This window comes from Sorex araneus, chromosome X (genome assembly GCF_027595985.1).
Source record: "Sorex araneus isolate mSorAra2 chromosome X, mSorAra2.pri, whole genome shotgun sequence".
Classification (NCBI taxonomy): domain Eukaryota; kingdom Metazoa; phylum Chordata; class Mammalia; order Eulipotyphla; family Soricidae; genus Sorex; species Sorex araneus.
The window spans coordinates 345,377,832-345,517,989 of NC_073313.1; the positions used below are offsets into that span (position 1 = coordinate 345,377,832).

At 53.1% G+C, this 140,158-nt stretch overlaps 3 protein-coding genes, 2 non-coding genes and 1 pseudogene across 8 annotated transcripts; 3 read left to right on the forward strand and 3 right to left on the reverse strand.

Moving 5' to 3' along the window:
* Positions 1-18,484: 18,484 nt before the first annotated feature.
* On the forward strand, positions 18,485-28,246 carry KLF11 (KLF transcription factor 11). Of its 2 annotated transcripts, none has more exons than XM_055121635.1 (4): positions 18,485-18,656; positions 21,180-21,449; positions 23,203-24,145; positions 27,762-28,246. In XM_055121635.1, the coding sequence occupies exons 1-4, from the start codon at positions 18,615-18,617 to the stop codon at positions 28,040-28,042; spliced, it is 1,536 nt and encodes a 511-aa protein (XP_054977610.1). In that variant the 5' UTR covers positions 18,485-18,614; the 3' UTR covers positions 28,043-28,246. The 2 variants fall into 2 exon arrangements, with proteins under 2 accessions (XP_054977610.1, XP_054977611.1); XM_055121636.1 differs by lacking the exon at positions 18,485-18,656 and adding an exon at positions 18,987-19,063.
* Positions 22,876-22,982, forward strand: LOC129400534 (U6 spliceosomal RNA). The gene has a single exon (XR_008627758.1). It is a non-coding gene; the product is annotated as a U6 spliceosomal RNA (small nuclear RNA).
* Positions 28,247-33,857: 5,611 nt separating the features above from the next.
* On the reverse strand, positions 33,858-49,342 carry CYS1 (cystin 1). Its single transcript, XM_055122344.1, has 3 exons — positions 48,639-49,342; positions 35,722-35,768; positions 33,858-34,406 (listed from the first exon to the last, which is right to left on the reverse strand). Exons 1-3 carry the CDS (start codon positions 48,930-48,932, stop codon positions 34,301-34,303), a joined length of 447 nt encoding a protein of 148 aa, XP_054978319.1. The 5' UTR covers positions 48,933-49,342; the 3' UTR covers positions 33,858-34,300.
* Positions 48,133-99,222, forward strand: RRM2 (ribonucleotide reductase regulatory subunit M2). Of its 3 annotated transcripts, XM_055122342.1 has the most exons (12): positions 85,355-85,528; positions 86,697-86,753; positions 86,847-88,312; positions 88,572-88,718; positions 88,918-89,034; positions 89,271-89,404; positions 91,110-91,204; positions 91,329-91,462; positions 92,556-92,660; positions 92,773-92,886; positions 92,965-93,127; positions 98,251-99,217. In XM_055122342.1, the coding sequence occupies exons 3-11, from the start codon at positions 88,118-88,120 to the stop codon at positions 93,115-93,117; spliced, it is 1,194 nt and encodes a 397-aa protein (XP_054978317.1). In that variant the 5' UTR covers positions 85,355-85,528; positions 86,697-86,753; positions 86,847-88,117; the 3' UTR covers positions 93,118-93,127; positions 98,251-99,217. The 3 variants fall into 3 exon arrangements, with proteins under 3 accessions (XP_004609470.2, XP_054978317.1, XP_054978318.1); XM_004609413.2 differs by lacking the exons at positions 85,355-85,528; positions 86,697-86,753 and adding an exon at positions 48,133-48,434 and having other exon boundaries at positions 88,094-88,312; positions 98,251-99,222; XM_055122343.1 differs by lacking the exon at positions 86,697-86,753 and having other exon boundaries at positions 88,065-88,312.
* Positions 60,507-74,649, reverse strand: LOC101555278 (polyadenylate-binding protein-interacting protein 1-like; annotated as a pseudogene).
* A 6,838-nt stretch (positions 99,223-106,060) lies between the features above and the next one.
* On the reverse strand, positions 106,061-106,142 carry TRNAS-GCU (transfer RNA serine (anticodon GCU)). The gene has a single exon. It is a non-coding gene; the product is annotated as a tRNA-Ser (tRNA).
* Between the last annotated feature and the right edge of the window lie 34,016 nt (positions 106,143-140,158).

The following is a 140,158-nucleotide window of genomic DNA, read 5'->3' on the forward strand; positions in this document are numbered from 1 at the left end:
TGCCCGGCTCCTGGACACCGCACTGACTTCAGCAGAGGGGGGAGGCGAGCAGGTAGAAAGGGGGCACTGGAGAGACTCAGCATTGGGCTAGGCACTTGCCTTGCACGCAGCCAACCTGAGTCCCATCTCTGGCACCCCATAGGGTCCCCTGAGCTGCCAGCAGTGGTCCCTGAGCACAGAGCCAGGAGCAAGCCCTGAGCACGGCCAGGTATGGCCCAAAACCAGAACTGGAAGAGAGAAAAGCTGGAGTGGCAGATACTCTTCTGCTGCAGGCTGAAGGACTCCCCAGGGTCGCTGGAAGTGAGCACAGCCTGCAGCCCAGAGGGGAAAACCCAGGCCAGAAGGGCAGGACAGGAGGGGGCGTGGCGTCGGCGTCAGCCCAGGCCTGGCCAGTGTGTGAGGGACAGAAGCCACCGGGGCTGAGATCTGGGAAGCCTCCGAGGGGGCGGCCATGAGGCTGGCTGGCGGGGGTCAGCCGGAGCACTGTTCACTCAGGGCAAGAGTAGGTGTGGGAGGGCGGGGGGTCCCTGAGTGGGGGCTGGTCAGTCCTGTCTCCTCTCTCAGCGTCTCCTTTCCTAGGAAGACAGTGAACACTGGGCCCCTTGGCAGTGGGCTCCCCTCGGGGGTCTGCCCCACTGATGTCGGCAGCTCCGCAGACCAGCAGGAAGGGGCTGGGCCTGGACTCTGAATGCTTTACTCTGCAGCTGAGGGGAGCACTCACGCAGGAGTCCTGAACCGGAAGTTCTGGGAGCGGCAGGCTGGGGGGCAGGGAAAGTTGCAGGAGTCTGAGGCGGTGGGTGCAGGGGGTATATGGAGTGGGGGCACATCTTGGGGAGCCCCGCTGGAAGCCTGGCTGCAGGGGGCGGGGGTGGGAACGAGGGAGCAAACCTTTATGTCCACAGGAAGGCCGCATGATTTTCGATCCCCCACCCTCTGTCCTCTGACCTACTGCCCGCCCTGCCCACTGCAGACCACGGCCCCCTGAGCCCACACAGCAAACAGCCTTGTCTGTCCTTCCCGCCAAGCAAACAGGCCATGTACACAGTGAGGGTTTAGGGAGGGGGCCACCTGGTTCCCAGGGCTGGGAACGGAGAGGGACAGGGTCAGGGAATGCTGGCCCCAAAGCTGCATCTGACACAGGAGTTCCCACCAGAGGCCTTGAAGCACAGCCAAGTTCCCACCAGGGCACAAGGCCCGGTCTTCAGAGTGTGTGTGTGTGTGTGTGTGTGTGTGTGTGTGTGTGTGAGAGAGAGAGAGAGAGAGAGAGAGAGACAAAGGACGGCATGTGTATATGTGTGTGTATGGGCATGTAGGTGTTTCTGTTTCTGCGAGTGTCTAGGTGTGGGTATGGGTGTGAGTGTGTGTGTGTGTGTGTGTGTGTGTGTAGACCCTGTGTGAGTGTGTGTGGGTATATATGTGAACGTGTGTAAAGACTCTATGTGTGTATGAGTGGGTTTGTATGTGTGTGTGAAGACTGTATGAGTGGGTATGTATGTGTGTGTGAAGACATGTGAGTGGGTGTGTGTGTGAACGGGTGAAGACTGTGTCTGTGTGTATGAGGACCGTGTGTGAGTGGGTGTGGGTACATATGTGAATGTGTGTGAAGTCTGTGTGTGAGTGGGTGTGTGTGAAGACTCTGTGTGAGTAGGTGTATATGTGTGTGAAGACTGTGAGTGGTGTGGGTATATATGTGAATGTGTGAAGACTCTGTGTGTGTGCGTGTGCATGTGTGTGCATGTGTGTGTGTGTGTGTGCGTGTGTACTACGGTCTCACTCCTTTCTTCAACATGGCTCTGGTTCAAGCCAGTGGTCCAGTCCTGGGACCCCAAGGAGGCTTTTCCGTGTGGGGGGAGACAACTCCCTCTTGTGGAGCTGTGCAGGGTTCTGGGGACACACAGGGGCCAGGCCACTGTAGGCCTCAGGGACTGAGGAGAAGCCCGGGTCAGTGTGGTGAGCGTCTGCGCCCTCCGGAGGGCGTGTGGGAGCCCAGGGCCCGCAGCGTGCAGCCAGGGAGGAGCTCACAGGAGCCGCGCCCACTCTCCGCCTTCTACTGGACATGCTGCTTCCCTGGGTGATCCCGTCCTCATCCTCTGGTTCCTGAAAACCAGGGCTCTGATTTTTTGGGGTCATGCTCAGCAGTGTTCATGACTTCCTCCTGGCTCTGTGCTCAGGAATGACTTCTGGTAAGACCCGGGGGAACCGTATGGAACTGTATGTGGTGCCAGAGCTAGAACCCGGGTCGGCCGCATGCAAGACAAATGCCCTACTTTCTGTACTAGTACTCTCACTTTGTTGCTTTTTAAATTTTTTTCTTTTTTTCTTTTTGGGTCACACCCGGTGATGCTCAGGGGTTACTCCTGGCTCTGCACTCAGAAATTACTCCTGGCGGTGCTCGGGGGACCATATGGGATGCCGGGGATCAAACCTTGGTCGGCAGCATGCAAGGCAAACGCCCTTCCCGCTGTGCTATCGCTCTGACCCCTGTTTGTTTGGGTCTTTTTTTTTAAGGCAGCAGGTTCAGAGCAGACCAGCGTGAGGCCTGGAGTGAGGGTGGTGCTGGTCTCTTTCCAACAAAGTCTGAAAACGAATGGTGGCTGCGTCCGACACGTGGACCCACTCACATGTCACCAAACTCGCTGCCCTGACCAGTAAACACTAAGGAAAGGCAACAAAACCCAGACTTTCAACACCATCCTGGCCGTCAGTCAAGGGCTGTTGGGAAATGAGGCGAAACATTAGCCAACAAGGAGCTTTATTGAATTCACAGACAAAGCTGGCTTCCTTTCATCATTGCACATTTTCCCATTGGTAGATAGCACAGTCTCCAAGAAATACAGTTCTCATTGAAAGGGATCTTATGAGCCTGGCACAATCGCACAGCGGGTAGGGCACTTGCCTTGCACACAGCTAACCCAAGTTCAATTTCCAGCATCCCACATGGTCCCCTGAGCACTGTCAGGGGTGAGTCCTGAGCACAGAGCCAGGAGTAAGCCCTGAGCACTCCACGGTATGGCCCGGCCTCTCCCCTTCCAATGGCCAGGGCAGGGGTGTAGCTCAGCAGTAAAGTACATATATGGAGACTCAGGTGTAATGCCCAGCTCTGCAACAAAAAGACACAAAGCCTGTGGTGTTGTCACCTGGATGCTGACACAAGTTATTCCTTGCTGTGTGTCTCCCTCACAGGATCACTGGGCATCACTTCGGGAAGCGCCTCCTGCACCCCAGAGACCATCACGCGCCAGAGACCCACGGCCCTGCCTGGCCTGAGCCTGACTGGGATGTGCTTGCATGTGGAGAGGCAAAGGTACTTTGACTGCTGTGAGGGCCACACCCTGTGCTAATGCCAGCAGCAGGGCAGACGGTGGCAGAGGCTTGAACTCAGGGCCTGACACATGACTTCTGTTACTTGTGCCACATCCTTGGCCCTTACACGTAGGTAAAAGTTCTTCGAAGCAAAGGAGAGGACTCCAAATAGAAGAGCCAGCCGGAGGGAGGGCCAGAGTGATAGTACAACGGGTTCGATCTCCAGCATCCCTCAAGGTCCCCCGAGCCTGCCAGGAAAAATTCCTAAGCTCAGAGTCAGGAGTAACCCCTGGGCATTGCCAGGTGTGGCCCCAAAACAAAACAAAACAAAAGAGCCAGCTAGAACCCAAGGGGACATCAAGATGGACAGGAGGGGGACCAGAGTAATAGTACAGCAGGTAGGACACTTGCCTTGCACACGGCTGACCCTGGTTTGATCTCTGGCACCTCACGCCGAAGGTGGAGACAAAACAACAGAAAAAAGATGTCCAGTAGGTGCAGAGTGTGGCAGGGCCTAGGCCAGGGCCTGGGGCCTGAGAAGAGGACTAAATTACCAGGGCTGGCTGGTCAGTGACTGGGACATGTCCGACTGTCAGTGGTACAGCCCCAGTGGTGCCAGGATGGAGGGATAGGCCGGGGGAAAGATAAGCAGTGCATAGCACAGATAGCGATGCCACAGCATTCTGAGCATCAGAAAGTCTGTGCCTGCAGATTGAGGGAAGGCTTCACGGAGGAGGTTCCTTTTGAACTGGACTTTGGAGGTTGTCTGGGAAAGAAATAAGATGAATACTTAAATCCTCCATGAACCCATCCACAATCCAAGTTGGGTGACTGCTGGAGGTCCGCAGACTTTTCTTCTCTTAAATGTCTATTCATGGGGCCAGAGTGATAGTACAGCGGAAAGGGTGTTTGCCTTGCACACAGCTGACCCAGGTTCAATCCCCAGCACCCCTTAGGGTCCCCCCAGCACCGCCAAGAGTGATTCCTGAGTGCAGAGCCAGGAGTAAGCCCTGAACATTGCTGGGTGTGACCCAAAAAAAGCAAAAAAAAAAAAAAAAAGTATTCACTCTTCTTCCTATATGTAGATCAAAATCCTGTATCCTCTCTTCTGTTTTACATAAAAGAGCATTTCCTGAAGTTTTTGAAAGTGCCCTTGGGACAGCGAGGGAACATTCCCTGAGGTGTCCAGCACCTGCACCACTGAACGAGTTCTCTGCTGTTGAATGTGGAGGTGATTTCCAAATTCTCATTAATACAGAAACATATTTTGTCCTCCCCTCTAACTAGTCCCCAAGAGTCAGGAAATTGGCTCAAGAGAGAGAGATATTGAGAAATTCCTGATCCCTATTGCTAAATGACTTTCCTAGAAAGTCGCACCAAAGGATGCTCCCTGCACACTCGCCAATACCTGGTAACACTTCTCTGCACGGCTTCTCCCCAAATCACGTCCACCTTCCTGTCTCCAAGCCACGTGACCCCTCCTTACATCACTTAAGACCGCACTTTCACAAAGGAAGATTTTCCAGGATTAGGAGAAAGCCCCTGGGAGACAATGCCGGGACAGGAATGTGCAACTCAAGCCTCTGGACCGCGCTCAGAAGCCCGGTGTGACCACAGGGTGCACTCAGAGAACTGTCAGCTCTGAGAATGTCACATGCACAGGTCCAGGTGGGCCGGTGGCTTTCAGAGACATGCCTGATGGTCAGTGAAACAGCCCCGCTGGTGCCTGGCCCCGCCAGGATATGAGACTCCGGGTTTTTCCTGAGACTCACCCAGCCAGGACCTCAATCCTCTGGACACTCCGGGGCCACTGCTCCCACTGCTGCACTGTGGAGGCAAGTGGGTGCCCGCCAGAGCAAGAGGCCGGCTTCTGAGCAAGTAGCACAAGGGAAGGAGGTGGGGACGGGAATGCGGCTTGCAGGATGCGGGACTTTCTTGCCTTTTCTTCTGTGAAGACCCCCCCCCCTCCAGCTTCCGATTATCCGATCATCCAGGGCAGACCCTCCTGAGAGGAGTCAAGCAGTCCTTGTGTCCCTGTGACCAGATGAATTCAGGAGATGCCCCCTCCGACCCCCCGCCCAGGCTCCCACTGGCTCTGGACTGGCCTGTGCACAAATGTGGTGGAGACCATCTGTGCAGTTGTAGGACCTCAGGGGGCAAGGCCACGCCTGTCTTCTGCTCCCTGGAAGCTGACCACACACTGTAAGGATGGACACTTGGACAGGAGAGAAAGGCCTGAGTGTGGCCACTGGAATCACCGTAGCCAATACCACATGCAGGGAAGAACCACCTCATCAGCCTACGGGATGGCGAGAAACCACAGCTCTGTCCTGTTATGCCACTGAACACGGGGAACGTGACTCAGGAATAGCTGAGCCCGCACCAGTACCCCAGCCTCACCTCCTGGGCCTTTCCACCGGGAAAAAAATGGAACAAGCTGCTGGGCCCTGGGGCCTGATCTTTGGCGTTTGTTGCTTTCACAGGTGTGAACATTCCTGGAGGAATGCGAGGGACACAGGGTCTCGGTCCAGGGCACGTCACGAGCTGGAGTGTAGAGGTCAGCAGAGCAGATAAGAGGGAGCAAGAGTGCATGGCCAGCAGGGGTTAAGGATCTTGCCTTGTGTTGTCCCCAGAAAACTTCAGGAGAGCCTAAGCACAGAGCCAGGAGTAGCCCCTGAGTTCCCTCTCTTGTACCCCAAGAAATAAACTCAACACTTCCACTGAGTGCCACAGGATGTGGATTTGATGTTAAGACTCGCCAGTGGTGAGGGAGGGAGGCCAACGAAGGCAGCTAGTGGGTCCCTGTGCCCGAGAGCACAGAAACTGGGACTGTTGTCCCTGCCACCGCAGCTCGGGTCTACATGGCTCCTGCCACGAATAGGGAGACATTCCTGCTTTTCTTTTTTTCCTTCATGGGACAGACAAAATGAGGCTGAGGTAGAAGTCAGCCTCCTGATTGTCCTTGGAGTTTTCCCATGTGGTTCAAAAAGTTGGAGTGCAGATGCCTTTGAGGGCACACACCAGCCCGGCAGGTGAGGCAGGCCCCTGTCACGGGAACAAACCTGAGGATGTTTATCTTTTTCTCCCCTCTTCCTCTCCCCTTCACACTTCTCCAAGTAAGTTTATTTAAATAAAACGATTTGACTTCACTATATATATATATATATATATATATTTTTTTTTTTTTTTTTTTGCTGGGGCTGGAGCAATAGCACAGCAGTAGGGCTTTCACCTTTCACATGGCTGACCTGTGTTCGATTCCTCCACCCATCTCGGAGAGCCCGGCAAGCTACTCAGAATATCATGCCCACACGGCAGAACACTGGCAAGCTACCTGTGGCATATTTGATATGCCCAAAACAGTAACAATAAGTCTCACAATGAGAGACGTTACTGGTGCCCGCTTGAACAACTTGATGAGCAACAGGATGGATGGCAGTGACAGTGACGGTGATTTTTTTGTTGCTTTTTTTACTTTTGAGGGGCGGGGAAGAAAGGCACCACACCCAGCAATGTTCAGGGGTTACTCCTGGCTCTGCACTCAGAGATCATTCCTGGTGGGGCTCAGGGGGACCCTATGGGGTATCAGGGATCGAACAGGGGATGGACATCGAAAAGCAAGCACCCTCCCCAGTATCACTCCCGCCCCCTACTTGACTATTCTCCTGAAATTCTTTTCTGTGAGGGAAGACAATGATCCTGGATTGCTTGTGTTGAGGTGAGGACTGACTTTTTCCTGCAGAGAGCAATTCCTTGCTCCAGCCTGCATCCGGGACTCCTTGAGAACCCAGGGGTTGGAGACAGCTTCCACAGGGTGTGGGGAAAATGGATTTCAGGGCCAGCTTGATAGTTGCTCAGTGCAGCATCTGGACCACGCAAGAGCTGCTGCCAGAACACGGCCCCCATCACTGCCCATCTGCTGTGCCCCTGGCATGGGCTCCTCCCCGGGGATGTGGCAGCACATGTGACATGCTCCTAGACAATGGGAGGGGCTGAAGGTGATATCTCCTGGCGCTCTGTGCTCACATATATGACTGACTAAAGCAGCCCCCCCCTCTTGCTGGCCTGGAGGACACGAGCTGCCAATGGTGCTCCCCATGGCAGGGAACCTCAAGCAGTCATCCAGCTAATGGCCAGCTGAGAACCTAGTACCACAGCCAGGAGAAGAATTTTGACAGCAACCAGAGGGAGTTTGGAAGAGATTCTTCCCCAGTCAGGACTCCACGTGAGAGCACAGCCCCCCATAACTCAGTCGAGTACCCAGCTAAGCTGTGCCCAACTCTTGCTGGTTTTGTTGGTTTGTCTTTTGTTTTTGGACCACTCCCCGCAATACTCAGGGGCTACTCCTGGCGCTCAGGAGTTACTCCTGGTGGAGCTCAGAGGATCATACAGGATGCCAAGGATTGAACCCCGGTTGTCCATGTGCACAAGGCAAGCGCCTTACCCACGGTCCCCTCTCTCCAGCCCCTGTGCCCAAACAGTGAGGCGATGCATGTGTTTTGGCAGGGCTTGAGATAGTACAGCAGATAAGGTCATTTGCTTGCATGTGGCTGAGCCAGGTTTGATTCCTGGATTCCCATATGGCCGCCCCGAGCACTGCCAGGAGTAATTCCTGAGCACCACTGAATGTGCCTCTCGCCCCCACTCCCCCCCTCAAAAGAATATGCGAATGCTTTGTATTTTATTTGAGACCTCTAGGGTTGCTGAACTTGATCGCGGAGCTCGGAAAATGAACACATTCCTGCGTTTCCCAGGCAGCAGGAAGTCACTGTGGGCCTGTCCCCGGGTCTCCAGCTCTGTCTCCCCACCCGCCCCTGCTCCAACTCTGGGAGGCAGACACTCCTGGCTGCGGGGCTGGCGGGCAGCAGTGCTCTGCTGGAGTGAATCTGTGACTCCCTGTCTGCTCCCCTCTGAGTGGGGTCTGCAGCTCCCCACGGCCGGGAGAACCGCAGGAGCCGGCCCACCCCCCTCTCCGTTTGCTCTCCCAGCTCTGGACTGTCGCTGGAGGAAATCCTGAATGCTGGCTGACATCTGGCTGTTTTCTCTGTTATCTCTCTGCTTCTGCCATGCACTACACCATGCCAGCAGCACCATTTCACACCCCAGAAGGGGAAACGGAGGCAGGGCAGAGGGCAGCCTACCTGTCCTTGGCCACCATCCCCCCCCTTCCCTGGCTGACTGCTGACTCTGTCACCTGGGTGTGTCCTCTGCAGGGGAAGTGCTTGCCAGACCCACCCCCAGGCTGGGAGGGATTTTCCCAGGGTAGGAGCTTCCTGTACCCCAGACAAAGCCTTCAGTGGCCCCTTGGGGACAGGAGCTACGAGGTTCCCCTTTCCTACCTGCCTCCACCCAGAGGAAAGCGCTGGGCTGGTGACCCCCTGTTCCCCCTCCCTTCCTTCCCCGGCCCAGAGCTTATAAAGAGGACTCAGGAAGTGAGGGACTAGGGGGAGGGTGTTGGAAGCAGAGAGGACTCCTGCTCTGAGGGCTCCCTGTGAGGGGCTGGGGGGTTTGACCACCTATCCCAAGGGCACCCTGGGTCTGCTCGCTTGGAGTCCAAATCCATGGGTGTCTTGTTTCCTGTACCCTGTAGCACTTGCCGGGGTGTCAGGGTGGAGTCCACAAGTGTGAGACTTCTCTAGGCTAGGAGACCCGCCATCTGTGTGAGCAGTCAGGGGAGAGTTCGAACCCCACATCGCCCCACAGGCCGGAGCTGCAGCCCGGGGGCCCTGCTCCCCGTGATCCCAGTGGTGCCCTCACCAGCAGTCCCCAGCCATGCAGGGTCTGGCTGTCACTGAGACTAGAGACCAGCCCAAGGTGCCAGAATCCCGGAAGGTCCCTGCCGTGGGGACCCCAGCCGGCAGCGAGCATCATAACAAAAAGTTGACTGTCCCCTCTCCCCCCCCAGAACACTGCGACTAAATGTGGGAGCACCACAACCAAGTGTGTGAGCCGGCAAGAGCACTTAGAAAGAGCAGCCACACGGGGTCCAGCTATGGGACAGGGACAGGGCACTACTAGCCTTGCACACAGCCGAACTGTGTTTGATGCCGGGCACCACCCCGGGCAGTTGTTTTTTTATTTAAGTTGTTCATGATGGTTCATTACATTCAATATCCCAACACCAACCCCACCACCATGACACCTTCTCACCACCATTATTTCCAATTTTCCCAGCCACCACCCAAGCCTGCCCCAACAGCAGGCCCTAAAGGTATTGCTTGTTATGATTAATTTGCTAAAAAATGATCAAAAAAGATCTCCTTAAAATAAAGTGTGTGAAGATAGTTGGATCTCACCCTGGAGTGATTTTTTAACATGTTGTTACAGGTGAAGCCTTGTGTGTTACTATTTTCATGAGATGGATTGCTTTCTACTTTTCATCCCGTCCAGTGTGGGGTGCTGCCCCTGGTATGCCGATGGTGGAGAGTCTGAGATGCTCCAGGGATTCTAAGATTTTTTTCTTTTTTTGCCTTTTGGGTCACACCTAGCGATGCTCAGGGGTTATTCCTGGCTTTGCACTCAGGAATTACTCCTGGCGGTGCTTGGGGGACCATATGGGATGCCAGGGATCGAACCCGGGTCGGCCACATGCAAGGCAAACGCCCTACCCGCTATGCTATCGCTCCGGCCCTGGAATTCTAAGATTTTTGATGCACGCCAGGTTGTTTGACCTCTGTCCCCCAGCCCTGCTAAGAGTGAGCTGAGCACAGAGCCAGGAGTGAGCTCTGAGCACTGCTGGGGGTGGCCTGGGATTGAAGATCTGCTCTCGTGTTTCATTCATCTTCTATTTTTGTTTTGTTTTTTTGCTTTTCGGGTCACACCCGGTGATGCACAGGGGTTACTCCTGACTTTGCAGTCCGGAATTACTCCTGGCGGTGCTTGGGGGACCAAATGGGACGCTGGGAATTGAACCTGGGTTGGCCGCATGCAAGGCAAATGCCCTGCCCGCTGTGCTATTGCTCCAGCCCCTCATTCCTCTTTCTTCTGGGGTGGGGACTGTAAGCAAGGCGGCGCTCAGCTGCTCGGCCTCCTCCCCACCCTTTGCTCTTGCATCTTAATGAGCCGTGTTTCCTTTAGGGGTGCCACTCCCTGTCACTCAAGTGTCCAGTTCCACAGACATGGGCTGATGGGGACCTAGGAGCTACGGTCACCTGGACTGCCAGCATCTGTCTCCACCGCAACCTGCACCCGGGTCTTTGGGCAGCGCGGGCCAGAACAAAGGGGGCCTCGATTCACATGTGGGACTGGGCGCATCAGATGCCACAGTGCGCTGCTACCCACCTGAACGACAGCAATGCTCAGGAGACACCTCTGGACCCGGGTTACCCAGCTCGACCACCGTGAGGGACCGCTGGGACTCAGTACCCACATTTCATTCGTACGGTGACCTTGTCACCCAGCAGTCATGAGGCTCTTCCTGAATCCAGGCACAGCAACCTGCAGGCGTCTTCGGTGGGGGGGCCCTGGGGCCCTCGGTAAGGCCTCTGGGGACCAGTGTGCTGCAGGCAGCCAGGAAGAGGGAGCTGAGGCCTGAGCTGTGAGGCATTTCCTGCTGAGGCCACAACTTTGCCTCCCCCAGGATTAACCCCTGAGTGAGACGCTTCCCCGTACGGAGAGAACCGAGGACCTATGCCAACGAACAGACACAGCAAGAGGGACGTTGTTTCTCTGCTCGTCTCAGAGGAGCGGAAAGGGCCCCTGGTCCCTCCCTCCCTGGCGCCCTGGTCAGCCTGGGGGGCTACCATGTTGGCAGGCCATTCGGGCAGGGGCATTAGCTTTAGAACGACCCTGTGGCAGGCCCTCCACTTACTGGTTTGGCACATGTCATTCCTCATTTCGGTTTTGCGTTTTCTCTTTTGCTTTGGGGCCACACCAGGTGGTGCTCAGGGCTTACTCCTGGCTCTGTTCTCAGGGATCACTCCTGGTGGTGCTCGGGAGCACCCGGTGCAGTGTCGGGGATTGAACCCAGGTCGATCACGTGCAAGGCAGGTGGCCTAGCTGCTGCACTACTTCCTGGGACCCATCCTGTCCTCTTTAAGCCTCTGGCTGGCTCTCTTCCCTGCAGGCCCACCAAGTGACTAAGCACTCTCGCCCAGGTGCTTCCACAGCCACTGTGCTTTCTTCTCCCCTTGCTCATCCGAGCCACATCATCAGCACTGCCAAAGCAAACAAAATGCACCCACTGCCCGCAGGTCCTGATTTGGGTGGGAGACGTAGCTCCGTGGTAGGGCCTTTGCCTCGAGACCCTGGGTTCCAGTCCCAGAGCCTCATAAAACAAAACACCAGGTATCGGGATGGTTTTCTTCGTGCGTCCCTCTCTGGGCCGGGTTTAGTGGTGATTCATGGAGTAGCTGTTTCCCAGATGCTCCTCTGACGGTTCTCCAGTGAACATCACTCCCCTGAATGCCAGGAGTGCCTCTTTCCACCATTCCTATCTCACAGCGGCCTCAGAGGGGTGAAGCCCCCGGCCCACAGTCACACGGGGAGCAGCAAAGTGCCGAGAGTGTTTCGTGCCCCTCGTGCCCTCTAGCTGGCAGAGCACCAGGCTCCACTAGGGACCAGCGAGCCTTGCGGTGGGAGGGGCAGAGCTGACTGCCAGTGCCTGCCATGGGCACGAGCAGAGAGAGCTGGTGACTTCGCTCAGGTCCTTTGTCATCCAGCTGCATCTCCTCAGGGGACCCACATGAGCCCACAGAGCAGCAGTCATCTGTGTGTGTGTGTGTGTGTGTCTGTGTCTGAGTGTGTGTGGAGCATCTGTGTGTGTGCATATGTCTGTGTGTGTCTGTGAACGTATGTATCTGTGTGTGTCTGTGTGTGTCGCATCTGTGTGTGTTCATGTGTCTCTGTGTGTCTATGAGTGTGTATATCTGTGTGTCTGTGTATATGTGTGTGTATCTGTGTGTCTGAGTAGGTGTGTATGTCTGTGTGAATGTGCATCTGAGTGTGTGTGTGTCTGAGTGTGTATCTGTTAGTGCATGTGGACCATCTGTGAATGTGTGTCAGTGGATGTGTGTGTCTGAGTGTGTGTTTGTGGGGGGTGGGGAAGTCCTGCCCTCCCCGAGTCCTTTGGGGGAAGGGAGAGGGGAAGACAGTGGGAATTCACGTCCCAATCATGACTGCGCCAGTCCAGTGACCAGGGGACCCCGTGAAAATCCATGAAGGACATGAGGGAGGTTGCCCAGATACATTGGACACTGGCAGTTCCTGGGGGGCTGGCGGCAGAGTTTGTGGGCTTCACCCGTGTCTTGGTGGTGGTGTGAGCCCTCTAGGCCAGCTGCCGTGTAGGTGGAGACAGGCGGGAGCAGAGGGACTCAGGGAAAGGAGTCATTTAGGGACACCCACTGTAGCCCCGGGGGGGTATGGGGGAGCCACAGCCCCGGAGACCCCCTGAGGTGCCGGCAGCTCTGTGTTGGGGCTGGCCCGCAGAGTGCCATGGCGGCCCCCTCCAGTCTCCCCGCAAGGTCCTTCTCCCCTGGCCACTTGGCTGAGGCTTGGAGCTGCCTCCAGGCTGGCCTGGCTGCCCATCTGCCTGTGCCAGCTCCTCAGTGGGTCACTGGGGAAGCCGGCTGGCAGCTCTCCAGTTACAGGCCAGCCAGGGTTGCAGGCTGGAGGCCCTGGTGCGGGGGAGGAGGTCATTGGCACCCTGGCCCAAAGCACTGGCCTCCGGAGGCTCCTCCTGGGGCTGGTGGTGCTGGCACCCGTGAGCCGCCCCCCCGCTCCAGGGCAGCCTGCTGGGCGCAGAGAGGGGAGCTGCTCTTGGAAGACCCTCAGAGTGAGCAGGACAAGTGCTCCTGTCCTGCGCCCCAATCTCTCAGCACACACGGTGAGGGCTGGGCGAGCCAGCGCTGTGTCACCTGGGAACGTGCCTGAAAAGCATTTTCTCGGGTGCCACCAGCACGGAAGCTTGGGCTCTGGTTCCAGCCTCCCTCTGGGCCTTGCCCGTGCCAAGAGCTATTGCAAGGGTCTCTCCCTCACAGCTCAACGCTTCCTTGCCTGTGTCAGGGTGAAGACCGCGCGGTGTTGCCCCACCCCTGTACCCCCTTCCACCTGACTCCTCTGGGCAGTGTCCCCAGACCACCCCCTGGCCAGTTCCCCAGAGTGGGGCCTTGTTCTCCTAGGCTGCATGCCCTGTGCTTCCCGCATGGCCCCAAACAACTTTCCTTCGTTTGAGTCTTTTTCTGCTCCCAAATGGTTTTGGCAGGGGCTGGTCTTCGTGTTCTTCCATCCCCAGCACTGCTCCTAGACTGTCTTGCCCAGGCTAACAAGTCCCCGCAGAGAACCCTCTGGAAGCCCCCTCTGGAAGACCGCTGTGCCCAAGGTCCCATTCTATGCCTTTCCTTCAGCAAAAGCTGTGACTGGGGACCACATGGCCCCTCTCCCCATCAGCCCAGCCCAGTTCTCCCTCCTGGAGGGTTTTTGAGGACAGCCTGGGAAGCTGTAGCCCGGCCTCGAGTCCCACCAAGCCGCAAGCCTGGAGGGGCCCAGCAGCCGGGGCAGCGGAGGAGGGGTGAGGCGTGGTCACGGACAGCATCTCTGCTCCAACCTCCCAGAGGGAGAGAGAGTCCATGGTCCTGTGTGCCCGCAACTTCCTCGACTCTGTCACCTGGGCCTGCTTACCAGGATTCTGAGTTCTCCAGGAGACAGTTGGGCGAAAGTAGCTCTAGCTCGGGAGGAGGCAGAAGGCTGCTTCCTTGGAAAGTCAGAGCCCGCGCTAAGCAAGGGTATCGCGCATTGGAGGGGACGGGGCTCAAACCCGGGGCCTCACACCCCTGAGCTACACTCGAAACCTCTGGACCGAACCTCCAGCCCCACAGGTAATTTTGCAAGAATTGTCATTTGCAAGACCTGTGGTTTGCAAGGGCAAAAATGTCAGGTTCCCCATGATGACCTGCAGTTCTTACACCTGAGTCTGAAAGATGGTCTGCGAGAGTAGGGGGAGGGCACCCCTGTTTTTTGTTAGGAAAAACAAAATATTTCATTTTTACCTCCGGGCTTGTGCATTTGCGTTGGACCCATTTCCTTTGGGGGGTGGTGGGGAGGCCGGCGGCTAGGCTCCCTCGGTCTTGCAGTCATGCCCGCCACTCCCCACACCCCAAATTGTGAGGTGAACCCAAAATGTCACCCCCAGTGTAATACTTGGGCCTCTGGTTCAGGCCTGTGGTTGGCAAGGGCCGAGTCAGGTTCCCTGTGACCTGCAGGTTGTACCTGAGGCTGGAAGAGTGTTTGCAGGAGGCGGGGAGGGATGGAGGCCAAGGCTTGAGCTCCAGCCACTCCCCACACTGTGCTTCCCCCACATCTTGTTAGGAAATACCCCAAATTTTGTTTCTATCTCCTTGGCATTTACTGTCTCCATGGAACTGCAGCTTCTCTGAACACAAACACCCAACAAGGCACCATCACTGTTTCCCTCCTGAGCAAAGTGGCTTCTGTGGATCTTCCACCACCGCCCCCCAGCCCCGCCGTTCCCCCTGCCACACACACACCACATTCACCATGTAAGGTTGTGTGAGAAATGCCTCAATTACCCTTGCAAGGCCCTCTGCTCAATCACTGCTCTCCCCCTACCCCGGCAAGGGAAAAGGGCAGGGGCCCTGGGGGTTAGGACACTTAACCAGGTCTGGAGTCACTCAAAAGTGGGCCACAAGCCTGTGGAGAAATCCATCCATCCATCCATCCATCCATCCATCCATCGCATCAACCATTAATAAGGTCTTTTCGTCAAATAGACGCCACTCCATTGGTGAATTGCCACATGGTCCACAGTGGCTTCCAGCTCGGGGAGGAGAGAGAAAGTCAGGGAAGATGGACTGGACCCAGGCCCCCAGGGCAGCCAGCACTGCCCTCCCGCCCAGCTTGGCAGGCAGGAGAGGTGGGGTAGGAAGTGCAGTCTCTAGCCTGGCCGGGTTCCTGCTTGGGTTCCTCCCAGCTGGGCTCCGGCCAAAGGCTGAAATACTCAGGCGCTGCCAAGGCCTGGGCCAGCCGGCCCAGAACGCCAGGAGCGGGTGCTGGGTGCGCGGCAGAGAGAAGCTGGTCCTTGCCAGCTGGTCAGGGCAGTTCTTCCGAGTTCAGTGTATGGAACTGTGGTTTTCAGAGATGGGGGGTGTGGTGGGGGGTGCACTCTGAAAACAGTCCAGTGACGTTCAATGTGGGGGATCTCACTAAACGCGCGACACTTTCTTTTTTATTTTATATTCATTTTATCCTTGTTTTAGGCCCTGTGACTCGCAACAGGATTAATGGTAGGGTTTCGTGCATAAAACAGTCCTCCGACTGGTATGACAATAATAGCTGGGAATGATCATGTGGGAAAACGGGACAAGAACTGAGTGTTAAAAGTAGGTAAAGGGATATTCTTGATAACCTTTCAGTATCAATATTGCAAACCACAATGTCCAAGGGGGAGGGGAGAGAGAGAGAGAGAGAGAGAGAGAGAGAGAGAGAGAGAGAGAGAGAGAGAGAGAGAGAGAGAGAGAGAGAGTGAGAGAGAGAGAGAGATGCCTGCCATAGAAGCAAGGGGGGGGGTGCGATGGGAGGGAACCTGGGGACACCGGTGCTGGGAAATGTACACTGGTGGAGGGATGGGTGTTGAAATACTGTATGACTGAAATCCAATCATGAACAGCTTTGTAAGGGTCTATCTCACAGTGATTCAATTAAAAAGTTAAAAAAAAAAACCTAAACACTCCTCCAGGGTGTCAGCAGCTTCCCCCCACCATTGCCCCAGGTCCTCCCCATTTTCCGTGCTCCCCCCAGCCCGCCACAGTAAGCAGCCAGTTCTGTTTCTGTAGCTGCAACACCTTCAAACAAATTGGGAGAGGCTGCCATGGAGTTGAGGTGTTTTATTTTTCGCTGGGTCATATGGACCATATGCTATCACCATTTCTAACCAACGACTGGACAGTCTGACAAGAAGGAATTAGAAAAATATAATTTCTGAATAAATGACAGTCCCTAAAGCTTTAGTGCTTAACTACATAAACCAATTCAATATTGATCTTAATCTGCTCATTCATAACAAAACCATGGGAACTCATGGGATGAGCACTCAGGACGGATCCAAATCCCAGAGCTAATCAACTCCATTCTGCAAATTAAAAAACTGAGACTCGGGAGCAGGGAGATAGTTCAGGAGGGAAGGCTCTTGCCTAGCAGGCAGCTGATTCCTGCCCAAGTTCCACCCCCACCGCTGGACAGCACCACCGAGAGACCTCCTGAGCACAGAACCGGGAGTAACCCCTGCGCTCTGCTGAAGTGCGGCCTAAACCTCCCACCAAAAAAGCAAAACAAAACCAACCCAGCGAAGAGTCAAAGGTGAGTCCTAGTCTGCCTGGGCTCGGTCCAGTTCCGGCAAACCTGCACTTTAATACCAGGAGAGAGGACAGGACAAGGGTGTGAGTCTCCAGGGTTATTTCTGAGGCTTTTCCAAAGTACCCTTGTCTCACCAGAGCCCCTCGGAGGATGGTTCTGCCTCCTGGTCGCCCAGAAATAGATCACGGTCAGTTCTTGGGCCTTCCCTCCTCTCCAGGCGCCCCCACCCCCACCCTCCACCTCCAGCCTTCTTCCTGCCCGGGTCAGGCTCCCCTTTTGAGTGTCCCCAATCAATCTCTTCCAACACTCACAAAGCAACAGGCAAAAGGAAGCAAGCACAGGAAGGGGAAGGACCAAAGGTGAATCTCAGACCTCTGGGGGAAGGAACAGGGGCCAGCAACCCAAATGAGTAGAGGATGGCTGCGGTTACAAGGACACAGAATCAAAGGAGTCTGTACCTTCTCTTCGCTGACCTTTGTTCGCTCATTCAACCGATGTTACATTTGCCTACAGTGAGCCCAGTGCTGGAGGGTGTGCTGTGAACTACACACATCCCCTAAACCTGGACAGGTTTGGGAGGAAAAGGCACAATCAGGAAAGGGGCTTTGAAGGCTGGGGGAAAAGAAAGGAATGGAGGGAAACCAGAGGTCTGTCTCTTCCCCTACCTTAGCCAACCAGGCAGGAACACAGCACAAACTCCACCTCCCTTATCTCATCTGAATGCGTGACAGCCCTGTCCCCTCTTGGGGTCACTTCTGTGGGGGCAGGGACTTCTCTAGCTCAAAGCACAACCTCCATGGTGCCCGGATCACCTGCCCTGGGTTTTCACGTGGGGATGATTTCTCACTGCAGGAATTCTGCACATGGCACTGCACCAAACTCAGCAAAACGGGTGGGGTGTTGCCTGGAAGAATGAAGGATTGTCCCAAGCTTTCAGGTGGGTATAAATAAACCTGATCCCTGCTCTCCAAGAACCTGGAGTTACGCAAGTGGACAAACCACACCCAGAGAAGCAAGCAATCCAGGAAAAAAGGAAAATAAGGTGTGGCTGGGGCATCAGTGAGATCCTCTCATGCAGGCCTGAGGACCTCCCAAGCAGGGGTAGTGACTTCCACAGAGGTGGGGGAAGAATTGCCATGCTGTACTTCTGGAGATTACCAGCTCCCCCGGAAGTTCTTGGGGAAGAGAGTCGGTCACAGATAGCCTAGAAGCTAGCCCTGCAGTAAGGCTAGCTTCTAGCAGTTGCAAGGAATGTCACCTGCATCTGCTAGAAGCTAGACGGAGCTGCCAGCCATCCACTCGTTCTGGCCGGCGAAAAACTTCTAACAGCCAAAGAAAGGAATATTCGGGGAGGAAAAAATCAAAAATAAGCAAGCAAAATACGGTTGGGGTCTCCAGAAATCCCTCCTACTGCATGGATCCACTCGCCTGGTTCTTGCAGACTGCGGGAGGCCCCTTTTAACCTATCGGGTCCTCCTCCTTCCCAGCCCACCCCGCCTCGGGGACATCCCCGGCGACAGACGCACCGCCCACTCCGGCCGCGCGCCCGCCGCAGCGCCGCCGCCGAGCTGCCGCCGGGACCTTTCCCCTACTTTACAGCACCCCCCCCCACCCCGTCCAGACCCCGCCCCCTAGCCCGGCCCCAAACACGTGCCGCAGCCCGCCCGGTCTGATCACGCCGCGGCCAGGCTCCTATCACGCGGCTCCCCGCGGCGCCCATTGGCCGGCCGCGCGCAAGCCGCACGCGGATTGGTGGACGGGCTTCCGGCCCCGCCCAAGTGGGGCGCGGTGTATTTTGGTTTGCCTCCGCGCCCCGCCCCCGCGGCCGCTCCCTCCGCGGCCGCCCCGCCCTCCCGCGCCGCGAGGGCCGCGCCGGGGCACAGCCGCGCGGGCGGGCGGAGGCGCGCGCCGGTCGCTGGAGCTCCGGGTCGCCGCTGCCACCGCCCGCCGCGCACCGAGCTCCCGCCCCGGGGCTGCTGGGTGGCCTCCAGGCCGTTGGCACTATGCACACGCCAGGTTCTGCGGGCCCGGGCGACGCGCGCGCGGTGAGTAGCCGCCCGTCTCGGCGAGGGGCGAGGCTCGGATGCACCGTCTGAGGGAGGCCGGGGCGCGGAGAAAGGGGGTGCGGGCTGGGGAGGGTGGTGGTCGACGGCGCGGGCGGGGTCCTGCCGCGGCTGTCCAGCCTGGGGCTGGGGCGATCCTCCGGGCCGGGAGGGGAGGCTGCGGCGCGGGGGCGGGGAGGGGGCGTGTGCCCCGGGCCGCCCCACCGCCCTACGTGCAGCTTTGTCTCGCGCTCCCGCCGCGCCCCTCCCCGCCGGCCCCGGCGCGGGGCTATTTCCAGCCATGACGTCACCAGGCCCCGGGAGAAGGCGGCCGTTGGGCAGGGCGGCGCGGCCGCCGGGAACATCGGGGGCGCGGGGGCTTCGGGGGTGTCGGCGACCGGGCGAGCCTCGTAAGAACGCCGTGGCGCGGCCAAGGCGGGCGGCAAGGCCGCGCGCGGGGCACCGGGCGGAAACCTATGTGGGCGGGGCCAGAGCGGGCCGGGGGCGGAGCCAAGGCTGGCGGGAAGGTGCTCGCTGGGAACTAGGCAGAGGCTCTGGGGGCGGGGCGGGGGCGGGGCCAAAGCTGGCGGGAAGGCCGCACGCAGGGAAACGGGCAAAAGTCGCTGAGGGTGGGGCCATAGCGGGGCGGGGCAGGGGCGGGGCTAGAGCTGGCGGGAAGGCCGTAAGCAGGGAGCGGGGCAGATCTGCTAGGGCGGGGCGGGACGGGGGCGGAGCTAGAGCTGGCGGGAAGGCCGTACGCAGGGAAACGTAGATACCGCTGGGGGCGGGGCATGGGTGGTGGGGGCGGAGCTAAAGCTGGCAAGAAAGCGGGGCACAGGAGACTGGCCCTGGACGTTGCCAGGACCGGCCGGCCGGACGGGCGTGTGGCAGAGCTGGTGGGCAGTTCTTGGCCTTGGAGTGGAGGGGTTATGTCCTCCAGTGCCTGAGGGCCACCGCTGCCGTGAAAGAGGTTCCAGAATCTTCCCTTCCCTCCCACCTGATTGCTGAAGTCAAAGCGCTGTGGCCCCACCTGGCTCTAGACAGATCAGGCAGCATTCTGTGACCTCACAGTTCCCGGGTCCGGAAAATGTCAGACCTTTGTTACCTGCCTGCTGGGGACCAGGGAGTGCCGCCTGAGCAGGATGGGGTTCTGTGCTAATGAACGCTGTGTGAAAGAGTGTTTTTTTAAGTGCTCTAAAGCTATCTTTGGGGGCCTGGCACAGTAGTACAGCGGGTAGGGCATTTGCCCTGCACATGGCTGACTAGGGTTTGGTCCACCGAACACTGCCAGGAATGAGCCCTAAGTGCAGAGTGAGGGGTAATGTCTGAGTAGATGAGCCAGGTGGGCCCCAAAATAAAAGAAAATAACAATTATTTAAGGAGAGATGGTTCGTTCCAGTTGCTTACCCCATCTCTGTAAGATCAAGAGAAGGTGATGCACCAGGAAGAAATCAGTGTTCTGGGCCAGGGAGGAGCTTAAACAAGCCGCCACTTGGGGCTGGAGTGATAGCACAGCGGGTGGGGCGTTTGCTTTGCATGGCAACCCAGGTTCGATTCCCAGCATCCCATATGGTCCCCTGAGCACTGCCTGGAATAATTCCTGAGTGCAGAGCCAGGAGTAACTCCTGTGCATCTCTGGGTGTGACCCAAAAAGGCAAAAAAAAAAAAAAAGACATGTCGCCACTTAAACATGGACTGAGAGAACCTGCATGAGGTTAAGCACTTGCCTTGCATGTGGCCTTAAACTCTAGCACCACATAAGGACCCCCAAATGCCCTGTGAGCACAGAGCAGAAATAATCTGAGCACTGTCCGGTGTGACATAAAACCAAATTACTGTTCTTCCCCACTCACTAGACTCCTGGTGCTATAATAGTGGCTTGGTGTTCTGAGTTTGGGGAACAGCCTCAGATCAGCACCAGTGCTACAGGGGATGGGGATGGGGGTGAGGTGATTAGGAGACCCCTGACTTTCACCAGACTTGAGACGCCCTCTGGTGAGCTGCCCCTCATGCTTTGTTCCAGCCTCCCAATGGCCAAGAGCCAGTGTCCCCAGGGAGAGTAGAACACTAGCAACTCTAGCTTGCACCTCTAGAATTGAAGTTCTATAAATTATTTACTAAAAGAAGTATGAATTTCATAACCTCGTTGAAGAATCCATTTTCTGGGCCGGAAAGATAGTATAGTGGGTTGGGCACTTGTACTGTAGGCTGCTGACCAGAGTTTGATCTAAAGCACCCCATTTGGTCCCCTGACCCCCCACCAGGAGTGAGCCCTGAGCACAACCAAATGTGACCTCGAAACAAAAGAAACAGGTTTTCTGTGCAAACCACTTACCGGCCAAGTCCAGCCCTCCTCCCTCCCTTCTCACACGTCACAGAGGATGTCTGACTACAGTGCAGAGCACATCCTGGAGAGGGGGAGGCAGGGGGGGAGCTTCCTGTGAGCCCCTGGAGTGGATGATGTCCCCTGCCCATCTGGCTTGCTCTCACTGTGTTGGCTGAGAGACCCTGTCATGTTGCCTCTAGGTGGAGATCATGGACATATGTGAGTCCATTCTGGAGAGGAAGCGGCATGACAGCGAAAGGTCTACCTGCAGTATCTTGGAGCAGACCGACATTGAGGCTGTTGAGGCCCTTGTTTGCATGAGCTCCTGGGGTCAAAGAGCCCAAAAAAGTGAGCTCTTAAAGATCCGACCCCTCACTCCTGTCTCCGACTCGGGGGATGTCCCCACCAGTGGACACGTGGATGCAGCAGCAGCCGAGCTACCAAAGGACTTCCACTCTCTATCAACTCTGGTAAGGGGGGTGCTTGTGTCGTAGAGAGGACCAGAGAGCACAGCGGGTAAGGCATTTGCCTTGCTCACTGCCGTCCCCAGTGTCATCACCAGCGTGACCCCTGAGTACTGTCTGTTCAGCCCAAGCCCCCAGATAGCTGTGTAGATTAATTGGAATGCAGGCAAACTCTTTCATACCCTCCCCTTGTCCAGGTACTGTTGGTGAACACTTGCTTTTTCCTCTTAAAAATCAGCGGTTCATGGGTCAGAGGGATAGTACAGTGGGCAGGACGCTAGCCTTGCAAAGCAGTTGACCCAGGTTTGGTTCCTAGTACCCCAGATGGTCTCCCCTGAGCCTTGTCAGGAGTAAGTCCTGACCATAGCTGAGTGTGGGCCCCCCCCAAAAAAAAATAAAATCAGCCCTTGAAGAGCGAAAGTTAACTGGGTGAAAGCTACAGGCTTTGTTGAGGAGAACGGAGGAGTGGAGCTTTTCCATTACCCCTGATGATTCAGTAAGGACAGGATCAGGGTGTGTGAATGGCAAGCAGAAAAAATCATGTGCTCTGGCACCAGGCTTAGTTGGATTGAAATACTGGCCTCTGTCTCTCTGTGGCATCCAGCTTGCTTTCGTGAGTTTTTGAGCAAACACTTTTTGTTTCCTTAACATTTTTACAGTTAAAGAATTGCTGGGGAAAACTGTTCTCAGTGGGAAAAATTAGAGAGCTTTCAGTTGCTGGGAAAAATAACAATTAGTCTAAACTGGGAGCTTCCACTGGAAGCAGAATATGGTCACCAACAAGTGAGGGGTGTGGGGCAGATGAGAGAAGCAGCGTGCCTGGCCGCACCCCCCAGATCATTGCACATGGGGCTCTTCCACCAAGAGGGTAGAAATACCTGGGGTTGGTGGGGAGCAGCACACGGTGAAGTTTACTTCAGACAGAACTGCCCATCATACTTCAGACAGAACTGCCCATCGTGGCCTTTGAGAGATGGTTCTCACAAATTCTACCATGCATTTAGCGTATACCCCTCAAATTTAATTTTTAATCATTTGAGAATCAAAAATTGTTGTGAAAAGCTCTCATTTTCAACATAATATTTCTCCTCTCTTTCATAGTCCTGATGCTAAAATTGCGCATCTCAGTAGGTGTGTGGGCCCAGGGCAGCGCATACCGGTGCTAATGGATGGGCCCAGCAGCAGGACTAGAGCCAAGTACTACGTCCTTGAACCTCATGGGTGCTCCTAGGAGCAGGCTTGGAGAAGTATTTTCTAGATCTTCTTAAAGGCACTGAAGCAGCAGATCAAAATAAGTCCCTTTTGAAATTTTATTTAGCACCAGCTCAGCTCTGGTACTGCTTATGATCTCCTGGGCATTATCACCAGGGGTGATCTTTGAGCACCACCAAGTATGGCCCCAACCCCCTCTCCCAACAACAAAATTACCTTTGTGCTTGCTTCGGCAGCCCATGTACTAAAATTGGCATGATACAGAGAAGATTGGTCTTGTCCCTGCACAAGGATAATATCAATGTTCATGACACCGCCCCTATGAAACATTTGCCTTTGAAGCTGCAGAGAGTATATCAGAGCTAAGGTGTTTTGCCTTGCACTTGGCCAGCTCCGGTTCGATTCCTAGCACCCCATATGGTCCTCCCAGCCCCACCAGGAGTAAGCCCTGAGTACTGCCGATGTGGCCCAAACCCTCCCCTTTTGCAAAAGGAAAAAAATTAACCTAGGCAACCTTTTCATGAAGAACTTTTCTTTTTTTTTTAAGTGCATGACTCCTCCTCAGAGCCCTGACCTCATGGATCCTTCGATGGGAACACTTGTCACTTCCCAAATAACTGATTCCAAAGCACGCTTGGTCGTAGCCACGCCCTCGGCGCCCGTTGGGCCCGCTAACGTGCAGAGCAGGAGGGCGGAGAAGGGCCTGCCTGCGGTGAAGCCGGAGCCTCGGGAGCCAGCCATGGGCCCCACCTGCAGGGCCACGGTGACAAGCGTCATCTGCCACACTGCGGGGAACCCTCCCACCCACATTCCTACTGCCCAGGCTCCGGACCTTGGACAGTCAGACAGCAGAGAAGGGAAAGCACGGTTCCTGGGACCTACAGAAGCTCTGCAGGACGCACCCCTCACGGACAATGCGCTTGCTGCTGACTTGGTGTCCTGCCAGCCCTGTTTGCACAAGTCTGGTGGCCTGGTCCCCACTGACGGTGGCCACCAGGTAGGCTGGCCTCTCGCAGTCAAAACCTGCTCACCAAAGAATTCCGAAAGTGACTTGCCCGGGAAGGCCGCTCCTCTGATTTCTGTCCCTGTCCCCAACCCTCCTGTCCTTTGCCAAATGATCCCTGTGACTGGACAAAATGGCATGTTATCAGCTGTTTTGAAGCCGCCTTCCCAAGTGTCAGCGGGGACTGCCAAGCCCATCCTGCCCCAGCCTGTGGTGGTGGGCCCCTCTGTGCCTCAGGGAGCCGTGATGCTGGTTCTGTCCCACGGAGCCCTCCCCCCGCCCGCCGCCTGCCCGTCGGCCCTGATGGCTGTCGGGAGCCCCAAGTTACTGCCCCTCGCGCCTGCGCCAGTGTTCATTGCCTCCAGTCAAAACTGTGCCCCTCAAGTAGACTTTTCCAGAAGAAGGAACTATGTGTGCAGCTTCCCAGGCTGTCGGAAAACATACTTCAAAAGCTCCCACCTCAAGGCTCATCTCCGCACTCACACGGGTGAGTAGGGGGCCAGGTGCGGCTTGGGGGATGTTCCACCCTGTGCTTGGGAGGTACTGGAGCCGCCTTCGGGCTAGCGGGAAGCACGAGAACCAGTGGGGCAGGTGTAAATGTGGCCATTTTTCTTCAGTTCTTAGAGACCGCCTTGGTTGTGTAGGGATTGGGATTAACAGCACAGCCTCAGTGATCTTTCGCAGCTTGCCATCTCCTCACCCCAGAGGTAAAATGCTGTGTCACTCTGACTGTGATCCTCTGTTGTACAGCGGTGCTCTTTCGACCCCCCTCTCCACATCTCACTCTTCCTTTGCATTTTAGAAAACGTGTGTTGGCATTCAGTCGTATCCTAGTATTTAACTCAAGTTTATTATGGGAAAGGTCTCCTCAGAAATTGCAACAACTTTTAGTGGCTTCTTATTGCTTCAGTCAGCTGGTCCTGCAGTGATAGAAACATTTGTCTTTCTGGGGCCAGAGCGATAGCACAGCGGATAGGGCGTTTGCCTTGCACGCGGCCGACCCGGGTTCGATCCCCGGCATCCCATATGGTCCCCCAAGCTCTGCCAGGAGTAATTCCTGAGTGCAAAGCCAGAAGTAACCCTTGAGCATCGCTGGGTGTGACCCAAAAAGCAAAATAAATAAATAAATAAATAAAAACATTTCTCTTTCTGTCTGTTAGCATAATTGCTAGCCAAACATGCTTGAAATGTGGCATGTTTCAAGTAGGAGAGATGAAGTTTATATTTTTCTTAAACTTAAATTGATCCAGTGGTGGGGCCAGGGTGATACTACAGCAGGTAGGACACTTGCTTGGCGTGTGGCCAATTCAGGTTCAATCACCGGAACCCCGAGTGGTCCCTCAGCAGTGATGCCTGAGCTCAGAGCCAGGAGTTAAGTGCCACCAAACGTGGCCCCAGAACAAAAACAAAATTTAGTGATGAGCTGGTATTTAGCCAAAGTCTAAGGGGTGCATAATAGAGTGGTCTTCAACCACCAGTCCTTGGGCTGGTATCAGTCCACGGGTGTAGGCCACTGGTCTGCCTGCCACGTCAGCACTAGCCCTGGCCTGGGGACCATACGCAGGACAGGTGCCTGCCCGCAGAGTGAGAAGGGCAGAGGGCACTGCCTGACATGCTTTCTGCATTGGTGGATTAAGGCGGAATTTCTCAGGTATTTTCTTGCAGTCCTGTTCTTGAGATTTGTTTTCTGTTGCTTTGTTTTTTAGAGTTCTAGTTTAATGGTCTGCGTGTTAACTTCACCTTTCAGAGGTTCATACACATGCATGTGAACAGAGGTCACTTGCAGTATGAAGTGGGGTCTAGACGTAGATAAAAGGGGTCCTTCTGTTCTCCACATTGGGGAGTCGCTGTCTGCTTCAGGGATGAGGCCCCACAGCTGCCTGTGAGCAGCGTGTCTGTTGGCCTTGTACCTTCTCTCGTCCACTTACTGACCCCCTTGATGGAGTGTTTCCTGGAGTTCTTGGTGTTTCCTGACCTCGTCCTTCTTTGACCGTAACAGCTGCCTCTGTTCCTCACCATATTCCCGCTTTGGTCTTAGGAACTTCGCTATCTGTCTGCTCTCACTCTTACTGGCTATACTGTCTGGGTGTCTGACACTAGCCAGCGATTGCCGTGGGTGTGCAGGCTGGCCAGGGTGGCAGTCCCAGTGTGATGGGCCCCCGATCAGGCAAGATCTACTTGTCCCTAAGCCACTGTGGTCACACAGCCCTACAGAGATTTCTGGACTGGGAGGCAGTGGTAGGAGGCTGAGTTGTTCCACCAGTTCCCCAGCAAAGAACCCACAGAAGGTACAGAATTGGGTGATTCTATAAACACTTCCAGGTTTCTCAGAGCACTTGAATTCAGGCATTAAAATTAAGAATCAATTTCTTTTTATATATTTTTTTTATTTTTAGGCTTTTTGGGTCACACCTGGCAATGCTCAGGGTTATCTCCTGGCTCTGCATTCAGGATTTAATCCTGGTATTGCTTGGGGGACCATATGGGATGCTGAGGATCAAACCCAGGTCAGCAGCGTGCAAGGCAAATGCCCTACCTGCTGTACTATTACTCCAGCCCCAAGAACCAATTTCTTAAGCCACTTTCTAAATACTAAATTGGAATTTTCATAAAACAGATTCTTGAATGTTTATCTTAGTGGGGAAAAAAATTATTACAATAAGGGGAACTGAGTGAAAGCTATGTTTGTGACATGTTGAAAACAAGTCCAACACTTCATAAATCCAATACAGAGAAGTGTTCATCTTTGTCCACCACCTGGCCGTCCTGGTGCACTGCCCAGAGTGGACAGAGGCTCCTGGGAACAGGTCGGTTAGACTCATGTTTACCTCCTGGTTTCTTTTGAAATCCTGAAGTTCAGAACGCTTTTTAGACCGTTCATAAAAGACCATTGTGATCTTGAGTTTTCCTGTTACTTCAGGTTTGAAAAACAGGGTATTCTGTTGGTGTCTCCTTAGTGCTCATTCAGAATCACCTATTTGCCACCTACCAAATGAATTACTTGCCTTTTAGGGGCTCAGATACACAAGGATGGGTGAATTAGTCATAAACCCTCCAGAAGAGAACCACGTGATGGTGACAGGTCTTAACACAGTGCCCTGAGCAGTCTGGGAGCGTCACATCCTTCTCAAGAGTCAGGACTTCTTGGGGCCGGAGCCCTGTACAGCGGGTAGGGCACTTGCCTTGCACACGGCTGACCTGGATTCAGTCCCCCAGCATCACACATGGTCCCCAAGCTCCACCAGGAGTGATCTCTTAGCTCAGAGACAGGAGTAAGGCCTGTGTGTCACCAGGTGTGGCAAAAAAACAATAATAATAATTCAGAGTTTTAGGCCATGGAAAAGGGAACAACCCGTCTTCTTCTCATTGCCTCAGTCTGGCTGGACGGGCCAGAGAGCCAGAGTGCTCCCTTGAAAGGCTCCACAGCGCACTGCACTGAGGGAGACCAGCACCCCTCAGGTGCTCTGAGGCAGCCGGCACGGTCAGCCTAGAAGGGCCCGTTCCGGTTCTAAACCGCCTTGTCACTTTCAACAGAACATGAAGGTGGAGTTAATGATTTTGAGAAGTCTCACATGTCAAAGTGGGGACTTTTAGTTTTTTGGATGTGCAGCTTCCTGAGAAGGGAAGGAACCATTTCTTTTGAGAATAGTCCCCCTGCCCCAAGCAGCAACAACAGGTTTGTTTCCATTTTAAAGTATCTTTGAGGTGCTAGAGAGAGCACTCAGGGGACTGGGCACAGGCTGTGCGTGCGGGGGGCCTGGTGTCGGCTCCCAGCACGGCATGGCCCGTAAGCACTGCGGGCAGAACCCCCAAGGGTTAGGATGTAGGTTTGCCCACCGGAGCCCTGGGCGTATCCTCGCTGCCCTGGGCACCACCAGGCGTGGTCAGAGTAGCTTCTGAAAAGTCAGTCTGACATCCCGTAGGTCTTGACATGCCACGTCTCAGCTGTGGCGGGAAGAGACCGCTCCTCTCTCAGGTAGCCTGAGAACAGTGAGACGGGCTGCCTTAGACTGATGAGTAAACACTTGCGGTGACGGCAGACGGCTGTCCAGTAAGGTGCCGAGTGTGTGTCCTCTTCAGTAAGTGTTGTTCTCCGTTCTTAGGGGAGAAGCCTTTCAGCTGCAGCTGGGAGGGCTGCGATAAGAAATTTGCTCGGTCGGATGAACTCTCTCGCCACCGCCGAACTCACACGGGGGAGAAGAAGTTTGCGTGCCCCGTGTGTGACCGGCGCTTCATGCGCAGTGACCACCTTACGAAGCACGCCCGGCGCCACATGACGACCAAGAAGATTCCTGGCTGGCAGGCGGAGGTCGGCAAACTGAACCGGATCGCCTCAGCTGAGAAGCCGGGCAGCCCGGGCGCGGGTGCGCCTGCCTCAGCCTGAACCACCTCAGGCACCTTCAGAACCGCTCTGTGGGGACTCGAACTCGCGCTTCTCCCAGAAGTTCATCTCAGAGGCTTGGGCCAAGTGGGAGCTGGCTCTGATGAAAGTATGTTCACTTGTTCTTTTCCGTTGGGACCCTGTTCAATATCTTTTGTAGTTTCAGAAGTTTTATTGTTGGTTTTTTGTTTCTTTCTTTTTTTTTTTTTTTTAAGAAAGTGGGGGGAAAAATTGATAATCTAAATCACCAGCATTCATATAACCATTTTGGCAATAAAGTTTACAAAATCTGGATTTTTACAACATTTCTATTCATGTTTTATAGAAGTGAAACAGGGTACTGGTTTTTATACTGTTTTTTATAGCAAAAAAATATTTATATTGCTGGTGTTCAGATCACCAATTTCTAGGTAGATAATTTTACAATCTTTGTTTTAATGTTAATAACATTTTTATAACCTTTTTGTAAACTTGGCATATTAAATCAGAAAAGTAAAAATCACAAGATTTTAATTAGGCCTTTTAGAGCTCAGAATTTTCTAGAATCAGAACTGGTTGAATAGGGGCCTCTTGAAGTAAGCGGGGTGGGGTGGGAACTTTGTAGTGAGCTTCTTTGTAACATTTTCCAAGGAAACTCCAGGCAGACCATTCCTTCAAGGCTATAGCCCAAGGAATTCCAGTGAAGTGGAGCTAGTCTCCTGTGCCCATGGTGTGACACGGGAGGGACGTTCCCCGGAAGAGAGTCACAGTCCGTGCTAGGTGTCCAGTGAGCAGGGAGCCCGTTGGGAACCGGACCGTGCTCTGGTGAGGTGGGCAGCGTTTCTTTCCCAGGGAGCAAACCCTGTTCAGCTTCCTGTTTGTGCTTCATTCACCAGGAAAAAAAGATCCCATCAGCACTCGGGCTTGATTGCTTTGTCAGTTGGCTTCTTTGACTGTGGCCTGTTCCATAACATTCTGTGGGTAGAGCGGCTTCTCCGAGAACAGTATGTCCTTACTGTTGGGAGAACGCGGGCTTCGCTGAGGTGGCGGCTACCTGCAGACAGTCCCGCTCCGTGTGTCAGTGCTTTCGTCAGGCTTTCCGTGGCAAGTGCCAGTTAGGCTGGTGGGCAGCGGTGTTACCCCACTGCCCGAAGTCGGTTCCCTTGAAGGAAATAGTTTTGACCAGTAGAAAATGACTTAGGATGGGGCATTTTGCAGTCTTCCTAGGTAACAGATGAGGGGCACCACCTTGCTGCCTGCCCTGTTGGCACAGGCCTCGCTTACCAGGGTGCCACCTGGGCACGGATGCTGCTGAGACTGGTGACTCGGCAGGCCCACGAGTGCAAAGCAGGAACAAGCACTTCTCTGGGAGTCGGGCGTGGTCTTGGCTGTGTAGTCAGTGTTGGCTTTGCCTTTTAGTTACCGGCATCTGCTTCATTAAAATGACCAGTGAAATATTGAATAAATTGGATTTGGGGGCTTGGGGGTCGATAGAGTACAGCAGGAAGGAGCTTGCCCTGCTTGTGGCTGACCCAAGATCGATCCCTGGCACCCCCTGTGGTTCCTCGAACACCACTGGGAGTGATTGCTGAGTAGAGAGCCAGGAGTAAGCCCTGAACATCGCCGGGTATGGCCCCAAAAATAAAATAATAAAGTGAAGTAAAATAGATTGAATTTGTGTTCAGGTCTTTTTGGTCTGATACAAACCTCACCTGCATGTTATTTCATGTCTGTTAAGTTGCCCTTTAGTGTCGATTAATTGTCATACATGTCTATAATTGCTGTCTGTATTTTAGAAGGTTTTCGCAATTTAATACAATTGCAAGATAAGCTTAACTAAATGTATATAGTTTGTTTCCCCATCACCTAATCGTTCTCTCCCATTTATATATTACTAAATTTGCATAAACATTTCTGATTACATTTGCCATAAAAATGGCACCTAATTAGGATATTTAATTATGCAAAATAATGTTAGTCCTGCTGATGTTCTGGTGAATAATACAGAGCTTTGAATATTTGGTTGCTGGTTACATGGAACTCAGTTTTCTTGAGCCAGTGTTGTTTCTAAAGACTCGATGTGTTAAGAGTTGTTTTGAGTTATATTTCCATTTCCTGATTAGATTTAGAAATGCCATGTGTAAACAGCCTAAGTTTTGCCCTGTTGGCCAATTGAAAGATCACAGGTTGGAAACATTTTCCATCTGAAAAATACTCTCCTGAGAACCCTTTGTGGCTTCTAGTTTGGGTGTGGGGTCCCTCTGCCGGCCCCCATGCAGAGCCCGCGGCAGACCCCTAGTGCACTTTATTGCCTGAGCAGTTTTGCTTGATCTTTTTTGACTTCGAGCCTTTGAAGTAATTTTAATAATAAACTTTGAAATGTTTCAAAATTATGTTTTATGTAACAGATCTAGACTTCTTATTTAAATGAATATGTGTGATGTAGCCTTTTTTGTTGAATCATATAAAACTGTTTTGATTTGCAAATTGGACTGTGTCCTGTGTCATTTAACTGCCCTACAGTGTCTCGGTGACTTGGGGGAGGAATTTACAAAATTCACTGTATATTGGCCGGCCCAGTCTCTGCTCAGGTTCTTAGAGCCTCTTGGTTGCCGAAGTGTGTAATGAGGCTGCCCCGCTGACGGCGTGCTGGGGTGATGGGGTCCCCACCCTTGTGCTCTTCCTTGGCCAGGAGGCGGACCTGGGGCTGGGACAAGTCTGTTTCCCTCCCTTCACCCTGCTCACCCCCCACCCAGGCACCTGCCACGTCATGGAGCCAGTCTTCACTCCGATTCTTGGGGTGTGTTTTCTCCGACTTCACCCAGGAAGCTGTTGTGGAAGAGACCAGTGCCTTGTGAGTGCACTTCTCATCCCTTTTGGCAGCAGCTTTGGTTTGGGCTCATGGTGCCAGGGACGAGACCCAGGGCCTCACAGGTGGGAAGCGTGAGCTTCACCTCTGCGCCACATTGCCAGGCTCAGGCCTCGTGGCAGCTTTGGACAGGTTGATCGTTGCCCCCAACCGTCCTGCCCTGCTGCCCTCCTCTGCTGCACATGTTCTTTGCTGAGCCCCGGTGCTGGTGGCCCTGACGTGCCGGTCACTCCCTGTTCTCCCTTCAGCCCCCTTGGCCGTCTTCTCCAGAACTGTGACTTAGTTAAAATGACTCTTGCCACAAGGGACCCAAACATTCCTGTACCTCTCTCAGGAACTCAGACTTCTGTGTGCTTGACATCTGTCCCATCGGCGTCTCAGACCCCACACACGTTTTCCTCACAGTCGATCCCCTGGTCTGAAACAAGAATTACAAGTCTAGCCTTCTGCCTACTGGGGTGCAAAACCATGGGTCCTCACCCTGCCTGCCTTTCCCTGCCATGTCTGGTCCTTGTCGGTCCTGGGGGCTAGTGAGCCTTCCAAAGCTGCCCATCCTGGGATGGGAGGGTGACAAAGACGCTGAGTGGTGTCCGCAGCTGTGTGTTGCCAAGAAAGGCAGTTAGCCTTTCAAAGCTTTAGTTTCCAAATTCACAAAACGAGCCCAGGTACACCAGGGAGCATCCCTGGCTTGGTGTCTGGCACTATGTGTGTGTGTTCCTGTGTGTGCCTCTGTGTGTGTGTATGTGTGGCTCGGTGTCTGGCACTGTGTGTGTGCGTGTATGTGCGTGCACGCACGTTTCCAGAAAATCCTTTGTCATTTTCAACCATAAAGAGCCAGGGCTCCTTCGGGGGGCTGGAGTGATAGCATAGCGGGTAGGGCGTTTGCCTTGCACGCGGCCAACCCGGGTTTGATTCCCAGTATCCCATATGGTCCCCTGAGCACCGCCAGGAGTAATTCCTGAGTGCAAAGCCAGGAGTAACCCCTGTGCATTGCGGGTGTGACCCCCCCCCCAAAAAAAAGAGCCGGGGCTCCTTGAAGAGTGACTGTCTCGGAACTGTTGTGTGGACAGATGCCCTCACATGGGCAAAGACTCATACGCTGGCAGCAGGCATTCAGAAGGACTTCCAGGTAAGTAACACGACTTCTCCTTCTGTCCAAGATGAGACCAGAATCCAAATGCACCCGCCTAACCGAAAAACCAGGAAAATACCCAGACAAAATATGTGGACCAAGAGTCTCCAGAGAATAGACCTTAGGTCACACTATGTTTCATCCGTAAGAATCAGCAGGCTGACCCCTGGCGTCTCCTCAGCATGCTGCCTTGAGGTTTCCAGGCGGAAGTGCAGGGAGAGGAAGTCACACAGGATCCGGAGGGTCCCTGGATCGTGGCCACAGTGATGAGGGTCCTTTGGGTACCAGGACGGTGAGAGAGCACAGCAGAGTGCCCAGGAGGAAAGAGCCTGGCCTCTGAGAGCTGAAAGCGGGGACTCGGGGTGTATTGCATGGGCGGTGTGTCCTCTTCCCCTCCCTGAGCCCCGAAAGTCCCTGGAGTGTTGGCCCCACCGCCTCCCACGTTAGGCGGCAGGGGGGTGTCTGACTGTGCTCCCAGCAGCCCGGACATTCCTCTCCCGGGAGTGCCTGCTGCTGGCTGTGCGTCTGCCCTAGAGTTGCCGCCTCCTCACCAGTGGAGAAGTGCCCTGGCCTTGGGCGCAGCTCTGCAGAAAAACCCAGGCACCCAGGGGCTCCCTCAGCTCACTGAGAAGAGGGATCAGCCTTGGGGACATCAAAAGAGAGCTTAGAAAAGCCCACGGTGAAGAGCAGGGGGCCAGAGGGGGCCAGGCCAAAGCAGGACTTCCTGGGCAAGAGACAGGAGGCAGTGCAGCGAGGAGGGCGCCACCATGCCTGCGGCTGGCCCGAGTTCAGTCCCTGTAGGGCCGTCCAAGCCCCCCAGGAGAGATCCCGGAGCACAGAGCCAGGAGTTAGCCCTGCGCACCACCAGGGGTGGCCCTCACGCCAAGGAAAGAGCACATGCGGAGGCCCCGCTCCTTCCCTAGAGGTTCCTGAGGGCCAGGAGGGAGGGTTTCTGACCTGGTGCTGTGTAGCCTCAGCCCTACACACGAGGACAGGGACTGGGAGAGACGTCTTTGCGGGACTTAACGCTTTCCAGATGTTCCCGCACAAGACACTCCTCCCTGCCTCTTTCACACAGAGCAGCAGTCACCAGGAGAAGGCCTGAAGCCACCGTGGCACCCAGCAAATCCTCCCAACCCCCCAACCCCAGGTCAGTTCTCCAAGCATGGGCAGCCCCGCCCGCACGGAGGAAGGAGGCCTGAGGCCACGGCCAGGATATCTTCGCCTTGAGGCCTGATTCCACTGAGGCGTTCCCTGTACCTGTGCCTTCCTCAGCATCTCCATCTCACTCAGGCTTTTGTAACGAGGTTCCCACTGGAAAGTGCAGTTATCTCTCTTTTTTTTTTTTTTTTTGCTTTTTGGGTCACACCCAGCAATGCACTGGGGTTACTCCTGGCTCTACACTCAGAATTACCCCTGGCGGTGCTCAGGGGACCATATGGGATGCTGGGAATCGAACCCGCATCGGCCGTGTGCAAGGCAAACGCCCTATCCACTGTGCTCTCGCTCCAGCCCCAAAAGTACAGTTACCGGGGCTGGAGCGATAGCCTAGCGGGTAGGGCGTTTGCCTTGCATGCTACCGACCCAGGTTCGATTCCCAGCATCCCATATGGTCCCCTGAGCACCGCCAGGGGTAATTCCTGAGTGAAGAGCCAGGAGTAACCCCTGTGCATCGCCGGGTCTGACCCAAAAAGCAAAAAAAAAAAAATTAAAAAAAAAAAAAGTACAGTTACCTTCTTTCCCTTGGAGGCCGGCTGACCGCGGCTCATTGGAACAAAATGATGTGGGGTTGTAAAGGTTTTAGATCATGAATTCAAAGTCTGTTTCATCTGGTGGTAAATACAATTTTATTTTTTACAAAAGTTCTTAGGAAAATAGAAAAAAAAAAAAAAGCTTTCATTTTTCTGTTCACAGAAATGGTCCGGGCTTGGATGAGAAGGCGCCGAGCCTTTGGCAGGCTCTGAGTCAGGCTCCACTGCTCCATCTGCTGTTTGAAAAAAAAAAAAAAATGGGGGCTGGGGAGATAGCTTCAAGGGCCAGAGAGAACACCCTGCCTGCAGGAGGGTTCAATCCGCGCACCACGTGTGGCACCCCCACAGACGAGCCAGGCGTAGCTGCTGAGCACTGCCAAGCGTGGCCCCAAATAGAAACCTCCAGAAGCACATAAGAAGCCCCCAGCCTTCTGGTTCCAGGCTGCATTCTGCAGAGGGCCAGGTAGAGAGAGCGTAGGCCTTCTCCAGGCTCCGGAGGCCCCTTCTCGGGCAGGGCGGGGACCGCGGCCTCAGCTGCCGTACTCCCTTTCGATGCTCGCCATCAGCTCCTCTTCTGAGCAGTCGTACAAGACAGCCAGCTGCCTCTCGGGACCCTCCTGGCTGCCGCCTGGGCTTCTGTGGAGATGGACAGGGCGTCAGGAAGCAAGATCTCTGCACACGCTGGCTCTGCTGGGTGAGCACTGCCGCTCGATGGGGTTCTGACCCCTCTTTACCCCAAACCCAACCAGGACGCCTGTGCAGGGACAGTCTCTATCTCTTATGAGACTTTTTTTTTTCCCTCTTTTCCCTCTGGCTTTGCCTCCCAGCATTAGCCACCGAAACCCCAGCCTGCAGCGCGGGCAGAGACAGTACAGCAGGTGGGATGCTTGCCCTGCACACAGCCAGGCCGGGTTCCACCCCTGGCAGCTGTTTGGTCCCTGAAGCACCACCAGGAGTGATCCCTGAACTCAGAGGCAGGAGGCAGCCCTGAGCATCGCCGGATGTAGCCCCCAAGCCCAAGCCAAACCTTGGCCTGTGGGAAGCCTGTGCTTACAGCAGCAACGCTTCTCGGTGGGCAAAGACCCAGCTGGAATCCCAATTTGAATCCACTGGGCAAAGACTGGCACTTCTGCCTCCGTTTTCCTACTAGAAGGGGGCTGTTGTCCCGCACTCACTTAGGGCCTGAGAAGGCGATGCCCTGGAAGGGCTGAGAGGCGCAGGGCACAGCTCGGAGGCTGCGAGCCAACACGCTCACCATCGGCCGGGCTCACTCCAGGGCCACTGTGCCAGGGACATAGCGGCCACACTGCCTCGGCACCCTGGCAGATACTGAGGAACCAGAGCCAGCTCCTGTCCTGGCTGCCCACCCACCCTGACGCAGCTGTGGCACTCACTCAGCCCCCAGCACCTGGCCCCACTGCCCACTGCCGCACCTCTGACCCCCAGGAGCGCCTGAAGCCTCAGCCAGGCTGCCAGCTGGACTGTGCAGCCTCCAACCCGGGGCAGGACAGACAGGTCAGGGGTCAAGGCGCCTCGGGCAGAGCATCTCCTGGCTCCAGGGCCTCCTACAGCCTAGTCTCGGGGTCTGAGGTCCCAGGTGACAGTTTGGGGATGGGGGTACATATATTTCCCTGGTAAGATGGCAGCGGTGAGCTGTCACTCTCCTGGACTTTGACTCGCTCACAGAAGTGCCACTGGTGTTTCTGAGTAACCGGGGGTGAAAAGGGGAACCCTGAGGGTCAGAGATGTCCCCTGGGATCAGGGTCACAGTCTCTTTCAGGCAAAAGCTCAGAGCAGGTGCAGGGAGATGGGAGGGTTCCTTCCCATCACACGGGGAGCCTGCCCGGAGGGACTGAATTTGACACGGGAAGAGGAGGTGACGTTGGGACCTGGCGGAAGCCGGGCCCTGGTGGGGTGGCGGGAGCCAAGGGGGCTGCACTTCTGTACTTACTGGAGCACTCGCACACTGCCACTCCCCGGGCCGTCTTCTGGGGTCACCTGGAGAAGGGCACAAGGAAGAGACATCAAAAGGTTGCCCGTGGGGCTAGAGCGATAGCATAGCGGGTAGGGCGTTTGCCTTGCACACGGCCGACCCGGGTTCGAATCCCAGCATCCCATATGGTCCCCTGAGCACCACCAGGAGTAATTCCTGAGTGTAGAACCAGGAGTAACCCCTGTGCATCGCCGGGTGTGACCCAAAAAGCAAAAAAAAAAAAAAAGGTTGCCCGTGTCCCTCAGTGTCTGCCCAGTGGGGCTGGACCAAAGGAGGCAGGAACCACAGTCTCCGTGGAAAAAGAGACTTTTCCAGAGAAAAGGGCTGTGTGTGACAGCAGGGCAGGATCTCAGGAAAGATGGTTCATGCTTGGGCTCAAGAATGAACTGCTCCTGGGGCCAGGACCAAATGGCAGGCAGCATCTACCTGCAGATGAGTGGTCCCGGGTTCAATCCCCAGCACTGAAGGTAAAGTGAAAGCTCAATAGATGAGTTTATAATGTGCTCTCTCTCTCTCTCTCTCTCTCTCTCTCTCTCTCTCTCTCTCACACACACACACACACACACACACACACACACTGGCTTCCACTCTCTTTCTCTGAAAAAAGTGAAGTTTATTGGCAGTTCTAATGAACTTCTAAGTTCATTAGATGTAATCATTTTACATGTAAAATGATTTTTACATGTAAAATGGATGTAATATTTTACATGTAACAAAGGATGTAATCATTTTACATGTAACAAAAGATACCACTAAAGAGAATAATTGGGGTCGTAGAGATAGTACAGCGGGTAGGATGCTTGCCTTGCACGCGGTTGACTTGACATATTGGATTCCCAGCATCCCATATGGTCCCCTGAGCACTGCCAGGGGTAATTCCTGAGTGCAGAGCCAGGAGTAAACCCTAAGCATCACTGGGTGTGGCCTCCAGAATCAAAATAAGTAAATAAAATATTTAGCTAGAAGATCTACCAGGGAAATTCTCTCTGAAAACAACACAAAAAGAAATTTGAGAGAGAATATGAATCCTACATAAACTATGAAAACAGAGTCTGGAGCGATAGTATGGAGGGTAAGGTGTTCGCCTGCTACATGGCCTACCCAAGTTCAATCCCCAGCACCACATATGGTCCCCTGAGACCCACAGGAGTGATCCCTGAGCTCAGAGCCAGGATTAAGCCCCGAGCACCACCATGTGTGGCCCCCAAACCAACAGAACCAACATAAATAGAACGTACCAGGGTTGGACAGCTAGTCCAGAGGGGAGGCACTTGCCTTGAACTGCAGCCAGCCCCGTCTGGATTCCCAGCACCACACAGTCCCGCGAGCACTGCTAAGGCTCACTCCTGGCTCTGGGCTCAGGGCTCACGAGGGCTCAGGGAACCCTGTGCAATGCTGGGGATTGAACCAGGTTAGCCACTTGCCAGGCAGTGTCCTACCTACTTCCTGTCCTGCTGGCCTGAGCTGCACTTTGGTTTGTTTGTTTGTTTGTTTGTTGTGGGTGTTTTTGTATTTTTGTTTTTTGGGTTTGTTTGTTTTTTCAGCTTTTTGGGTCACACCCGGGGATGCACAGGGGTTAATCCTGGCTCATGCACTCAGGAATTACTCCTGGCGGTGCTCAGGGAACCATATGGGATGCTGGGAATTGAACCCGGGTCGGCCGCGTGCAAGGCAAACACCCTACCCACGGTGCTATCACTTCAGCCCCCTGAGCGTACATTTTGAAAGAAGCTGATCCAGCTCCCCACGCCGGGTGAGTCTGGACAGGTATTTTAGGCGCACTAATCAGTGCTTTTCTCATCTGCAGCTCAAGTTTACTGTGAGATAGTTGAAAGTGATTACCACAGTGCTTGGCACTCGGTACGTACTGAGTAAATATTAGCCATGAGCATTGCTCATCATCAGCCCGATGCTGTTCACATGATTAACCTGTTCACATGAGTTCATCCTCCCTCCCTTTTCCCACGTTCACAGATCTCCCAGCAGGGCAAACAATCGGGACCACTTATTTCCTGGACTGAGTTCAATGTGAAGTTTCTGGGTCCTTTCCACCTTGGCTTTCACACCTGCACTGCAGCCGGGGCTGGAGCTCTGCTCTAACATGCATACGTGAGGCCTCTGGGGTCAGTGCCAGGCAATACCAGAACATTTTTTTTAAAAAATGAACAAACCGGGGCTGAAGCAATAGCACAGCGGGTAGGGCGTTTGCCTTACACACGGAGCAATAGCACAGCGGGTAGGGCGTATGCCTTACACACGGCCGACCCGGTTTCAATTCCCAGCATCCCATAGGGTCCCCCAAGCACTGCCAGGGATAATTCCTGAATGCAGAGCCAGGAGTAACCCCTGTGCATCACTGGGTGTGACCCAAAAAGCAAAAACAAACAAAATGATATTTCAATGCATATGGAAGGACAAAAATCGTCCAGAAAATATTCCAGTTTCCCACTAACAGTGCTATGCCTGTGGATGAACCAAGAAACTCTGCAAGCTTCAGTTTATTCATCAGCTTGATGGGGGCCTTACCTCAAAGCTTCGGTAAGAGAAACATTATCCAGTGGCTACCTTGCCTGTGGGACAATGTCTGTCCTATAGATGTCTGGTGAGCACCGAGGTGAAGAGCTGAACCAGCTCTCAGTTGAGTCACCAGTCTCAGCCCTGCAAGAAGCTCCTGAAACTGTGGGGCACAGCCCCCCCTGGGGACAGGTAACTAAATATGGAGGTTGTGAAAGATCTAAAAGATTTGTCTCAGGGCCACAGGGGCAGTACAAAGGTTAAGGCACTTGGCATCGCATAAGGCAACTGCCATGACACTGGTTCCAATCCCCGCACCACATATGGCCCCCTGGGCACCACCAGGCGTGGTCCATGGCCCTGAGCACTGTTGGCTGTAGCAATTTTTTAAAAATTGTTTTAATGGGGGAGGGCTGTTTTTTGGACAGCACAGAGGCTAATGCATGGCTGCATATGTGATTCCTGAGTGTCATCAGTGCAGGCTGAAGGTCCCTGCCCCACCCCAGGTATCCCCCTCCTGGCTTCAGGATACCCCTGGAGCAGCTGGGAGTGACTAGAACAAAACAAAAATGTGTAAGGAAGGCTACAACAATAGTACAGTGGGGAGAGGGCTTCCCTTGCACACAGCCAACCCGGGTTCGATCTTTGGCATCCCATATGGTTCCCGAGCATCGCCAGGAGTGATTCCTGAGTGCAAAGCCAGGAGTAAGCCCTGAGCACTGCCAGTGTGGACCAAAACATAAAGAAAGAAATAGAAAGAAAGAAAAGAAAGAAAGAAAGAAAGAAAGAAAGAAAGAAAGAAAGAAAGAAAGAAAGAAAGAAAGAAAGAAAGAAAAGAAAGAAAGGAGAGAAAGAAAGAGAGAAAGAAAGAAAGAAAGAAAGAAAGAAAGAAAGAAAGAAAGAAAGAAAGAAAGAAAGAAAGAAAGAGAGAGAGAGAGAAAGAAAGAAAGAAAGAAAGAAAGAAAGAAAGAAAGAAAAAGAAAGGAAGGAAGGAAGAAAGAAGGAAAGAAAGGAAGAGAAAGGATGAAAGAAGGAAAGAAAGAAAGAAGGAAGGAAAGAAAGGAAAAGAGAAAGAAAGAAAGAAAGAAAGAAAGAAAGAAAGAAAGAAAGAAAGAAAGAAAGAAAGAAAGAAAGAAAGAAAGAAAGAAAGAAAGAAAGAAAGAAGAGGTATATCAGGATAAGATGGGCCTGGTCTGAGTGGATGCTGCTCAGGGCCGTGGACCCTCACCAAGGCACAGCCTCGCTCCTCTCGGCGCCTGTCACCCCTCATCGCCGTGCTTCCCCACGCCCAGCCCTGGCAAACGCCTGCCACCCTCCGGCCTCTGCGCTGCTGATCTCAGAGAGAAGGGACATACTTGTCCTTCTGTGACTTGCCACCCCCCCCCCACCCCCCAGGCCTGCGCGTCCATCCTTGTCAAGTCCGATTAACCGAGTGGACACGCCGCGCGTTCACTCAGCCACAGACACCGCTGCCCTGCTGGGGCCCACTGCAGTGACCAGCTGCAGCTTCCTCAGGTCCACCTGCGTGCGGGTTGCCGTGGGGCTCCCCTCCGAGGGTGCAAGGGTGTGAGGCTGGTCCCTGCCTGTCCACCGTCGGGCCCTGCACGGGGTCCCAAAGAAAAGTCGTGCTTGTTCTTTCGAGGCTTCCCTCAAGGCAGCCTTGTCGGGTCTGCACGGCCACACGGTGTGCCTACACGGTGAAGCAGTGGGCCTGGCCTCGATTTCCCTGATCTGGACTTTCTGGGAGGGAGGCGGGTGGGAGAAGCTCCCGGAGGCATCGCGGCTGAAGCAGAGCCACAGCAGCCCCTAGTGGACACTCTGAGCATAGCACAGACCGGAGCTGTCGCTACCGGGTGCTCTGGCCACGTTGACGCTGGTGAGACCACGTGGTCTGGGCTGGGGCCTTGCTGGGTCTGAGTCAGGGCCTGTGTGTGAGCTTGGATGGTCAGGGTAGGACCACAGCATCACGGGGGTGGGAGGTGGGGTGGGGGGCGTGTTCCAGGAAGCCTGAAAACCCACAGCACAGTTGGGTGGGAAGCAGAAAACACAAGGAGTGAAGAGGAGAGCATTGTTTCCTCTTACAAGACTGTTTAGTTTGAGAAAAAGACTCCTAGAGCCGTTTTAGAAAATACTCTCACTATTGGGTCAGAGAGACAGTATGTGGTTAGGACGCTTGTCTTGCACACAGCCGACCCGAATTCAATCCTGGCATCTCTTATGGTCACCTGAGCCCGAAGAAGTGATTCCTAAGCACAGAGCCAGGAATAAGACCCTGGGCACTGCCAAGTATGGGGAAGGAAAGAAGGAAGGAAGGAAGGAAGGAAGGAAGGAAGGAAGGAAGGAAGGAAGGAAGGAAGGAAGGAAGGAAGGAAGGGAGGGAGGGAGGGAGGAAGGGAGGAAGGAAGGGAGGAAGGAAGGGAGGAAGAGAGGAAAGGAGAGGGGAAGAAGGGAGGAAGGAAGGAAGGAAGGAAGGAAGGAAGGAAGGAAGGAAGGAAGGAAGGAAGGAAGGAAGGAAGGAGGGAGGGACGGAGGGAGGGAGGGAGGGAGGGAGGGGGGAGGGAGGGAGGGAGGGAGGAAGGAAGGAAGGAAGGAAGGAAGGAAGGAAGGAAGGAAGGAAGGAAGGAAGGAAGGAAGGAAGGAAGGAAGGAAGGAAGGGACTCTGAATATTTTATCTACCAAAAGGCATTATATCCTGCTTCTACTATTTAGAGTTTGCCCCTTCTGTCTTCATTCCTAAATGATTTACAAGTATAAATGCTTTATGCTTGCATATTCGTGATGTGACTGACGAGGAATAACCTGCGGGTTTTTAATGAACACTCTGACGGGGCTGAAGTGATAGTACAGCGGATAAGGTGCTTGCCAACCCAGGTTCGACCCCCTGTGGTCCCCGAGCCCACAGGAGTGATCCCTGAGCACAGAGCCAGGAGTAAGCCCTGGACACAGTCAGGTGTGCCCCTAAAACAAATACAAATAAAGAATGCTTTATGGTGTTAAACCGTTTGTCCTACCTGTTAAACTTTCACCCCAATCAAGATACTTAGCATCCTCCACCTGGCCCTGGCAGCTCCCTCTGAGCCCTGCCCACAGGCAACCACTGAAGTTTTCTGCACAGCAGAGCCAGAGGCAGAAGTCACACTCCTTCCTCTCTGGATTCTCCCAGTCAGCGGAATGATGTTGCGGCCAGCCACATTGCTGTCTGTACCAACTGTTCCCTTTATTACTCTTCCTCTTTAAAATTACTCTTCTCGGGTGGAAAGATAGCGTAGGGATCAAGGCACTCGCCTTGCACGTGGCCAACTCCAGTTTGATCCCTGGCACCCTACATGGTCCCCTAAGTACGACTAAGAGTTATCCCTGAGCACAGAGCCAGGAGCAAGACTGAGACCCGCTGGGTGTGATATAAGCCCCCCCCACACACACACATCTCGAAATAATAGCAATATAGCACTGTCATCCCGTTGTTCATCGATTTGCTCAAGCGGGCACCAGTAACGTCTCCATTGTGAAACTTGATACTGTTTTTGGCATATCGAATACGCCACGGGTAGCTTGCCAGGCTCTGTCGTGTGGGCTGGATACTCTCGGTAGCTTGCCAGGCTCTCCAAGAGGGGCGGAAGAATTGAACCGAAGTCGGCCACGTGCAAGGCAAATGGCCTACCCGCTGTGCTATCGCTCCAGTTGCTCGAAATAATAATAGAATAAAAATAATCAAATCACCTTCTTTGAAGCCCAGTTTTGTTTCACTGCACGTTTTACTCTGTGCTACGAACATTTAACACACACACACAGGAGGGAGAACAGTGGGAAGGATCTGATGTTGATCCCTTAAAAGTCCCAACCATATCAATGATTTTCAGAAACCTGTTGAGCAGATTCAGCGCTCTTACCACGCTCTTACCACGAGGGGGCACTATTTGGCTGTTGTCCCCTCACACAGCTCCTCCCAGGCAGAAAAAAGAACAAGCTACCTTAAAGGGGGCTTGGGGGACTAGTGGTGGTGAGAAGGGGGGAGGGGGGAACTTCACTGGGCTGGGAAAGCTGAGAAGGTGGATGGAAGGTAAAGAACAATAAACTACACTTTTAGAGTTTTTAGCACCTCACCCATTGGACTGGAGTGATAGCACAGCGGGTAGGGCGTTTGCCTTGCACGCGGCCGACCCGGGTTCGATTCTTCCGCCCCTCTCGGAGAGCCCAGCAAGCTACCAAGAGTATCCCCCCCGCATGGCAGAGCCCGGCAAGCTACCCATGGCGTATTCGATATGCCAAAAATAGTAACAACAAGTCTCACAGTGGAGACATTACTGGTGCCTACTCGAGCAAATCAATGAACAACGGGGATGACAATGCTACGGCACCTCATAAAAAATTGCACTTATTGCAGGCTATAAAATCAATACCCAAAAATCCATGGCCTTCCTATATGCAAACAATGAGACAGAGGAAAGGGACATGAAAAAATCAATCCCATTCACAATTGTGCCCCAGAAAATCAAATATCTTGGAATCAGCTTAACTAAAGAAGTAAAGGACCTCTACAAAGAAAACTATAAAACTCTACTCCATGAAATAAAAGAGGACATGAGGAAATGGAAACATATCCCCTGCTCATGGATAGGGAGAATAAACATTGTCAAAATGGCAATACTCCCAAAAACATTATACAGATTTAACGCGATCCCTATAGGGATACCCATGGCATTCTTCAAAGAAGCGGAGCAAGCAATCCTGAAATTTATATGGAACAATAAACGCCCACGGATAGCTAAAACAATTCTTGGGAAAAAGATGATGGGAGGCATCACCCTCCCCAACCTTAAACTCTACTACAAAGCGGTAACAATTAAAACAGCATGGTACTGGAACAAAGGCAGAGCTGCAGACCAATGGAACAGGGTGGAATATCCCCACACACAACCTCAAATGTATGATCATCTAATCTTTGATAAAGGAGCAAGAGATGTGAAGTGGAGCAAGGAAAGTCTCTTTAACAAATGGTGCTGGCACAACTGGACAACCACATGCAAAAAAATGGGCTTAGAACTCGACCTGATACCATGCACAAAAGGCAGATCAAAATGGATTAAAGACCTCAACATCAGACCACAAACCATAAGGTACACTGAAGACAAGGTCGGCAAAACCCTCTACGATATTGAAGATAAAGGTATCTTCAAAGATGACACGGAACTAAATAATCTAGTAAAAATAGAAATCAACAAATGGGACTACATTAAACTAAAAAGCTTCTGCACCGCAAAAGATACAGTGACCAGAATACAAAGACTATCTACAGAATGGGAAAGGATATTTACACAATACCCATCAGATAAGGGGTTAATATCAATGGTATATAAAGCACTGGTTGAACTCTACAAGAAGAAAACATCCAACCCCATCAAAAAATGGGGCGAAGAAATGAACAGAAACTTTACCAAGGAAGAGATACGAATGGCCAAAAGGCACATGAAAAAGTGCTCTACATCACTAATCGTCAGAGAGATGCAGATCAAAACAACCATGAGATACCACCTCACACCACAGAGACTAGCACACATCCAAAAGAACAAAAGCAACCGCTGTTGGAGAGGATGTGGGGAGAAAGGGACCCTTCTACACTGCTGGTGGGAATGCCGACTAGTTCAGCCCTTTTGGAAAACAGTATGGACGATTCTCAAAAGACTAGAGGTTGAGCTCCCATTTGACCCAGCAATACCACTGCTGGGAATATATCCCAGAAAAGCCAAAAAGTATAGTCGAAGTGACATATGCACTTATATGTTCACCGCAGCACTGTTTACAATAGCCAGAATCTGGAAAAAAACCCGAGTGCCCTAGAACAGATGACTGGTTGAAGAAACTCTGGTACATCTATACAATGGAATACTATGCAGCTGTTAGAAAAAATGAGGTCATGACGTTTGCATATAAGTGGATCAACATGGAAAGTATCATGCTAAGTGAAATGAGTCAGAAAGAGAGAGACAGACATAGAAAGATTGCACTCATCTGTGGAATATAGAATAATAGACTATAAGACTAACACCCAAGAATAGTAGAAATAAGTACCAGGAGATTGTCTCCATGGCTTGGAGGCTGGTCTCTCATTCTGGGTAACTCAGGGAAGGGACCACCAAGTAAAATGTGGTTGGAGGTCATGTGGGGGAAGGGTGATGCGGGCTGAATACAGACTAGAGACTGAACACAATGGCCACTCAACACCTTTATTGCAAACCACAACACCTAATCAGAGAGAGAGAACAAAAGGGAATTCCCTGCCATAGTGGCAGGGTGGGGTGGGGGGAGACGGGACTGGGGAGGGGGGGAGGGATGTTGGGTTTACTGGTGGTGGAGAATGGGCACTGGTGAAGGGATGGGTTATCGAACTTTGTATGGGGGAAACATGAGCACAAAGATGTATGGATCTGTAACTGTACCCTCACGATGACTCTCTAATTAAAAATAAACTAATAAAAAATTGCACTTATATTTTTGCATGATTCTTCCAAACCTCCATGGAACAGACACGTAGTGAGTACTAAACTAGCTCAAGGATGAATGGGTTCAGGCTGGAGTGTTTGCCTTGCTCACGGCTGACCCAGGTTCCACCCCGGCACCCCATATAGTCACCAAGCTCTGCCAGGAGTGATCCCTCAGTTCAGAGCCAGAAGTAAGCCCCCACCATAGCCAGTAGCCCCCCAAACAACTCTCCCCCCCAAAAAATAAGACTAATGGGCTCTCCTCAGTCTGTTTCAACCTGGGCACCCCATCTCCTATGTGTGCTGGGTGTGGGGAAGCTGGACAGTCTGACCCTGGCACGGAAGCCTCTGACCTGGGCACGAGGTTCTGGAAGGAGACCTGGAAGGAGGAAGGGTGGGCACTGTCTCTGGTGCCTTCAGCTCGAGCAACTGGGTCACTCAAGGGAGACACAGACAGGCCCGGCCGGTCGGGCTGGAGGCTGCTTCCTCGCTGGCACCTGGTAGGGTGAGCCTCTGCCCAGTGCAAAGCCTGCTGGGCCACCTGTGCAGAGTCCAGCGAGGGCCTGTCCTGGTGAGCACAAAGGGCACCCCCCCCCCAGTGCCCCACGGCTCGAGTGTGTGTCAGTCACATCCTGCCTGCGCTACCTCCGTCAGCTCCAGTCCCGGCACACGGGCAGCCAAGGCTGGGCTCGGGCATCAGGACAGGCTCTGGGAGACCACGTCAAAGCCTCAGGCTGTGCCACCAGCTCGCCCTGGCCTCCTGCCTGGCAGCCCTGCCCTCCGGTCATCAGCTATCTTCCAAACGCAGGTGGGCGGAGACAGAATTGATATGATGGTGGCTTTCTGGGGACAAGGGTTGGGGACTGGGGTGCAAGGGAAGCTGGCCTTTCGGAAATCATTTTCATTTTTCTTTCATGTGTCTGAATTATTTCCGCCTCCCCACCCCCCACCCCATAGTAAATAACAAGCCCTGGGTCCAGAGAGGTAGCAGAGAGAGGGTAGGATATTAGCCTTGCACTCAGCTGACCTGAACTCAATCCCCGGCATCCCATAAGGTCCCCATGCACTGCCGGGAGTGATTCCTGAGTGCAGAGCCAGCAGTAACCCCTGAGCATTTCCAGGTGTGACCCCAAAAATCCAAGTCCTGAGAACTTCTCCTTATCCCCACTGCCCTCCCCACCCCCAGACCAACAGGATTAGGTCCAGCCCCTGAGCTAGAATGCCAGGAAATCACGGCACCCTGCCTCATGCTTGGCGCCTGCTGCTCTAGCATCCCGGACCCCACAGTCCATTGCTCATTGTTCGTGAGGGGTTTCACCCGACTGTGTGGGGAGGAAGGGGGAATCACACCCAGCGATGCAAACTGGACAGATCCTCTGAACCAACTCAGATGCAGGGTGCCCTGAGCAGCCGCGGCCTTGACCGGACGCCCGGGTTCTGGTTGTGGGGAACAGCACCCTTCTGGTGCCTCCAATGCTCACCCACCCACTCCTCCCTGGCATGGCCATCAGCACTGGGGGTCAGCACGAGGCTCTGCTCTTCTGTGTTGCCTAGACAGATCGTGGACCTCCTGTCGACACTGAAATTTCTGTTCTTGAGGTCTAAGGCAGACAGGTGGTCGCTATCTTCAAATTAGTGGCTTAAAAAAAATCTTTCTGGGGCTGGAGTGATAGCACAGTGGGTAGGGTGTTTGCCTTGCACGCGGCCAACCCGGGTTCGATGCCCAGCATCCCATATGGTCCTCTGAGCACCGCCAGGGGTGATTCCTGAGTGCAGAGCCAGGAGTAACCCCTGTGCATTGCCAGGTGTGACCCAAAAAGCAAAAAAAAAAAAAAAAAAAAGAATCTTTCTATGGGACTGGAGAGAGTACAGCAGGTGAGCTATACTATCTTGGCACACGGCTGACCCAGGCTCAATCGCTGGCATCCCATACGGTCCCTGGCACACAACCAGGAGTGATTGCTGAGCACAGAGCCAGCAGTAACCCCTGAGAATCGCCAGGAGTGGCCCCCAAACCCAAAATGAAACCTTTTGGTTTCTAGGAGGCCACAACCTGGGGTGCTGAGGACTTTGTGCTCAGGGATCGTTCCTGATGGGGTACCACATGTGGTGAGGATCGAGCGGACACCTGCAAGGCAAGTGCCTTAACCCCTGTACTATCTCTCCAGCCTAAAAACAGCTTTTTACAATGGTGAGTTATTGTACAGCTCACCCTGAAGCCCTCTGGGACCAGCGTCCCACATGAGTGAGTGCTCTGAGGGCCTGTTTCCACCCTCACAGCCACAGCAGGTGTAGCCAGGACTGCTGTACGGATCTGGCTGAGGGCACCCATGAGACAGACAGAATTGCCCTGGTCCTCCCTCTCCAGCACAAAGCAGAATCTTGGCACAAACTGGCTCCTTCCGTCTATTGCCTTGGACGCTCTTGGGAAACATGCGTCCCAACATATTTGCAACAACAGAAAAATTCCCGGGTACGAACTTCCCCTCCGTGGTGGGTGACCCATATTTATTAAACAGTAGACCGGGTGGGGGTGGAGGGGTGCTGCTAGGTTATCACACTGCATATTAAAATCGCCTTTTTTTTCTTTTTTTTTGGGGGGGTCACGCCTGGCGATGCACAGGGGTTACTCCTGGCTTTGCACTCAGGAATTACCCCTGGCGGTGCTCAGGGGACCATATGGAATGCTGGGATTTGAACCTGAGTTGGCCACGTGCAAGGCAAACACCCTACCCGTTGTGCTATTGCTCCAGCCCCTAAAATCGCCTTTAATAGAGATACATTTCTCAGTTAATCTCATGGACATGCCTGCTTCCCTCTTGTCCTGTTTCATACGCGGTGCTACTGAGGGTGTGCTCTTGGCTCTGTACTCGGGAATCTCTCCTAGGGAAGCTCAGGGGACCACATGGGGTGTTGAGGATTAAACCCAGGTCAGTTACCTACAAGCCAAGTGACCTGGGGTACTATCACTCAGGCCCTAGATTTCTCACTTGTCACCTCTGCTGGGGTGCTGGATAGTCCTCCAACAATCCACTTGGGAACCCTTGCGAGCTACCTGAGGCCTACTCAGCCCCCTCCTCCAGGGGGTCCCCGGGGGTGTGGGAGTGGGGGGTGGGGAGGCCGTCAGAAAGAAGGTGAGACAGTGCAGGCACCGAGGAGCGCGCATGGACCGTGCAGTTCCCCAAGCGAAGGACAAGTCGCTTCCAGTGATAACTCGGGCCTGCCAGACGCGCGTTCCCGCATCCCTCCTCCCGGGGTTCAGTCCCCCGCCCTCTGAGGATGCTCCCTGCGCGGCTCCCCCAGAGCTGGAGAGTCAGAGTCAGCCCCGAGCGGGGAGAAGGAGGCGGCCGGCACGGGGTGTCGGGTCCAGGAGGCGCTTGGGCTTGCGTGCTGGCGCTCAGGGCCGCGGAGACTCACTGGACTCTCGGCCCGAGATTCCCGGCTCGGGAGAAGGAGAAGACGCAGGTGCCGGGGAGGGCTTGGCGCGGAGGCCCAGGGAGCGTGGAAGAGACGGGTGCGGGGAGAGAGGAGGGTGCGAGGGTGAGCCGGGTTCGAGGAGAACCGGGCGCGCGCGGAGACTTCCCCGCGTGCAAGATACACGCAGATACGGCGGTCGCGGATGCGGGGGCGCCCCGGGCGCGCGTGGAGACCCTCCCCCCGCGTGCAGGAGACACGCAGGTTAGGGGGGTTGGGAAGCGCGGGTGCGGGGGAGTCCCGGGTGCGATCTGGGAGCGCGGAGACCCCCAACTGCAGGAGACACGAAAATTCGGGGGTTGGGGACGCGGGTGCGGGGCAGCCCCGGGAGCGATCTAGGCGCGCGGGGTCCCCGAAAGAGGGGGGCTCCCGGGTACGGGGTAGACGCGGGGGCCCCCCCTCACTCACCCGGCTCCCGGCGCCCGCGGCGGCTGGGGGTCGCGCCGGTCGGCGCGGGGTGGGCTCCCCGGAGCCCCAGGCGGCCGACTCGGCCAGCAGCTGGTCCAGCAGGCGCAGCGTGTCGTCGCCGCTCTCGGGGGCGGCCGCGGGGCCGGGGTCGCCGCCGGCCGCCGTGGCCCCACCCGGGGCCTCGTCGGGGCCCGTCCCGGCCTCGGGAGCCGCCCCGCTGCGCCCCGCAGGGCGACGGTCGGAGCCGCGCAGCCGCTGCAGGGCCCGGCCGCTCCGGCTGCTCCCGCTGCCCATGGCCCGGCCGCCTGCAGGCCGCGACCCGGGGCGCCGAGGGACCGGCCCGAGGGGGCGGGAGACCCGGAAGGCTCCGGCCCGCCCCGCGCGGGGACCCGGTCCACACCCGCTGCCCGGGAGCCGCGCCCTCTGCCGGGAGCCCCACGGGCCGGGGGTGGGGGGCGAGGGGGGCCCGCCTGCACTTTCAGATGCACCCCTCAAAGCGCGCACAGGTGGGCGTGAGGGGGCCGCTGCTCTGCAGGGCGGGTCACAGCCCGGCGCGGCGGGGGCTTCGGGCTCGGGGACTGCAGCTCCCCACGCCCCGGGCTCGGCTTCCCCAGACGCCGCCTAACAGGCGAGCAGTAAAGGGGCGTGAGCTCCTAGCAGCCGCGCGTCTGAACCCCGAGCCCCGGCCCCGCGCCCGGACACCCCCGAACCCCTCCACCCCCCTCCCTCCTTTTCCCTCTTCCCGTCGCATCCGAGTTCTAACACGCCGCGCAGGCTTCACTCGGGTGGGGTGCTGGCAAAAGCCCGTCGCGGAAAAGTCCACGCCTTAGGGAAAGAAAACATCTTAAAAGAGGGTGAAAGAGAAAGCATCCACTACTCCCAAGGAAAGAGGAAAGGAAATACCAAAACGTATTGGTCATATTTAATTTTAACGTTTGCTCATTGGATTTTTTTTATTGCATCACCGTGAGATACACAATTACAAAGTTGTTCGCGGTTCGGTTTCATTCATACAGTGTTCCAACACGCGTTCCTTCAGTAGTGTACATTTCCCCCACCAGTGTCCTCAGTTTCCCTTCCCCTTACCCCGCCCCCAAATCTGTTTCTATTGCAGACACTTCTGTTTTTGTCTCTGTCTCTCCCCTTCCTTTTGGGCATACGGTTTGCAATACAGGTACCGGAAAGGTTATCGTGTATATATCCCTTTACCTCCTTTCAGCACTCAGTTCTTGTCCAGAGTGATGATCATTTCCAACTCTCATTGTCATAGTGGTCCCTTCTCTATCCTAACTACCCCTTCCCCCTACCACTTGTAGCAAGCTTCCAATTGTGGACCAGTCCTCCTGGCCCTTAGTTCTACTGTCCTTGTCTCATATTGTGTTTTTATGTCATCCTACAAATGAATGCAATCATTTTGTCTGTCCCTCTCCTTCTGACTCATTTCACTCAGCATCATACTCTCCACGTACATCCATTCATAAGCAGATTTCATTTTTCCTAGTGGCTGCATAGTATTCCACTGTATAGATGTACCATAGTTTCTTTACCCAGTCTTTTTTTTTTTTTTTTTGGTTTTTGGGTCACACCCGGCGATGCACAGGGGTTACTCCTGGTTCATGCACTCAGGAATTACTCCTGGCGGGGCCCGGGGAACCATATGGGATGCTGGGAATCGAACCCGGGTCGGCCGGTGCAAGGCAAACGCCCTACCCACTGTGCTATTGCTCCAGCCCCTACCCAGTCTTCTTGTACTCAGTCACACAGGTCGTTTCCAGATGCTGGCTATTGTGAATAGTGAGTGCTGCAATGAACACAGAAACACAGATAGATTTTCTGCTGTGTGTTTTTGGACCCCCAAGGTATATTCCCAGAAGTGGTATTGCTGGGTCATATGAAAGCTCAATTTCTAATTTTTTGAGGAATGCCCATATTGTTTTCCAAAACAGCTGGACCAGCTGGCACTCGCACCAACAATGAATGAGAGGCCCTTTCTTCCTGCACCTGTGCAAGCATGGTTGTTCTTGTTCTTACCATGTGCCAGTCTCTGGTTTGAGATATTTCATTGTTGTTTTGATTTGCATCTCCCTCATGATTAACGATGTAGAGATTCTTTCTTTCGCATTTTGACTATTTGTATTTCTTCTTTGAGGAAGTTTCTGTTCATTTCTTCTGTCCATTTTTTGATGGGGTTGGATGTTTTGTTCTTGTGAAGTTCCACCAGTGCCTAAAATATCTTTGATGTTAACCCCTTATTAGATTGGGTAAATAATCTTTCCCATTCCATGAGCTGTCTTTGTATCTTGGTCACTTTTTTTTTGAGTCGCAGAAGCCTCTTAGTTTAATATAGTCCCGTTTGTTTATCTTTGTCCCACTTGCTTGGTCAGTGATGTTTCATCCTTGAAGATGCTTCCTTGTCATGGAGAGTTTGGTCTATGTACCTTATGAATTCAGGTCTGATATCAAAGTCTTTAATCCATTTTGATTTGACTTTTATGCATAACATTAGAAAAAGGTATTAGAAACAAATTATTTATTTATTTTACAGGAAGACAACCAGTTTCCCCAACACCACTTATTGAAGAGACTTTTCTTGCTCCATTTCATTTTTTAAATAATTTTATTATTTTGAGTCACCATGAAACACATAGTTACAGAGCTGTTCATGGTCAGGTCTTAGGCATACAGTGATCTAACATTCATTTCTCCACCAATGTCCTTTTCCCATCACCAATGATCCCAGTTTCCCTCCTTCCACCCCTGACATTAGTTGTTGTTGTTTTTGCTCCTTCATCAAAGATTAATGGATCATATATTTGAGAGTCTGTCCCAGGATATTCAACTTGATTCCATTGACCTGAGAGTCACTCTCATCCTCTTTTCCTCAAGGATTGCTTTTGCTATTCAGGGGAGTTATTGTTCCATGTGAATTTCAGGGGGTACTTGATCTATTTCTTTGAATAATGTCTTGGTTTTCCTTATAGGAACTGCACTGAATCAGTTTAATGCTTTGGCGAGTATAGCCATTTTGACAATGTTAGTTCCCATCGATGAGCAGGGGATGTATCTTCATTTCCTCATAGCTGCTTTTACTTCTTGAAGTAGTGTTTTATAGTGTTTGGATTTTTTGTTGCTGTTGTTTGGGTTTTTTTTTAGGTCTTTTACCTGTTCAGTTTAAAGCTGATTCTGAGGTGCTTGATTTTTTGAGGCACTATTGTAAACAGGATTTCAAAAAAAATTTCTCTTTCAGTGGCTGGAGCAATAGTACAGCGGGTAGGGCATTTGCCTTGTACACAGCCAACCCAGGTTCTATTCCCAGCATCCCATATGGTCCCCTGAGCACCGCCAGGAATAATTGCTGAGTGCAAAGCTAGGAGTAACCCCTGTGCATTGCTGGGTTTGACCCAAAAAGAAATAAAAATTCTCTTTCACTATTTGTATATAGTAAATCCATGGACGTCTGTGCATCACTTTTGTAGGCTGCCACTTTACATCCAAATCTATTGTCATTGCTCTCCCAGATACCTCAAGTCACAGCCCTTGAGAAAGGGTGAACCACCCACCCCAGCACCCCAGCCCCACCCTCCCCAGGGCCAGGACCCTGCACCCTCCCTTTACCTCTTCCCATCGCATCTCTCCATGTTAGAACTTCCTAAGTTCTGGGCAACTCAGAGGGAGACAGGTTGAGTTTTCCTCCCTGCCCCAACAGAACCACTCTCCACAGGCTCGGACGAGACTCACCCATGAGGGAACCTGCAGAAAAACCCAGGTATGCAGGACCCATGACTCAAATCTTCAAATTGGCTCGGAGTGGGACTGGGCCTCCTCCCCCCAGCTCCCAAGTTTTCCAGTAGCTTGGCAGTCACACCCACAAACTGGCCCTGGCACCATATAATCTCATCAATGACCAAGATCCAGAAACTCTGAAATAAAGCTCCTGAAAGAGAGTGACATAGACCTTACCCACAAGGGAATCTGCTCTATGATCGTATTCTAAATTTCAGAATTCTTGGAGCTCTCAGAATTCCTCCTCTCAAACTCTACCCCACTGATGTACCAAGAGTAGCACACATTTGTTTAGGTTTAACATACATGTTTGTAATCTCTTATACAAGGGTTTAATGGCTCCAGGATGAAATACAACAATCTTCACACACTTTCCTCTTATGGTGGTGGAAATGTGCACTGGTGGTGGGATTGGTGTTTGAATATTAAATGTAATAAATTATTGTGAAGAAATTTATAAAAAATAGAATTAAATTAAAAAATAAGAACTTCCCAAGTTCTAACATGGACAGACTCAACTAGCGTGGCAGGGCAAGACCTTGGCAAAAACCTCCTTGGAAAAGTTGGCACCTTAGGGAAAGAAAACATTTTTTAAAAGAGTGAAAGAGAAGGCGTCCACAATTCCCAAGGAAAGAGGAAAGGAAATACCAAAAGGTATCGGTCATATTTAGTTCTAACATTTGCTCATTGGATTTTTTCTTTCTTTTTTTTTAAGAAAGAAAAAATTATTACTCATGTGGATTAGCTCCCAGACCAGAGCAAGAAATGCTCGAAGCTAATTCGAACCCACTGATGTTATTGTTGGCTGAGTCTCTGTTTCACTTCATCTTAATTTTTTCCTCTGCATGGCCCCATTCCTTTCCCACTTTCCAAAGTAGGAGGATCAGATATTCCTGGCTCTATCTTAACTTCACATTAACCCAAATCCGCAATGGGTTGTAGAAATTTGGTCATTGAAATCTTAGCTAAACTTTCCAGACTTGAAATTATATTATTTCATTGTTTCCAAAGCAGATATGAAATTGTAATGCCCAAGAACATGGAATGGACATGGATTTCAAGCCCGTGTTTTATTATCGAGACACGAAGAACATGTTGAATCATTCCCTCCTTCCTTCCCCTTTCTTTCTTTTTCAATGTGTTCTGAACCATCCAGAGATAAGAGAAAGTCCAGAAACATAATTTGCTCTCTCTGGGATGGTATTTGTTCTTGTTGTTGTTGTTATTGGGCCATGCCCCGAGGTGCTCAGGAGTTACTTCTGGCTCTGCACTCAGAGGTCACTTCTGGTGGGACTCAGGGGTCTGATGAGGTGCCAGGAGTCAAACTCAGGTCCAGTTTGCAAGGCAATCATTGTACTATCGCTCCAGCCTCATATTTTTCTCTTTAAGAAAACAATTCTTGTCTTGAAATTCTTTAAACCTGGGAGAACATTAAGATGGGGAAAGAATTTTCCTTGAACTAAGTTCAGCTGGATTTGACCATTTAAAGGAAAACATGTTTGACTGCTGCCAGGTTGAGTCTAATCATGTTACTGATGGTTTAAACATATTTCCACTCAACTCCCCCTGCCCACCTCCTAGGCCAATTGATTTTTCTGGCTCTGGGTTCCTGTTCCCCAGGATTTGTCTGGCTTGCTAGGCTTCACAGAGTAGTGTCAAGGCCTGTGTTCCACTCTGCAAATAAACTTCAAATAGGCTAGCTTGCAATGCAGCTCTGAGTCACAGAGCTAGCCTTGCATGTGTGAGCCCCCTGGATTGATCCTCAGCACTGTAAAGGGTATTTAAGTAAATGTCCTACTTTAGGAGACTCGGCTTAATTAAATAGGGTTTTATTAAAACCAGCCTGGGAGAGACACACACACAAAACTTGGAATCACTCCAGACGGGAACTCCACCTGCCCCCTAGGAATCTCGGCAGCTGCCATCTTCTAGTGTTGGATATCATTGGTTTGTCCTTTCCCCCTTGCCCAAGGAGCTTAGGTTTATCAGTCACACCCATCAAAGTGCTCCCGAGTCACTCCCATTCTTTTGTTTATCTGTAACCAATTCTACCAGTTTATCTGCTCTTCCCTTAATCAAACTCTGTTAATTGGTAAGGTCAGAACTTCCTAGGACACTGAATATTATAACATTGCCTTTCTCTCCTCTTTATGCCTTTTGAATAATTTACTTTAAAGCTATGTCTTTTTTGTATAGACACAAGAAGACAATATTATGTTCTTATAACTTAAGACTTAATTGGCCTCGATATTCCCTTCTGGGCATCTGCTTTCTCCACTTAAGCCTCAGTTGCCCTCAGTTCCTAGCACCCCAAAGTAGGGTCCCCGACGTGGGACGGGAAGGATCCAGGGCAAGCGGTGAGTTATGTGCTACCCTGGCATCGAGATGGGCCTGGCCAAAGTGCCTAATGCTTAACTATAAGTTAAGAGCTTGATCATAGACTGTTAACCGAAAGGTTGGTGGTTCGTGCCCACCCAGGGACGCCAGTTGTGTAAAAATAAAAAGAAAAGGCGCGGGCGAGGGAAGGGACGCCTCACCGCACCGAGCCAGGCACAGGGCCTAGGGCAGCAGCTGTCTCTCCCGCCACCCGAGTTCGGTAGCCTCCAGCCGCTTCCCCCACCCCGGGGAGGTTGATGGCGAAGATGTGGCAGGCGAAGGAAGGAACGGAGCCAAGATGGTTGGTCTCACTTGCAGTTTATTCCAATCTTCCCTCTAAACACTCTCCTCTGGAACTCCCTCCCTGCCCCCTCATACAGCTACCTTAAATCTCCCCGTCCCCCAGCAGCCTGGGGCTTATCTAAAGGTGTGGTTACAATCCATAGGGGGTATAGTTCTATCTCTTAGGGGAATGCCTTCACTAGGACAGAATCTCTCTTTCAGCAGGAAGACCCACCCAAGGGCAGAGTCCCATGAATGTGTTTCTCTTCTCCTCAGCCAGCAAACATATAAGAATTCATAATATTAATCATTTTGTATGGACACAATAAGAGATGCATTAAAGCTTATAGAATTGCTCTCCTGGGGCCATCTCAATCTCAGACTACAGTGCTCAGGCCAGATCAGTCTTTCCTATCCCTAGCAGGGTCCCAGTCTCATAATTACTATTGGATCATGACAGCATTTGTCTATGATCAAGCTCTTAACTTATAGTTAAGAATTAGGCACTTTGGCCAGGCCCATCTCGATGCCAGGGTAGCACATAACTCACCGCTTGCCCTGGATCCTTCCCGTCCCACGTCGGGGACCCTACTTTGGGGTGCTAGGAACTGAGGGCAACTGAGGCTTAAGTGGAGAAAGCAGATGCCCAGAAGGGAATATCGAGGCCAATTAAGTCTTAAGTTATAAGAACATAATATTGTCTTCTTGTGTCTATACAAAAAAGACATAGCTTTAAAGTAAATTATTCAAAAGGCATAAAGAGGAGAGAAAGGCAATGTTATAATATTCAGTGTCCTAGGAAGTTCTGACCTTACCAATTAACAGAGTTTGATTAAGGGAAGAGCAGATAAACTGGTAGAATTGGTTACAGATAAACAAAAGAATGGGAGTGACTCGGGAGCACTTTGATGGGTGTGACTGATAAACCTAAGCTCCTTGGGCAAGGGGGAAAGGACAAACCAATGATATCCAACATTCTAGAACCCATCAAAAAATCCAGGTAGGCAGGAGCAAAAGCAGCAAACACCAGGCCTCACAGGACAGGGGAGGAGTGAGCCCTTCTTCCTCCCACCCTAATGGGACTCTGAGATGACGCCCATAGATGGCCCCCTGACTACTTATTAAGCTCCTACACTACCATGATCCAGAGACACACACACGAATCTTGGAACTGAGCATCTCGCTGTAGAGATCTCTCCAGCCCCTAATTATTAAAATTTTAGAATTCCTAGAGTGCACATTTTTTTTGCTTTTTGGGTCACACCCGGTGATGCACAGGGGTTACTCCTGGCTCTGCACTCAGGAATTACTCCTAGCAGTGCTCACAGGACCATATGGGATGCTGGGCATTGAACCCGGGTTAGCCATGTGCAAGACAAACGCCCTACCCGCTGTGCTATCACTCCAGCCCCTAGAGTGCACATTATATGCTATCCATAACAAGCAATGCAAAACAAACTGTCTAGCATTGCCTTTTCGGCAGGTTTGAGTGGTGGTGGGACTGGCATTAAGATATTGAATATAATCATAGTAGAAAGAGAGTATTGTGGAGATTGTCTGCCACACAGGCAGGGGAAGGCTTGGAATGGGTTTTGGGGGAGATACTGGGGATTTTGGTAGTGGAAAATGTGCACTGGTGAAGGGATGGGTGATTGATCATTGTATGACCGAAACTCAAACATGAAAGCTTTGTAACTGTATTTCACAGTGAATCAATAAAAGAGGAAAAAAAAGAAACAGACTGGGCTGGGGCCGGAGTGAGAGTACAGAGGGCAGGGTGCTCGCATTGCATGCGGCTGACCTGGGTTTGAGCCCCTGGCACCCCATTATGATCCCCTGAGCCCCACTAGGACTAATTCTTGAGCACAGAGCCAGGAGTAAGGAGCACTTGCCTAGCATGAGACTGTGGCCACAGCACGACTCAAATCTCAGCACTACATATTGTCCCACAAGCACTGCCAGATGTGGCTCCCCAAAATTATAAAAAAAAATAAAGATTGTATAAGAAGCTTTTTGTACAATGCAGAATGCAGATGACCTAAGTTTACCCACATGACTAATGCCCAGAAAGATGATCTCTAGAAATAAATAAGAATCTCTTTGTTGGAAAGGGTTGGCAAAGTTCCAAGAGCATAAGAACATTGGAAATGGGGTCTGAGCCTCACCCCTGCCCTTGAGAAAGCAACCTGTCAGCTCCTCCTCTCTGTAAATCACATCTTTATACATAGGGACCACATGATGATGATGATGATGTGTGTGTGAGAGAGAGAGACAGAGAGAGGGAGAGAGAGAGGAGAGAAAGAGAGAGAGAGAGAGAGAGAGAGAGAGAGAGAGAGAGAGAGAGAGAGAGAGAGAGAGAACTGGTCCACTTGGGAACTTCCTACTTAACTCCTGGAAAATAAAACTTATTTTTCTTTTAATTTTGGGGGGCCACATCCAGAGATGCTCAGGGGCTACTCCTGGCTCTGCACTCAGGAATTACTCCTGGTGGTTCTCAGGGAACCACATGGGATGCTGCGGATGGAACCCCGGGTGGGCAGGCAGTGTGCAAGGCAAACACCCTACCTCCTGCACTATCACTCAGGCCCCTAAAACTTGTGTTTCAATAAACAAATTCAAGTTCCGGAGACAAAGAACTGATGCTGTCGGTCCTCTCAGCAGACTCTCAGCAGAGTGCTGTTTTCTTGGTGAGAAGACTGGCCTGGCGTCTGGACATGAAGCTGGTGCTCAGTGATCTCAGCCAGGGGCCACGGCTCATTCCAGTGAACTGCTGGCCCTTCCGTGTCCAAAGCCCCACTCAAGTGCCCTTCCTCTGGGGCCTACTTGCACTTTCCCTGCGCCGCCCCGACACCATCCCACATTCTGACAGGTCAGGAGTGCTTTCGTGGTGGTCACATGCAGGGGCCTCTCGGCATGCATGTGCCTTGCTCTGTGCCCAGCTGGGAGCCAAGTACAGAGGGAGCATGTTAGGAATTTCAAAAAGGCAGAAAGGCGGTGTTTCTCTTCAGCTCAGAATGTGTCTGCACTCGGGTCAGGGGAATAACCCAAAGAGGTAGAGCTCATGTGCATTAATGAGACCCAAATTCTGTCCCCCAGCATCTACAGGACCTCCAAGTACTGCCAGCAGCCACCCTGGAGTTCCCTAGCACCTCACTGAGCATTGACATGGAACCATCTGGCCCACAGAGCCAGGCTGACATCACTGGGGGTGGATCCGAAGCCCCACGCAAGCGTTGTTGAGGAGCCCTCACCTCAGAAAAACAAATATTTTTAAAGTTTAACACATGGAATGTGATAGCATCTGAGACAGGCCATGTTTCTTTTTCATGCTTAATAAGTAACTTGAGAGTCACAGGCTATTAATTATTGCTGATATCTTCGGGAAGCAGTATCCCATATAATGGAATTATTTTCTTACGGAGCTTCTGTGTTGAGTTTCATAGTGATGAAGGTGGAGAGAAGATGATAGGAAGAGTGAACGCTGTTCATGAAGGACAGCTTAAGAGATTCAAACTGGGGGCCGGAGTGATAGTACAGCAGGGAGGGTGTTTGCCTTGTAGGGTTTGCTCCCCAGCATCCCGTACCCAATATGGTACCCTGAGCCCACCAGGAGTGATTTCTGAGCACAGTTGGGAGTGGCCCTACTTCTCCCCCAAAATAAAAAAAGAAGTCAGATGCATAGTATTCTGTTGTGAAGGAATGACAGAACAAAATATCCAAACCACAGAGTCAATGGCACGAACATCATGAAACCCAAACTTTATTGACCATATTTAAAAGGTGCCTGTCTTTCAAATAGGCAGGCTGGGGCTGGGAGAGAGTGGGGTAGGAGAAGGTGCCTGAGACCCTGGCGAAGGGCAGTTGACACAGGTGATGGAACATTGCATGTCCAAGTTGGAAAAAAGATTTGACATTACATAAAAATACTAGTTTTGTCAGTTAGTACAGCGGGTAGGGCGTTTGCCTTGCACAGTGGGTAGGGCATTTGCCTTGCACACGGCCGACCGGGGTTCGATTCCTTCATTCCTCTCTGAGAGCCCAGCAAGCTACCAAAGTATCCCGCCCACATGGCAGAGCCTGGCAAGCTATCCATGGCGTATTTGATATGCCAAAAATAGTAACAACAGATCTCACAATTGATAACAGTGACAGTGACAGTGATAAAAATTCTAGGGTCAAGGTGGTACCACATTATAGTAAAAGTATTAGAAAATTGATCTTTAAGGTGTATTAATTATAGGGCCAATGAGAACATGAGTGACATAAAACTCTCCAGTAAAAAAGTCAATGCAACTCATACTGTAGCACTGTAGCACTGTCTCCTGTTGTTCATCGATTTGCTCAAGTGGGCACGAGTAATGTCTCCATTGTGAGACTTGTTGTTGCTGTTTTTGGCATATCGAATTTGCCACGGGTAGCTTACCAGGCTCTGCCATGAGGGCAGGATACTCTCAGTAGCTTGCCGGGCTCTCCAGGAATCAACCCGGGTCGGCCACATGCAAGGCAAATGCCCAATTCGCTGTGCTGTTGCTCTGAAAAGGCCAAATAATGCTCTAGGTTTGAAGAAAATGAAGTTAGGCTAAAAAAAAGAAATAAAGTAATTCTGGAATTGCAAATCCTCAATTAAGAACCTTAGCTGTTTACTTGGGAGTTCTACTTTTATTTAATGACATTTTAAAAATCCCTGGTATCAAATAGCAGCTGGGTAGGTAAGTCAGTTGTTAATGATATAGTCTAAAACTTTAATGGTAAAGAATTTAATGATTGTGATCATATTTGAAAACAAATTTATTGAGACACCAATGTAAAACTAAATGAAATTTACGACACTCAGATCTAAAAAGAGAATGCTATATATTTGCAGTAATATGTGTTTCCAGGCTAAAACGTTTTCCCTCAAGGAAAGTAGAATTTATTTATTTATTTATTTATTTTTGCTTTTTAGGTCATACCCGGCGATGCACAGGGGTTACTCCTGGCTCATGCACTCAGGAATCACCCCTGGCAGTGCTCAGGGGACCATATGGGATGCTGGGAATCGAACCCGGGTCGACCTCGTGCAAGGCAAAATGCCCTACCCGCTGTGCTATCGCTCCAGTCCCCCAAGGAAAGTAGAATTTAAAGAATAACTTTCTAGCCAGCTAGCAAAATTTACTCTCAACATTTATTTCAAAAATGATGTTATTGCAGTCAAAACAGTGAAATCAACTGTACATAATAAACTATTACATATATACATATATAATTTTAAGTTATAGGGAATAAAGTTTATTTTGGCAGATCGTGTTAGACAAAATTAAAGTTGCATACATAAGTAACATAACTCAATATCCTTAATTGGTGTGACAAATTTTCTTGTTTTCCTGTGGACTACTAAATCACTGTAATCTAAACTGCTTTATAAAACTGATATGCTGAGACTTAGCTTTACTGTTTTCGCTTATGCTCTGATTCCAAACAAAACTTTTCATATACTTCTTCTATTTATGGGTTCATCTCATCATCAATATTGTCCAAGTATGGATCACCAGCCCCTGATAATTCATTTTTTTCATGACCTGGAAAAAAAAATCTTCTCTTTCAAGTAACTCTTGATATTTCTCTTGGTAATCTGGATTAGCTACAGTGAAAGGAACACCATCAGAAGGATAAAATGTTGGTTCATTCATAAAATAATTAGGATCATTTTCATGTGCTGCTTCTCTGTAAGTTGAGGCTGCACGAACTCTACCCCAGTTTCTTTTTTTTTTCTGTTTTTTTTTTTTTTTGCTTTTTTGGGTCACACACGGCAATGCACAGGGGTTACTCTTGGCTCTGCACTGAGGAATCACACCTGGCGGTGCTCAGAGGACCATATGGGATGCTGGGAATCGAACCTGGGTTGGCCGAGTGCAAGGCAAATGCCCTACCCGCTGTGCTATCGCTCCAGCCCCTCTGCCCCAGTTTCTTGACCAGAGTTCCACAAGCTCCCGGAGCATCTGTTTCACATCTTGCTCAATGTGCATCTTTGCACATTGGACAACATTTTCGATTCTCTGAATAATTTCCTCCATATCAGTCTTTCCCTTTTCATTCCAGGCATCTTCTAAAATTGATCCTGTCACCTTTAATAATTTTACTACACAGAGTAAGTGATCATCCACAGGATTAGGAAAGAGGGCATTCAGCAACTCCCGAAGACCAAACTGAAGAATATCTGCTCTTGAGAGCAAAAGGGAATGCCCTGCCACAGGAGCGGGGCGGGGTGGGAGGGATGGGATGGGGGATGGGGAGGTATACTGGGAGGGATCATTGGTGGTGGACAATGGGCACTGGTGGAGGGATGGGTACTCAGTCATTGTATGACTGAAACGTAACCACAAAAGTTTGTAAGTCTGTAACTGTACCTCACAGGGATCCATTAAAAACAAAAACAAAAACAAAAAAACTCTTGAAACCTGCTCTTGAAACCTGTCCATTGGTTCCCTTGATCTCCAGGTTAAGGAAAGTTCTCCCAGAAAGAGCACAAATGCATGAAAACGCTTCCGGGTTACTTCATTCCCCTTTTGCAGCTTGGTCTTTAACTTCCTATTCAGTCCAACATCTTTGAGGTAGCAACTGATGAAAGTTGCCACTCTGTGGACTAACTGTGAGATGCTGGGGCAGGTAATTACACCGACGACCTCCCACATGAGAGGAATTTGGGGTGGTCGTGGCCTGCTGAGAGATGAGCTCCACACGCCCCTGCAAAGCCTCACCTGCTGTAACCCAGCTACCCAAGGTCTCTGCAAACGGCTCAAATTCAGTTTCAAAATGGCCAGGTTCATAAATAAAATAGCACCAAGAACAGACAAGTAAATACCTAAAAATAATCTTCATCAGAAGGTGAAATATTTGTACTTGAAACAGAATAATAATAAAGAAAAATAAAGAATACATAATAAATGAGGGGAACAAAACCTGCCAGGCTGTTCCATAAAATGATCCAAACAACCCTGGCCATATTCTGATGGAGTGGGATAATCCTCACAACTATCCTCAGAGGATTCTGTATAATTTGATGAATAACCCAACAGGTAAAAAACAAAAACAAAAAAACTCGGGGCTGGAGCGTTAGCACAGCGGGTAGGGCATTTGCCTTACAGGCAGCCAACCCGGGTTCGATTCCTAGTCCCATATGGTCCCCCGAGCACTGCCAGGAGTTATTCCTGAGTGCAGAGCCAGGAGTAACCCTGTGCATCGCCGGGTGTGACCCAAAAAGCAAAAAAAAGAAAAAAGAAAAAGAAAAAATAAAAAACTCAGGGACGTTCGCAGACAGCTTAGACATTATCACCACCAACCTACGACCACCTGGGGTTTGGCTTGTCCTGAAAACGAGGTGGAGCTCTGGTGGTCGCGTGTGTTCTGGGGCCCGATCAGAACCGTCCCACGTGTTCCTCCGCCGACCTCCGCGCCCCGACAATCCCCGCGCCCCGACGCTCTCCCTGTGTCTTTCAAAGTCACACTTGTCGCTGAGGCCGCTGGGGCCTTCCCTGGCTCCCTGCAGGCAGAGTTCTGGGGCCTGCGGGTCTTCCTCCTCTAAAGGCAGCCACGGCAGCCAGCTGGGACAGACAGCGGGATTGGGCACAGTGGGCACAGCCAGTGAAGGCAGAGGAGAGGGAGGAGAGGAAAGAAACGGGGTGCGGGGAGCTGGAGGAGTGGGGGGATGCAGGGAGAGGGGGAAGAGGGGTTTCTGTGCAGGCGGGAGCAGATCCTGGATCCCCACCCACACTGGCATCTGGTCTCCTGCCGGTAGGTGGAGTAGCATCACTCATTTCGTGCTCTGTGCGAAAGTCACCCGTCCTCCTGGAGCCTGGAGAGACAGTACAGCGGCAGGCCATGCGGGCGCTTGCCTCGCACCCGGCCCAGGGTTTGGGTCCTGGCAACCTATATGGCCCCCGGTGAGCACCGCAGGGGTAATTCCTGAGTGCAGAGCCAGGAGTAACCCCTGAACATTGTTGTGTGTGGCCCAGAAATAAACGCACCCCCCAGCCCCAAAGAATTATACATCATCATAGCGTCACAATAACCCTCTAGCTTAAAGTCATTAAACGTTTTCCCTGTTTCTTTAAAAGTTAAACTGGTTGCTGGTGCCCTTGCTGCCTTTTACTGGAATGAATAAATAGGAATGTTTGGGTCTGAGCCAATAGTGCAGCTGGGGAGGGCGTTTGCCTTCCCATGCGGACAGCAGACCCGGGTTCAATCCCCAGCATCCCATATGGTTGGTCCCCTGAGCACTGTCAGGAGTAATTCCTGAGTATAGAGCTGGTCATTGCCTGGTATGACCCAAAAAGGAAAGAGAGAGAGAGAAAAAAAAAAGAGAGAATGGGGATGTTTAACACTGCAAAGGTTTAGATCAGAGCTTTGCAGCCACCAGCGGGCAAACCAGAGGCAGCGTCTACCTGCTCTGCAGATGAGCTTTCCTGAGCCCAGCCAGGCTCTCGGACTGCAGCGTCCTTCGTCCTCGGTGCAGGCCTGAGCATTGCTGGAGACTGTCCTTCAAAGCCTGAAATATTTATCCGTTTGCCCTTTGCAAAACAGGTTTGTCGACCCTTGGCTTGGTTGAAAGTTTTCCAAGTCTCACCCATTAGTTCCAGAAGAAATAGTTTACTCGGCAAAGAGAAGAAAGTTAATAATAACTTCCTGAGCTTTTGAGTAACTTATTTCTGCCCAGTACCTAACAAACAGCTTCTCACCTGGAGCTGCAGGCAATAATGCTGAGTTTTGAAACCCAAAGTGAAAAATTTCTTGTGGCTCAATCAACACGTCCCCTTGTTTTCATCTTTTGTAAGACTCAGAAACTGCATCTGAAAGTCACCTTTATTTTTCTACTTCTGTAGTTTCTTCATCTCATGTCAAGATAAAATGTTCAAAGCGTTTTCTCTCCCTGTTCTGTCTCTTACTCAGACACAAAAGAGAAGCACCTTACTGATTTTCAGTTTTTTTTTTTTTTTGCTTTTTGGGTCACACCTGGCGATGCACAGGGGTTACTCCTGGCTCATGCACTCAGGCGCTCAGGAATCACCCCTGGCGGTGCTCAGGGGACCATATGGGATGCTGGGATTCGAACCCAGGTCGGCCACGTGCAAGGCAAACGCCCTACCCGCTGTGCTATCACTCCAGTCTGCTGATTTTCAGTTTTGCAAACATGAACCTTGGGACTTTATAAAAATTATTTTTCAATTAAATTATTTTTCATTCTCTCAAACCTACTTAACCAAGGGTCCAGATTAGCACAGGGATTAAGGCACTCGCTTGCCCACTACCCATCCCTCTTCAGTCTCAGCCCCCACACTCCCAGCACTACAGTGGGTCAGTGCTGACCACAGAGCCATGTCCCTTAGCACTACAGGGTGGCCCCAGGTGCCATCTCCTCCACACACCCCCAATACACGGGTCCAAATATGTTTGAATTGGGGCAGGAGCAATAGTACAGTGGGGAGAGCATCTGCCTTGCACGCAGTCAACCCAGTTTTGATTCCCAGCATCCCATATGGTCCCCCGAGCACTGCCAGGAATAATTCCTGAGTGCAGAGCCAGGAGTGACCCCTGAGCATCGATGGGTGTGGCGGCCGAGACTGAGTAGGGTTATATTATATAGAGAGAGATTAGTTAAACTAATATGTAGAGAGATTAAGCTATCCAAATTCTATTTCAGTTTGAGAAAATGCAGTGGCTGGTTTGTCTTTGTTTGTCTGGGGGGTTGTCTCTTTGGGGGCCACACCCAGCAATGCTTAGGGGTTAGGAGTCTGTATAGGATGCCCGGGACCAAACTGGAGTTGGCTACGTGCAAGGCAAGTGCCCTACCCACTGTACTATCTCTCCAAGCCAGTTTTTTTTTTTTTGGGGGGGGGTCACATCCAACGATGTACAGAGGTTACTCCTGGCTCATGCACTCAGGAATTGCTCCTGGCAGTGCTTGGGGGACCATATGGGATGCTGGGAATCAAACCTGGGTCGGCTGCATGCAAGGCAAACGCCCTACCCACTGTGCTAGCGCTCCAGCCCCACCAGGTTTGGTTTTTGGTCCAAAGCTCTGAGACTTTCTCCATGGCAACGGTAGGCTGTTGGGCTTCGTAACCTGTTGGGGTTTCCCTGGTGTGGTGCTTTCATTTCCTTCAACAACTTCTCCTGGGGCTGGAGAGATGGAGTGATCACTGAGCACAGAGTCAGGGGTAAGCCCTGAACACCTTCAAATGTGCCCCTATCCCCGTCCTCAAATAAAAGAACCTTTCCTTTGCAGTCACAATTGGGGGGGCTAATGGGTAGCTGGTGCCTGGGCTCTCAACGGGCCTTTTTTCTTTTGTAAAGTAGTTCATAATATTTCATTACATTTTATATGCAAACACCAACCCCACCACCATTACACCTTCCCACCACCATATTTCGGATGTTTCCACACAGCACCTCAATTCCTGCCCCAAAGCAGTACCGAAATTATATATTTTGGATTGTTGGTTATGAAAAACGCTGAAAATATTACCAAAAAGTATCCTTAGATCCTTAGAGGAGAGTGTGAAGATTGTTGTATTTCACCCAGGGGCCATTAAGCCCTTCTATAAGAGATCACTAACATGTTGTTAAAGGTTGAGCCTTTTGTGCTTTAAATGTATATATATATATATATATATATATATATCACTGTCACTGTCATCCCGTTGCTCATCAATTTGTTCAAGTGGGCACCAGTAACATCTCTCATTGTGAGACTTATTGTTACTATTTTTGGCATATCCAATACGCCACGGGTAGCTTGCCAGGCTCTGCCATGTGGGATCCATACTCTGGGTAGCTTGCTGGGCTCTCCAAGAGGGGAGGAGGAATCTAACACGGGTCAACCGCGTGAAAGGCGAACATCCTACCACTGTGCTATCGCTCCATTTCCCTCTAAGATTGGTTGCCTCCTACTTTGAGTCCTATCAAATGTGGTACGGTAATCTTGGAGTACGGGTAGGGTGTGTGATTTGAAGTATCGAGGGCTGCATTTGCTTTTTTTCTAAGCTTGATCACATCCTGCTTTTGAATTAGAGTGAGACGTGCCTTTTGCTCCAGCACTTAGAACACGCAGGAGGGTTATCAAGTGTCCTAATTCCGATGTTGCCATTTGTCGGGGTCTGGGAGGAGAGGATAAAAGTTGGGGGCTGGGGGGTGGCCGGAGAGACACTCAGCACACACATTTCTCCGTTTAGTCTGCTGTCTGACACGGGTGCTCACTGTTGGTGGTGCTCCAGAACAATTTCGTAATGTCAAAGACTGCTGAGCACAGACCTCCCTCACGGACCCAATGACAATGGAAAAGTGTGAGACACTGTGAGATTTATGGGAACAAGGCATGGAGCGAGCGCAGGTAATTGGAAAGTGGCACCAAGACTCAGCCCGGATGGCATTGCCACGAACTTGACGTTTGTAGAAAACAGCACCTGAGGAGTGGGAGGAAGGCAAATGCAATGAGGCGAGGCACTGTCATGAAAACAGAGATGGTGATATGTGAGTGTCCATAGAAAAAGCACATGGTGGGGCGCACAGACTCGAGCATTTGGTGGCCAAGAACCCTTTCCCTGGCCGGACGAAGTACCAGGGGAACGAAGAAACAGGCCCCAGGCCCCAGGTTGGTCATAGTCAGTTTATTTCTTTCTCCTTCCCAGCACAGTCCAATCTCTCCCCTTATGGCACGATCGTAGTCGTAGTTTTGCTCGTAGTGCCAGTCATCATAGTTCCATCACCCTAGTCTCCTCGTAGACCTCAAAGTCCTCTACTTCCCGTCATCGTCATCGTCTTGTCCTCCTTCTAGTCCCAAAGTCCCAAAGTCTTTAAAGTCTCAGTTCTCATCCTCCTTCTAGTCACCGACTTTCTTGTCCCCTCTTATCCCTACAACATCGTTATATAGAAATCACAAAGGGTGGGGATACACAAAGGTGGGGTTGAACGTTGTCATAACAACAAACAGACGTAAAGCCACTCCTTCGGGAGATTAACTCAAGGACAAAACCTCATCTGAGGGTTCTGCACTCCAGATTACTAGGAGATCCGCCCAAGGCCGGGATTCCATCCAGGGTGTGCCGCTTTCTCCTTCTCGTCAGCTAGTAATTCCCCCTCCTGGTGGTAAAAACGTGTGGAGGTGTGATGATAGAATGAGCCACAGTGTGTCACGGGGCTTAGCCTCCAGAGTGGACCCTAAGGTGTCTTCTCTGAGGTGTCTTCAAGTCCTGTCCATTCATCACAGTGCCCAGACCGCCTTGGAAGTGGCCAACTTCCGATTGTCCCGGAACCTGAAGGAAACCAGTCCAGAGCATGAGGGCCGAAGGCTCCCCCTGGTGACCATGAGTGGCATCACGTCCCCGGACAAGATCCCCACTCACACTGGGGAGCAGGACTCCCAGAACCTCTCTGCGTCCTTCAGGTGACGGCCCGGGATGGGGGCTGAGACTTGACCGTGAAGCCTCAGCAAGACCGTTTTGTCTGCTCATGAACACAGTGACACAGCTCGCTACTCTGGTCAGCCTGGGGAGCTCCTTGGTGATAGTGGGGTGTGGGGGGGCTCTGAGTGTGGATCATAGACACCAGCTCCGATCAAGGAGCAACAATCCACCGATGCCCCCAGAGGGACAGATGGGCTGTGGCGTCAGAAAGTGTGTCCATAGGCCAGTCCATAGGCCAGCTTCGAGGTAGAGCACAGAATCCAGTGTGCAAGGCCCTGGGGTTCACACACACATGCACACACACACACACACACACACACACACAGAGATATACACATACAGACACACACACAGACACAGAGACGCACACACAAAAACACACACACACATACAGACACACACAGAGAGACACACACAAACACAAATACACACTCCAATAAGACAAAAAGCAGATTTTGCATGTGTATGTATAGCAAAGCATACGCAGGCAAATTGATGTGTGCAGATGGGGGGCAGGGCACCAGGGGGGCCAAGTGGCCGCAGCATCAGCACAGCAGGGTCTCATCGGGCAGCACACAGCCTGAGCCCGGCCACCCAGATGAATACCGACACGGCCCCACCTGCAGGAAGGTCTTCTCCTCAGATGGCCCGTGAGAATCTCCCTCTCAGGAAGTAGCTAAGGACGACTGAAGCTCAGAAAGAAATGAGCTGCATCTGGGGGTCCCTGGAGAGATGCTCAGTGGGCTGGAACACATGCTTTGCATGCTGAAGGCCTGGGTTCCACCCCGGGCACCAGGTGGTCCCCAGGAGTAACTCCAAGCACGGAACCAGGTGCAGTTCCTGAGCATCAGCCAGCTGTGACCCTCAAAACAAGAACCAACAAAAACCCGAAAACAATGGGGCAGGGCCGGAGCCGTAGCCCAGCAGGTAGGGTCTTTGCCTTTCATGCAGCTGACCTGGGTTCCTTCCCGAGAATCCCTTATGGTCCCCTGGGCACTGCCAGGAGTAATTGCTGAGTTCAGCACCAGGAGTAACCCCTGAGCATTACTGGGGTGCCCACCCCAACTACTGGGACTTTGAGCAGAGCACAGATCAAGGGGGTCTTGAGCCCAGGGTTGGAACTCAGGGGCAGTACCTAAGTCCTATGTACCCAAGACCAGTGTCAGGGAGGGCCTTGCACATTACCAACCTGGGCTCAACCTAGCTCTGCATATGGTCCCCTGAGTACTGTCAGGAGTAATCCCTGAGCACAGAGCCAAGAATAAACCCTGAATACTGCCGGGTGTGGGGGCCACACCTGGTAGAGCTCAGGAATGACCTCTCAGTGCTCAGGGGACCGTAAGCAGTACCTGGAATTCAAACCAGATGGGTAGGATGTGAAACAAGCATCTTAATTTCTATATTTAACCTCTCCAGCTTAAAAAAATTAGATATTATTTATTTATTTTTATTTGGGGGCCACTGTTGGCAGAGCTCAGGACCTACTCCTGGCTCTGTGCTCAGGGATCACTCTTGGCGGGGGTCCAGGGACCCAGATGGGATGCCAGGAATTGAACCTGGCTTGACCACATGCAAGGCAAGTGCCCTACCTGCCATACTATCTTTCCGGGCCCCGAATTCAGGAATTCAGATTTTAAAGGACTGGATGCTGATTGGGTTTTTCCACTCAAGCTGACACTGGGTTCCGGTCACATCTTTCTCGCTCTCCGGGGTTGTTTTCTATGTCAGGCCAGTGCTGGACATTCTCTCCTCCACACCCTGTCTCAGCAGGGGCATCGGGCAGGGCGGGTGGGGCTTCAGGGAAGGTGTGAGGAATCCAGGGACTGAGTCAGGGCCTAAAGGGTACCGCAGGAGGGCTTCAAAAAGGGGGTAGGGCCGGAGAGTTAGAACGATGTTGGCTAGGGTACTTGCCATGCACGGCCTGCCAGGCTAGATCCCCAGCACCCCATATGGGCCCCTGGGTCCCGCCAGGAGTGATCCCTGAGTGCAGCGCCAGGAGCAAACCCTGAGCACCACCAGGTGGCCAAATAAAAACAAATAAACAAACAAAAAAAGGGGCTGGAGCAATAGCATGGCGGGTAGGGCGTTGGCCTTGCACGCAGCCAACCCAGGTTCGATTCCCAGCATCCCATATGGTCCCTCAAGCACCGCCAGGAGTAGCAGAGCCAGAAGTAACCTCGGTGCATCGCTGGGTGTGACCCAAAAAGGAAAAACAAAACAAAACAAAACAAAAGCCCCAGAAGAAGGGGCTCGGAGAGCAGCCTGGAAGGAGAGATAGATGCTCTGGGAACTCCCAGTGTAAAAACCAACTCCCTTTTTGCTGAAGCATCTGTCACTCGCGTCCACCTTCAATCTCCACCGGCTCTACATCTCAGCTCCCTCGCAAGTGCTCCTTTCTCGGGCTTCATCCCCCAGGCGCCAAGCACAGGGGAGAGCCAGTGGGGGCACCATTCCCCCACGTGCCCCCTGAGCGGGCTGCCCCTTCCCAGGGGGAACTTCCAGGTCATGCGTCCTGTGGCCCTTAGGGCCATGCACGGGCGGGAGCTGGTCTGAAACCTGCTGGGGCTTCCAGGAGATGATGGGTGAGTTGATTCCCCTCCCACCTGCGCCCTTCCCACACCCCCTACCTGTCCCTTTCCTTGGGGGCTGGGGGGTGCATCCTGTTGCTTGGGAGGATGTCAGCCCACCCCAGCGTGAGCCTGCAGCTTTCTGAGACCGTGACAGCCCTGTCTGGAGCTCTGGCTAATCTCCCGCGCCAGGCGCCTAGCAACACCAACGAGATAAGCCTGGGGCTGTCCCAGGCCTGGCCTCAGGCTCATCATCGTGCTGTCCCGGGGATTCTGAGTGGCTGGGTGGGCGCCCAGTGCTTGCAAACCCCTGGGGTTGCTCTCAGTCCTCCCAAGGGACCACCACACGCCAGGCCCTGTGCTGGCCACCCCCGCCGATTTTTTTCTCTTTTTTTTTCCTGTTTGGGGTTGGTGGCCATTTCCGGCAGTGCTCAGGAGCTATTCCCGGTCGGTGCTCCGGGGTCCTTCCCAGCTCAGGGGGTTACAGCACAGGCTCTGCGTGCAGGTTCCATCCCCTGAGCAACCCCAGGAGGGACACCTTGAGCACTGAACTGGGAGTAGCTCCTCCTGAGCATTTATCAGGTATGGCCCAACCTCCCCCCACCCACACACATACACAAAGACAAATTGGAAATGAGAAGAAACCCAACATTGACATAAAATTACATGAATAATTAACCCTTGGCGGGAGGTCATACCTGGCAGTACTCAGGCTTGGTGTTCAGGGGTCATACCTGTGGCAATGCTCACGGCACCATACGGCTCCAGGATTTTTTTTTAATGTTATTTTCATAAAGTTGCTCACAATAATTTATTACATTCGCTATTCCAACGCCAATCCACCACCATTATACCTTCCCACCAGCATTATTTTGAATTTTCCCACCACCACTCAAGCCTGCCCCAAAAGCAGGTCCCAAATAATTTATTTTGTATTCCTTGTTATGCATAATCCAATTTAAAAAAAGATCTAAAAAAGATTCCTTAAAGGAAAGTGTGTGGAGATGGTTGTATCTCACCCTGCAGAGCATGTCCTCCAGCCGGTCTGGAAGGTTCTCTGGCCCCACATTCTCGACCTTCTCACAAGACCAGCCAGGGTGGAACTCAAAACCAAGGTCACGTGATTGGGGGGCCAGAGTATTAGTACAGCAGGTGGAGCGCTGCCTCGCATGCAGCTGACCTGGCATCCCATGTGATCCCCTGAGCCCGCCAGGAGTGACCCCTGAGCACAGAGCCAGGAGTAAGCCCGGAACACTGCTGGGTGTGGCCCCTAAACCAAAATTAAACGAATAATCATGAAATTAGACAGTGGGTGTCATGGGGCTATGATGCCGTGACGGAGCTCGGGATCCATGCAAACGTGGGCCGCAGAACAGGCCTGAAACATGGGCATGCTGTGGAGTGAGCATTGCTCACTGGTCAGTGTTGAAACGGTTCCACGTATCTCTCTTCACTCAGCACTTTTGACTTGATTTCCCACCCCCCCTTTTTTTGGGTCACACCTGGCGATGCATAGGGGTTACTCCTGGCTTTGCACTCAATAATTACTCCTGGAGGTGCTCCAGGGGCCATATGGGGTACTGGGAATCGAACCCAGGTCGGCCGTGTGCAAGGCAAATGCCCTACCTGCTGTACTATTGTTCCAGCCCCTTTTTACTTGATTTTTAATTTTTTCCTTTTGAGTCACACCCAGTGATGTACAGGGGTTATTCCTGGCTCTGCACTCAGGAATTACTTGATTTTTAAAAAATCAGATTGTGTACAGCGATAGCACGGAGGTGGGGGGGAGGTGTTTGCTTTACACGTGGTCAACCCGGGTTTGATTCCTCCATCCCTCCTGGCAAGCTACCGAGAGTATCCTGCCCCCAACGGCAGAGCCTGGCAAGCTCCCCATGGCGTATTCTATATGCCAAAAACAGTAGTGACAAGTCTCACAATGGAGACTTTACTGGTGCCTGCTCGAGCAAATCGATGAATGAGATGACAATGCGACAGTGTGACAGTACATTTCCTCATCATTTCATCATTTATGTACATTTTGTTCCATCAACTATTACAAGAGTTAAAAAAAAAAAAGCAGGGGCTGGAGTAATAGCACAGCGGGTAGGGCGTTTGCCTTGCACGCGGCCGACCCGGGTTCGAATCCCAGCATCCCATATGGTCCCCTGAGTGCCGCCAGGGGTAATTCCTGAGTGCATGAGCCAGGAATGACCCCTGTGCATTGCCGGGTGTGACCCAAAAAGCAAAAAAAAAAAAAAAAAAAAAGCAAAAGATTAACAGGGGTTGGAGAGCTGGCACAGTGGGTAAGGCACTTGTCTGAAATGCGGCTGACCCAGATTCAAGCCCCAGATCCTCGAGACACTGTCCTCTGAGCACCGCCAAGAGTGATCCCTAAACACTGTTGGGTGTGGCCCAACCCTCCAAAAAAAAAAAAAAACCAAAAAAATTAACAAGATTCTTTATGGAAAAACAAAACAATGCTATTTAGGAATGATGCAAAACCTAAACAATCCTTTTGGTTCTGTAGAGCAGTAAAGAGACAAAAAGACCACGACAGAGCTGGAATAAAAGTACAGCAGGCAAGGTGCTTTCTTGCACACCACTCACCTAGGTTTGGTTCCTGGCAGCCCATGTGGCCCCCCAAACACTACCAGAATGATCCCCGATCACAAGCCAGAAGTAAGCCCTGAGCGCTGCCAGATGTGGTCCAAAAGCCAAAAAAGAAGGGGGGCAGGGAGCTGTACAGTGGGTAAAGCATTTGCCTTGCATGCAGCCAACCCAGGATTCATCCCCGACATCCCATAGGGTCCCCCAAGCACCAGTGGGAGTAATTCCTGAACAAAGAACAAGGAGTAACCACTGAGCATTACTGGGTATGCCACCCCGCCACCAGAAAAAAAAAAAAAAAGCAAAAAAAAAAAAGAAAGAAAAAAACAAACGAGTGTCAAGTTTGGGGACACAAACACAGAGGCCCAAAGTAGGGTCCCTGGTATTCCAGGCCCCATCTTTTTTTTTTTTCTCTTTGGGTCACACCCAGCAATGCACAGGGGTCACTCCTGGCTCTGCACTCAGGAATCACCCCTGGCGGTGCTCAGGGGACCATATGGGATGCTGGGAATCGAACCCGGGTTGGCTGCATGCAAGGCAAACGCACTACCCGCTATGCTATCGCTCCAGCCCCTCCAGGCCCCATCTTGACTCCACCCCACACACGCCCAAGTACACTCCTGGAAGCCCCCGAGCACTGTTGGGCCTGAGCATTGAACTGTCCAGTCTGGTTGGCCGAGTCTCAGCAGAGTGGCTCTTGAAAACCTGAGCGCCACTGGCGAACCCCTGACCTCCCACCCTGCCCAGAAAAGAAGAATTTTTATCAAACATTAGCAGAGTCTTCTAAAGTCTTCCCTTCGCTGGAGAACTGAGGCCAAGATCATCCATGAGCTTTGCTGGCACTCGTTCAATGGGTATCTCTCAAGACCATGCCGGGGTGTAGCGGCGCAGGGCTTGCTGGGGGCTGGCCATCAGGAGCACACATTCTAGAGAAAGAGACACTGGCCAGGGCCAGCCCAGGGTGATGTGTCACATGACCTGAGCCGGCGCCACAAAGCTGGAATGAGAAAAACAAGCCACTGGTTGGGGACAGGGAGATGGCCCAGAGGGCTGGAGGGTGGACTTTGCATGTGGGCGGCCGGCTCCCTGCTAGCGCTGAAAGCCTCCCCCACCCCTGGCAAGGTGCTTTCTTGCACACCACTCACCTAGGTTTGGTGACCCCTGACACCCATGGGAACGGCCCCCTGAGCACCCCAGGTACAGCCCCAAGGGGTTTGGGGTTCGATTTCCGGCACTGGTACCACATGGTCTGTTGAGCACGGCCAGGCATACCCCCACTTCACCCCCAAAAATGAAAGAGAGAAAGAGAGTCAAGGGGGAAAAGCAGCTGTGACAGAGGCCAGGGAAAGCTCACTTCCGGCCGGCCGACAGCTGCTGAGGGGGAGGGAACTCAGAAAGGTTCCTGCTCCCAGCTGAAAGGGAACCAGAATTCAACCTGATGACAAAGTCTAAGACCCTGGTGAAGGGGCCGGAGCGACAGTACAGCGCGGAGTGCGCTTACCTTGCGTGGGAGGGGGCCGACCTGCCTTAGGTGCTTGGCGTCGCATGTGGTCCTCTGCGCAGGCCAGGACTGGGGTCTGGTTATGACTGAGGCAAGTCAGTGGCTTAGTCTCACCTCTGTACATGGACAACTGTCATCGCTCCTACAAGCAAAGTTCCAGGGCAATCGCACACCCCAGGAGACCCCTCCTATGCCTTCCCCGCCCCCCTTTCCCTTTGCACCCACCATCCTTCTCACCAGACCTAGGAGTAAGCTTGGTTATTATGTTTTTAAAATTTTTTTATTAGCTTGGTTATTTTTGCCTGTTTGCTTTAGTCATAGTCCGTGTAGCAGTGAAACCAGCCAGAATTGTCTTTTTTTTTTTTTTCACTTCCCTGTTTCACTTAACCTTATCATCCTCACCATTTGGGGGGCTCTGGGGAGATATCAGCAGCAAAGGCATCTGCCTCCACAAGCATGGGGCTGTGAGTTCAATCCCCGGTGCCGTCCACATGCTGTCTGGGAGACAATCCCACCTCCATCTTCCCCACCAAAACCGAATGTTTGATCTTAGGTGTATAGCCAGATACATAAAAGCTCCTCAAATTAAAAGTGTGAGCCCCACGGCCAAGTCTGCAACCCCTGACAACCACAAATCCCACAAGGAAGGGAAGGGAAGGCTTTAGCGCGCACACACCATACACCAGGTGTGGTTCCTCTTCCCCCCATATAGAAGCAAAAACAATCAATGTAATTATCCCATTGTAGCACTGTCATCCCATTGTTCATCGATTTGCTCGAGCGGGCACCAGAAATGTCTCCATTGTGAGACTTCTTGTTACGGTTTTTGGCATATTGAATACACCATGGGTAGCTTGCCAGGCTCTGCCGTGCAGGCGGGATACTCTTGGTAGCTTGCCAGGCTAAGAGGGATGGAGGAATTGAACCCAGGTCGGCTGCATGCAAGGCAAAAGCCCTACCCACTGTGCTATCGCTCCAGTCCTGATGTGAGTATAAGTGAAGTAAACATGATAGTAAACGTGACTCCCACACAACACAGCAATCACACTTCCTGGCATCCTCAAAACACAAGAACATTAATTTCAAAGGATATGTGCACACATGTGTTCATCACCACACTTTGAACAAAGAGGGAAATTTTTAAAAAGCCACTTCTTGGAGCATTGGTTTCAAAGCTTGGTTTGGAAACTCCTAGTCCTGCTGGACTCTGCCGGGTGAGTGACGAGTATTCTATTGATTACAGACCCGACTATGTCCTGATCAAACAACGCCATGAAGTTGTACTTTGGGATAGTTTGAGCATATTGTCTAGTACATAAGAATATAATGTTCAGGGGCTGGATCGATAGCACAGCGGGTAGGACGTTTGCCTTGCACGTGGCTGACCCGGGTTCGATTCCCAGCATCCCATATGGTCCCCTGAGCACCGCCAGGAGTAATTCCTGAGTGCAGAGCCAGGAGTAACCCCTGTGCAACGCCGGGTGTGACCCAAAAAAGAAAAGAAAAAAAAGAATATAATGTTCATTAGAGAAGCCACTAAAATTCTGATTGATGAATTTGATGAGGACCATTAAAGTGATCTATAGGAGACCATAGGGTTAGACATCTGAACATCTGAACACTGACATATGGTTCCCTGGGCTGGAGCGATAGCACAGCGGGTAGGCCTTGCACATGGCCGAACTGGGTTTGATTCCTCCAACCCTCTCAGAGAGCCCGGCAAGTTACCGAGAGTATTTCGCCCACATGGCAGAGCCTGGCAAGCTACCCATGGCGTATTTGATATGCCAAAAACAGTAACAAGTCTCACAATGGAGATGTTACTAGTGCCTGCTCAAGCAAATTGAGGAGCAACAGGATGACAGTGATAGTGACAGTGATGGTTCCCTGAGCATGGCCAGAGTGGCCACTGAGCACAGACCTAGGGCGGCCCCCACCAAAAAAAAAAAATATCCATTAGATATTTTTCTTTTGATTTGGAATGTGGAGGGAAAATATTATAAGATTCATTTAGACAAATAAATATTAGAATAGCCCAGAAAAATTGGAAATAAAAGTATAATAGCGTGGGACCAGAGTGGTAGTACAGTGGGTAGGGCACTTGCCTTGCATGCGGCTGCCCTGGATTTGAGCCCTGGGACCCCATGTGGTCCCCTGAGCTCTCCAGGAGTGATCCCTGAGCACAGAGCCAGGGGTAAGTCCTGAGAATCACTGGGTGTGGCTCTCCCCACCTTCTACCCCCCCAAAAAAAAGCACACAAAAAGTATAATAATGAAAGGTTATGGTGTAACTCAGTGGTAGAGCACTTACATTGCATTTATGAGGACCTGGGTTCTATCTCTGGCATTACCATAATAATGAGGAGGAGGAGAATAAGAAGGTTCTAGGGCACACTTTAAATCAATTACAGAGACTGAGAGTATAATCCCGCCCGCACGGCAGAGCCTGGCAAGCTACCTGTGGCATATTCAATACGCCAAAAACAGTAACAATAAGTCTCACAATGGAGATGTTACGGTGCCTGCTCAAGCAAATTGATGAACAATGGGACGACAGTGCTACAGTGCATATACACACAGATATATATATCTGATTCTTCATTGACAGATGAAATAAAACTGGAATCTAGTTTAAAAAGAATCAATTACAGAACTACCATGATGAAAGAATATAGAGCAGGAGTGGTGAAAGCCCAGCTACAGATATCCTGAGCAACACAGGTCCAGCTCAAGGGCATTCGACAGAGAGAAAAATCACAAAGGGCCACTCAGGGCGTGAAGGCATTCACTTAACATTCCCCAGGCAACGGGCGAGAGGGACAGAGTCCAGACTGCTGGATGCCTGAGTTCGGGCTGGGGGTGTGACTATTCTGGGTGGTGTGGGAGAGTTCTGCATCGTGATTTGGTGAAGCTTCTCAGGTCTATAGGTGATGAAATTTCAAAAGAAAACATGTATGGGAGCAGAGCTGCAGTTCAGTGGCACAGAAACTCCCTGGCACGTGAGGTGCTGGGTTCGACTTCGGGCACTGTAATAAAAACATGTCCAGGGGCTGGACCAATAGCACAGCGGGTAGGGCGTTTGCCTTGCACATGGCCAACCCAGGTTCCATTCCCAGCATCCCATATGGTCCCTCGAGCATGGCCAGGGGTAATTCCTGAGTGCAGAGCCGGGAGTGACCCCTGAGCATTGCCAGGTGTGACCCAAAAAGCAAAATAAATAAATAATAAAATAAAAACATGTCCACCGCCACACACCCAGCACAGAGAGGAACTGGTGAAATCCTGATGAGGTTTGTAATTTACTGAATAGTGTCGTACCAATATCAGTTTCCTGATTTTCACAACCTCCTTTGGTTGGGTAAGGTGGAGGGAGCGGGGGGCAAAGGGCACAGAGGAAGCTCTGGGTACTCTTGCAGGGACTGTTTCTTGTCTCTTCTTGTTTGTCTTCATACCTTCCCCAGCAGTGCTCAGGGCTTACTCCTGCCTTTGTGCCCGGGAATCGATCACTCCTGATGGGCTCAGGGGACCACAGGGGACCACAGGTGGTGCCTGGGACTGAACCAAGTTGCCAGCGTGCAAAACACCTTCCCTGCTGTACAACCTCTCTGGTCCCAAGTACTGTTTCTTCCCATTTTAAACACCTGTAGCATTTATCAAAAACGATGAATGCAAAGTGGGAACTTTAGCTGCAGCATACAAACTAGAACATCTAAAATCAGTGGCACTCCTATTTCTCAGTAGGAAAAATCATAGCCCTATCAATAATTGGATAAAGTTCAGAGATTAAAAACCGACATAAGATAAATGTGCAACTTCAATCTCCATAATAACCAATAAACTCAGATAAGGACACGTTAGCTTCCATTCACAGAAGACAGTTGTTAGCAATATAGATAAAGGGGCCCTCCCCATTTATTGCTAGCCGGGGTGTAAACCGGCCGACACTGTAACAGGCAGCTTGAGAGTAGCTCTCGGCATTGTAAATGCTTATCCCCAGGACTGGAGAGAGCACAGCTGGTAAGGCACGTATTTGCCTTGGACACAGCCAACCCCAGTGCTTGGCACCACATATGGATCCCCTAGTGCTGCCAGAAATGGCCCCTGAGCACAGAACAAGGAGTAAGTCCTTAGTGCCACCAGGTCCCCCAAATCCACCCAAAATAAAAATAATTAAAAGAAAATGAAATGAAATGCTGACGCTTAGGGCTGAGGAAAGAACACAGGATATGCGGGACCCAGGTTCGACCCTTCACCCCACAGGGTCCCCTACCCAGCCCCTGCAGGGGTAGCCTTGAGGCCCAGCTGTGCCCCTGTCCGTTCCCAAGCACCATCAAGTGGCTACGGGGGTCCCTGGTCCTGCGGACCTTGAACACTGTAGCATTCTTGACCTTAATTAAGCATTGAACCATCAGCCTGGTTGGCTGAGTAGCTCCTAGTGGGGCCTCATACCAGATGAGCACTGTGGGGGAGTTCCTCGCCCCTCCCCCTGAAAAAAGGGCCATGGAAGTGACTCATGCCCAGTGGAGGACATGCCCAGAACATGCCTGAGTTGGGTATGTGGCACTGCATAATCCCCCAGCTGGGTGTGGTTCCTATTTAAAAAAATAAAAGTGAAAATAAAACCATATTTGACCCAGTAATTCTATTCATGAAGAAATACAAAGGAAAGGCTAGGGAGACAGTTCAAAGGGCTGGAGCTCTTTAAGGCCTGCTGGAGACCCCAGTTTGATCCCAGGCACCTTCTGGTCCCCAAGCACCACCCACACACAGAAATACACAGAAGTTCGCTGGAGCACTGTTTAAACTCGTGAGAAACTGGAGAGGACCTGAAGGTTTTTGTGAGGATTGGTGAGATACTTTAGAACAGCAACTGCTACCGTCTAATGCTTGGGTGCTCTCGAGCCGGGCTTGCAAACACTCTGTCCATCATGGACTCGCACGCATGCGAACACTGGAGACCGCACACCTGGCAGGGTCTCACACCTTTAGCGCCAATGCTAGCGCTTAGCTGACTGTGCGCTGGAATTCGAACCGCATTGTGGGGTCAGAGGTACCAGACCCGGAGTTCCAGGGTCAGGAAGGGAATGGGTGGCATCACTCTAGCAAGGCAGGCTGAGTGTTTGCTGCTGAGGCACCCCTGGGCCCTGTACGAACCCATTTAATCTCCACAAGACCCTCATAAAGGGACGGAGTGATGGGACAGCGGGGAGAGTGTTTGCCTTGCCCGCGGCTGACCCAGATTCTATCCCCAGCCTCCCATAAGGTCCCCCGAGCACTGCCAGGAGTAATTTCTGAGTGCAGAGCCAGGAGTAATCCCCTGAGCATCACTGAGTGTCATCCAAAAAAAAAAAAAAGAAAAAAGAAAAATGTCTCATGAAGGGGCTGAAGAGAGAGCTCAGGGGTTAGAGGCATCCAGGTCAATCCCCAGCACCACATGGCCCACTGAGCACTGTCAGGTGTCGTCCCCAAGGCCTCTGAGCATGGCCAGTGGCCCCTGTGCTCCCTGGCAGAGGCTGAGTGGCATCATATCCTTAGGCCTCAGCATTGCTGGGTGCGGTCCTGAGCTGGTTGGTTGGTCTTCCCCTCCCTAGCACAAAAAAAGAAAAAAAATCATTAAGTAGTTTCAAGACATTGGTATCTTGAAGTGGGGGCGGGAGGTCACACCCAGTGGTGCTCAGGGATCACTCCTGGCAGGCTCAGGGGATGATATGGGTGCCTGGATCAAACCAGGGTTGGCCCCCTGCAAGACAAGCACCCTCCCAGCTGGACTATCTCTGGGCCCCATTTCTAGATAAGTTTATTTATGCCTGTTTTACGGCTGCAGCAGACCAGTCACTGACTTTCCATCCGGATGTGGGAAGGTGTGACCCTCCTCCCCCGGCTGAAAGTGAAACCCCAGAAGCCTGTGTAGAGGGCGAAGTGGCAGGATCAACCTCTCTGGGACTGAGACAGACCGTTCCCTCGGGGAAACTGAAGATCTCATGATTAAGTAAAACTGCTTCAAAAGAAAAACAACAAACTGGACTACAAATACCATCAAAACTGGAGATGAGGAGACAAAGCAAGAATTTAAAAGAAGCATAACAAACATACCAATGTGTATGAATTTCAGGTTCCAAGCAACAGAAACAAGTATGTCTTAATGCAAACTCTGGGGCGGTCCCAGCCCTGCACTGAGGCCTACCTGCACCTCCAGTCACCCTAAAAATGGCCCCCAAGGGTACTTCATCATTTCCTCCTCGGGCTCTGCATGTCCTGGAATTTCTTCTTCTGCCAGGCTAGAGACCACAGTCTAAAGTCTTCTGGGCAGGAAGTAATTACTTTTGTGGTGCTGGAAATTGAACCCAGCTCTCATACATGCAAGGCACATGCTCTGTGGCAGAATCACATCACTGGTGCTAGAAAACAAGTATTTAATTTTGGTATTTGGGTCACTTGTGCTCAGGGTTTACTCGCAGCAGTGCCTGGGGAATCATATGCAGTGCTGGGGATCGAACCCAGGACGACCACTGGCAGGGCAAACACCTAAACGCCCATACCTGTCTCTCCTGCCCTAGAAAGCAGTTCTTCGATGAGATCCCAGTTTATCATATCTGAGCTTCGCTGGGAGAAACAGGGAAGTGGTCACTCTGAAGGGAACACCCAAAGTCAGAAGCTCCACTGGGATGTCCTACAGGCCACTTTCTTAACCCTTTCCTGTCCGTTTCCGGACAAGTGATGCAGAAACTCCTTATCAATTGTCCCAATAGGGTCATATATGTGGTGAGGTGGAAACGCCCACTGGGAGCGGAACGAAAGAAGATTACGCTGTTGCTTATCCTCCATGCTATTTTTCAAGTGGAAAAATGTATGTCAGGGATCGCCTGTATGAAATTTTAGCTTAAGTGGATTGAAGCAAAGGAGGGGGTTGTTCTGAAACTAACAGATGGAACAGGCCATGCCAATGGCCTGATGTAGGTCCAAGTCCAATAATAAGTTGCCATCAACACTAAAATCTTCAACTTCAGAGGTGGGGCTGGAGCAATAGCACAGCAGGTAGGGCGTTTGCCTTGCACGCGACCAACCCAGGTTCAATTCCCAGCATCCCATATGGTCCCCTGAGCACCGCCAGGAGTAATTTCTGAGTGCAGAGCCAGGAGTAACCCCTGTGCATCGCCGGGTGCGACCCAAAATGAAAACAAACAAACAAACTTCAGAGGTGTGTGTGTTTTGTGTGTTTGGTGTCAGGGCTTGAACCCAGGGCTTCACACCTGCAAAGATTATTGCTCTATCCCTGAGCTTTGTCCTTTTTCTAGCAAATGTGACTAGTGCCCCCAGAAGAGAGAAAGGTCTTTCTCAAAGAAGTCCTGCTCCTTTAGTCTAAGGTGGGGCTCTGGCCCCAAATTCTGTCCTGTATCTCTGTACTCTGCCTGAACCCAGTCCAATACAAGTTCATGTTTAACTTCTGTCTGGGGAATTCTCTGGAAGGTTCCTACCCGCTCAGTTGAGATGCTTCCCCTTCATTCCTCATGGAGCCCACTTGAGATCAAGGAGATACTGTCATGGGCTTGAGGACATGCTTTGCAAGCAGGAGGCTTGGCTTTTATTCCCAGCACTAACCTGATCCCGAGTACTGCCAGGAACAACCTCTGAACACCGAGTCAGGCGTAGCCCCAGAGCAGCACCAGGTAGAGACCCAATACCCCACCCACCACCCCCAGCACCCCCAAAACCACCGTGCAGGGGTGTTGGCTCAGTGCAACTGCCTCCTCCCCCATACAGGAGGATTACTCAAAAAGGACAAACAGAAGCTGGAGAGGCGACTTGGTCAACACCCCGGGGCAGGAAGCCTGCAGTCAGGGGCCTCCCAACCAGACAGCCAGGGGCGGGAGAATGGGAGGAGCAGGAGGCATTAACCAAGTCCAGAGCCTCACACAATGGCCAGCATTTCTCGGAACTGAAGCATGGGCTTTCATGAGTCACGGCTTCCATCCCCTGCCCTACTTGTGATGGTCAGGCGGTACTACTGCCCTTCCCGTTGGGAGACAGGGGCTGCTTCTGTTTCACTTCCATTGAAGAATATTGGTAAATGAAAAAAAAAATTGGCAAATGGAAGACAAGAAAAGTGGGAACAGTGATTGTGGGGCTGGAGCTCACTGGGGAGCTGGAACTGAACTGAAGGAGGGGACTGAGGGTCACACGTATTCAAATAGCTTTAGTTTTCTATTTTTTTTTCTTTTTGGGTCGCACCTGGCGATGCACAGGGGTTACTCCTGGCTCATGCACTCAGGAATTACTCCCGGTGGTGCTCAGGGGACCATATGGGATGCTGGGAATAGAACCCAGTCGGCTGCGTGCAAGGCAAATGTCCTACCCGTGGTGCTATCGCTCCAGCCCCAAGTTTTCTATTTCAAGAGACCAAGAGAGGCCAGCGGGAGTGGCTAACTGCAAAGCATGGAACTTCCCTAGGACCAGTGCTTTCAGTATTCTGAGGAACGCCAAGGAGGTCCTGAGGAGGGCCACGCCCCATGCCCTGTGTCCACTTCCGGACAAGTGATGCAGAAACTCCTTATCAATTACACCTGGCGGTGCTCAGGAGACCATATGGGATGCTGGGAATAGAACCCGGTCGTCTGCGTGCAAGGCAAACACCCTACCCACTGTGCTTTCGCAGCTGGTTCAGTACTAGCCAGTCCTCCAAGCATTATTGTCTGGTGAGTGAGAAGTGATCTCGGAGTTCAGAGCCAAATCCAGTGTTGGTCTCTGCTTCCTACCACCCTGAGGGAGTCGAAATGGACCTACTCAAGAAGATGGGTTGGCATCTTCTCTGCAGGGCAGTTTTGCCAGGTTTTTTGCTCCTCCTGAGTTATTATTTAGCTAATGTGTGTGGATGGCGTGACTAGCCAGGGGAATTTTATCTCAGTGCCCTAGAGGCCCTTCCCTTCCCCTCCAGAGTTTGCTCAGGATACGACTGACAACCCATTTACAATCTGCCTCAGAGGCTGCCCACCAGAGCCCTAGGCAAGCTTTCCTTGCTCCCATTGGATTTAGAGAGAAAAGAGATTTGTAGCCTCTTTAAGTAAATTAGTTTTAAAAAAAAGACAACCAACACTCGGTAAAGAGTTAAGAGAAAGTTGACTGGTCGTTAGTAAATAAACAAACTCTGGACTTGAAACTCTGGGTTTGAAACACAGAGATCTTCAAACACAGAGATTTCCCCCCATGCCCCCACCCCCAAAATCCATCCATGGGGAAACTCCCCTTCCTGGGAAAGGTTTGTCCACGTGGATCTGAGTCCCCTAAGTACCTCACATAAGTGGGATTGTACCATTTGTTCTTTTACGTTACGCTGATGTTATTATATGTACCAAATGTGAGACTGCTATAATATTGAATGGGTATAGAAAACTTCATCTACATACTGTTGGGGTCAGAGAAAAAGTACAGCAGGTAGGGTGTTTGCCTTGCATGCAGCTGACCAGGGTTTGATCCCTGGCACCTCAGATGGTCTTCTGAGCACTCCCAGGAGAGATCCCTGAGTACAGAGCCAGGAGTAACCCTTGAGTATTATCCCATGTGGCTCAAAATACAAACAACAAAAGTCTGTCCTTGAGATTTATGAGTACCCAACTGGCATAACTTTGTAATTCTGTGCTGGCTCTGTAACTCCTGCTAGCTGCTGAACCTCACCAGCTACCATCTGAGCTGGCTCCCTGCTAAGTTACAGGACAGTGTGTTCTGACCCTGAGTAGTGTAAAACTAGTTCTTCGTTTTTGATCAAATGACTATAATCATATCTGTTGAATAGAAGCAATGTTTTACTACAGGTTGCAGTTAATCTCTCTCTCTCTCTCTCTCTCTCTCTCTCTCTCTCTCTCTCTCTCTCTCTCTCTCTCTCTCTCTCTCCCCCACACCAGCTGTGCTCCAGGATCATTCCTGGAGGGCTCCAGGGACCATATGGGGTGCCGGTTCCTGGGTTGGCCAGGTGCAAGACAAATGCTATACCTGCTTACTATGGTTCTAGTTCTCATTGCAGTTAATCTTGCATGCTTTAATTGGTGCTTTGTTTTACGACACACTGGAGTGTAGTTTTAGGATATAAATGTGATTGTAGTCTGGGCAGAGCAGTAGTACATTGGGTAGGGCACTTGCCTTGTATGCATCTGACAGGGGTTCCATCCCTGGCATCCCATATGGCTGCCGGAGCCCAACAGGAGTTATCCCTGAGCACAGAGCCAGGAGTAAGTCCTGAGTACCTCCTGCTGAACCCAACCTCCCCTGAAATCTAGTCAAAACATGATCCTAGTCTTTGAGTCATTTGTTGTAGGCTAGAGGTCCCGATCCTCTGCACAGTGAATGATGCACGAATAAAACTCCTTATCCATTTCCTACTTTGGTTTTGGCAGCTTTCATTGAGTTCAGGTAAACGCGGGTGCAACAATATCACAATATCACTTAACAGTGTTTTCCATCCTGATTCTTCTGGTGCTATGTTGCAGACTTTCCTTCCTTTCAAAGCACATAGAAGGCTTACACTGGATGCCCGGGACCCTGTTACTTCTCGCTGGAAGTAACCCCTGTGCACTTCTGTTGTGAGGCCCCAATCCCATGCCCTCAAAAGGGTAAACCAGGGGCTGCCAGATGGCTCTGTGGTTAAAGAGCCTACAGCTTCCAGTTTGATTTCGCTGCCACTTGCCAGCGCCCAGCAAGATTCCTGCAAAATCTGCTGCCGATGACCGCTGGCATCGCAAGTGATTGCTGCGCTGCAGCAAGGTGTGTGGGGAGCCCCGAAGACTAAGCGTGCGCGCACCTGCTGCATCTCTATCAAGGGACACTGCAGGCCATGGGGCACCTTCAGCTGCGGCCTGGGAACTTGACCTAATCCAGGTACCTAGTGGGCTGGGCGTGAGGATGCCGATGCCAATCCACCCCCAAGTCGAATAAGGGAGGCTGGCACATAACATTGAGAACTCTGCCAATCACCGGCTACCATCCTGGAAGCCAGCGCGCCAACTTCCCAGTTGAACTGGCGCGCACCGGAAAAACAAGGTGTGGCGTGCCAATCAGTCTCGGAGGAGACTGATTGGCAGTCTCGAGGGCCAATCAGCGAGATCTCGGAACCACGCCCCCGGATCGCTGCGTCCGGGACAGCCCGTGCGCGTCCCCGTTTTCTCGAGGGCGGGGGCCTACGCTCTTCGGGAGGAAGGGTCGGGTGCACGGAGCCCCCTTCTTGCTACGACCCCGAGGCACCCCAGATGAGGAGGCAGCAGGGAGCCCAAGTCCGGAGCTCGGGCTTGCCCAGGAGAGCTCGCGACCCCTCCGGCACAATCACGTAGCCGCTCCTTCTTCCGGCGACTGTGTAAGAACCGCCGGGGCGGGGTCCCGGTTTAGGCCCTTGACTCAGAGGGGAGGTGGTGGGGGAGGAAAAGTGCCGCCTCTTCTCTTGGCGCCAGATTTCCAACTGGTGGGTGGAGGGGGAAACGTAGCACTTGTAAAAAAGTCCAACCGAAAGCGCCGCCACCATGGCTGTCCAGCAGCATCTTGGACATTTGGGGGTGTTGGCTGGCTGTTGCACCGTGCATCATGGGAGCGGGGGTTGGGGGGGGTGCTGAAATGCAACCGGGACAATTGTGATAGGTTGCATTTCAGCACCCCATTTGAGTGAGTGAATTCTTGGCCCACTCAACCCCAGAGTCGCCCATGAATAAGGGTCCCTTTTCTGGAGCTAAAGTGGAAAATGACCGCGCCGGGGAGTTGCTTTATTTAAAATAAACGGCAAACCAAAGCTTTAAATGGCGCGGTGTCTGTGCTGAATGTGACCCAGCTGCGTTCATCGCTCTAGCTTGAGCATATTTTTACCTTTTTTTTTTTTGTCTTTGGGCCCATACCCGGAGGTGCTTAGGGCTTACTCCTGGTTCTGCACTCAGGGGTCACCCCTGGCGAGGACGAACATACTTATACTTAAAGAACGCCAAGTAGGACTTTCGTTTTTCCATAGTGAAGCAATATAGTTTTGAGTGAGTGAAACTTGCTGAGATGTGAGGGGAAAGAAAGAGAAGTATGTGTTCAAGAGCACACCCGGGCTTCTCCAGAGTGGAAAATGCAAGCAAAGAGAGTCCAGCAAGTGAGAGATACGTTCCAGGGAGAACAAGGGGCTAAGATACCAACTGGGACTTTGAGGAAGTGCAAGCTGGAACTAGGGTTTGTCTTCCTGTCTTCCCCACCTCCACCTCTGTAATGCTTTATATCTGACAGAGACGCAAAATTTAGTGACTTGATGACATACCTAACCATATTTAGCAGCTACTGGGACTTTCTTAGGACCAAGTTAAATATTCATTTCTAGCAACTTCTATTTGCAAAGCAGACCTCTTTGAGGAGTTCTGGAAAACTAAACACACGTGGAAACCTAGCAGAAGTTTATATTTCTGTATATCTTGTTTATTTTTTTTTTAATTTTTAAATTTTTTAATAAATCACCATGAGGGACAGTTGTAGACTAACAAACTTTCGTGATTACGTTTCAGTCATACAATGATCGAGTGCCTCCCTCCACCAGTGCCCATTCTCCACCAATGTTCCCAGTATGTATATCATGTTCCTACCTCTCTATATCCTTGTATGTCTAGTTTATATCTCTCTGTATCCTTGACCATAGATTTCAAACTCTTCCCTAGGTGGTTTGATGCCCGCAGAGTAACGAATTCCGAAGTCATTCATTCATTCTTCGAGCTTTCAGGCTGTGTGCAGACACTTTCAGTGGGAAACAGCCCCTCAAAAGACCCTCTCATTTGTAGCTAGGAGGAGTGTGGGGAGGGGGGAGGGACACACTTGCTTCCCTTGCACACGGTAAACCCAGGTTTGGTTTTGTTTGGGGGCCACCCTTGGCGATGCTCAGGGGTTACTCCTGTCTCTGAACTCAGGAATATTAACTCCTGGCGGTGCTTGGGGAACCATATGGGATGCGGGGGATCGAACCCCACTCAGCCGCGTGCCAGGCAAACGCCCTACCCGCTGTGCTATCGCTGCTCCGGTCCCTTAAACCTAGGTTTGATCCCCACCTCGCGTGCTTATGACCTCCCGAGCACTGCCAGGAGTGGTCCCTGAGCACTGGGCGAGGAATAGGCTTGATAAGCACTGCTGGGTGTGGCCCACATACCTGGAGGCCTTCTCATTTTGAGTCGGGGGTGGGGAGACGGGGATGGGGGGGGCGGGGGGGTTGCGTTTGGGGCCACACCTTGTGTGCTACGCCTGGTTCTAGGCTCAGGGGGTCGTTACCGCACGCCGTTGTGTGCCTCAACTTCCCTGGGTCTTCTTTCTGCTCCCTAACGCTCCCATTTTACAGTCAAGGGGGTCCAACGCGCGCTGGGGAGGGCACACTTACCCCATCCGGGACGCGCCTTCTCGGGGTACCTCCGTCCCCCTCCCCATCCCCCACTCCGGCCAGAATGGTGGAAATCCAGCCCTTTTCCCGGTTTTTCGGAGGCGGGCGAGGGCGGGTGTGGGTTTCTTTTCGATTTAGCCGCTGGCGGGAAGGCCGGTTGCCTCAGCCCGTGGCCAATAGGCTGCCGGTTTTCGGGGCGCGCGCGCGCGCGTCCCTGCCCTCTTGTAACATCCCGCCCATCCCACCCTCAGGGTCCGCGCTGGGGGGGGCTCCTCCTCAGGCTGTCTGGGGACCCCCGGGACCATGGCGCTTCATGGGGTCCGCAGTACCAGGGTCGGCGTGGCGTCCTAGGGTCTGGGGGTCCGGTCTGGGGGTCTCGGGCGCGAACATGGATGGGCCAGCGTTCGAACCCACCTTGGCGGGAGCATCCTCGCCCCGCCTCCAAAATCCCGCCGTCCCCTGCGCGGGGTCTTTAAGTACCGAGGTCGCTTCTGAGGCCGCCCCTCCTCAGCCCCTAGTCACCTGTCCCGAACTCGCTAGCACCTCGGACCCGCGCCCTGCACCATGACTTCGGTCGCTCGGCCCCAGCGAGTCCCGCTCACGCCGCTGGTGGACAACAGCCGACCCCAGCAGCTGCGCACGTCGCCCCTCAAGCGGCTCAGCCTCTCGGATAAGGAGAATACGCCGCCGACCCTCAGCGCCACGCGGGTGCTGGCCAGCAAGACGGCGCGCAGGATCCTGCAGGAGCCGGACGAGCCGGTGAGGGGTCCCGAGAGCGCCCGCGACCCCCGGGGGACGCCGCGAGGGGATTCCGAGGGGCGGGTCCCCCAGGAGTGGGGGCGCCGCCGGGTTTTCGCGCGCAAACCGTATTGTGTGTGTGTGAGGCGCGCGCGCCCAGGGCACCCCGACCCGCCCCGCCCCCCGTCCCGCCCGCCGGACCCCGCGTTGGCCCCCGACGGGACGGGCGGGGTGGGGTGGTGGCCCCCCGGGTCCTCCAACAGCCCCTTCGCCCCACCAGAAAGCCAAGGTGCGGGCCCCCGACGCCGCCGCCGACGAGCCACTGCTGCGGGAGAACCCCCGGCGCTTCGTCGTCTTCCCCATCGAGTACCACGACATCTGGCAGATGTATAAGAAGGCCGAGGCGTCCTTCTGGACGGCCGAGGAGGTAGCGGCCCCGGACGCGGGGACGCGGGGACGCGGGGATGCGGGGATGCGGGGACGCGGGGCGCCCGCGAGGGAGAGCGCGCTTTCTCCCGCCGCGCCGCCGCGCCCACTAGGAGGCGCTGCCGGCGCCGGCCGCGAGGGGAGCGCGCGCTGACGGGCTCTCCCCGCCCTTCCCTCTCCCCGTGGTCCCCGACCCCCAGGTGGACCTTTCCAAGGACATCCAGCACTGGGACGCCCTCAAGGCCGACGAGAAGTACTTCATATCGCACATCCTGGCCTTCTTCGCCGCCAGCGACGGCATCGTCAATGAGAACCTGGTGAGTGGGGGCAGGCAGGGGCGGGCGTCCGCCAACGCGGGGTAAGTCAGGAAGGGAAGGAAGGAAGGAATGAATGAATGAATGAATGAGTGAATGGAGTGTTCACGGAACTCACACCCAAGAGAGGCAAGCCTGTCCCCTGAACTGTAAATTGTGCCTGGGAAGGAGTAAGGCACAAAAACTGTCAGATGCTGAGGGCAGTCTCTTCAGGCGGAACTTTTTGTTTTCCTGCCTAGGTCGAGCGCTTTAGCCAAGAAGTTCAGGTGACAGAAGCCCGCTGTTTCTATGGCTTCCAAATTGCCATGGAAAACATACACTCTGAAATGTACAGTCTCCTCATTGATACTTACATTAAAGATTCCAAAGAAAGGTGAGTATTTGGATGTGTTTTGGGTGCGCCGAGTCGCTAGATGCTTTATTTCCGGGGTTTTCTTCTTTTTTATTGAGTACCATAAACTATCACTTCAGGATAAATTACACGCGCACACCATTTCAACACCGCACCCAACACCTGAGTGTCCTCTGCCCTCCCTCTGTCCCAATGACGCCTCCTGTCATGCCAGTTTTTCAGTTCATATGGGTAGAAAAGAGACGAAAATATCTGAGGTACCTAGCCATGTTATGTCTGCTCGGAGGAAGAGGCTTTAAATCACCTTAGCAGCCAGTTACTTGATGAAAAGCTATGAGGTTGTGTCAATTTTAGAGGTGGAGGTATATCATTGAATATCCCATGTAAAGTCTTTGGAAAAAAAAAAATCTCTAGTAGAGGCTCTGTATGATGAACCAAGTTCTGGGTCTAACCTTTATTCCAGGCAGATCTGAGGCTGGGGTGGGATGAAGGGTTGAGTGCAGGATGCAAAACAGAAGTAATTTTGTCTCAACAGAACCTGTTCTAGAACAGAAAATAACCTCAAGTAATGCAGAGGCAGCAGTGAACTTTGATACTAATTTAGGCACACAGCAGCTTGACTGAAATGATAGTTCTGATAGTGCTTTTGGGCTGGAGTGATAGTACAGTGGGTGGCGGATAATGGTTGGCTTAACTTTAGTCCTATCAGTAACACTTGTTCATCCTTAAACTATAGGGCCTGTGGACTTAATTAAGCCAATTAATACTCTGATGTAATGGACTAAGAGGTTGTTTGTATTTAGCTTGGCGGGGAGGGGCGGCGTCACACCTGGCAATGCTCAGAGTTACTCCTTTACTCCTGGCTCTGCATTCAGGAATTGCTGCTGGCATTGCTCAGGAGACCATATGGGATATCAAAGATTGAATTTGATCAAGGCAAACACGCTTCCTCTTCAATTGTTCAATCGTTTCTGCCCCAGACTAAGAATTTTATGGTTGTAGATTTGGGTGCTCAATATGGACTAGAGTTTAGTAGCTGTCATTGCTGCATAGTGCCATTTCCACGAATGACGGTGACCTCTATATAGCTTAGGTGAGTGTGGTCAGCTATAAATCTAGGTTTTTGTAATAGCACTGACTCCCACAGAGACAAAGTTTAAGGTCTAGCACAGCGGGTAGGGCGTTTGCCTTGCACGCGGCCGACCCGGGTTCGATCCCCGGCCTCCCATATGGTCCCCTAAGCACCGCCAGGAGTAATTCCTGAGTGCAAAGCCAGGAGTAACCCCTGAGCATCGCTGGGTGTGACTCCCCCCAAAAAAAGCAAAGTTTAAGGTCACAGTTTCTCAGAATTTAGCCACCTCATTAAACAAGGCATTTATTTAGATTTGCATGAAAACAAATGGATGTTGACTTTATATAGAACATTAGGATAGGGGCTGGAGCAATAGCACAGCAGGTAGGGTGTTTGCCTCGCACGTGGTCAACCCAGGTTCGATTCCCAGCATCCCGTATGGTCCCCTGAGCACTGCCAGAAATAATTCCTGAGTGCAAAGCCAGGAGTAACCCCTGTGCATCGCCGAGTGTGACCCAAAAAGAAAAAAAGAACATTAGAATAAAGGAAGCCATTGGACATTTCAGTTTGAGTCCCAATTTAGCCTTGGTCCCAGGTCTCTTAGAAACTTGTGATGGTCTTGGTTGTGATTGCTGATGTTCCATGTACCTGCAGGGAATACCTCTTCAACGCTATTGAAACAATGCCTTGTGTCAAGAAGAAGGCGGACTGGGCCTTGCGCTGGATTGGAGACAGAGAGGCTACCTATGGTAAGGATGCTTTTAGTCCAGTTTTATTCCTGAGCCTTTTTTAGTGCTCTCACGGGCTTGTTAGCGCTGCCTAGGAACATGAATATTAGTTCTTGGCAATAACTTGGTATTAACTCCTAAATAGGAGAACGTGTCGTGGCTTTCGCGGCAGTGGAAGGGATCTTCTTTTCTGGCTCTTTTGCGTCGATATTCTGGCTGAAAAAAAGAGGACTGATGCCTGGCCTCACATTTTCCAATGAACTTATTAGCAGGGATGAGGTGAGTCTACTTTTAATGACACGTGACACCTAGATATCAGATTGCCCTATATTCACGTGAATTCAACGTGAGTTGGCAATAGGAAACATTTGAATTCACTGAAGCCATTTTACATTTAGACATGTGGTGCTATACAAGATGTTGCAACCATACTTAAAGTTGCTGGGGGCCGGAGTGATAGCATAGCAGGTAGGGCGTTTGCCTTGCATGCGGCCGACCCGGGTTCGATCCCCGGCATCCCATATGGTCCCCCAAGCACCGCCAGGAGTAATTCCTGAGTGCAAAGCCAGGAATAACCCCTGAGCATCGCTGGGTGTGACCCAAAAAGCAAAAAAATATAATAAAATGAAGTTGCTAAGAAGGTGGGTTCTCAGGTAGTGAGAACCCATTCTGATCCATTGTATGTTTATTGTTTATTATTGTTACCTGACCGCAGATAGGAAGGTGAAGGTGCCCCAATTTCTAGTATAAGTTCCCTTGGAAAGTAGGGAGACTCTACTTAGAGCATAGCGGGATCAACCAACATGGTTGATCTTCCCTTATTAGGATGATTTTCCTTCCTGTGGCGAACTCTCAGGGCTATTGGGTACTCAGGCATACGTAAAATTGCATTACTGATTTTCTGTGCACTAGTATGTAAATCTAAAAACTTGACTGCCAAGGCTGGAGAATTAGTATAGTGGGCAGACCACTTGCCTTGCATGTGGTTGACCTGGATATGGTCCCAGAACCCCACCAGGAGTGAATGGTGCCTGAGATCACAGCCAGAAATAAGCCATGAGCAAGGCTGGGTGTATCCTCAAAATAAAAATTTGACTAAGTTTTGCTTTCCCTGCTGGGAGATGCAGAAAAGTGACAAGATTAGCACTGAGAGCTCCCAGCCTTGTCTTTTGCAACATCATATTAGGGAGGACCAGCTTATCTATGTGGCACATGAAGGCCCTGGTTACCTGTTCAGCAGCTGAAGTTCTTTTCCCATCAGTTGTCTAATTAATTTGGCCAAATAGGATTTGAGTGCTAACAAAGCTGTTTCCTCATCTATGTTAATGATAGAAGTGTTGGTATTATCTGATCTGAAATCTTTTTTTTCCAGGGTTTACATTGTGACTTTGCTTGCCTGATGTTCAAACATCTAATACACAAACCTTCAGAGCAGAGAGTGAAAGAAATAATCCTGAGTGCTGTTAAAATAGAGCAGGTAACCTAAAGATTTCCTGCTTGCTGAAATACCCATCTCTTTCAGATGGGTTTTCTGATTACAGAAGACTTCTGTTTCGTTGAGAATAGCTTACTTATATTTTGGTTCCTAGGAGTTCCTTACTGAGGCCTTGCCTGTGAATCTCATTGGGATGAACTGCATGTTAATGAAACAGTATATTGAATTTGTGGCTGACAGACTTTTGCTGGAGCTGGGTTTTAGCAAGGTAAATAATGTTTTCATATCCCTTTCATTCTTTGGAAATTGGTATTCTGTATTTATATTTTGCTGTAAACCTTTGCAGGTGTTCAGAGTAGAAAATCCATTTGACTTCATGGAGAATATCTCACTGGAAGGGAAGACTAACTTCTTTGAGAAGAGAGTAGGAGAGTATCAGAGGATGGGAGTGATGTCAAGTCCAACAGACAATTCTTTTACCTTGGATGCAGACTTCTAAAGGAACCAAGGTGCATTTTTAAACAAAAAGCCAGATTTGGTCATTGCAGTTTTAGGACTTTTTGTTTTGTTTTCTGGGTGGGGCATACTCAGTGTTGCTTAGGGATCACCATTGTGGTGACAGGAATTGAATCCAGGTAGACCACGTGCAAGGCCCGTTACCAAGACTCCCACAACGTCACAGGCAGTGGTCACAGGTGTAATGGTCTCACTGCTTCAAAGCAGAATTACATTGTATAGATTTGGGGGTAAAACTAAATTTGGAGTCTGCTTCCTTTCTATACAAACATGCAAAGGATTTTATTTACCACTAAAGGGAGCAAATTGGATTTTACTTTACCAAAAGCAGTTAAATGCCTGCTAAATTTTTTTTTTCCTTGAAAGAATTGAAGGGCATTGTAATATCTAATGTTATTTCTATGGTCCATGCAGGTATCTGACAGCTGTGGTACCCTGTGGGCAGTTGTTTTGTGGGGTTGGGAATGGGAGGTGGAGGGCAATACGGAATGATGTGGAATAAGAAATGGAGAGTGGAACTTCCACCTCAAAACCAGGAATTTAGCACTCGGGGGCTGTGCTGGTAACATGTGCCCACAAGTGAGTGGTGGTTCATTATGTATGTCTCCACAAGATCCTTGAGACACTTGTGGAAACCCAGCTGATCAAAGCTGATTTTCCACTTGACCTTTAGTTAAGATCTTAGTGGATCATCTATTTCTTTTTGTTTTAGGGCCACGCCTGGCTTGGTGCTCAGAGGTTGCTCCCTGAGGGAGAGTCTATAATCCTCTGGGAGCAGCCCCTGAGCCCTGAGCTAGGTGTGGTCCCAAAGCAAAGAAATAAGACAATTGACCCACTAAGATTTTCTTCCTTGCCTCTTTGATCAGATCTTTATTCAATACTTAGCTGTCAAATAATTTGCCCTTTATAGAACAAAAGTTTATGCAGCAGGCTTTTCCTGTGGTACCAAGACCTTAAAAGGGGGTTGTGAGGACTGGACTGACAGTATCACAGGTAGAGTAGGGCATTTATCTTGCTGACCTAGATTCAATCCCAGCATCCCAAGCACTGCTAGGAATAATTCCTAAGTGCCAGGAATAACCCCTGAGCATCACTGGGTATGGCCCTAAAACAAAACATTTGTTGGTAAAAATTTGTGTTTTATAAATATGGTGCTCTAAATGCGTTTTTATTTTCTGTATAAATGAGGGCCAAATGGCTCTCATCATTTATATTTACCATAAATTGGGGGTCTTGAGTTTGAGTAGGAGATGTGTGCCATTAATGTGTATTCCTTCAGACTGGTTTGCAGGGAAGTGTAACAGATACATAACAGGTACACATGAACACAACTACTTTTATGTTCCCTACTCAAGACGAGATTTACCCATTTAAAATTTCTGTAATATTCTAAATTATTAAACTAAAATTTGTATTATGTTTCTTAAATGTATGTAAAAATAAACTGCCTTGGAAGGTGGGAGGTGGAGGTTGATTTTAGGATTCTTCCATTACAGGAATGGAAGAAACTGCAATATCAGTTTAAAGCTTTTCAACAATCTGAATTTCAACTTGGGATGAGAAAAAAAACTGTAAAGTCGGAGTTCCCTAGGAAGTGTGCCTGCCCCTGGCTGCTGTCTATGGGTGTCAGGACGCATGTGTGATCCTGACAGGCAGTGCCCCGAAACGTCACATACACTACCCAGAGTTTGAAAAGGGAAGAGTTTTATTTTCCAGCTACATGCGGCGAGTGGATGGGGTGCAGAGTGCTAAAGGTTCACCATCCTAGCTGGTTTTGCCTTGCCCTGTCTGGGCTTTTGCACGAGCTCAAATCTATCTCTTACATATCCTTTCCGGACCCGAAATACACCCGTCTTAAGTGCTTTCTAAAAGGAAATCCCTGGTGGGGGCCAGGGCTGTGGCCCAGTGGAATAGCACTTGCCAGGATTTGATCCCCAGTACTCTTTACCCTCCATTTACCGGCACTGCCAGGTGTGTCTCCAACGATAGCAACAAAAAGTCTGAACTTGAAAGAAAAATACTCTGTTCATAGTAAAATTGTTACATCCATGTTTTTGCTTGTGCCTCGCAAGATGGGGGTCCACAGGAAACTGGTGAAATGGGCCTGCAATGTCTGGGGGATAAAGGTGCAGTTATGGGGTCCACATGTTGAATTGGCAGAGTTGGAAGTGGCTGCTGTTTCCCGCAGGCATGTAAGGTGACCTGCTGCTCCAGGGTGGCACTGCAAGCTTGCAAGCTGGTGACAGGGCCACTCCTGGGCTGTTTTATCTCAAGATTGTCTCCCAGTCGAGACTTTGTCTACTAGGAAATATTCCCAGGGTACAACCATTAGAGCTATGGACTCTGCAATGACAACCCCGGTTCCAGTCAGAACTAGTAGGATTTGCTTTTGGTTTGGGGATGATCTGGAGTGGAGGTGACAACAGTGAGTCTGGCTTCCTTAAAGCCATGGAGACAGGCTTGAGGGCCGAGCCCACATAGGGAACAAAGAGCTGGTCTGTAGAGAAATGGGCCTTTAGTTATTTCTGTTATGCCTAAATACCACACACCCCAGGCTCATTAAAGGAATCATCTAGCACAGTTCCTGAAAAAGGTTGCCTTTGGCCACAGCCTGAGTTTCTGAGGAGAGGATAAACCCCATTTTAGTGTTGTGGCCCAGAGGCTCAGGGAAGTCCCCTATCATGCTAAAGAAATGGTGAAAGGAACTGGAACTGGCAAACACGACCACCTTTACCACCTAACACTCTCCCCACCCCTCACAAGCTGGGTGTTCTGTCCCTGGGAAATAGCTGTGAATGAGCTGTCTGCAAATCTGTGGCCTTGTTTGCCTAGAGTGGTAGGGAGTTTATTCTCCACCTTGTCCTTTTTCGCCATCCCGGCTTTAGGACCCCTTTTGGGTCAGAGCCTCTGATTGGCTGGCCAAAGGGTTGTTTGGTCCCACTTGTTTTTCTCAAATTGTGCTACCAGCACTGCATCAGACAGGCTGAGGAGGGCGACAGACACTGAGTTAGTTGGAATGCTGGGAATCTAGGGAACGCTAGCTGATCATATGGGTGGGAAGTGGAAGATAGAAAGGTTCCCGAAAGAAGAGCTGAGGTTTTTGCCTCACCTAGTGCTATTGTGCTCTGCTGGTTCTTGGACTGGCCTCTGAGGTCTTGCCTCGGGCTAACGTAGGTGCTGAGCCTGCCTATCAGTAATTGGAGTGAATGCTTTGCATACTGGAGGACACAAGCTCAACTGCCAGGAGTGACCCTTGAGTATTGCTCGTGGTCCAAAAACTAAAAGAGAAGGAAAAATGTATCCTGATATAGGTGACCAGTGCCTGGTATGCATATGTATATTTTTAAATCGGTTTCGCTGGGATAAAATTTAAATGTGTGGGGGCTGGAGTGATAGCACAGCGGGTAGGGCGTTTGCCTTGCACGCGACCGACCTGGGTTCGAATCCCAGCATCCCATATGGTCCCCTGAGCACCGCCAGGGGTGATTCCTGAGTGCATGAGCCAGGAGTGACCCCTGTGCATCGCCGGGTGTGACCCAAAAAGAAAAAAAAAAAAATTTAAATGTGTGACATGCAGTTTAGCCAGATAGAGCCTGTAGTTGTGATGGTTTTTTTTTTTTTTCTTTTTGGGTCACACCCAGCGATGCTCAGGGGTTACTCCTGGCTTTGCACTCAGGAATTACTCTTGGCAGTGCTTGGGGGACCATATGGGATGCCGGGGATTGAACCCGGGTCGGCCGTGTGCAAGGCAAACGCCCTACCCGCTGTGCTATTGCTCCAGCCCCTGTGATGGTTTTTTATATTACTTGGAGTTGTGTAACTATCAGTGAACTGTAGAACGGGTTTCTAAAAACGAGAGCCTGGGGGCCGGAGCAATAGTATAACAGGTAGGGTGCTTGGCTTGCATGCTGCAGACCAGCCTGGGTTCTGTCACAGGCACATACGGCCCTCAGGAGTGATTTCCTGAGCACCACCTATTGTAGCCCTCTAAATACAAAAGACAATTCCACCCTGTTCCCTTCAGACCCATCCCACCTTCTATCACTGGCAGCTGCATATTTGTTGGTGCAGGTTTGATATTTGAGAGACTCAATAAAGATTATTAATGGAAAAGGAACGGTTTTCCAAGAAATATAAAATGGGACAAAAAGCTGACGGTCAGCTGTGGAGATCTGTTCTACATCTCGGTGCTTTATACAGAACATCAGGGAAACATTTTACCTTATAAACTGTGGGGGCCGGAGTGATAATACAAAGGGGAAGGTATTTGCCTCGCACGTGGCAGACTTGCGTTCGGTCCCGACATTCCATATGGTCCCCAGCACTACCAGGAGTGATTCCTGAGCACAGAACCAGGAGTAACCCCAGAGCATCGCTGGGTGTGGCCCAAAGAGCATGCATGTGGGGCTGGAGTGATAGCACAGCCGTTAGGGCGTTTGCCTTGCACGCAGCTGACACGGGTTCGATTCCCAGCATCCCATATGGTCCCCTGAGCACCCCAGGGGTAATTCCTGAGTGCAGACTGTGCATTGCCAGGTGTGACACCCCCCCCCCAAAAAAAAAAACACCAAAGAGCATACATCAATGAATCAATAAACAAACTATCTGACATAGCTTGGAAGCGAAGCCGACTGTGGTTCAGCAGTCAGGAGCCCACCCACCGGCTCTGGGGAAGAGCAGGCATGGAAGCCTGGCCTACCTCGGTCCATGCCTGCCCGTACCAGGGAAGGGTATTCATGGGCCACTCCGGAACAGAACGTGATGACATGGAAAGATGTGAAAATCACATTTCAAACGCGCAGGGTTTCACTGGTCCACAGCTGCACTGCGTTTCTTTTGTCTTACCCTAAATAAAGAGGTTAAACCGAGGCAAGCTGTGATTGTGCCCACACGTGCTGAGGAGGGAGGGGAGGGAGCAGCGGGGCTATTGTCTGATTGGACAGAGCCTGCAGCTCAGGGTCACACCGCGAGACTGATTGGCTCCAGCGGAAGTGGGCATCGGAGCAGCCAGCCCCCTTCCTGTGCTTGGGCGGAAAGGGTCCGGCTCCAAAGAGGAGGGGGTGAAGCTAATGGGGAGCTGTCTGCTGAAATCCCTCCTGTGTCCCTCCCGCCCCAGGTGCTGTGAGATGACCACGACGCAGATGTGGCCCAGGCCTTCCTAGCAGACGTGGCCTGCTGGTTCGGGACTAACCAACTAACCTACAGCGGTGGTTTCCGTGCTGCTGCAGCAGAGAACAAAAGTGGGGAGCACCGGCTGCGGAGCACTTGGAGGCCGGCCGTGGTGAAGGCAAAAAGCAGATTTCAAACAGGCAGATGCGGAAGGCGTGCAGCAGGAACAGCGGTTTTCCAGGCGGACTGGGGTAGATGGCACTGGATGGGGTGGAGAGGGGCGGTGAGGGGCGTGCCTGCATCCGTCTACGTGCAGTGTGCGTGCCCGCTTGCGTACTGTGCGTGCTTGCGTGCGTGCGTATGTGCTGTGCGTGTCATCGTGTGTACTTTGTATTGGTGTGTCTGATTACATAGGTGTGTGCCTCCGCGCGGGCGCATATTTGTGGCGGCTTTCCTGGGGGTGCTGAAGAAAAGGACGTGGACTGCGCGCTCTGAGCGTGACGGGAATCCCAGGGCCTTTGGAAGGAATCATCTACTTTTCTGGCCACACCCAGCCTGTTATTTATTTATTTATTTATTTTGCTTTTTGGGTCACACCTGGCAATGTACAGGGGTTACCTCCTGGCTTTGCACTCAGGAATTACCCCTGGCAGTGCTCAGGGGACCATATGGGATGCTGGGAATCAAACCCAGGTCCGCCGCATGCAAGACAAATGCCCTACCCGCTGTGCTATTGCTCCAGCCCCCAGCCTGTTAAATTTTAAAGAGTGTAATCTTGTTCTTCTGTGTCCAGTATGAGTCGACATTTCCTGGTGGAAGCAGGAGTCTAGTACCTGTCCAGGTAAGTGGGTGGGGCCTGGGGCAGGACGGGGAGCAGGAGTGGTGGAAACTAGCATGGCTGGGCACCACCTGGAAGTATTTGGTTTTCTTCTTAATGACATATAACAGCAGTGGCATAAGGTACCTCTCTGAAATAAATACTGTATTTTTTAACGATACCAAATTTGTGGGGTTTTTGTTTCATGGTGCCGGGCCTTGAACCCGGCCCTCCACATGCCCAGTAGCCGTGTCCCCCAGCCAGAATGAATCTGACTTATTAAATACTAACCCAACACTAACCGGGCCTCCTGGTTTGATCCGGCACATCCTCTTCCAAGGGTCAGTCCAGGGAGCCCTTTGTATCCCAGAGGCTTAGTGACCAGCCGCTCATACAGCTGAACACAGGGACTGGCCGGGGCTACCTGCTTCTCCATGATGATGATTGCCCAAGTGAGCCCATCAGCCCTACACCCATGCTCTCCTTTGTCCTCTTCTACCTCCAACTCCCTCCTATTCTTGCTTTGCTCCTGCAAAGTTGCAGGGTTGAACCCTCTCTCGACTCCCCCTACCCTGCCAACACACGCTTTGTGGTGCTGGTTTTGGGGAAGACTTGGTGCTCAGAGCTTCTGCTTAGTCTTTGGTTCTTGCTCCTGGCTGGGTATGCAGCCTCACACACACACAGCTCCTTGAGCCATCTTGCTGGCCCGTTCGCACTCACGAGTTCTGTACTCAACATTTCACTGGAAATCCCTCCCCCATCCCTGAGACCTCCAACAGTGCCTCTGTTGTTTGTACTCAGTGGCAGTGGCCCCAGCCCACGGAGTCCAGGCCAGGGCCTCTGCCCTTCGGAGTGTGGCCAGCACAGGAGGGAGCTTGCCTCCTCCCTCCGCCTTTCCTGTGATCTGCTCCCAGATGGCCTCTGAGGCCTCTAGAAGGATCTTATGTGTTTGAAATATTTTCTAACTAACTGGTTGGACATCAACTTCTTCGACAGTTGTGAGTTCTTTTCAAGTAAGGTATATACTATCGTTAGTTCGGGATTTGTACTTCCCAGCCAGGTGTGGGTGGGGGCTGCAGAGGGAATGCCAGCAGACACACGGTGTGTAGGGAATGGGTGCTAGAAACCGGTGCGGTTCTCTTGGGTAAAGGGAAAAAGGTGTGATCACGCCACCCACAGAATAAGGCAATAGAAGACACTTGGTCGTTCTTACTTTGACAGGGGTGTCTTCTTCATAAATTCTGTTCACGTGGGTTAAACTCCTGTCCACTGCCAAAACTTAATAGCGAAAATAGGGACTGGAAAGAAAGTACAGTGGGTAGGGCACTTGCCTTGCATGTGACCGACCTGAGTTTGATCCCTGCTTTCCCCTAATGTCCCCTGAGCATTTCCAGGAGGAATTCCTGACTGCAGAGCCAGAAGTAAACCCTGAACATCGTTGGGTGTGTCCGACCTGTCATCCATCCCCCTCCCCAATAAAAATAAATATCCAAAAGGAAAAAGAAGAGCCAGAGAGCACAGGGGTATGGCACTTACTTGCATTGTACTCCACCGACCCATTTGATCCCCAGCACCACGTATGGTCCCCATTAAGAATCACCAAACATTATAAGTGAAATGAGTCAGAAAGAGAGGGACAGATGTAGAATGACTGCACTCATTCGTGGAATATAAAATAACATAATATTAGACTGACACCCAAGGACAGTTAGAGACGGGGGCCAGGAAGATTGCTCCACAGTTGGAAGCTGCCTCATGAGCTGGGGGAGAAGGTAGCTGGAATAGAGAAGGGATCACTAAGTCAGTGATAGCTGGAGGGATCTCTCGGGATGGGAGATGAGTGCTGAAAGTAGACAAAGGACCAAACATGATGGCCTCTCAGTATCTGTATTGCAAATCATAATGCCCAAAAGTAGAGAGAGTAAGAAGGAAATTGTCTGCCACAGAGGGATGGGGTCGGGGTGGTGAGAGGGATACTGGGGACATTGGTGGTGGAAAATGTACACTGGTGGAGAGATGGGTGTTCGATCATTGACTGAAACCCAGTCATGAAAGCTTTATCTTATGGTAATTCAATTAAAAAAACTATAATTAAAAAAAAATCACCAAGCAGGGGCCAGAATGATAGTACAGCAGGTAGGCAGGTTTGCCTTGCACACAGCTGACCTGGTTCGATCCCGTGCATCCCAAATGGTCTCCTGAGCACTGCCAGGAGTAGTTCCTGAGTGCAGAGCCAGGACTAATTCTGAGCATTGCCGGGTATGATGCAAAAAGACCAAAAAAAAAAAAAAGAAAGAAAAGAAAAAAAAAGTATCACCAAGCAAAGAACACAAACCCTGAGTACCACTGACCCCCAAAGGAAAACAAAAACAATGAAAGAAAAGGTATTGACAAAGGGAACCTCCCAAAGATGGCTTCATGATGGGGCGTAGAAGCAGTTGGGGGGACAGGTCTGCCCTGCTTCCCTTTGTGCACTGGCTTGGGTGCCCCCCACTCAGTCATTCTAGGAAAGCTCTTGGGTGAACGTCCCCAGAGGCACCAACCTCCTGCTTGGCCTGGATTTACCCACTGATCACGCATCCAGGACTCCCATGGTCTGGAATTGAGGACTTTTTTCCCCTCAGCACCCCTCCTGCTCGTGGGAGGTGCCTGACATACGTGCATAGCCATTCTGCAGCGTGTGATCTATGTGGTATGGGAAGAAGGAACACTGGCTTACTGGGGGATGCTGCAGAAGCATCACTGAGTTCTGTGCAGAGGCCAGACACTGGTTTGTGAGGCTATTCTTCACATTCTGGTTCCACTACTGAGCACATCAGCTGCCCAACTCCTGTCCCCAAGTAGGTAACTGCCAAAGACCTTCAGGGTCCCCTGCCCTCACCTCATCCTGCAGGGGCATGAGGATTTGCCTTGTCAACTCTGCCTAGACTCTCTCTGAGCTTTCGGGCTCCAGTCAGTGCCTTCTTGGATCGGGCAGAGTGCTCAGAGGGCTGCAGTGCCTGCTTTGCCTTCGGAGGATCTAGGTGATCCCCCAGCACCACGTGGTCCCCTAAGCCTGGAGCCGGTAGCAGCCCCTGAACACCATGAGGTGTGGCCCAAAAGCCAAAGCAAGGGCATGAAACCCAAGCACAGCCGTGTCCCATTTCTGTGCCTCTAGGTTGCAATCCATGAGAATATTCCACATCCTCTCTCGGTCCCCAGAAGCACCTGCTCTGCTTCATGGTGTTTCAGAGCCACACCCAGTGGTGCTCAGGACCTACTACGCCTGGCTAGAAGGTGCCATCAGCCTCTGGCACAGGGCTGGCACTCTGGGTTCTGGGAAATGTTTGCCTAACCTGAAGGAACTTCTGACTTGGACTAGACCAGAAAGATCACTCTGGTGGAGATTGTATATTATTATTATCATCATCATCATCATCATTATTATTATTAGGTTTGGGGGCCATTCCTAGCAGTGCTCAGAGATCACTCCTGGCAGTGCTCAGGGCACTATATACAGTGCCAGGATGTGAACCAAGGTCACTACATGCAGGGTAAGTGTCCTATTATTTCTCTGGCCTGTCCAGTAGGGATTAAACCCTGAGATCCTAATTATGGAGCCTGACCCTGCAGGGGGCTCAGTTCACCTCCTCTCCCCGGACCGGGCTGCTGTGCAATCCATGGAGATGATGACCACTCCTACGGCCTCTCCCTCGGGGGTCTCCCAGCATCAAAGCCAAAGTCTCCGAGCAACTTGTGACAGCATGACCCATTTTCTTCTGTTTTCCTTGGAACCTGTGTTCGCCCAGATGTTCCCAAGATGTGGTGGGACGTGGGTTTATAGAGCTCTTGGCACGAACCATTTGTCAGCCCTGGTGGCTCCAGCTGTGGGCAGCTGCCGGATGCCTCCCAGACCCGTGAGTGGCCCTAGGACTCGGGCCCTTTAGACTGTTTCCAACAGTGTGTGGGCGGACTTCCTATTTTTAAGTCAAATTGCTAAGAAATTGTAGGGCTCTATTTTTATATCCGTGCCTTCGTGGAGCCCGGGAAATTGCCTGAGCTCTGGGAGGGAGCCAGATGTTGTCTAGGAGATGGCCCTGGTGTCCTGTGTTCACTGGCAGTCTCCACCTGCTCTTGAGGCAGTTGAGCGCCCAAGGGGCTTGAGAGGGAAGGAGAAGACGCGAAAAGCCGTGACCGAGCGCTGGTGGATGTGCAGAGGTGTGCTGCAAGCTGGCTTCAGGGAGTGGGGGTGGGCGCCCCCTGCTGCAGGGAAATCACCACGCGCGGCGGGGTGGGGGGGTGGTGTCATCTCCGAGGAGGAAACATGGCAAGAGGTCAGAGTGTGAAGGGGGTGTGGAGGGACCCGGCAGAGATCGGCAATGTGTGGTGTGGCTGAAGTTGGCATGTGGAGATAGGGGATTGTCTCTGGGGACCTTCAGGGTCGTGCTGGTGGGTTGGCTGGGCACCTGGAAGGCTGGTGTTCCCTGGGGGTGGGCTCAGCAGCGGGGCATTTCTGCAGGGTCTGTGTTGCAGGGCTGCCACCACTGCCCTGTGCGCTGCAGGGTCTGTTCTCTGCCCGCCTGCCTTCCAGCAGTGCTCAGGGCTTACTCCTGGCTCTGTACTCAGGGATCACTCCTGGTGGGATCTGGGGGAACGATACGAAGTGCTGGAGATTGAATCTGGGTCAGCAAGGCAAGGGCCTGACCCAGTGTGCAATCTCTCTGGCCCTCCCTGGTTGTTGTTGTTGTTGGTGGTGGTGGTGGTGGTGGTGGTGGTGTGTGTGTGTGTGGTGGGAGGGGGTGTGTGCAGGCACCGGGCCATGCTTGGGGGTTACTCCCGGCTCTAACACTCAGAAATCACTCCTAGTGGTGCTCTGGAGACCGTGTGGGCACCAGGGCTCAGGGGACCATTTGGGATGCCAGGGATTGAACCTGGCTTGAACCTGGGTGGGCCGCATGCAAGGCAAGTGCCTACCCACTGCACTATCACTCTGGCCCCCGGCCCTCCCTGGTTCTTTTTCTTTTAAAGATGTTCTCTATTGTGTTCTCCAACGATTTCCCGTTTCCCAGTGCTTATCCTGCAGGGATGCTGGATGAAACCCAGGTCTCACACCTGGTGCCAATCATACCCTTCCCGTCAGCTGCCTTGCAGGCCTGTGGATGGGTTTCATCTGTGGCAGAACAGGTCTGGATCCGAGGGAAGGGGGCGGGGCAGGAACCCACATCCGTGCTGGTCCTGGGCCAGGCATCAAGCAGTGAGCCGGGCCAGACCTGGGGCAAGTGGTGAAGATGCCAATGTGACTGGGCACCCCCTGTGACTGGGCAGGACCCCTGCCCCCCCGGGGCTTAGGGCAGCCCCTTTCAGAGCAGCTCCCAGAGGGGCCTGTTCCCATGAGTCCGTGAGGCCCCAGAAGCTGTGGTTTCATAACTCAGGCGAGCTGCGTGGTGTCTGAAAGTCATTTCATTAAATGTCGCCTGGCATCAAAATAGAAATTACAGCTTTGGGATAAAGCCTGCGGGGCCAGGAGCCAGGCTCGGAATTGGAACCTGAAGACGCTCCTGCAAGCGGCAGCTGCCTCCCTCCTCTCTCCCCCACAGACTCTGGTCTCTGTGCCCAGATGTGGTGGTGAGTCCTGGAGCCCGACCCTGACCCTCCGGGAGTGAGTCAGAGGCAGCAGAGGGGACGCAGCCGCCTCTTGGTCACCCGCCTCAGAAGCTGCTCTGAGGTACGCCCGCTGTGCTAGTGTGAAGTCCCAAAACCTGATGGGAAGAGGGGGCGGGGGGAAGGGCACCAGCCTCAGGGAGGCCGAGAGGTAGCCTGGGGTCTCACCGCTGCCAGGAGTAAAGAGGGGTCCAAATGCCAGACCAGGTCCCATGCTCCCTTCCTCTCTGTCTCCTGGGCAATGGACACGGAGCTAGCTCTGAGGAGGTGTGGGGAAGGGGTGGGGCTCACGGCAGGTAGGGACAGGGTGTGAGTGGCTCGTGCACCTCTCCCTGCTTGGCTGGTAGGCCTGTCGTTCAGCCAGGCACCTGCCCAGCCTCCCCGAAGCCCTCAGCCCCAGCTGGAGTGTGCTCAAGAGCAGCGCTGGAGCAGGGGAGATTTGGGGCCGTGCCTGGCCTCGACCCCCACTCGGAGCTTGAGTCGAGGAAGGGGCTGGACTTCCCGGTCTACCCCATTTCTCTCAGGTTATTCAGGTTAGTTTCTTTCCTTCCCCTTTTCTAGCTAGTTCAGCTGTTTTTCCTGGATCTTGTCCTTGATTTTGTTTTTGATATTCTTAGGTCATACCCGGCAGTGCTCAGAGATTACTCCTGTGCAGTGCTCAGACAGTGCCAGGATGGCTCCACGGGGCTCCTTTGACCCTCTTTCTGCCCTAGGTTGGCTGGTTCTTATACTAACTTCCTATGTTGGAGATATGATTAATTTCATTTAAAAGTTATTTTGTTGGTTTATATAAATAAGATTTTAACACTGGACTTTTTCTTTCAGGGTTTTAAATTTTTTTAAAAAAAGCCAAATTCCATAAGTCTTATATGTAGGGTATGTTTATTCTTTTTTTTTTTTCTTTTTGGGTCACGCCCGGCGATGCACAGGGGTTACTCCTGGATCTGCATTCAGGAATTGCTCCTGGCGGTGCTCAGGGGAACCATATGGGATGCTGGAATTCAAACCCAGGTCGGCTGCATGCAGGGCAAACACCCTACCCGCTGTGCTATTGCTCCAGCCCCATATTTATTCTTATTAATTCTACATTTTCTTCCATCTAATTTTTCTTGGGCCACACCTAACAATATTCAGGGGTTGCTCCTGACTCTCAACTCAGGAATTACTCCTGGCGGTGCTCAGGAGACCATTTGGGATGCCAAGGGATGAATCCTGGTCTACCGCATGCAAGGCAAGCGCCCTCCTTGTTCACTGTACTATCTCTTCAGCCCCATTTCTTTTATTCTGGTGATAACTGAAATTTTTTCCTCCAAGATGGCAGCCTCCCCCTCCCCTCCCCACTTAGTTACCTAGAAGAAGCCGACGAGGATGGGATTCCAACCCACGCATGCAAAGCACAATGGATTAGCAGTCCATCGCCTTAACCACTCGGCCACCTTGTCTACGCCCCCACCAAGATCTTGTCTAAAACTTTGAGTTTCAGGGCCACATCCAATATGCTCAGGGACTGCTTCTTCCCTGTGTTGGGGATCAAGTCCGGTCTCCCACTGGCAAAGTTCGTGCTCCTTCCAACAGCTATCTTGCCAGCCTCAGCAGTCTTTTTTTTTTTTTCTTTTTGGGTCACACCTGGTGATGCTCAGGGGTTACTCCTGGATTTGCACTCAGAAATTACTCCTGGCAGTGCTCAGGGGATCACATGAGATGCCAGGGATTGAACCTGGGTCAGTCTCGTGCAACAGATAGTACAACAGATAGTACTATCTGTTGTACTATCTTTCCAGTCCCCCCCAACCACAATCTTTTTTTTTTTTCCTTTTTGGTTACACCCGGTGATGCTCAGGGGTTACTCCTGGCTCTGCACTCAGGAATTACCCCTGGTGGTGCTCCAGGGACCATATGGGATGCTGGGATTTGAACTTGGGTCTGCCGCGTCCAAAGCAAACACCCTACCCGCTGTGCTATCACTCAAGCCCCCAAATGTTTTGGAGTTTTATTTTTGTTTTTGCTTTTTGGGTCACACCCGGTGATGCAGAGGGGTTACTCCTGGCTCATGCACTCAGGAATTATTCCTAGCGGTGCTCAGGGGACCATCTGGGATGCTGGGAATCGAACCCGGGTCGGCTGCGTGCAAGGCAAACGCCCTACCCACTGTGCTATCCCTCCAGCCCCTCAACTACAATCTTCTACCAAAATCTTAGAGCTCTGACATTGGAGAAACTTTTACATTATATTTGCATTTGGGGGCTTTGTTGAAATTTTCTTCTTGTTATTTTGAAATATTTTTAATACTTAAAAATATTTTAGGGGGCATGGTGCTGCCAGCAGGTCAACCTATACCCGCGGGGCGAGTGCAGCAGCAGCCTGATGGTGCCTTCAGGCATTTTGATACCCCAAAATTGCCACTGTGCCTATGGCCAGCCCCCAACAACTTGGGACCAGGTTCACCAAGAAATTAAATGGCCAAAAGTTAGATATGTGGGAGCCACACCCACACACCACCTCCGGCTCAGCTATACAAGCTCATTTATTGGCCTTGTTTCAGAGACCCATAGATAAATCTCAAATGAGATCAAAAGCCACATTTAATCTCAGACCTGCACATGACTGAACAGGGTGGGGTAAATTAGAGGGGGTGGGCTGGCCTGGTGGCCCACCCAAGCAGAGCCCCCAGCAGCCGCTTGCTTCCACAATCCAAAATCTCCACCATATCCCTGGCCTGACTCTACCGTCTCATCACAGACCTCACCAAGATATAATCTGCTGAAAATTCTGGTATGTGGGTTTTGTGACTGAAATCTCTAGGCTTTCTCAGAGTTGGGGTGGGCTACCTCCCCCTACTTCCCAGTACACATGGAAGCACTGGCAGTCACCCCCATGAACCAACTCCAGCACCACCCTGTAAGCTCTACCACTGGCCTTGCTTCAGAGACCCCTAACTAAATCTCGAAAGAGATCAAAAGCTGCAGAAAAGCTCGGACCCGTGCATGGCTGAACAGAGTGGGGCAAACTGGAGGAGGACGGATTGGCCTGTGCCTGCCCAAACAGAGCCCCGGCAGCCACTTGCTTCCACAATCCCAAATCGCCGCCACACCCCCAGCCTGACTCCACCATCTCAGGATAGATCTCACCAAGATATAATCTGCTGAAAATTTTGTAATGTGCATCTTAGCACACCAACAGCCCTGACCCAGAGGCACAGCATCGAGTCCCAGAAGACACCACAGTGCTGGAGATCTCTTCAGGCCCCATACCGAGCCAATTTCACTGGGGCACCCCAGATGGAGCTGGTGCGCTCTCCCCACCTACTCCAGATAGAACCCCTGTGACCAAGAGCTTCCACAAGCGAGGTCCAGGTATGCAGGTTCCAGGACTGATTCTGCAGGCCGCACGGCAGTGGGCTGTCCCTCCCCACCCAGCAGACTGGCTGTCACACCCACAATTTGTCTCTGGGTGCCATCTTAGCGCACCAACAGCCCTGGCCCAGAGAGACTCCCACTTGAATCCCAAAATGGATTAGTGCCATACAGAGATGTCTCTGGAATCCAACTATTTACAATCCAGAAATTTACATTTACAATCCCAGCTGTGCGAGCTCTTTTTCTTTTTTTTTAATTAAAAAAAATATTTTTAAAATTTTATTTTATTTTATTAAATCACCGTGTAGAAGATTACAATGCTTTCGGGCTTAGGTCTCAGTTATACAATGCTGAAGCAACCATCCCTTCACCAGTGCCCATATACCACCACCAAAAAAAAAAAAAAAACCCACACAGTACACCTCCCATCCCACCCCCCCACCCCCTACCTTGTAACTGATAAGTTTCATTTTACATTCTGTTTACTTTGGTTACATTCAATATTTCAACACAAACCTCACCATTGTTGTTAGGAGTACCCCACTAGATTCAGACCTACTGTGAAGACAAATAAGGTCGCGCGGCCGCAGTAGCGGCCGCACGGTTTTGAATTTCTGTACTTTAACAAGAAGTCCAGGGAGATTTCTTCCAGATATTAGATAATTGCAGGCTTGAAAATCCAATCTGTGGTCGTCTTAATATGGCGGCCACCGCGCCCTTCATCCCCAGAGAGAAAGAGGCGAGAGAGAGAAATACCTTTCCCCTCCCGGGCGGGCACAGGGCCGAGACTTAGTTCTCAGGCTGGAGACATTCTGCGAGGAGTTGCTCACACCGAAAGAGGTTTTGCTGGGTCTGGATTCACGCTAGTACAGCTGCGGAGAGGCCGCACATGCGTGCGGCCCCCAGGATCACATCTCGGCGGTGGGAGGGGCCGGTGCCTCCCACCTTCCCAAGAGCACCCTCGTGTCCTTTTGCTGCAGTTTTTGTTGTAAATCCCATCTGTGGCCGTCTTAATATGGCGGCCACCGCGCCCTTCATCCCCGGAGAGAAAGAGGCGAGAGAGAGAGAGAGAGAAATACCTTTCCCCTCCCGGGCGGGCACAGGGCCGAGGCTTAGTTCTCAGGCTGGAGACATTCTGCGAGGAGTTGCTCACACCGAAAGAGGTTTTGCTGGGTCTGGATTCACGCTTGTACAGCTGCGGAGAGGCCGCACATGCGTGCGGCCCCCGGGATCACATCTCGGCGGTCAATTTAAAAAATTTTTTAATCAACACCGTGAGGTACAGTTACCAACTTAATAAACATTCGTGCTTACATTCCAGTCATACAACGATCGAGTATCCATCCCTCCACCCATGCCCATTCCCATGCAAGCTCTCTTGATACTCAAAATGAGCAATGGAAAATAAATTATCTAGCTTCTGCCCCTGGCAGGAGGCTTGAATGATGGTGGGAAATTCTGAGCAAAACATAATGCCCAAAATTAAAGTAGTGGGGAAATAGAAGCAGGGTGAGGACCGGGATGTGGGTGGTGGAAAGTGTGCGCACTGGTGGGGGTATGGTTGTTCCATCATTGTATGGCTGACTCTCAAGAGACTGTTCCAAGTGTCCAGGGATACACAGTCAGTTTCCACACCAGCCCCCGACCTCGTACTGTGATGGGGGTCGTCTGGCTGGGGTTTGCCAGGGCTGATGGCAAACAGCTCAATGTCGCCAGGGAACCCGAGTTTGGACTTAGAGCGGGGTGGCGCGTCAGCCTCTCATGGAGCAGACGAGGGCTGGGGTGATAGTTCAGAGGGGAGGGCACTTGCTTTGCGTGCGGCTGAGCCAGGTTCGATCCCTGGCATCCCTTATGGTTTCCTGAGCACCACCAGGAATCATTCCTGAGTGCAGAGCCAGGAGGAACCCCTGAGCTCAATTGCCTGGTGTAGTGCAAAGGAAGAAAAAAAAAATACTCCATCTAATGGAGCAGGAGTGCCTGCCCGCCCCAGGTGCACAGGAGCTGAGTCAGCCGTGAGAGAGACATGGCCAGCGGGCTCTGGGGTGGGCCTCGAGGCCGTGCGGAGGTTTTCTCCAGGATTAGGCACGTCTGAGTCATCTGGAGAACTGGAGCACAGCCCCTCAGGGTCTTTTTTTTTTTGCCTCTCAGAGCAGTGCTCCTGCCAGGGGAGGGAACAGAAATGAGGAAGCGAGACACATTCCCCTCAACTCTGGCTGCGGGAGCCAAGTGCTCAGGGAAGTAGTGGGGGAGGGAGGGAGGGAGGGCGGGAGCTCTGCTCACCGCCTCTCGCCCCTTCCCTCGCCATTGCTCCCCAGGTGAGGGCCTGCAGCGGGGAGCAGAGAAAGGCGGCAGGATTAGAGCTGGGCCAGAGCTTCGGCCATGGGGAGCACCCTCGGGGGAGCAAGAGAGGACCACGTGGGGTGTGGGGTAAGGCAGACCCAGGGGGCCTCCACTGCATCTCCGGGAGAGAGCAGGGCAGACCTCATCAGCACAGCCCAGCTGCTCCGGGCCCGGGGAAGACAGTTTCCGGTTCAGACGTTGGGTCCCAGGAGCTTGGCTAACGGGAAGCTTCCCTGCAAGCTCCTCCACGTGCCAGGACTCACCTGGGAGGGAGGTTTCCGAGGTGGATAAAGGCTCCCCCGGGTGGCTCTTGGAGGACAACTAGCCAGTGTTGGCCAGCAGCCGGCACCCGGGCAGGCAGGAGGCGTGGTGCCACCCAAGCACAAGGCTTGTCCTGCTCAGGGGTGAGAAGCTGGGTGAAGACCAGCGGTCAGAGACAGGGAGCCGCCTCTGTCGCCTGCATCTGACCCTCCTGGGTGCTGGTCACACACCTGCAGCTGCTTCTGAGTAAGCCGGGCTGTGTGCTGGGTGTTGTCTCAGCACGCCTGGGGGCCCTGCGGGGACAGGGGAGCACTGGCCCGGCCCCGCTCCTCCGGCCACGCCCCGCTCGCCTGGTCTTTCTCTCTGTGGAGAGTGGCCGCTGCAGGGCAGACTTCCGTGACTCCCACAGGTCTCATATTCGTTCCGCAAGCAGGGTTCCGAGTCACGTTGTTGCTGGGCGTTTTGGCAGAATGCATGAAGAGCTAGATTAAATTAAAATCGCAATCACTGAGTTAATGACTGTGACAATACAAATAACTCACAACCAAATTAATGCAGTATTAGGTCTCATCATTAAGCTAATAATCTCTGCAGAGCGATGCAGAAACAATTGTTTGGGGAGGAATGAGTCATTACCCAGGAGGACGGGGAGGGTCTGGGACAGCTTCAGAATTTCCTCCTGCATCTGAGAAGGAAGAGAGGTGCTCAGTCTGCTAAGGCGCCGACAGTGGGTCAGGCCCTGGGTTCCCCATCCTGGCAGGAGGTGGGAGGGCGCTGGCCCACAGTAGAGGTAGCCTGCAGTGAGTGTAGTAAAATGAGGTAACTGTGGGAGAAGAGGGAAGAAGGGTAGGCTTCCTGGAGGTGGTGGCATTTGGGCCTGGAAGGATAATAGGACTCAAAGGGTCTTGCTCCCTGTTCCTCTCTCTCTTCTCTGTTTGGTCCCCTCTTCAACATTAGTACATGCCTGCATATTGCCAGATCAAAGTGGGGTCCTCCTTACCTTCCCAGAGGGTTCTACCAGGAAGCCCCTCCCAGTGCCCTGGCACATCGTCACCCAGTGTGGCTAGGTCCTGCTGCCGTCCCTGGGGTGGGTCTCGTGGTCCAGAACCTTCTGGAACTGAGGGGAGGGAGATCCACTCTGAGTCTGCTCTCTTCAGCTCAGCATCCCATCTTGGGCCCTGCAGTGTGGCTGTGTGGCCGGGGGTCTTTCTCTGGGTCTGTGGGGCCGGGGTCTCTCTCCGTGGCTGTGGAGAGGGCTCCTCTGTCCAGATGCCCAGGTTGGCATTTGTGTGGCGCCCCCTAGGGGAAGAATCAGTTCTGCAGCGGGGACAGATGGGCCGATGACGGGCCCGCACAGATCCTGGGCTCCTGTGAGCTGCCCGGACACCGCCCAGAGTGTATCCTTATCCCCGAAGGACTGTAATTTCAGTGAGGGTGCGGGGGGGGGCTGTGGTTCACCCCTCACCCCGCAAACTGTCCCGGCCCCCGCAGGGACGGGACGGAGCTTGGCAGGACCCAGGCCTTGATGTGAACGACAGCGCCCCCTGCTGGGGGGGTCTTAGGCCCGGTAAGTGAGCGCACGAATGGGCGAAGGAGGAAGGATCAAGGATGAGATCAACGGAGCCAGTGCAGTGACAGGTGCAGGGACGCAGGCGTTTCTGGGAAGAGTTTGGCTTGGGGGCCCAGCCTGGCACAATGCTGGGAGCCCTTCCTCATGGAGGGCTGGGCTGGGAGCCAGGGTGCCAGGGATGGAGCTTGGGGCCCCAGAACGCAAAGCCTGTGCTGCGGCCCTTTGACCAGCCCCCGCAGAGAGTATGACTTCCTGTGGCCTGTGTCACACCCTGCGTTCTGGAATTGTCACAGACCCAGGTCACGCTTCCCACAGTCCCGGGGGATCGGGGCCATTGTTTCAAATCTATGGACGGAAAAGAAAGAACAGGGCTCAGAGGATGCCGGTAGCTTCACTTCTCTGGACCCCACTTCCCCACCTGCAAAATGAAGATGGCAAAGGGTCCTGGGCTGAGGGGTGGGGGTCGTTGCTCAGAGAAGAGGCTCAACACAGACAGTGCTCAGCATAGACCCGGCACAGAACTGTGCCCCCAGTCCTAGGGCTCGCAGCTCAGAAGGGCCCGCATGTCCTGGCAGCCTGGCAGCCTCCTCCCCCACACCCCCCGGGGAGAGTTTGGAGTGGGAAGAGTTTCTCTGTCTCTCAGTGTGGGGTGGGCTCTGAGGACCCTCCATGCCCCGCAGCCACCCCTGTGCTCCGCGCAGTGACTCCACAGCTCCGTTCACCCTCCCCCTGGGGTCCCTCCCTCCTCCATCCCTCCGCCAACCTTCCCCCATCCAGAGGATGAGATTAAAACACAATCGCTGTCTCTGCCCGGTAATTTCATTTTCTGTGTCTGGAGTAATAGGGCCTCTTGAACTCATGTGGCGAGTTTAAATTCAAATAATCACCCGCTCGAGTCGGGGGAAGGGGGGGTGCTGAGACTCTGTCCAGTCTGGGCCATCACTCAGAGCAGAGGGCAGGCTGGGGTGTCCCCCAGCGTCAGCCAACTGCCACCCACGCTGACACCGCAGGGAGCCGGCTGCCAGGCCCCGTCCACTGTCATTAGAACAGTGACTCACACAGAGGGGGTGCTCCTGGGCCCAGTGCCAGCCGGCCAGGGGCATCGGCGGCTCACCTGGGCCCACCTCCTGGCAACCCCTCCTGGTGTTCTCATGCCTCAGTCACTGATGCCCGAAGGGGGACCAAATCTGACTCCTTTTCACGGGTGCTGGGGGCGGGGAGGGTCTCAGAGTGGACGAGGTTTCCCCCCCACCACTCTTTCTCTCTCTCTCCTCCCTCTCTTTCTCTCTCTCTCCTCTCTCTCCCTCTCTCCCTCTCTCTCTCTCCTCTCTCTCCCCCCTTCTCTCGCTGTCTCCCCCCCCCCGAGTGTGATCGTGGGAGAGCCAAGAGAGTGGGGTCCCACGTGTTCCGGGTGCTGAGTCACGGAGCCTAGGGGCCCTTGCCAGCACCCCACTCTCCACTGAGTTCCGCCCTCACCCCGGCTCTGCCCAGAGCACATGGGTCAGTAGGGTTGCTGGGAGAGGGGCCTGCAGTGCTCCCCAGCATCTGTAACCAGTCTGGATGCCGAGTCCAGCGGGGCCCATCCTGGAGGCTGCCCTCGGAGGTGGTGTGGCCAAAGCCGGGGTTATTTATTTGTTATTTATTGTTTTTGCTTTGGGGGCCACCCCAGGTGGTGCTCAGGGCTTTCTTTGGATGCTCTGTGCTCAGAGATCACTCCTGGCGGGGCCCAGCGGGACTATCCCGGGTCAGCCACGTGCCGGGCAAGTGCCTTCCCTGCCGTCCTACCTCCACGGCCCCTGAGCAGGGATTTTTCTGATTCAATCGGGAGAAGGTACCGTGGGGACTGGGGCTGGGTCGGCCGGGCCGGAAGCATACCGCAGTCTTCCTTCCTGCAGGGCTGCTCTGTGTCTTTCTCGGAGCCAGAAAGGGGCAGCCCGGGTGTGGCTAGTGATAAAGCACATACCTGGCATGCATGGTACCATCCCTGGCACGGTAGAAGCAAAAAAAGGTGTGTGGGTAGGGCAGTTCCCAAACTCGGCCTCACTGCGTGCCTGCCGGGGGAACAGACAGTCCCAGGGCCCAGCAAGTTCCCCGGCAGCGTGGCCCGAGACTGGCAGAGGGGCCAAGGGCTGAGAGGCCTACTGAGGGCTCGAGGAGGAGGCACCTCAGCCGGGAGCCCCTCTCCCTTGGACCCGGCTCTCAGCCGCTGCTCTAACAGAGTGTGGTTCAAAGACGGGTCTGGGCCACGGTGTGGGACCGCAGGTGTGACGTTAGGTTGGGGGGCGGCTGGGGGCTGCGTGAGTGGAGTGTGAGATGTCTGGGCGCCACCACCCCATGGCTCTTATAGCTGCGCCTCATTGTCTCCTGGCATTGTAGCTACCGGAAGCCTACCCTCCAGCCACAAGAAAAGTACTTCCCCCTCTCTCCTCTGCTCTGTGATAATTTGATTTGCATGCCAATGTATTATTATTGTCACTAGTATCATTGTTGCTGTTATTTGTCATGTCTTTTTTGTGTGTGGGGGGGATTAAACCCAGGTGGGCTACATGCAAGGCAAATGCCCTCCTGGCTGTACTATCACTCTGGCCCCTTACTAGGTCTTTCAGAGCCAACCAGGGCTGCTCAGGGCTGCTCAGGGGCGACTCCTGGCTGTGCTCGGGAACCCCCGGGGTGCCGGGGATCAAGCCTGAGCCTCCTGCGTGTGACGCTCCGGCTCTTGGGGCCGTCTCGCCGGCCCACGTGCACAGGCCCAGCGGGGGAACGACTCCTTGCTTTGGCTGTGTCTTTCCATTTTTCTGAATCTTGTTTGTTGACTGGTTTGGGGGCCACAACCGGTGGTGAGCAGGGACCATGTTGTGCCGGGATTCCCACATGCAAATGTGCACTCTAGGCCCATCTGAGCTGTGTGGGGGCTGGAGGTGAAACTCTGCAGTAGAGCACTTCCTTGGCATGCTTGAGGCCCTGGGTTCGATCCCCGGCACCAGCAAAGAAACAAAACAAAACTAAATAAATGTGCAGTTGCCATGTGGCAGCTCTAGGAGGTTCTGCCCCATGACCGGTGAGCTCAGGCCTCATCCTCACCCCAAGGCCATTGGTCAGGCTCCCCTTGAGCCTCACCACACAGGCCCGCGGGGCAGAGATGGCGCCCACTGGCCTGGCCCAGCACGGCCTGGGCTGCATTACCAGGAGGCAGGTGCGCCGGGCTGGTCGCCAACAGAGCCAAGGGAGTGGGGGCTGTTTGTCCAGGTGGGGGTGGCCGGGCAGGATGGCCCCCCTTGCAGGCAGGGGCCGGGGGTGCAGTGCTCATCAGCTAGCAGGTAATTATACGGATGCTGGATGCTTTGTTCCCTGCACAGAGGCGCTCTCTGGGAACTTCTGAAAGGCTCTGTCCGGGTCCTCGCGGGTTTGATTTTTCCCTGAGCTGAAGTGTGAAAGCCAGGCCGACCCTGCCTAATTGTGCCTGAGAAGGCTATTCAGGGAGACCGTTCTTGGAAGGAAATCAGCACAATTAGCTCTTGGCTTCGGGTGGAGGGGAAGCGAGCTAATCACGGAGAATGTCAGCCTGCTCCCCGGGGAGCCAGAGGGCACAGGGTTGGGAGACGAAATTGGAAGAAGAGGGGTGTCTGTGGGCCCACCTGGGAGGGGGGCCGGGCTGGCGTCAGGCGGGGGCGAGGGAGGGAACAGCACCCCCCCGGATCTCAGCCTCCCCGGGCCTGCTGTGGACAGGAGCAGATGGAGACGGTTTGTCACAGGCACGGCAGGTGGGGGCTGTAGGGTCTGCAGCAGATGGGACCCGAAGGTGCCGTGGGGGCAGGGGGAGAGGGCCTGGCAGCAGCCCAGGGCCACCCACGCTGCTCTGGCCCCACCTCCCCTGCCCTTCCCTGTGGTCCCTGCACCAGAGCAGGATTCCTGCTTCCAAGTGGGCGCCTTGCCCAGCCAGGCTGGGTGTCCGAGTTCCAGCCCAGGGTCGGCCCTTGTGAGCTCTGCACGGGGCAGGGCACGGCGCTCTCCTCTGAGCGTTTCCTGAGTGAGAACCCAGGAACCAGGGGCAGACCCCGGCAGGTCTCGTCCTCACAGTGCTCGTCCTCACAGCCTCTGGGGACTGTGCGAGAGTGCATGTGTATGTGTATGTGTGTGTGCATGTGTGTGTGTGCTCATGCATGTATGCGTGTGTGTGTCAGTGTGTGTGTGTGTGTGTGTGTGTGTGTGTGTCTTAGGTGGAGGTGTTTCCATCATCATGCTTTTTTTGCCTTTTTTTTTTTTTGCAGGGGGAAGGGGCTTTGAGTCACACTCTGCAGAGCTCAGGGCTTACCCCTGGCTCTGTGCTCAAGAATCACTCCTGGCATGGCTGGGGATATGGGTGCCTGGGATTGAACCAGGGTCAGCCGTGTGCAAGACAGGTGCCCTGCCCACGGTGCTATCTCTCTGCCCCTCTGCCCCTGTTTGAATGGAGCCGGGGCACATATGAAAGAGTCTGGGGTCTGCTTGGGCATGTGTGTGTTGGCTGCTGTGCACCCCTTTCCCTCCAGTCTTGGTGGACCCGGCTCCACCCCCTCAGCACGGGCATCCTGAGATGAAACGCGTAGGCAGCACACAGCACAGGGCCTCCTGCAAGTGGTCAGTGCGGGTCAGGGCAGCACTGGGACCCCAGGGCCCAGGGTCCGCCAGAACTGCCCCCTGCCCACCTGGGACAGGCATGAGCTGATGCAAGTTCAGCAGCTCATTTGTGGCCAGTGCTGGTGGGGCGGGCTGTTTGCTCCGAGTTTCCCACCCACCGCTGGCACAGCTACTCACAGGTGCCACAAATACTGGCACCCGGGACAGGTGTGGGCTGGGCCAGAAGAAGGGCCCCGGGTGGCCCAATGGTTCTGCTGTGAGGAGTCCAGGGCCCTGAGTGTGTGTGTCGGGGGGGTGGGGGTGGCTCCTGTAAGATGCCTAATCCCCAGTCGGCTGGCATCCAAGCTTTCAGCCAGGCACAGTGGAAAGCCGGCGAGTCAGAGGAAGCTTCCTCTGCTGTTTCTTTGTCCACTGGCCGCCTTTGGACTGAAAGGCTTTGGGCCTGGACGGCGTTACTCCCCATCTCCGAACCCAAACTTTCAGAGCATGGGGAGGTCTGCCATTGGTTGATGTTTCCCGGAAGTGCTCTCCTGATCCTGCAGGGGGACCTTCCCCACCAAAGGGCAGCAGCTCCGAGGCTTGGGGTTGGGGGAGTCCTCGGCTGGGCTCCATGTGGAAAGAACACCTCTGCAAAGCCAGCCGGGGACCGTGCCACGATGCAGTGGGGACACACGAGGGAGAGAAGAGGAAACAGCCAGAGCTGACCAGGCCAGCAGGGGCTCAGGTCTGGTTAGCCAGTGCTGGGGTAGAAATGAAGGTTTCAAGGGGATTCTCCCTTTAGGGAGAGGAGATCGAGAAGTGGCAGTGGAGGGCTGGAGAGATAGCACGGCGGGTAGGGTGTTTGCCTTGCACACTGCTGACCTGGATTTGATCCCCAGCATCCAGGTCAGCAGTGTGCAGGAGTAACTCCTGAGCGCAGAGCTGGGAGTAACCCCTGAGTATTGCTGGGTGTGACCCAAAAAAACAAACAAAAAAAAAATAGAAGGGGCAGCTGAATGAGGGGGTATGTGTGGGTTCCATTTTGCATTGATTGCTCACTCTGCTTTCTTTTTTGAGGGGGGATGCTCAGGACTCTCTCCTGTCTCTGTGCTCAGGGAGCACACTTGGAGGTGGTCGGGGACCGTAGACAGAGTCAGGGGTTTTGAACCTGAGTTGACCAAGCGCAAGGCAAGTGCCTTAAACTCCTGTGCTCAGGGCTGGAGCCATAGCACAGTGGGTAGGGCGTTTGCTTCGCACGTGGCCAACTCGGGTTCGATCCCCAGCATCCCCGATGGTCCCCGGAGCCCCATCTAGGAGTAACTCCTGAGCACTGCTGGGTGTGGCCCCCAAACCCAAACAAACAAACACCCCCCCCACTCAAAGGAACCCTGTGCTCTCTTCCCAGTCCCAATTGCTCCCCGTTCCCAGGTGGTGGGGGCTGGGCTGGGCTTGCTGGATCACGGCCCCTCCTGGCAGCGGCAGCGTTTGAAGGTGGGAAGGCCAGGAGGCCGGAGGCGGCTGTGCGGGCGGCACTTTGCGGGGCTGTCAACGGGGTTCGCCTGAGTACGCTGGGGGTGGCACGGAGCAGATGGGGCCCTGCGGGGCGGGGCGCTCCCACTGCCCACCTGCCTGGAACGCACAATTCCCGCTCACTGCGTGCTCAGTAAGGCCTTCAGGACGACAAGCCCCACTTCCCGAGCAGAGCAGAGCAGTTATGTCACACTCCATCTCGTCAATCACGTCGCTGCTCTCGTCTAACCAGGCCGGGCCGGGCGAAGTAGGGGATCGGAAGGAAGTCAGAGACGGGGCAGTCACGGGGGGCGCTGGTCAGAGCCCCTTCAACACGACCCTGCTCCCCTTCCTCCCGCACCAGTGGAGGACCCTTCCAATGGAGGACAGCCTGCAGACCACCCCCCCTCAAGCCCTCCCCCGGGGAAGGATGGGGTCAAGGGGTGGTGGGGTTGGAGGGGGGGAGCATTGTGTGCCTGAAACGCTCTTGTAGACAATAATGTAAGTCACGGTGTCTAAAATAAAAATACATTTAAAATAATAATAAAAATAATCTATATATGGGTGGGGTGGGAGTAAGTGGTTCCCCCCACCCCGCGCCCACCACTATGCTCCCTGGTCTCCTTCCCAGCCCCTCTAAGAGTTGTTGGCTCCTGGCACCCCCTCCCAGCCCCTCTGCTCTTTGTCCTACCCCTCCCTTTCTTTCCCAGCCTTCGCCGTTCCTCCCAGTATTCCTGCCTGCCCGCCCACTGGCCACTCTTCATCAGTCTCCACTTCCTCGCCTGGTGGCCAGCCTGTGCCCTGCCCCTGCAAGGGAGCCCTCACCCCAGCAGCACAGGTCAGGGTCAGGGCCAGGGCAGGTGCCCAGCCCAGGTCCCCACCGTGCTCCCAGTCCCCAGCATCTGTCACCAGGGCAAGAGTGGAAACAGCCGCTTCTTGTCCTTGTCTTCGAGCCGCGGGAGGGGAGGAACCATGCAGTGAGCGTGAGCGTGTGGCTGGGTTAGCCGCTCAGCCGAGCCACGCCTGTCCCTCCTGTGTCTGCCTCTGGGCCTCAGTGGCGAGCAGCATTAGGGGTGGTTTCCAGCTGGGTGCTGCGGGCTTGCGAGGAGAGGCTGAGTGCGAACCCGGGCCTCCCGCCCGCTAAGCACGTGTGCCAGCCGGCTGAGCCCATGACCCTTCCCCAGAGCTGCTGTTGAGAGGGGCACAGCAGTTGCGGCAGCGTGGGGTGGATGGAGTGGGGTATCTTTGGCACTTTGGCGTTGGTGGGGCATCCTCAAATACGATACATCAATACCATACATGCAAACTTTCCCATGATCGTGTTAGCAAGGCTAGAGTACGTGTAATTTAAAAAAGAAATATAAGGCTGATCGTTCAACAGGTAAGGCGCTCGCCTGGGATGTAACCAACCTGGGTTCACTCACGGGCATCCCGTGTGGTCCCCTGAGCACCATCAGGAGTGATCCCTGTGTGCAGAGCCAGGAGTAACCCCTGAGCATCTCTGGGTGTGACCCAAAACACGAAAACAAGATCAAAAGGGCTGGAGAGATGGCTCCAAGGGCAGCCTGGGTTCAAGTCCTTCAGGTGCCACCAGTATGCCCCAAGAAACGTAAACTAGCAAACAAGGGCGCCCCGTGTTCGGGACCCCTGCCCGGCACCAGCTCCACAGAGAGCCGTGGCCGCCAGCAGGGAGATCTGGGTTTGCTGCAGAGACGGTGGAAGAGGAACAGGCTGGCTCCGGGCTGCCAGGGACAGGGGCTCCCCCAGAGGGTCTGTCCGCTGAGCCTGAGTCTGCCCGGGGATCACGGCCCCTTCGGTGCGTGAATGGGTTTGACGTTCTCTGCGTCTCAGAGCTGGGCGAGCTCAGGCTCACACCTGGCTTCCTGGGGGGCACCAGCAGACCCCTAGCAGCGGAGCCTCCCAGGAGGACGTGGCTCCTGGGATCAGAAGAAGCGTCACACCTGCTCGGAATGTTCCAGAAGGGGAAGTTCGGAGCCCGTGCTCCTGACTTCCCAGGGACAGAGGGCAAGCAGACGGGGACCCCGCTGATGACTCCAAGAGAAGACGGGAGCAGCCCAGCTCCCCCCACTGCTGCCTGAGCCCCGCACCCATACACGGGGAGACCCTGCCCCACACTTACTGTCTAGAAGGCCAGCTCAGGGGAGCCCCCCAACAGCCTGCATGACTCCGAGGGGGATGTCTTGCCCAATAGGCTTCCTGGCTTGAAGCTGCTCCCAGGAAGCCCCCAGCCCCTTCCCCAGCCATGAGCCCCTGCACCCATCAGACTCCCCGTCACTCTCCCACTTTCTGAAGCACCTGTGTGCAGTTTCCCCTACGTCCTCCTGGGGCAGTGGAGGTGGCCAGGTGGTTGGGGCTGGCACGGCTGTGTGTGAAGGGGGAGTCGGCTGCGTTATGGCGGGAGCACAGGTCTCCCTCCCGAGCAGGGGCACCTGGCCGGGCGGGGGTAATCTCTTTGTGAGCAAGCCAAGCCCTCAGCTCGGCCCCAGGGGCCCCCTTGCAGGGAGTTTCAGTGTGAGTTATAGCTACAGTCAGCGGGCTGGGTGCTGTGCTGTTATCTTGCATTCCTTTTGTGTGCTGTGAGTATGTACTTGTGTGCGGCTGTGTGTGACTGTGCATGTGTGCACATGTACATGTGCATTGTGTGTATGTGTGAATGTGTGTGAGATTGTGTGTGTTTGAGTGTGAGTATGTGTGAGTGTGTGAGTGTTCTGAGTGTATGTGTGAGTGAGTGTGTGTGAATGTGTGAGTGTGTATGAGTGTGTGAGTGTGAGTATGTTTGAGTGTATGTGTGAGTGTGTGTTTGTGAGTGTGTGATTGAGTGTGTATGAATGTGTGAGTCTGTATGTGAGTGGGTGAGTGTGAGTGTGTGAGTAGGTGAGTGAGAGTGTGTGAGTGTGAGAGTGTGAGTGAGTGTGTTTGAGTGTGTGAGTGTGTGTGAGTGTGAGAGTGTGAGTGAATGTGTTTGAGTGTGAGAATGTGTGTGTGAGTGTTGTATGTTTGAGTGTAAGTGAGTGTGAGAGTGTGTGAGTGTGAATGTGAGAGTGTGTGAGTGTGAGAGTGTATGTGAGTGTGTGAGTGTGAGTGTGTGTGAGTGTGTGTGTGTAAGGAAGCAGGAGAGAGAAAGGGGGCCGTCAAGGCAGCGGGAGGGAGTAGTTGGCAGAGGGCAGCCAGCTGAGAGAGGCAGGAGGGAGAAGGGTGTCAGGCAGGCTTGCAGGGGGCTGATTAGCTGTGCCCCCAGACTGGCTGTGGTCACTCACAGCCTTGTGATGGGCACCAACTGGGCCCCCACTGTGAGGGCCCCTGCTTTTCATAGTGAATTTACTTCTTATAATATTTCTAGTCATTTTGTAGGAACACAGCAAGAGATGTATTAAGCTTAAGGATTGATTGGCTCTTCCTGGGGACATCTCGCTTTATCTTTCAGACCACAGTCCTCAGGCCAGTTTAGTCTTTCCTAACCCAGCAGGGTCCTTATTCAGTTGCTTCTTTTTGGGTCACGATAGAGTTTGTTTTATGACCGTGCGCTTAGCCTGTCCCTTTCGATGCCAGGGTAGCTCACAGCTTGCCCTGGGTCCATCCAGTCCCTCGTTGGGACCCTGCTTTTGGAGTGCTAGGAACTAAGGGCAACTGAGGCTTAAGTCAAGTAAATGTGGATGCCTGGGAGTAAATATTATTTTGGAGTCAATTAACTTCCATTTACAAAGCATAGCATGGACTGTCTTCCTGTGTCTATACAAAAACAACATTGCTAAATAAGCCATGCAAATGACATAAAGGGAAGAGAAAAGCAATATAGGATGATTAGCGAGTGATGGAATCGGGCGTGCCTCAGGGGCACTGCTGTGCGAGTAGCTCAATAAACCTTAAACTCCCCGCCGGAGGAGCAAGGACAACCCAACGTTATCCAACACTAGTGGAGGGGTGGGCGATGGAACATTATATGACTGGAACCAGCCCTGAACAACTTTGTGACTGTGTATCTTACGGTGGCTCAATTGAACAAACAAACAAACAAACTATATATATATATATATATATATATATATATATATATATATATGAGAGAGAGAGAGAGAGAGAGAGAGAGAGAGAGAGGGTCCTTTTCCCTTGAGCAGAACGGCTCCAATCCCAGGAGTGTGCTGTGGCACCTACAGGGCCTGCCCCTGCCCCCACACACCTGCTTCTCACAATTCCCCTTAGCCCGTCCTCCCAGTGGGCTGTGGAGGGGTGTAGGACAGAGCTGGGTGCCCGGGAAAACACCCACTGGTGGGAGATTCCAGCCCGGGTGCACAGAGTGGCCTCTTCCTGGGACGGTCCTGCCACGGCTGCTGCTCCACACACTCCCGCACAGGGGTGCCCAGGGAGAAACAGGTCCACCAGGAGCAAGGGGGGGGCCTCCCCACAGGGACCTGCAGGGTTGAAGGGCCTGAGAGGAGGGGCCATTGGTGGAGCCTGAGAAAGGGAGGGGGTGCGGCAGGCCGGTCCCTGATTCCTGGTGACCTTCTCCCTGCCTGGAGAGCCGCAGCTCCATGGAGATGGGGACAGTCAGGCTGCGTTCCAGTCAACGCCCCTATGGGGGTTTCTCTCACTCAAAAATAGCAAACGAGGGGGCTGGAGTGATAGCACAGCGGGTAGGGCGTTTGCCTTGCACGCGGCTGACCCAGGTTCCATTCCCAGCATCCCATATGGTCCCCCGAGCACCGCCAGGAGTAATTCCTGAGTGCATGAGCCAGGAGTAACCCCTGTGCATCGCCGGGTGTGACCCCAAAACCAAAAAAAAAAATAGCACATGAGGGCCGGAAAGGTAGCACAGTGGGCAGGGCGCTTGCTTTGCACCCGGCCAACCAGGTTCAATCCCCAGCATTGCAGAGGTTCTCCCGAGCCCCACCAGGAGTGATCCCTGAGCACAGCTGGCTGAGGCTCTCAAACGAAAAACAGCAAGTGTCGGCTGGGTGTCGGGTACTCTCTGGACAGCCAAACAGAAACACTGGCCTCGGCTGGCACGAGAGACTGAGTGGACAAGTTGGGGATGGTCTGGGAGGCCTCTGGGCCAGGGCTGGTGACATTGGCTGAGTGGGAGGGGGCAGGAAGGTCTGGGCCAGGATAGTCAGCAGGCTTGGAGGCTGGTCTGGGTCCTGACCCAGTACTGATCTTGTCGTGTGTGTGTGTGTGTGTGTGTGTGTGTGTGTGTGTGTGTGTGTGTGTGTATTGGGGGTGCCCCTGCCTCACATCCTGCTGAAGCAGAGGCCGGGGGTGATGAGGGGCTGGCCTGGTCAGGCCCGACGAGGTGCGGGTGGGAGGGGCTGGGCTCGGGGACCCTGTTATCCTGGGCCCCTTGTTTGTGATTTATGGGCTGTCAGCCCCAGTCAGAGCCCAGGGAGGGCAGTGAGTGCCCTTTCGTGGCGGTTCCGTTTTGCGAGCAGAATGCTCCCGGGACACGCCGATTTATTTATTTATTTCCCTCCAGTAATGAAATTGTGAAGAAAATTGAGTTAGACCTGTCCAGCTTTAAAGGCCAGCCCGCGCCCTCTCCCGACCTGCCCGGGGGCCTGGCCCATGCCCTGCGCCCTGGGCCGCTTGGATCTAACCCCCCGTGCTGGGCAGGCCCTGGGCTGTGGCGGCCTTGGCACTGCACCCAGACCCGGAGGTGCTGTTTGCAAAGCGAAGCGTGGGGCCTCCAGTTCAAAAACACACACCACAGAGAACTTCCAGATGGTGCTGGTGGGTGTCGGCCCACACTCAGCCCCCCGGCTCCCGCTTTAGTCAGACCTGACTGAGTCAAGTTCCCCGGCCTCGCTCTGCTCAGGTCCTCATCTGCAGCCGGGACCAGGGGCCTCTGGGGCCTCTGGGGCTTCCTTGGCGGGTGCTGGCTGTGGCACAGACCCCTCGCCTCTCTCTGCTCCCCGCCCTCACCGTCCTCCGTCTCCTTCCCCCAGGGTCCTGCCCCCTGGGAGGAATGGTGAGCTCTGAGTGCTCCCTCTATGGGAGGAGGGATGATGAGCTCTAAGTACTCCCACAGTGGGTGACTGGGATGTCCCAGGACACAGCGGGGAGCCGCTGTCTGGAGGCCACAGTGACTCCCGAGTGTCCACTCCCCCATCTGTGCTCATCCTGCTTGCTGGGACAGGGGCACCAGGACAAAGCCCTGTGGGAGGACCCCAGGACAGGGTTCTCTCCACACTAGGATCAGCAGGTGGGAGCACTGTAGCCTGAGCAGGCCCCCCAGGGTCGTGGTGTGGGCAGGAAGCAGCTTCCCAAAGGGCCTCCCCCTCCTGAGACTCCGGGACTGCTGAGTGCAGAGTAGGCGCCTAAAAATAAAAACCTGTGGCGCTGTCAGCTTCCTCTTATGCAATGTACCTTCACTTGCAGGTCGAGTTTGAACACGGAAAGTTAGGGAAGAAGAAGAAACGATGCTCCTGACCTAAATATGAAATGGGAGGGCCGAGATGCTGTTGTATTGCCTTCGATGCTTTTGATTTTAAAATAAATAATATGAAAGAAGCACCTGGAGGTGCTTTGGAGCTACTCCTGGCTCGATGCTCAGGGGGTGCTCTTGGTAGTGCCCGGGGGAACTGTGTGTTGCAGGGGGTCTGGCACAGGCTCCCCCAATCAGAGCACGTGGTGCTACTCTCTGGGCCAGCCACAGTCCTCCCCAGAGCTTGAGTGCTCCCACACTGCCCCGTTTCCCCCAGTGAGGTCTGGGGTCACTCTTGACCAGTGCTGGGCTCGCGCTCGCTGGGTCGGGGTGGCACCAGGGAGCGAACTCACAGCTTCAGCCAGGCCGGGCAGGTTCTCCAGCGCCTGGCCACTTCCCTGACCTGCCTCTTGTTCAGTGGAGGTGAAGGTGCTTTTCCGCTGGTTTAAAAGTAGCCGTGGGGCTGGCACGTGGGTGCGGGCGAGAGCGCCGGGCTCTCCCATGGGGGCCCTGGCGTGGCCCCTGGCAGCACACAGGCCTGCAGAACAGCAGAGCAGGTGGCACACGTCACGCAGCTTACAGGTGGGCACCGTGTCCTTCGGCGCCCTCGGGGCTGTGGAGGCTGGGGGCTACTCCCCTGGGCGGTCCTGCCCTCGGGGAAACCTCTCTGGGAAGTGGCCTCGCCGTCCCTGAGCCTGACCCCGTGAGACTGCAGCGGGCCGGGCTTCCATCTGGCTTCTTTGGTTCCTCGAGCCAGTGTCATGCGTGGCATGAGGCTGTGCCTTTTCACCTGTCCCCTAAGAAATCCACAGGGCTCTGTCTGCTAGTCCTACAGAAGCAGCTGTCAATGTGTGTGTGTGTGTGTGTGTGTGTGTGTGTGTGTGTGTGTGTGTCTCCCCGGATTGTTTCTGATCACAGGTTACTATGAATAAAGCTGACGGTAAACTTATCTGTGGTGCCCAGTGGTCACATGCGCCCATTTCTCTGGGGGCTGTGCTGAGGTGTGGAGTTGGCAGAGCACAGAGGGCCTGTGTTTGGTTTCAGGAGACGGGTATGAGAGAGTGAGGTCCTGCCCTGGGACAGATCACTTTATACAGTAGGTTTTGCCATTTGAGATATATATACATATTTTTCTTTTTGGGTCATACCTGGCAATGCTCAGGAGTTACTCCTAGTTCTGCACTAAGGAATTACTCCACCCGGTGCTTGGGGGACCAGATGAAATGCCGGGGATTGAACCCAGCTCAGCTGTGTGCAAGGCAAATGCCCTCCCCGCTGTAGACGATTGCTCCAGCCCCTGCCATTTGATCTTTAATGGCCCATCACATGGTAACAGGTTTTTGAAATAAAGCATTTAATTTTGAGATCATTAGACGTGGATGTGCAGCTGTAAGGAATAGACTAGAGAGATGAGTGTCCCCTTTACCCAGTTTGACTCAGTGGCAGCATCTTGCAGTGTAAGAATTCATGTATTGACTTTCAGATAATCCAGCCACTCTTTCAGATTTCCCAGTGTGTGTGTGTGTGTGTGTGTGTGTGTGTGTGTGTGTGTGTGTGTTTGCTTGTGTGTATATGTGTTTAGTCCCATGCACTTCCACCTGGACTCTATGTCTCTGTCAAGACCCTGGACAGCTCCAATGCCACCAGCCTCTCGGCTCCACTCAGTGCCCTGCCCTCAGCCCCCAGCCCTGTCCACTGTTTGCCCACTCTCCACGTTTGCCATTAAAGGAAGGTGATGTCGATGGATTTACACAGTCCCGGCCCTTTTGAGATGGGCTTTTCCGTAGCAGAGTCGCAGAGCTGTTCTCTGGAAGATCCACCCAGGCTGCTGCGGATCCAGAGTTGGTCCCTTCTGGGGGATGTGGCTCAGTTTGTCACCTCCCTCAACTGCCTGGAGGCCCCTGGCTTCATCTCTGGCACCCTGGGTTTGTTTTCCCTTTGCTGATGATGCTCTTGCTACAGGTAGGACACCACACGTTGGCTGTTTACTCTTTGTAGGTTTGTGCTGCTGTAGCAGCTGTGAATGCGTGTGTCTCTGTGTGCGTGCGTGTGTGGCATGTGTACAGATTTTTGGGTGAACATAAGTTATCATTGGCAGGTGTCCATTTCTGCCACATCTGTGTTTGGAGAAGCCCAGGCCATGGTTCCTCTGCTGAGAACATTCTGAGGCAAATGTTTTCTGTGATGTGGAGGCCACGTCTGGCTGTGCTCAGGACTTACTCCTGTTTCCGTGCAGAGAGATCACTCCTGGTAGGCTCGGGGGACCCTGTGGGGTGCTGGGGATTGAATCCAAGTTGGCCATGTGCAAGGCGAGTGCCTTACCCTCTGTACTGCCTCTCCTGCCCAGCATCCCACCATCACCACTACAGATTTTAGTTTTTTTATTTGCTTTTTTGGGCCACACTTGGTGGTGCTCAGGGCTTACTCCTGGCTCTGGGCTCAGGGATAGCTCCTGGTGGCTTAAGGGATTATATGGGTGTTGACTTGTGCCAGGGAAATGCCCGAACCCCTGTACCCCAACCCTGTCCAGCCCTTGCTTCTGAAGATCTTAGCCTATCCCTGTGAAGCCCAGGTCTGGTAACATGTCAGAGGAGACAGGCATTCCACCATGATAAGCCTCCCTTTGGGGGGTCCCCACAATAACTCTAAGATGGGGTCCCCATGTTGAGAACAAGACATCCCTGGATCAGTTCCCTTTCCTCCTCAGAAGCAGCCAGCATCCGTGAGGGTTCTGGGATAATGCTCCCAGTTCCACACAGAACAATGCTTGGGAAAATGTGGGGTGTGTTTATTCATGGTGCAGAGACCTTGGATGAAGCAGCAGAGCCCCCTGGAGACCCCATTCTCCTGGGAGAGAGGATGAGAGCTCTGTCAAAACTTGTTTTCTGGGCTGGAGCAATAGCACAGCGAGTAGGGTGTTTGCCTTGCATGCAGCTCGCCCGGGTTCGATTCCCAGCATCCCTTGTGGTCCCCTGAGCACTGCCAGTGGTAATTCCTGAATGCAGAGCCAGGAGTAACCCCTGTGCATCGCCGGGTGTGACCCAAAAAGCAAAAAAAACAAAAACAAAAAACAAAACCTAACTTGTTTTCTTGCTTCCAGTAAGAAATGACATCTTAGTTAGCTTGGAAAGGAAGATAATGAAAATAGTTCCTCTCTCTTTGCTTTGGGTCACATGCCACAGTGCTCAGGGGAAACTCCCAGCTTAGTGCTCAGCAGTCTATCCTGGAAGTGCTCCAGGGGGAGGGGGACATGGTGCTTGGGGATGGAATCCGGGCACGCTAGTCTTTTTAGCCACCCTGAGAACTGCCCCTTCACTGGAGAGTCAGATGAGGTTAGAGCAAGTGGCATTTTCAACATGCTGAAGGGAAATCAGTCCCCAAATGGTTAAGGAACAACCCTGAGCCATGCATTATTCACCCTTCTGCATAATGCATGCGGGCCTGGTCCCGGTGCCAGGGCCATTTGCCAGTTCAACCTTGGCCTCAAATGTCAGCCCAGTGCTTCATGGGCATCTCACAGGGACCCACCTCCTCTGCCTCCCACTTCCCTCTCCCTCTCCGCTCCCTCCCCCTCCAGGGCTGAGCCCGGAAACCCACCCAGGACAGAAGCCATCCTCCCCGCTTTGCCCTCTACAGCCCTGTGGGGTTCTGATCAAACATTTACAACCATCCTCTCCACCTTGGCTCTAACCCGTATGATTTATTTAGCTTCCACTGCCCTGCCAGCCACTTGGCGTGCACCATTGCATTGAATTCGCAGAGCACCCAAGGCAGATTTTCTATTTCTCAAATCCGAGTCCAGGAAACTGGCTTAAGAGAACTTGGTTTCTTCAAAGTGTGGAACAGACAGAGTTGTGATTTGTCCACAGGAGGGTGATAATTGTTGTTCCCTTTCTTCGAGAACATTCTCACCGGAAAGTGATTTGTTTGTTCCGTCTTTACAAGAAGCCGATGAACTCTCTCTGTGTCCCAGTCTGCTCCGTTGGGTTCTTTTATCCCTTCTGCTTTCTTTGGTTCTACTTTGCTCTTCCTTTTGCAGCTTTCTGGGGTGAATCCAAGTTTCTTGCTTTTTCTATCTTTGGTCTTTCTGCAGTTAATGCTGGGCCAGAGAGACAGTGCAGTGGTTAAGGCACATGTCTTGTATGTGGACACCTAGTTCAGTGATCCCCAACCTCCCATAGAGCACCCCCTAAGCTCTGCCAGGAGTGATCCCTGAGCACAGTGTCAGGAGTAATCCCTGGGCATCACCAAGTATGGTCCCCTGAAAACCAAGCAAAACCAAAACCAAAAATGCCCCTGCAAACACCCCCAAAAGACAGAAAATCCCTAGGAATGTCATTTAAGCATGGCACCTCTTGCTTTGTAGGAGTTTATCATTCTAGTAAAAATATTTTCTAATTTTCATTGTGGCCTGTTGTCTGGCAAAACACAGGAGCAGCTGAACAGAAAAGGAAGCTTTGCTGTCATGAAACAACTTCGTTTGGGAGGGAATGTCCATCTGTACAGGCTGGGGAGCAGCTTGGAAGAGGAGAGAAAGAGAGAGAGAGAAGAGAGAGAGAGAGGGGGAGGGAGAGAGAGAGTGAGAGAGAGAGAGAGTGAGTCTGGGGTGGGGGGGGTGGTCCTGGTTTGACGCCAGCACAGCTAGGGTAACATGACAGCGTGACAGCTCATGCATATGCTGGTGGTTTCCAGGAAACTCCTGCATATTCATGAGAGAGAAGGGTGCAGCTATGCACTCAAGGAATGTACAATGAACACATATCACGTGGCAAAGTATGGCAAAGAAGCGCCCTCGTGGGTGTGCTTTTGAGTAGGGTGATGAAGGAAGGATACCCGAGGTCTCAAAGAGCAGTACCACGTCTCCACTGGCCAGCCCTGTCCACCCAGGGCCTGGGGTCCCTAGCTGTGCAAATGTGTTTTTAAAACCCCACTTTGAGGGCATGGTGCTAGCCTGCATGCCTCCGGCCCAGGACTGACCCCTGGCATCCTGTATGCCCTGCTGAGCCCACCAGGGCTCCTTAGAGCAGAACCAGGAATAAGCTACGCGCACCACCCGCTGCGACAAAAACAAAAAATATCAAATAAAAAAATTTTGTTTTAGTTTTGATTTAACCGCCCTTGGTCTTATGTTTTGACTAGAGACCATTGAGGAGCTGCTGATGCCGCCACCCAGTTCGTCCTTGTTCTGGGGAGAGAACAGGTTGACCGTGAATGCACTTGCTGGTCTCAGTGACCAAGGATTGAGCCTCTCCATCAGAGCCCTGCAGACTTGGGGGCCAGTTCTGGATTGCAAGGAAGATTTCTCCCCGGGCATGGTGGGGAGGGAGTGCAGTTCTTTTGTCTTTCCTTTTTTTTTTTTTTTTTGCTTTTTGGGTCACACCCGGCGATGCTCAGGGGTTACTCCTGGTTCTGCACTCAGGAATCACTCCTGGCGGTGCTCAGGGACCATATGGGATGCTGGGAATCGAACCCGGATCGGCCGCGTGCAAGGCAAATGCCCTACCTGCTGTGCTGTCATCCTATCCCCTGCAGTTCTTTTGGGGGTTTGTTGTTTATGGGGATCACACCTGGCTATGCTCATGGACAGCTCCTGGCTCTCAGCTCGGGAGAGCCAGGTGTGGTAATGTGGGGATTTGAACCCAGGTTTTGGAGCACCTTAACCTTTGTGCTGTCTCTCTGGCCCCAAGAAGTGCTGTTCACAGGGCAGGAGAGACAATACCTGGTTAAGGCACGTTCCTTGCATGTGGCCAGCTCTGCTTGGATCCATGTATGGTCACCTGAGCACAAAGCCAAGGGTAGCCCCTGAGCACTGCCAGGGAAGGTCCTACCTCTCCCCCTAAAAGTGTCATTCTTGGCTCTGAGCTCCCTGTTTGGCTGAAGCGTGTCGTTGTTTGCTGTCCTCCCCCTCATCCCAGGTAGGGAAGACGGGTGCCAGGAGGGAGGAGCCGGGAGAGGAGGACAGCTGGGTTCACAGATGCCAGCGGACATCTGTGGGCACAGAGGCGGTCTCAGCAGCCCCGAGTCCCAGCAGCCGGGAGCCAAGCTTAGGGCCTTAAGTGCTCTGCAGCGTCATCTGGCTTGCAGGGCTGGGAGTCTTCAAGGGCGCGCCCCAGGACTGACGGGAGAAGTTAGCAAGTAGCTCTGGGTATGGGAAGGGGGGTGCTTGGTCTTGTACCCCCCAGCCTTCACACCCCTCCAGTGGTAGTTGCTGAAGTCACACGAAGGTGATTCCCCGGTCTGTGATTTGCCTTAAACAGTTCTAGCAAACCAAACAGGAAAGGCAGGGGGGGTGAAGGGTAAACCTGTCAGAAGAGCGACAGACACTCGCTTGGAGTCAAATAACTTCTGTGATCCAAGATGTTAATCGGGAAAAGAAGCAAGAAGGCAGCGTGTCTAAACCCTGTTGCTTCTTCTCTAGAATGGGCATACAAATATACCTTCAAGGGCACAGAGATGAAAGTTGGTTTTGCAAATAGGGGGCTTTAAAATGAAGCAGCTTGGGGCTGGAGCGATAGCACAGCGGGTAGGGCGTTTGCCTTGCATGCGGCCGACCCGGGTTTGATTCCCAGCATCTCATATGGTCCCCCCCGAGCACCGTCAGGAGTAATTCCTGAGTGTATGAGCCAGGAGTAACCCCCATGCATTGCTGGATGTGACCCAAAAAGCAAAAACAAATAAATTAAATGAAGCGGCTTGCATCCGTGTAAGGTCAGGCTACGAACACAGTGAAGAGGGTGGCATTCTTATCTGCACGTAAGGGGCTAAGCGGGATAAAGGTCTCCCAAATAATCCACATCCCGATCCTGGAAACTGGTGAATGAGCCGTGGTAGGTGACAAGCGGGGAAGCCGGGATGCAAATGGCTTCCCTGCTGCTTCCCCACCGACTCCGACAGAGCCCTGTGTGGTGATGAGGTACTCAGATGTGGAACAGGAGGTCCAGAGAAATGCAGCCTGGGCCCCTGGGGCAGGCCAGGGAAGGGCTTCTTCCTGGGGCGGACGAGCTGCCCGGACACCCGGGTGGGGTTTCCGAGGCCTCTCTGTGGTTTCCCCCACATTCGAGGGGCAGATGAGCAAGATGACAAATGGCACGGGACGCCCGCAGCCCTCTGTTCACAGAGCACAGAGCACGGGGCCTTCAGAACCAGCCTTCAGAACTGGCCCGGAGCCGGCTGCCGCAGGTCCATGAGGAGGGGCTGGGGTGGTATGAACCCAGAACCCCCTGCCTCCCGCCTATGCCCCAACTCCAGCACCCAGCCCCGGCCCCTCCCATGGGGGTTCAGGACGGAGGGAACAACTGACATGCTCTTGAGGGGGTCGGGGACCCTTCAACACAGCTGCCTTCATTTTCTTTTTTTTTTTTTCTGGGGGTTGTTTTGGGTCACACCTGGCGATGCTCAGGGGTTACTCCTGGCTCTGCACTCAGGAATCCCTCTTGGGGCTGCTTCAGGACCAGGTATGGTGCTGGGGATTGAAACTAGGTCAGCCTCATACAAGGCAAATGCCCTCCCCGCTATCCTGTCACGCTGGCACCCAAACTTAATTTAATTTAATTTTTTTTTTTTTTTTGCTTTTCGGGTCACACTCAGCGATGCTCAGGGGTTACTCCTAGCTCTGCACTGAGGAATCCCTCTTGGCGGTGCTCGGGGGACCCTATGGGATGCCATGCCAGGGATTGAACCTGGGTCAGCTGCGTGCAAGGCAAATGCCCTACCCACTGTGTTCTCGCTCTGGCCCCATTTTAATTTTTTAGCAGGGCCCACGCCTGGCCCGTTCACATCCTCCCGTGCTCCTCAGTTTCCCTGAGTCTGCTGAGGGCATGGTGTGGCAGCTTCCCTGGGGTCACAGAGTGCCCGGGGCAGCCCAGGACTGGGCATGCGACTCCCGCATTCCTCTCTGCATCCCTGAGGCTCGTGACTTCAGGGGGCTGTTGGGTCATGACCCCGACCCCTCTCCTGCCCTTCCACAGAGGCCGGGGGTCTTTTTTTTTTTAAAATTTAAATTTTATTGAATCACCATGTGGAGGGTTACATAGTTCTCAGGATTATGTCAGTTATACAATACTCAAACACCCTTCCCTTCACCCGTGCCCATATTCCATCACCAACCACCCCATTAAACTTCCCGCCCCCTCCCGCCCCCCCAGTCCCCGCCCTTGTAAGTGATAAGTTTCACTTCGTTTACGCTTTATCTTGGTTACAGTCCATGTTTCAACACATAACTCACTATTGTTGCTAGGGTTTCCCCCAAAAAAGAAAAGACAGTCCCACTGCCAAGGAAGCATTTGATGAGAGGCCGGGGGTCTTGGTGCTGTGCAGTCTCGTGTTCTTGGGAGGCTGCTCTCTCTAACCCCCCCAGGCCAGGCAGGGTGAGGATGAGAGGGCAGATGCTCTAGGCCTGCCCCTCTGCCCTGGACCCTCAGGCTTCCTAGGAGGGGCCCTCAGGGGAGCCTAAGGTGGTCCTGGGTGGTAGGGAGGTTAAGGTGGTCCTGGGGGGGGGAGGTTAAGGTGGTCCTGGGTGGGGGGGCGTCAACCTCCCCTTCCCACCTCACCCCTACAGCCAGTTGAGGGAGACACTCTCCCCGCCTGTTTCCCAGTCCCCCCAGCTGCTTCTCATCACTGGTGGGCTCAGGATTCGCCACAGCAGCTGTGGCCGCCTTTCCGGGCCACAGCAGTGGCCACATCCTCTGGCTGCCCACGCCTGGGCCTTTGCTATTATTTATATATAATGTATAATACATATGTTATGCATCATATATAAATATGATATATAAATCAATATTATGTAATATGGGCTGGAGCGATAGCACAGTGGGTAGGGTGTTTGCCTTGCATGCGACTGACCTGGGTTTGATTCCTCCGTCCCTCTCAGAGAGCCTGGCAAGCTACCGAGAGTATCCCGCCCTCACAGCAGAGCCTGGCAAGCTACCTGTGGCGATTCGATATGCCAAAAACAGTAACAAGTCTCACAATGGAGACGTTGCTGGTGCCCACTCGAGCAAACTGATGAACAATGGGATGACAGTGCTACAGTGCTAGTATGTAATATAGAGACATAATACATTAAAAACACAATGTGTAAACGTGATAATATAATAGATAAATATAAATATATGTGTTTTGGGAATATACCCAGGGCTTACTCCTGGCTCTGCACTCAGCGCTCACTCCTAGCAAGCTTGGGGAACCACCTGGGGTGCCAGGAATCAAACCCGTGTCGGTGGTGTGCAAGGCAAGCACCCGACCTGCTGTACTGCAGCTCCGTGGCCTTTGCTGTTTTAACCACTGGATGTGCAGTGCGTGCACAGCTCTGCAGGTTCAGGACTCTGCCCCCATTGCTCCCCCTCCCGAGGGTCCTGACTCAACGCACATAGCCGGCTGGCCGGGAGGCGGCTGACAGCTCGCCCGGGTTGGCCGCTGCTGGGATCCAGAGGTTTCTGTGATGTTGGGGGTCCAATCCTAGCTCTTCCCTTGTAAGGTATTTGAACAAAGGTTTTGCTGGAAAATCGTGTGTGTGGCTGCTGCCAACTGAGGGAGGGGGAGAAACCGGAGGGGTGAGGGGAGCCAAGGATATTGGCTCATTAGTCTCTTACGAAGCCTTCAGTCCCCCGAGACAGAAGACAGTTTATTCAGCAAGCCTGGGATAGACTGAGGGCAACGTAAAAAAAAAAAAACAAAAACTGTTCATGATGTGATGAAACACAAGCGCAGGTAGAACACGGGAGGGGACCCAGTCCTGGGCAGGTCCAGCCGCATCTCACGCACCCTCCTGCCCCCGTCCAGAGAGGGGCCAATGCAGTCTACGATGCAGATTATTGTGCAGTCATTCCAGCCAGGGAGGCCCTCTGGAGTCAGACCCACTGGCCTCTCTGGTATGCAGAACAGGTTCTTGGAAACCTCCCTGAATTTATGCTTGAGGGGGAAGAGTTCTTCGCCTCCTGAATGGCCCCCTCCCCCTGCCCCCCACTTGCCTTCTCTCTCTGTTTTGTAGTGACTAAGGATTACAGGCTTATTCGTGACGCCCAGGATCATGAAAGACAGTCTCACGGGCATCGAACCTGGCATGTGAGCTCAGGCTCGAGGTCTCGTACCTGCAAGGGGGATGCTTGGCCCTGCGCCACTCTGGGGGCCCCCGGGGTGAGGTATTCTGAGAAATGCACGTCTGTGCCCGCAAAGCCCCACTTCCTCTCCGCTCTGCCTTGCGGCCTCCTTGATGCTCCCGGCGGCTGCAGAGCTGACTCTGCTCGTGGACCCAAGCTCAGGCCCCTCCCGTCTCTTTCCTTGGGAGCTGGACAGTCCAGGGTGCCCCGAACACTGCCAGGGAGACATAGCAGAAGAACCGGCCTCCTCGGGGCAGGCATCAGGGGCTGTGCGCGGCCTGTGATCTCAGCCGAGCCTGCCTCCTCCTCCCTCTCTAAGGTGAGGAGGCTGAGCCGTGGCCGTGGTTTTCTGCAGCCTCTGTCCCCACGGTGCCCAGCTTCGGGGGCCTGTTCCTACAGAGCTCAGCCTCCTGCACGCAGACCTGCTCTGTAAGCAGGCTCTGGGCTCAGGCCCCTAGGTCTCATGAGGGGGGATGGTCGTGGACAGCGTTTCTGGGGGTCACAGGTCTCCAGGGGCAGCTCGGAGCTGGCACGGCCAAGGCTCCATGGCGCCAGGGGGTTGGTTGGCCCTGGCTGAGATCTATCTCCCAACCTCGACCCAGTCCCCAGCTTCCCTGGGCGGAGTGGGGGACTCGGGTCTGCAGAACTTCATGGCCTTGGGTCCTGGGAGTCCAAACGTTGACTCCCCCTTCCCCAAGTCAATCAGGACAAGGACAGAGGCAGGTGCTTGGGGCTCCCCTGGTCTGCCTGGGCCCCCAGACTCCCTAGGAGGGGTTTTCAGGGGAGGTGACGGTGGTCCTGGATGGTGGAGGGGTGCTAAGTCGCCACTGCAGCCATTCTCGGGGTGGGAGTCTCCAGCTGCCAGCGGTGTCCCCCCCCCCCAGCTCCCCAGTCTTGTGCTTCCTGCCTCGAATTCCCTAAAGGGCCCCCTGCAGATGAGCACTGACCGGGGGAGGCTCGGATAATCAATCCCCTCGTCTCCCGGGAGAACGATCAAGTCTGAAGTTAATTATAATTACGGACAACTGCAGCGGGTTGTCATAGAAACCCGCGGAGCGCCTCTGTCTGGGGACCGCAGCTTCTTGACCCGCAGCGGCAGCCGGGGACGGAAGCACGCGCCTTCCCGCCCTCCTCGCCTCCCTGGGGTGTGGAGGATCCTGGGGGGACACTGGGGGGGAGCTGGAGAAGCGCATCCATCACCTGCAGCTGCAGGAAGTCGGGGCGCCCCTCACCCCTGCAGATATCAGCTCTCCATCTCCTCCTGTCTGTGCTGCTGCTTTATTTTGGGGGGGGGTCACACCTGGAGATGCTCAGGGATTACTCCTGGCTCTGCACTCAGAAATCACTCCTGGAAATGGTTGGGGGATCATATGGGATGCCAGGGATCGAACCCGGGTCGGCCGCGTGCAAGGCAAATGCCCTACCCACTGTACTATCACTCCAGCCCCTGCTTTTTTTTTTTTTTTGGTGGTCGTGGTGGTGCTGTGTGTGTGTGTGTGTGTGGTGTGTATGTGTGTTCCAGGGGCAGGAGGTGCAGGGGGCAGGTGTTACTGGGGTATCTGGCAGTGCCCAGGGGTTACTCCTGGCTCTGCACCCAGGAATTACTTGTGGCGGTGCTTGGGGTACCATATGGGGTGCCGGGGATGGAACCTGAGTCAGCTGTGTGTGTGGCAAATGCCCTCCCCGCTGTCCAGGGGTTACAGCCCCTGTTAGTGCTTATCCGAAGCAGCCGGGGGGCGAGGTGGGGCGTGTTCAGACTCTGTGGGTTGGGGCAGACCCTGTGCCATGGAGGGTCACCCAGAGCGGGGCAACCAAGGGCTTTGGGCTACCCTTCTCTGTGTGTCCCCAGACAAGCAGCCTCCCCTCTCTGAGCCAATCCTGTCTGACAGAGGGTCAATGTGACCCTCTTCCAGTGGGCACTGAAGATGAAGGGGGCTGAGAGCTTGTGGCGAAGGTCAGCCCTGCCCACTCCCCTGTCCCCATTTCTCTGCTGCCACAACAGCCTTCGGGGGCGAAGGACCTGCATCGTGGCCTTCTGGCTGTGGGCTCTGGACTCAACACCCCCCCCCCAGTGGAGGGGGGTGGGTGTCCCCAGGTTGGCAGCCTCAAGAGTCTCAGTGCCCCACAACTCCCTGGGAATGAAAATTCTCTCTCGCCATCGTGTCTTGGCTCAGCCCCTGCGGTGGCCCAGAGAGGGTCTGTGGGAGCAGTGCGGCTCCTTGCAGCGGTCAGGATGCTGCTGTGGCCGTCATCCGCGGCGTGGACAGGCCCTCATGGAGTCTCAGGTGCCCCAGGCAGAGCGGACCCCCCCCAGAACTGTGTGACCCTGGGTGCCTGACTTACCCTCTCGGCGCCTCTCAGGCTGCTGTGGATGACGATGAACAGGGTCGTGTCTGCAAGAGGTCATAGAGTTGGGGCGATCAGAGCAGGGATGGGGGTGCTCAGCCTTGTGTGCATGAGGCCCTGTGTCAGCTGGGAGTGGAGTGGGCTCCGGGACGGGACGCAGTGCTTCTCAAACTGGGGTGCCACAGAACCCTCTCATCCCACAGCAGCTGGTGGGCCTGCAGTTTCTCTAGGACACCTGCTGGGCCTCTCGCCCACTGAGGCTGAGGTTTGGCTTTGGCTTTCAGGCCACACTCGGCGATGCTCAGGGGTTCCTCCTGGCTCTGCACTCAGAAATCACTCCTGGAAGTGCTCGGGAGACCATCTGGGGTATGGGAGTTAGAACCCAGGTCTGCTGCATGCAAGGCAAATGCCCTTCCTGCTGTACTATGGCTCTGGCCCCCATTAGCCCCTCCCTGGGGGGAGCAGACTCGGGGGGCCGGGGGAGAGATCCCGAGCAAGTCAGAGCAGTCCTTGGGTGCGGAGGGTTGGTCTCTTGAGTACCCGTCTTCCATTTGGGGGCGGGCTGGGAGGACCCTCAGTTTCCCCCACGCAGGCAGGGAAGCCGGACAGTGAGAGGCTGCTCTGGCTCGGTTGTGTGCCAACCATTCTCACCCTGTTTTGGTTTTGTTTGGTAGTTTGGCAATGCTCAGGGCTTTCTTCCGGCTCTACTCTCAGGGATCACTCCTGGCGGTGCTCAGGGGACCCGGGATTGAACCCAGGTCAGCCATGTGCAAGACAAGAGCCCTCCCCGCTGTGTTGTCGCTCTGGCCTCTGTTTTCATTGTGATGGGTGGTGTCTAGAGGAGGTGCTTTGGACCTTGAACCCCAACTTCACAGCTCTGAACCCCCTTTTTCTTGGGGGTTCAGGCCCTCGTTCAACAACCCAGCCCTGGCCAGCATGCTCGTGGGCTTCTCGACTTGTGACTTGGGGCGCCCCGTGCATTGCTGTTCTCTCCACGGGTCTCCCAGAGATCTCAGCTGGACACTGCCCAGGTCCCCTCAGCCCACCCCTCATCTGTCCTCTGTCCCCTCCCTGCCTGGTGACTCCTCCCATGCCCATAGTTGGCAGGGGGGAAGTGCAGGCTGGATGCACATGTAGGTCCAAAGAAGCCGAGAAGCCCCCCATCCCTCCCTGTGGCCACAATGCCATCTGGGCAGGGCCTTCTCGTGGCCTCCCACAGGGCAGACACCCAGTGCCTCAACCTCCCCCACTGTGCTGTCCATTCTGTTGGCATCCCATACCCCTCCAAATCCCAGCAGAGCCGGAGCAGCAGGGCACGGCTGGGACTCCCAGAGTATCCACCAAGCTGGCAGTGGGCACAAAGCCGCCTCTTTCCACCCCCGGGGAGGGACCAAGTCTCAGCAGGGCAAGAGATGGCAGCCACAAAACCAGAGGTGCCAAGTGGAAGGTGCCACAAAACCAGCTATGTGGGGCAGAAAGACCCCAGCAGTCAGCAGGACTGGGCACAGCGTTGGCTGTCCCTGGAGAGATCGTCCGGGGCCAGAGCGTGAGACCAAGAGGCATTTCACAAATGAAGATAAATCTAGTGAACCTTCAGCCCATTTCAGTGCTTAATACAAAACATAAACACATTAAAGTCGTTTCAGAATCTGGAGGAGTTTGAATAATTCAGTCCCATCATTTACTCCAAAATGCCTCATTTCATCTTCTGAGTCATCTCAGAAGGGAAGAGGAGAGAGATGCATGTTGGTGAGTAACTTGGGATTATAACCAGCAGCTCGGGCAGGGCTGCAGGGACCCGACTGCCTGCTCCCAGGCGGGGTGTGGCCTGAGAGCAGCATCTGGACTTGGCTCTAGAGTGTGTCTGCTGGGGCAGGACAGAGAGGTCCCGGAGGGCGGGGAGGACCCGAGCCCAACTCTGGGGCGTTGGGGTGAAGTTCTTGTCCTGCCCGGCTCTCGGGTGGCTTATCCAAGGCACAGAAAGAATGACCCCAGCTCCGGGTCGGGGGAGAACCTGGGGTGAGAATGAGGGTGACCACCAGCACGTGGAGCGTTTTGGTGATGCCCAGGAGGGCGGTGTCCTTCCTTAGGAATGGCCACTCCAGTGACGTCCTCAGCGACAACCAGGACGGCCTCGCGTGGAGCGACGTCTTGGATGGAGACAGTTGTTTGCAGCCCCCGAAGCAGCCAAACTTCATCCTGCCTCCGTTTGGGAGAGGTTGCGATGCCCGTTTCCCCCCGACTCAGGGCGTTGGGGCTTCCTCCCCGCTCCCAGACAGACAGGCGTGCCGGGGTCCCACAACCTGGCTGTTTCTGTGCCTGGAAGAAGATCTGGGGTGGACATGCAAGAGACCGTGGCCATTGGGGAGACTGCTGGCCTGGACCCTGGTGCCTACTGGGGCCTGCTGGACGAGAACCGGCCGTAGTTCCAGCCAGCAGTGCCCTCGCTGTGCCTTGTCCAACGATGAGCAGGTGCCAGTTCTGACAGAGACGCTCAGTCAGGGGCTGGGGCGAGGGTGGGACAAACACAGCCACATGGTCCACGTCGGGGCTGGGGGGAATGGCCGGATTGGAACTGGGTCCCAGCCAGACCCGGTGGGGTGGACGAGGGTGGCCGCCTGGACATGGAGCGGAGGAACAGGGCTGGGGGCCTGGAAGGGATCCATAGCCCCGTGGGCCACAGAGCTGGGGGTCCTGGGGAGCTGCTCTCTGTGACCACGTGCCTCAGAACACCCCACACAGACACGAGCATCCTGAGGAGAGGCGCCGGGACCCAGGGGAACCAGCTCTGCTTGCCCCGGAAATAAAGGTGGGTGGTGCAAGAATAGTAGAAATAAGTACCAGGAGGTTGACTCCATGGCTTGGAGGCTGGCCTCACATTCTGGGGAGAGGGCAGCTCAGATAGAGAAGGGAACACCAAGTAAAATGTGGTTGGAGGCCATGGGGG

Bases quoted from the DNA above. Each gene is read 5' to 3' on its own strand.
- CYS1 (XM_055122344.1), bottom strand. From the start codon at position 48,932: ATGGGCAGCGGGAGCAGCCGGAGCGGCCGGGCCCTGCAGCGGCTGCGC. The intron at 35,769-48,638 runs GTGAGTGAGGGG...GCCCTTCTCCAG, and splicing joins CCGCGGGCGCCGGGAGCCGG to GTGACCCCAGAAGACGGCCC. The intron at 34,407-35,721 runs GTAAGTACAGAA...CCATCTCCACAG, and splicing joins GGCAGTGTGCGAGTGCTCCA to AAGCCCAGGCGGCAGCCAGG.
- RRM2 (XM_004609413.2), top strand. From the start codon at position 88,118: ATGACTTCGGTCGCTCGGCCCCAGCGAGTCCCGCTCACGCCGCTGGTG. The intron at 88,313-88,571 runs GTGAGGGGTCCC...TCGCCCCACCAG, and splicing joins TGCAGGAGCCGGACGAGCCG to AAAGCCAAGGTGCGGGCCCC. The intron at 89,405-91,109 runs GTGAGTATTTGG...ATGTACCTGCAG, and splicing joins ATTAAAGATTCCAAAGAAAG to GGAATACCTCTTCAACGCTA.
- KLF11 (XM_055121635.1), top strand. From the start codon at position 18,615: ATGCACACGCCAGGTTCTGCGGGCCCGGGCGACGCGCGCGCG. The intron at 21,450-23,202 runs GTAAGGGGGGTG...TTTTTTTTTAAG, and splicing joins TCCACTCTCTATCAACTCTG to TGCATGACTCCTCCTCAGAG. The intron at 24,146-27,761 runs GTGAGTAGGGGG...CTCCGTTCTTAG, and splicing joins TCATCTCCGCACTCACACGG to GGGAGAAGCCTTTCAGCTGC.